Genomic DNA, 144,179 nt, shown 5'->3' with positions numbered 1-144,179 from the left:
GTAAAATTATGAGTAAAAGCTTCCTGGATAAAGGCGCACACCATGAATGTTCGTGGGTGTAGGACTGGCACCACAAGATCCACCCATTTATTTCCTTCCATTATAATTTGAACTTCGAAATAATCGAGATTACATAGAATTGAAATCGATACAGTGAATTTTCTGTTAGTTCTTTCTTTCTATTGCGATTGTTTTACGTCGTTTTTTTTACCTTTGGTTTAATCGCGACTACGAGAATGAAAGGACGAAACACAACGACCCACAGGATTCGAGACTGGAAACTCTAGCTTCTTAGCGCGTTGTTTCGACTATTCCTCCACGGAGGCCAGATTTATTTCTTATATAAGATATATTTCTTTCTATACATTGTACTTTACTAAAAATGTATCTTTTCATTCTTATATGTTATAGCTATTTTGCCTTAAATTGACCACCAGAGATAACCGATTTCTGTGTGCTGGTAAGACATAAGGCGAAATGGGAATACACGACTTTTATATTCTAATTTACTGCTCAGATTGTTTGATTGTCTTATGATTTTATTCTTATTATTTTGTCGCGTCATTTAATTTCTTTGTAATCTTTAATTTTATCTTTATTTGGATCTGTACTTTTGTGGTTAGGTGATATAGATCATCAGCAGCTGAACTTCGCCCAGCAATAAAGTCAATTTAATTCAAGTCACATAATATGAATATCATTCACTTAAGTTTATTAATATTTTGTGTGTTATTTTTATTTTTGTCCTTATCATTGTTTACAATTTCAGCATAAAATGACCATTTGTGCTGTGTCTGATATATTCTCAACAAATAAATACTCCATGTCTTCATTAATAATATAATAATAATAATCCGTTGCGCAACAGCCCATGAAGGGCCTAGGCATACCTACCGACTGCCGATCTCCCTCCCACGCTTTCCTTCGTCAGCTCTAAGCGTGGAGATCTTCAACCAATATTGGAATAGTCGGGGGGTCAGCCCGACGTATCCCCAGCCGTTATAGTAGGTCTTCTCGACCGGATTACGCTCACTCACTCGGAGTTCCCCAATTTCCTCACGATGGTGGGTTGCCACCGGCCCTATACGCAGGCCGAATAAATTTCGACCAGAGCCGGATTCGAACCTACGCCGTCCCGCAGCGAACGATCTCAAGACGAGTGAACGCCTTAACCCGCTCGACTACGGAGGAGGACCCACGTCTTCATTAAAAGTTATAATTCTTACTCGTGGGTGTAATTAATTCTTCATTTGCTGACCGGGTTCGATACCCGGTAGAGGCACATTGCACAGTGGTTCGGATCCCACTCTAAACTGCAGATCCCGTCTCGATTAGCCTATCCTTGTATAAAGTGCACTAAAAATAACATATTATTTTCGAAATTAGTAATGGAAATTCCTGTTTTTTTCAACGAACTTTGTTGGAAGTCCATCAGCGAAAGTGGCACGTAGTTATGCATTCCATTGTCACGAGTGAGACACACTACATTTTTGACATTAGAGTAACTATTCTATTGATAGTTAAACAACGTTTTGCTATCAGTATCTGCGCAATGCATAATGAAACTAAACACTGTAGATAAACATAACTACCCTCAAAATACTTTCCCAGTTTTATAGGTGTAAATGAACAGTTTCGTGTCACGGATGGAACTTTACTTAAGAAATTTATTTTAAATTCTGTGAATTTTGAAATTATGAAAAATAAATTATTTAAAACAAGAGAGAAGGTATTTGACGTTTTAATATTTTAGCGGAGCTGAAGAGGAAATGGGCCCTCCCCGATGGCACAGTGGTAGCGTCGCTGCCTTGTAATCAGGGTAGTCCCGGATTCGATACCCGGTGGAGGCACAAGTGGTTCGGATCCCACTTTAAACTGTAGGTCCAGTCCCGATTAGCCTTACTGTGCATAAAGTGGACTTAAACACCAAATCAATCAATCAATTGAAGAGGAAGTATAACAGTTAAAGGGGATTTTTTTTGTTTCAACAATACAAGACAAGAGTTGTCGGTCCCCGTGGTGGAGTGGTTAGCACATCGAGCTACGACGCAAGGGATCCCGTGTTCGAATCCCGACCTGGGCGTGGATGTTTGTGAGCGTACATAATCATCAATTTCATCATATCATCACTCATCCCTATCTTCGCAAATTAGCCAAAAGTGGCAGAAAAGCGAAGTAAAATAAAGCAAATCAATCAATCAAACAAGACAAGAGTAAATAATAAATAAGCGAAATAAGCGAACAATCTGTAAAATACCTTCTGCCTTGTCACTTAATATATATAACACTTGAATTTATATCCAAATAACAACTTTAGATTGCTGGCTGGCGAGATAAAATAAAGTTACAGCATTTCATTTCATTTTAAAAATTGAGATTGGGGGATTGACATGGAGTGCCCCAAGTTTAACATATATTATTAAACGTTTGGCAACTCTGCAAGCGGCTTCTCCCCTCCCCCGTTTCGAAGATATCCCGTAAACTTCCCCAAATCCTGATAAGAAGTCCTTGTTTTTCTTCGTCGGTGGAAGGAGGAACGCCGATTTCCCTATTCAGCTTGCAGCCTCCCTGGAACTCCCAGCATTGTTCGCTTCTTGAATGCGACCCCCTTTCCTTTCGGCTATCGACACATCTTCGGAAGACATCAACTACATTGCTTTTCCTGGGGTTTAACGGCGGCGGCAACCGAGGAGAATGGTTCCCGAGTTTCCACCAAGTTTTATGAACCTCCTCCTGGCGGCTGGAAAACGCACAGGTGCAGGGACAGAAGGTCGTGGTTGGAGAATTCCCCCTGAATGAATCCCGCGTTGGTTTCCGAAGCTGTTTTCCAGTTCATGGAGACCTCCTTGAAGAACTCTCATGCTCTACATGGGCGTCGCCCCCCTCCTCCCTTTTCGAAATTGGCATCCTTTATTCCAAGTTAGCATTTGAACAGAATAAAAGTAACTGCATAATGCAGAAACCAGATCAGAACTACATGTTTCCACGGTTTTCCAAATTCCAAAAATTAGTTTTTTTTATGCGCGAAGTCACGCAACTTAAACATTATGGCTAAAATTTCCCCCCTAACTTTTAAAGCGTTTTCTTGAACAAGGCGTGTAAATGTTAATAACATAATATAATATCTATCGTCTCAAAAAAAAAAAAGTTTCATTTCTTGATCGTTTCAACATATACGAGGCGTATTAAAAAACAAAAGGTCAGATTATTTATAAAAAGATTTGATGCCTCCTGCGCAGTAAGATCAACTAATCCATTGGCGACCCAGCAATCATATTTCCGCTGGTCAGCGTTGGCTATACTGTGAATTACACTATCCTCTAGTTTAGAACCACGGTATGTGATTCGATTTCTTAACGTCAAAAGTCATAATTCTGCCAAAATTCGCCGAGAATTGCGTGAAGTGTATGGTCACAGTGTAATGACTAATGCGTGAAGGAAAAGTACGGCAATGGTGTCGTGCGTTCACATTCACCAAAGGCGAGAAAATTGAAGCAAATTCCGTCTGTACGAAAAGTCATGGCAACTGTTTTCTGTCACCAACAAGGCGTGCTTTTGGTGAATTTCAAGGAGCCGGGGAAAACAATCTCATCGCAGGCGTACTGTGATACGCTATCAAAACTAATACGTGCTGTACAAAACAGCCGACGTGGAATCCTGCGCTCAGCAACTGTTCTTATCCATGACAACGCCAGATCAGACACTGTTGCGCTCACTGCCCAGACGATTCAGAAGTTCGCATGGGAACTTTTTGATAACCCCCCGTATGGTCCGGACCTTGCACCTAGTGACTATCACGTCTTCCTGCATCTCAAAAAGTGGCTTGCGTCTCACAGAAACGGAGGTGTTGAAAACGGCAGTGTTGGATTGGCTGATCTCCTAGGCGGCGAACTTATATGCAGAGGGTATAAAAAAGCTTGTTCCACGATACTTGGAAGATAATGGTGATTATGTTGAAAAATGAAGTGGATATGTACGTGTTTGTAATCACTAATAAAGTGTTGTTGCACTAGTTTTCTTGTTTGTTATAATCAATCAGCTCTTTTTGATAATGCGTCTCTTATAGCTACTTTTGGCACGCACACATAAAGAATTCTAAACATAAAATCTCACATTTTTGCAAACACTAGCGAGTACTTTATTCTATCTATGAGGAACTATAGCAGACAGTTAAAAAAAAAAGGAGAAAGGAAACAAGAAATTGACAGAAATTGCAGGCGCAACAGTCCTTCGAGGGCCAAGAAGGCCTACCAAGCTTATTTACATTGAGTGACGCGTGGTCAGTGCATCGACGCCCATCGCCGCTGTTTTTTTACTTTGAGACCGGAGTCCGCTCCTGTCGGCTCGTAGTCAATCGAAGGGAAAAGCATCACGACACCCCTTACAGGTAGACAATCCGCACTGCACAGAAATTCGCCGGGCTGCATAACATCCAAGGATGTAACTTTCAACAAACAAAATAAGTTCTCTTTCTGAGAAGGAACTATTAAGAAAAAATATTGCGCTTTGCAGAAACTTGATTTACTCCAAGAATGTTGGGCATTATTTTATTTTTCTCCGAAGTAAGTAAGAGATCAAGGAGTGATAAAATAATGTTGGTGTGTGTGTGTGTGTTTAACGCTCCATCTGCACCTTTGGGGTAACCACGACGTGAATGGTGGTCTGAGGAACGATGGGAGATCGAAATAAACATTCATCTGGAGCAACTTGAAATTTTACAAAAAGGGGCTCTAAGCGACCCTACCCCCCAACCCCTCCGAAAGAGTTGTTAGGTTTTCAAATTAGGCAAAAAGTGTAGACATTCGGCAAAATTATTTTTTATGCGATACTTAAGTTAATCCTGTCCTGTTCCTTAGAAAATTTAGATTCAATGATTGATTTGATATTTTACGTCGCTCTTCTGCCACTTTTGACTAATCGCGACGATGTGGATGAGTGATGACATGATGAAATCACTCACAAGAACACCAAGGCCTAGGCCGGGGTTCAAACCCGGAACTCATGGCGTCGTAGCACGCCGTGCTAACCATATCGATTAGCGATAACTTTGGGTATGTATGTATGTATGCATATAACATGTACCGGGTGGCCAAAATTAAAGTTACTCAACTCCGAGCCCTCTGTAGCCTGTTTGAGACATCGTAAAACTCTGAAATTTGGTGAATCCACTATGCAAACCATGGGGAAGAGGATGGCGATAAAAAAGTTCAATTTTCTGCCACCAGGTTGAAATGTGGCGCTTTAATAATGAATATTGAAAAACATAAGTGATTTAGCTGAGTTGTTAATTAGAAAGACATTTATTAGTGGCTGGAAGTTGCGAGAAAATAATCTCTCGTTTATTGCAAGGTAAAGGCAAATCCATAACCAATTGGAGCAGTTTACGTCATTATTACAACCCATCATGGAAGTACAGCGCCACATTTCAACCTGATTGCGGAAAATTGAACTATTTTTTATCGCCATCCTCTTCCCCATGGTCTGCATAGTGGATTCACCAAATTTCAGAGTTCTACGATGCCTCAAACAGGCTACAGAGGACTCTGAGTTGGGTAACTTGAATTCTGGCCACCTGGTATATACAGTAGTGCATTAATTCTGGACACTTTTGAGAATTATGATGAAAATCACATTCAAGTTTTGATTTTAATTTAAATTTACGTTTTTATTGAAGTCAAATTTTCAGGAAATAGACAAACATGTCTTTACGTTCAATGTTTCAAAGAGTGAGCACACTAAATATAATAATAATTATACAGAAACTGTAACTAAGTGTTCTTAGCATAACAACACCTGTAAAATGTTCATTCAGTAAAAAGTAAATTTTGGCACACACTCATTACGGTTATTGTAACTGCGTTGTGTTAATATTTTGTGGGATATCCTTTCGATTTGATAACTGCCTCGATTCTTCGTGGCATCGAGTCCACCAAACATTTGAGATCTTCCGGTATTATCACTCTAAACAATGATTGGACGATGGCCTCTAACAGCTCCCTCTTGTTGCTGGGATTCCGACGCGCCACGAAAACTTTCAGCCTCGGCCATAAGTTCTCAATCGGGTTGAGGTCGAACTGTTCCCGGGCCAAGGCAGAACAGTAATACCATGGTCCCTGAACCATCGCTGATTGATTCCAGCGGTGTGACACCTCGCGGCATCCTCTTGAAAGATGCACCGCTGAACGTTACCCCCAAACAAATCACGAATAGTGGGCAGCAATTTTACCTGTAAGACCAGTTCTTGGTATTTTTTGGCATTAATGTTGCCTTCTAACACTGCTAGGCGCCCGACACCATGCCTTGCCATGCTTCCCCACATCATGACACTGATAAGATGCTTCATAGTGGCGGTGGTGCACTCAGGTATCATGTTTTCACTTTTTCGGCGACGCAAATACCTGATATCATCACTTCAAAAGATGCTGATCTTGCTTTCATTGCTCCAAATTACTTTACCCCAATCTTCTTGTGTCCACTCCCTGTGTGCTAACGCCCATTGCACACGCTTTTTCCTCTGCTTTTGGTTGAGATAAGGCTTCTTTCTTGCGACCCTCGCTCGTAAACCATTTTCACAAAGTTTTTGTCTGACTGTTCGGTAAGAAACTACTACTCCAGAAGTTCTCAAAATGGCATTAACATATTTTGCTGTACGCCGGCGATCTTGTAGAGAAAGCGGACAGATTCTACGACAGTCTTGAGCAGTTAATTTTGGTTTCCTGCCACTTCTTGGAGCATTTTTTGTGTTCCCAGTTGCTTCATACCGCTTGCAAACCTTTCTAACGCCTGACTTTGTTGCTATTTCCTCATAAGAATAACCTTCATTACGAAGTGTCACTGCCTTACTCCTTTTACTTGGTGACCAATCAGCTCGTTTTATTGTGTTAGGAGCCATTATTTGCAATTTCAGTATCACTTTTCAACTCGCTCCACTACACAGAATAGCCTCCCCGATGGCGCAGTGGTAGCGTCGTCGCCTTGCAGTCAAGGGGTCCCGGGTTCGATACCCGGTGGAGGCACATGGCACAGTGGTTCGGATCCCACTTTAAACCGTAGGTCCAGTCCCGATTAGCCTTATTGTGCATAAAGTGGACTTAAAACACCAACTCAAACAAACACTACACAGAATACCTAACGATGTTCTCTTCACAGAAGTCAGCTGCCAAGTGTTGTAAAGAATGAAAACAAAGAGTTCAGTTGGTTGAAAATACCAATAACAATACTAATAAATATACCAATAATCAAACAACAATGCTGCAGTAAGGTGCGAGCGATTCTTGAGGTCAACGAACGATGTACAACAATGATGCTCAAAGTTGATGTAATACACAGAATCCCACACAAGCGTTCTGTTGGATGAAAATAACAATAACAATAATAATCAGGCTACAATAATGCACCAGATGCATTATTGAAGTTACTGAATGATGTAATTTAAATTGCTTAATTTTTCTATACAGGATATAGTTTTACATTCGAGCTATTCTAAAAAAATTAACATTTGACAAAAAGTGTCCAGAATTAATGCCACTACTGTAGATATGTGTGTGTGTGTGTGCGTGTGTAAGATATGTCGTCGTGTGAGAACCATAGGGACGTAATTCCAGAGATCTTAAGATGAGTTTTAGTTACTTTCCTCTGGTTCTTATTCGACATGTCACCTAACTTTCTCGTGCTGATTCAGGTGTTATCTTCAATTTAATTTAACCATCACTCAAGCCGGCCTCCGTGGCGGAGTGGTTAGCACTTCGCGCTACAACGCCAGGGGTCCCGGGTTCGAGTGTCCCTTCATGAATTTCATCATATCACTCATTCCCATCTTCGCGATTAGCTTAATACCCATATGTGTGTGTGTGTGTATATATGTGTGCGTGTGTTTGTGTGTGTATGTATATATATGCAAACAGACATATAAATATACATATATAATGACGAGGCCACCGTGTCCAAAATGTATGTACAAAGCAGAAAAACAAAGGCTAGGTCCGCCTGATTACCGATGACACTTGCGTTTGATGGGAATTAAACTGCGAACAGAGTTACATCACACACGCATTTGCCCCGCACGTATACACGCCTGTACGTTCATACGCACAATGTTTCCACCGAATAATGTTCGTCACGCATGGTTTATCACGTGGCCGATTCACCCGAGCAGGGACACACATTGGCGGACAATACACCTCATATCTGCTCCATTGTCAATTGCGTTATGCTTTTAGCCAGGCAGGAGGTCGGTGACGTGTTTTGCATCGCCCATTGCGCGCTAATATCATAGCTTCATTAGTTTGCCGTGATATTTTGTAAATGTACAATTTCGCTTTCCGTCCTCCACGGAGGGGCTGTCTGGCGGGATGACGTGTCCTGCAGTTGAAGCATTCGGGGAGGTACTTCTCGCTAGGGACGAGACGAGGCTTGGGGATTCTCGTTCTCGGTATAGGCTTCGATTCTCTTTTCTGTTTTGGTTATTTTACGCAGCTTTTCTACTTTCTAGCATGGGCGTCCGGAAATGGAGCAAAGGGGGGTGGGGCGTGTCCCCCCCTGGAAAATGAAAGTCAACCAAAAATTATATATTTTTCACATATCATTTCATTTCAGACATTATAACATGTGTTAATTTTTGCATGAATATGATAAATTCAAATTTAAGCAATGTTTTTTGAGGGAACAGCACAATTATTGGGGAAAATGTGCCTTGGCCCCTGCCTGGAAAAAATCCTGCGGACGTCCATGCTTCCTAGGCATGCACGTTAAACTGGCCAATTTAATGCTTACGAACCTTGAATTGCGAGCGCAGTGGAAGATTCACGCCTTAAAGGTGTACTTATTTGCTATGAGGCAGCTATGCTATATACGAATGTACAGATACAACACTGTTCCAGTTGATGCGAGTTTATTTACATAATGTGCAAGCACCTCAAGAGTACATAAATATAGTTTTGTTAAAGAAAAAACATTGTCTCTTATCACTTGGCGAGTTTGATTGATATTCTTTCAACCGAACTAATTTTTAACTAAATTGGTATCTTGCCTTTTTAAAATTGAACCAAAAGAACAGTGATTCACTGTTAAATCACTTCTCCACGTATGGAAGAGAAAGTTCATGAACTAAATATAATTACGTGAGTTAGTGCAAGCTCGGAACTTAAAAACATATCGTGGTTGCTCGGACACCTTAACCCTAGGACGCATATCCAAAAATATTTACTACTTTACATAGGTGGGGTCTGGTAGACCCCATCAAAATATATCAGTAAAAGTAATTACAAAGACATATTTTGTCTACAACAAGATAAGGAAATCACATATTAATGTCTTTTTGAGATATCCACACGTATTTATCACAACCTTTACAAACTAACTAACTCTCTGGCATCACAAAACCTGAAGGTTTATCGCCGAAGCAACATAAAACCTCCACCTCTCTCTGTCTTGCGCACTCCCAATCTAGTTATTACTATCCACACTAAGTTCTAACAGCTATTCAAACATTTACCTCCCATCCTTTTACAAACAAACAACAAGATTTGTGCAATATAATATTTCATCACATATTTCTTCCGTAATGAAATACTGCCATGGGTCCTTTGGCGTGGTAGTTATAGTTCCTGGTGCAGGTCCAGGGGCATTGTGAAGCACATTGTGTTGACGAGTTTGTGCAATAGGTTTAGGAACAGAAGACCGCATTGTACCACCTCTTCTGGTCAAAATAGTTGAAGCAGCAGCTTGCGAATCCGAAGAAAATGTTTCAATCTCACCACTGTCTAATTCACTTTCAGCTGAACTCGATGTTTCGGAGCACATGTCCTGTGTGTTTTCGAAGCATCCTTCTGCATCACTGCCCTGAATACTTTCTTCAGAGGATAAAACTCCATCTTCAGCAAGCCAGTCAGAGACAAATTCACTAAAATTACCATCTTCTGGATTCACAGAACGCTCATTCTTCCTTTTTTTAGAACTCATTCTCACTGGTTGAAACAAATACCTTGAAAAAAGCTCCAAATCTCTAAATCACACTCATAGGATGCAACACTAACACAAACCTGCCATGATTCAATTATCCTATGCATCATTGATATTACATAAAATAACTTATTTTTCAGCAAGAAAGGTGACAAGTTGTAAATAATATTGGTGATGCACATCAAAAGTGCTACCGGAAGAAACATGACAAATAGTATGTATTTCTTCTTCTTACAGTAATGCGGCCAAATAGGAGTATAGCTTTATAGACGAGTATTATGAACTAGATGTGAAGCTGATTCATTAGCGCATCTATGAAGCACCTGTAAAAGCACGATGCTAGAGTTGAACGAGAGCAAAATGCATTGCTATGAGAGAAATAGTGCCTAACATTACAAAAAATGTATGGAAACATGGGATAATGATACAAAATAACAAAATTCACAAAAATTGTTATTGGTACGGGGCTATAATTTCGTACGTTATAAGAACACATTCAGATGTAAGATGTCACAAACACTGAAGAACTGATGCGCATTTATTGTATCAGAAGGTGCTTTAATATACTACATGGGGTCTGAGAGACCCCACATACGCGTTCTAGGGTTAACAACGTGTCTACCTGGATAAAATACCACTTCCTCTCCCTGTGTCAGAATCCAAAATGCGCTGCCTGAAGGGCTGCGAGATCGCACAGAGGTTTCCTTTTCACGTCATTACGTAAGTCATTTTATTGACCTCTGGTGGCAATAATAGCTATACACGATTCCATCGAACTGCCACAAATTTGATTTGATTGATTGATTGATTTGCTTTATTTTACTTCGCTTTTTGTGCCACTTTTGGCTAATTTGCGAAGATGGGGATGAGTTGGGGATGAAATTGATGAATGGACACTGACGAACATCCACGTCCAGGTCGGGATTCGAACACGGGACCCCTGGCGTCGTAGCGCAATGTGCTAACCACTCCGCCACGGGGGCCGTCCGAACCGCCACAAATGAAAGCACTACGGTCCGTATAGGTTAATCGCAACGATGGTAAACAGATTAAATAGATGGACAAACACAGTGATAGGTCCATACCTCGACCAGGATTCGTACCTGGGACCTGTGTTTTAGCAACGCGTGACGCTGACCACTCCTCCACGGAGGCTGGTTAGTTCCCCTTCTAGAAATGCTAGAAAATGAAAACGAATGACATAGACGCATCGATTGTTGAAATTTATATTTGAAGTGAGATCATGAGTATGGAAAATGGAATTAAGTTTCTTTTTGATTCATTCGGTTCGTTTCACTTCGCTTTTCTGCCATTTCTGGCTAATAGCGAAGATAAGTATGAGTATGAGTTACCAGGCCGGGATTCGAACCCGAGAGTTAAGTTACTGAATGCATGTTTATTTTATTTATTTGAAAAATTCAGAGTACAGAGTAAATCCATTTTACATCAGGATATCAACAGTGAAAAATGACTAATAACAAATAAGATGCACGCGCGCACAGAACAAGAATTGTAACAATAAGAAGCAGAGTGAACCAATATTATTTACTCTTCAGGTGCTTGATGCACACCGTTCCAAAAGTTTTTGTACGTACAGCCGAACTCCCTGAGGGTGTGGTTAGCACAGAGCACTACGACGCCATGAATCCCGGGTTCGAATCCCAGCCTGGGCATGGGTGTTCTTTGTGAGTGTTCCTTCATCAGTTTCATCAGGGGTCCCGAGTTCGATACCTGGTGGAGACACAAGTGGTTCGGATCCCACTTTAAACTGTAGGTCCAGTCCCGATTAGCCTTCCTGTGCTTAAAGTGGACTTAAAACCACAAATCAAAACAAATCAGTTTCATCATATCATCACTCATCCTCATCGAAGCGATTATCCTAAACGTATAAGAAAAGCGACGCTAAATGACAAGCATCAAAATCAAAGATTGAAACAAACTATTTAAATTCATACACATAATATAGGCCTCAGCGTAACCAACTTGTCAACGCTTTCAACTTTGGTACGAGCGGTCCCGGATACGATACTCGGCGAGAGACTCAAATATTTTGGTGTCGGTCCTCCATTGTGAGATAGAAACAGTTGCCTCCGTTTGAAGTGCCAGATATTAACAGTGACGGGACTCGATGCGGTCCACACGTCGCCCAATAAAAGTGTTCCTTGTTAAGCGTTGTCCCTCAATGGACTCTTCCATGGACTCTTCCATCACGTAGTTTTCTTTTTCTTTTTCAGCTGAAAGATGTATCTTGTTAATGGAAAGTAATGTAGTGCTGAGTGTAGGACATTTACGGCAATTTTCAAATTCCTCTCGGATGCCAGACGTAGGTATGGATTCGCTTTCGGCCGAACTTTTATGCTGGCAAAAACGGTATCATACTCGCATCCAAATGAATGAGCGTGAGCGGTCGCATTGGAGTCGAATTATTCCGATGCTCAAGTTTTGTTCCGCGCTTAATCCGTTTCGCTGTTCTTCTTTTCGCTCATATTCCGATGCTCAAGTTTGGTTCCGCGCTTAATCCGTTTCGCTGTTGTTCCTTTCGCGCTTATTCCGATGCTCAAGTTTTGTTCCGCGCTTAATCCGTTTCGCTGTTGTTCCTTTCGCGCTTATTCCGGTGCTGAAGTTTGGTTCCGCGCTTAATCAGTTTCGCTGTTCATCTTTTCGCGCATATTCCGGTGTTCAAGTTTGGTTCCGCGCTTAATCCGTTTCGCTGTAATTCCTTTCGAGCTTATTCAGGTGCTCAAGATTGGTTCCGCGCTTAATCCGTTTCGCTGTTCATCTTTTCGCGCTTATTCCGGTGCTGAAGTTTGGTTTCGCGCTTAATCCGTTTCGCTGTTCTTCCTTTCGCACATATTCCAATGCTCAAGTTTTGTTCCGAGCTTAATCCGTTTCGCTGTTGTTCCCTTCGCGCTTATTCCGGTGCTCAAGTTTGATTCCGCGCTTAACCCGTTTCGCTGTTGTTCCTTTCGCGCTTATTCCGGTGCTGAAGTTTGGTTCCGCGCTTAATCCGTTTCGCTGTTGTTCCTTTCGCGCTTATTCCGGTGCTGAAGTTTTGTTCCGCGTTTAATCCGTTTCGCTGTTGTTCCTTTCGCGCATATTCCGGTGCTCAAGTTTTGTTCCGCGCTTCATCCGTTTCGCTGTTGTTCCTTTCGCGCTTATTCCGGTGCTGAAGTTTGGTTCTGCGCTTAATCCGTTTCGCTGTTGTTCCTTTCGCGATTATTCCCTCCCGTTTTTTTCCGTTTGCGCTTGTTCCGTTTCTCTCTTGTTCATTTCGTGTATAATCCTGTGTTCCGCTTCGCGGTTCTGCCCTTTCGCGCTTAATCCCAACCCCGTGCAAGGGGTTACCTTCTGGTAAGGCACTCAATGGGCAACCTCACTTCCTCCTAGTACACCCCGGCAACTGCTTCTTGCAGCCCAACGAGGCTCTGGTGCCTGAATCCTGGATCGTGTTGTCCTGCGTTTGTCCTTGTGTGTGTGTGCTGAGTGCCCTTTTACAGCTGCAACTTTTAATGCGTAAGGAGATTTTATTCTCGGAAACCACTGGCATAGGTAGGATATTTTTTGGGGGGGTGGCTGGAATTGTAAGGTGGATATTACGTACATAGATGCGTTCTTGGGAGGAAGGGATACGCTACAAAATATTTCATAATTGCCATGTTTAACCTTCACCTTAAAGATTTTTCAAAGACAAAATAATTGTAATTTTAAGGCGGGGTTTCAGTTATCACTTACGTTTCTCTCAAGTTATTTACTGCTTTCAATTTAAAATTTTGATTTTCTCAAAATTTTGGGAAGGTGTGTAGCCCCATCACCCCCCCCCTCCCTCCTTATGCCAGTGTTGGAAAACAGTATAGTTTTAGTTGTTGTTAAGTAATGAATGAAATAATTAGTTTTAAAAATTGAGTGAGGAAGTTTATAACCTGTCCTCCCGTTTCGCCTTATTCTATTTCGCCTTATTGCGTTTTCACCTCCCCAATACAAATTTAAATGATTTATGTGACACGAACTTTCTAAGGCGAAACGGGACATCCCATTTCGCCTTACACACAAAAAATTTTCCACCAGGGAATATTATCGACTTGAAGGGTAATTCATAATGAGAGCGCAGAGCTTGTGATGTTGCCTACCTTGACTTCCCCTCCCACGACCCCCAGGAGCACAGACCAGGTTAGGTTATTTTAGGTTGATTGTAAGTAGATAATATTCCCTGGTGGGAAATTTTTTGTGTGTGAGACGAAACAGGATTAGGCGAAATGGGATGTTCCGTTTCGCCTTAGAAAGTTCCTGTCACATAAATAATTTGAAATTCTATTGGGAGAGGTGAAAACGCAATAAGGCGAAACAGGCCGTAATCCTTATAACAGACATTTTTTTTTTTTTTTATTAGAAGCCTGTCGTGAATTGTGTTTACTTAAGGGTCTTAAACCCGTTTTGTGTGACGGGCAAAGTAGTATATGTGCTGATGTGTCCATACTATAAGAATCAATCAATAAAGAACTATCGCAATATCTTCATGTAATCACCACATTGCCAGAACGTCAGTCAGTCAAGTACGACCGAACTCGGCAGTATAAAAGTTCTTCAGAAACTGGTTTCAATGTTAAGACTAAAATGTCTGTAAGTCCTGGGAAAGGAGGTGATCGAACCCATGCCCTTTCGCCTTCGAACGGAATCCTCCCGAAACGTAAAACGTACGTAAACACCACAATAAAAGTCGGGGAAATCGGCGAACGGGAAACAGTATTTTGCAGCACGCTTTTTCTTGTCTAATTAGGGAGGATATGTGCGCGGCTGCATCAAAGAAAATTTACGCACCTCTATTTCTCCGAAACCCTTTCTATTTTTTTTTTAACTCAATACCAATTTTGCAAACGTACTACAGCCTCATCGTAATTTATAATATGCGTACGCTGTTTCTGAACTGAGCGATCGGAATGCCTCCTCCTCAATGGGGATTGCCTTTTAATTAAATCATTAAAAAAAAACTTCGATTAATTTTACATTCGCTTCCCCGCTACGTGTTTAGAGTGGGTTTCTCATCCTGTAATGCACGCACACACACAAAGCCCTTTATTCATTTCTCTTTAACATTACTTTCACGTAACGACCGTAGTTTTACTCCCTACTTCGAAGGCATGAACGTAGCAGAAGTAGTACGTAGTAATCTGATGAAATGTATATAGCATGTTGATCATTAGCGTCTAGGCTACAAGTAGTGCCTGGCATACTTCAAATAAGCAGTCTCGCACCAATACGAGAACTGGTGAATAACGTGCTCCATACGTCCTCAACCAGTTTTATGCCAGTGGCGTATTCTGAAAATTTGACAGGGTTAGCTTAAAATAAATAGACACCTTTCTGTAAAGGGCTGAAATACTTACATGGTTTGAAGAGTACGTTCTGAAGTTTACATTGGTAAGGTACAAGTGTTCTATGTAATCCTTTTGTAACACGACCGATATGAATGCGATAGTCCAGTTCTCCCCAAACGCGACTTTTCCCCTTGTACAGACAAGTTTCCTCAAATGTCTTGCTCCAATCGTAGATTGGCTGCCTTGTGGGTGGTTGTTTACTATACCGTGTTCTAAAATGACGCTACCCTATAGTAACAGAATTTGTTTTTGCAAATTCAATCAATCAGAAAGCCTTCTCCACCTGGCTAGCAACCATGAAGCTGACGTCACGAAGACAATCGAAAAGCGGAGGTCGTAAACTTGAAGACTTTCTCTATACAACAGTACTACGAATAATGTAACAAGCAAATTTCAATTTACAAAGCGTTTAAACTGTCTATTTCATTTAGGCTAACCCTGTATTTATTGTACACTGTATTTAGATAAATTTGATATAACAGAAATAAAACACTAATTCAGGCAAGCTAGTAAAACTAAAAACAGAAGTCCGACAACTTCAGATTTTTTTTAGTTTTCTGTGTCTCGTGTAGCACATGCTGTTTTTTCATACTTTACTGCAACTGAAAGAAAAGTCATCATTACGTACGTTAGTAAATAGTAGCTATATAAAGAAAGCCGGCTTCGATGGCGGAGTGGTTAGCACAGCGCACTACGTTGTCAAGTGTTCCAGATTCGAATCCCGGCCTGAGCATGGATGTTATTTGTGAGTCAGGGTGTGTATCAGTCCGGAAATCCTGGAAAAGTCAGATAATGTCCTTTTTCTGGAAAAATCAGTTTTTTTATACTGGTGCACTAAATCTAAAAGTTTGTTTTTGAACAATGAAAAATGACGAGGAAGTAATTTCAAATGTGTTGTAGACAATCTATTTGATGTACTGTGTATTACCGGTAGTTACATTAAAAAAATTACATTAAATTCTCTAAGAAAAGGCCATGTTTTGAACTATTTTCATGTAGGAATCTAATACAGTAAGTGCCTATTGGAATGTACCACTTTCTTATTGCAATTTTTCGGGTTGTGTTTGGTAGATATTAGGATTAATACTGATGATGTTAATAAATTTTACGATAATTATGTTCTCGTATTATTTATGCTATAATGTACGATTTTTATATATCAAGGAATTCTTTGTTAATCATAAGGCAATATGTCCAAGTGTTACATAAAAGCTCACCCTTGGTACCCCTTTCCAATAGTCAATTTCTAGTCAGCTACTCTTCTTGTTATGACTTTTACATGTGAAGTGAATATTCTAAAAACTTGGATAAGTGAGATTCTAAGAGTGATGTTAGCTAAAAATATAATGACAATCTTACACACATGTTTAATGCATTAATTGCTCCTATAACTTTAGTTTGAAAAAAAATTGGATCTTGGTCTGGAAAAATCGGTGAATTTTGTTTTTATGAAATTGTAGACACCCTCACTTATCCTCAGCTTTGCGATTACCTAAAGCTGGCAGAAATGCTAAGTAAAATAAATCAATCAATCAGTATGTAAAGAACTGTCCAATTAGGAATTTACGGTGTCGTTGGTCTTATAAGAGCATGACTGACGCCAGACATCGCATTGCAAACTTTCGTTTCAGAAGAATAGGTTGGTTCTGTGACGTTTGATGAGTATCTGTAAGTCGGTCGTGAGTCTCGTGAATTAATTGACTGATCGGTTAATGCAGTTCGAAGGATTTGATTTTTTAAAACTTCGCTTCTGTCCTAAAAGTTCTCCAAACATCTATGATTCCAGACACTCCGAAATAAGTTTCGCCGTTAATTGAAACGTACGTTTCCCACCGTAAAACGGTAGAGTAAAATTGCTTGGGTCTCCGCTGAATGAATCGAAGTGCGTGGACTATTTAAGTGGTTGATCGACATCTACGCTCAAGAATAGTAAAGCGTACGTCCATTCTGAACTCCTAATTCGAAAAAGAAAAAAAAACATTTATTCAAGGGAAATTTTTCCCAGTTTGAAATTAAATTTTGACAATTGCAAGGAACACGAACACATGATACATCAATGGAAAGCTTTTCCCTTTAAGAGAATGTACGATTTCTTGTGAGGTTCACATTTATTTGAATTTTCACAAACTATAAAACAAATTCTGTCGTTATCCACACACAGAAAGTAAATGCATCAGTTGGAAATGAAATAAATCGTTAAGTCTGTAGTTCTGACCAAATGTTTAGGTACATTATGGAGAAAGGTGCAGAAAAGTGCATCGGTTGATGCATTAAAGTAAAGATCGACATAGATAGACTCACTTGCATCATATGATGGACTTTGGCTTTACAAATTGTAAACCTCATTCTTGGAAAAGGCCAAAAACACATTAGGCTATAGTACATCAATTTATGAGTCCCTGGTAGTAAATCAAATAGATTTGATACATTTCGTTTTCTGTGTATGGTGATGAGTTCGTAAAATCTACTACTGATGGTTCGCCGTAAGTTCATTCTACAGTATTTTCACTCTTAATAAGATAGATAAAATTAAAAACTCTGAACCCAGCTTCTAATTTTCAAATACCGTACATTCTAAGATATGATTTGATTGATTGGCTTTATTTTACTTCGCTTTTGTGCCACTTTTGGCTAATTGCGAAGATGGGGATGAGTGATGATATGATGAAATTGATGAATGGACACTCACATACATGCCCAGACCGGAATTCGAACCCGGGACCCCTGGCGTCGTAGCGCAGTGTGCTAACCACTCCGCCACGGGGACCGCCAAGGAATGATTTGAAATGTGTTGTAGAAGTAGGATTATAAAGTTTTTTTTGTCACCTTGAGGGTTGCAGATTGATACTAAAGTGCAATAGCTATACTGTAATTTACGTAAAAGTTCATACTACTGTGATACTACTGCCCAAGGAGAACACCACATGCAAATAAATGAAAGTCGAAATACGCTGAGTCGTTGATTTCCCAGCACTTTTGGTGGCATTTGTTGTTTCTGCAGTTGGTGTTTTTATTTTTATTATTATTATTATTTATTTATTTATTATTTTACGGTGACATCACTGCCGTCCTGGCTGCTGACGATTTCACAGTAAAATTTCGGTCATTTTTTAGTGTGTGTCATGAAAAAAGAATACTCAGGTATTCTAGATTTTGTGTTTCGAGAAACATAACAGTCTCTTATTAAGCTATTAATGTTGTTATATTCATTGATGTCTCATAGGCCAGAAACGCGATATTTTTTTCTATAAAGGTATTTATTTCCTGTTAAATATTGCTAGTATAGCCACCGGCACTTATATATTGAAATACGTAATGCCTTCCCTGCAATGTGCTGTGTGTGTTGCATAACTCTATGGGGAAAAGCGAACTGCAATAGCATATTTTAAGTTAGGGAGTTCTGCTATCGCCTTAAAGTTAGGCAACACACATAACGCTTCCCAAAGAAGCAAGCATGTTTGTATCTCTATATATTTCAGCATGTGTATTAAATTGCGTGACACACAGTGGCATAGCAACATATTGTGAGGGCCTGGGCGAGATTAGAATGTGAGGCCACACCCGTTCTTTAAATTTGAAACATCAGTATGAATGGATGCAAAAAATTCAGACATACGCCAGCAAAATTATTATCGAATTTCAATAATAATACAAAAAATTACTAATGATATTTAATAATTTCATTCACCCTAAAAATGCATTTCCCTGCTTTTCCTGGAGCTGAATTCTCTCACAACTTCTGAACAGTCGGTATGGTACACATATTTAAAGTCTTGACAATCGTTCTTGAGACTTGGTCGTTCGGGAGTGGGGTTGTATTAACTTCAACATGGAATTGCTTCTTTCAGAGGATGCAATGGTTTATAGGAGCAGTCAGAATGATTCTAAGCAAAATACAAATATTCTGATACACCTCATAAAGTTCTCGCTGTACAAATCACTTCTTTCATGCCGCATATGTGTGAAGGAACTACAGCAACAATCACTTCTAATTCTTCAAATAGTCCGTAACAATCAACATTTACAACCATCAGCAACAGACGATACATTTTTTCAAATCTAGGCAATGTTTAAAAATGTTCTAAATTTGATGTTATTTATCATAAACATTAAAATATTCTATTCTGAATCGGTCTTCAGTATTTATTAAAGACTCATGTGCACATTCATAGCCAAACATTTTTTTCTGCGAGCATTTTTTTGTCTTTGAATGTCAATTGAATGTCATTATTAGAGTTTTTTTTCTTAGATTTGTTTTAGGCCTATTAACATGCAAGATTGAAGATAAAACTTCATTTATTAGTACTTTAAATCATTATACAGGGTGTCCATCAGTCAAGAATGTCAAGAAATCAACATGTAGGACAATAAGTCAAGAAATTTTACTTGTGGTCAATAATTTTTGCTATCACAATGGCTGATTGATTGATTTAGTTTATTTTACTTCACTTTTCTGCCCCTTTTTGGTAATCGCGAAGGTGAGGATGGATGGTGGTAAGATAAGATGGATGAAGGGACATTCAAAAATAAGTGGGGACAACACGAGCCCCACATAGGATAATACTGGCTTTGAGTCCAAACGCCAGAGGCTTGCTAGTCTGCCAAATGCAGTCCAGAATGCATTAATAGATAAAGCAAGTCTAATTCTCTTGATAAATGCCTTTCTTTATCTTAAGTGGCATTTTGGTAGAGGTTTTTCATTAAATAAATATTTTTCTTAATTGATAATTTCCAACTTTGCCTAAGTAGGGGTCGAATAAATAAAGATTAAGAAAAACGAAAAAAGGTCAAGAAAAAAGAGATCTTTCATTTGTTATTTTGGTAGACACCCTGTATTAAAACAAGCTTTTAAACCCGAATTTAAGTAACGTACGCCGCTGATCGTTCTCCGTCGCACCCTTCTGGCGACAGGAGTTTCCTCCGCGATTGTACCCGGAAAGGACGAAGGAACCGAATCGAGTGGGGGCCTGCACGTGGTCAGTTCACCGCTGGAAACAGCGTTGGCGGAAGAAAACTGCTTGTTCCTTTCTGATTCTGTGCCGCGCTTGACATAGGCAGTGCTGCTGCTACATGAAGGGAAATCCAGGTCCAATTTTCGGTGAAAAGGGAAATTTTATGAAAAATATAGAAAAAGCCTGAAAATGTGACGTTGTCGGGCACTTATTTTTATTTTACTGCATTTATGTTTTGTTTCTATTTTATAGTTAGGGTTGTATAATAAATATATACAATAGGTAAGAATTATTACTGTAAACCCGGTCAAATTGTCATGATAAGCTTCTGGTTCGATGCAACAGACGTTAGCTACAAAAGACTCTTTGCTAAACAAAACACTATATAATTTAACTGAATTCATGAAAAATACAGGATTTTGATTTGATTTGCTTTATTTTACTTCGTCTTTGGTGCCACTTTTGGCTAATTTGCGAAGATGGGAATGAGTGATGAGACACTCACAAACATCCATGCCCATGCCAGGATTGGAACCGGGGACCCCTGGCGTCGTAGCGCGATTTGCTAACCACTCCGCCACGGGGGGCGGAAGGAAAATACAGGCGGACTAGACATTAACTAGTAATATCTCTAGTTGTTATCATATTTAATTATGCCATATTTATTCACTTTTCTTTCTTCTAAATTTTAATTTGTAATTTACTTTTTGTACGGTTTGTAACATATATATGCCCACATGTATGAGGTTTTATATAGTAGTATATCTTTTTGTGTATGATGAGTAGGGAACGGATTTTAAGTTGAAGCACCTTTCCAAAAATATAGCTGTTTACATACTGGTCGTTTGAGATATGTATTTTAGGACATGAAATCAAGTAAAATAAACACACTTTGTTGCACCTTTTCGTGAGATTAGCACATTTATTCCCTTTTTACCCCCTCTTTGATGCTTCAGCACCTTTTTTCCATCCTTTTCTTTCATGTTTTGTTAAAAAATTGGACAGAAAAATAAACGATTTTTCACCGTTCTTGAGCAGCTACATATAATCCTATATTCTCATTTTGTAGAGCAGGACGATAGCTATACAATGGTGTAATATAATCAATGCAGCCCAAATAGTTCCCAAGATAATGTAACAAAACCCGCGAAAGAAAACACAACAAAACCTATTTGGCAGAAACAGTTTTCTATACGGTCCGCGCGCTTTATATACAGAATGCGCGGAAATAGAGAAGCATTGTGCAACGATACTTCACACTGAATTCTACGCGAAGGATTGCAAGTCCTCAGCGCTCAACTGGTTTCATAATGTTATTATACTTATATTGCAAGAATTAAACAACACAACGCAACTTCCAAAATATTATTTCACTTTATAACATTTGATATAAACTCATTTTCGATTTCTGACAAAAGACATTTTTAAGTCAATCTTCTTACATATAACAAAAACGAATCGAAATCAACAACGTAAAACAAATATCGACATTGATACAGCGTTCTTAATCTCAATAGTTCCCTGTTAATTTTATAAACTTGTACGCAATAGAAATCAAGTAAATATTAGTTATTTGTGAATATTGAAGACAGTCACAATTGTTGATTGGCACTAACTACTCCCTCTGTCCCATAATTATAGTCCGGTATGCCAAAATGGTAGTACAGAAATGACAGACGAAGAGACAGATGGAAAGCACAATTTGCACTGATCCTTGAGTAGTAAAGTTGTATGACTCATTCCCTAGTTTCATGTTCTTCTTCTGTATACACCAATGTCACAGTTTGAATATCGGGCAATTATTATGAGACAACAAACGAAGGTGTACCGGACAATAATTATGGGACAGAGGGAGTAATTAGTAATTATGTTTTTTGCTACAGTGTGGAATAAAGAATGTTCATGCAACTGCTTTAGACCTGAATGAAGGTATTTTATCAGCACCTTTTTGAAAACATTTTCAGAACCTTTTCTTAACCTTTCCCAATCATAGTTTTGCACCTTGAAATCCGTCCCCTATACTCCGTCCCAGCTAACTGTGGAGCAGGCAAACGAAAACAAGTCTGCCCAAGTAGACGAGAGACGGCTCCGCCAATAAGCACGTGCGAGGAACGGAATTGCGCGGAATGGGGGAGAGCGACTGAAGTTACCAGCCTTCCATCAGTGTCTTCTGCTTCGCTCTGGCCAATAGATTTCCCTCGCTTCTCTGACGCTATGCGTGGCCTTGCTCCACAGTTAGCTGGGACAGGTTATAGATGAATTTTATGTGAGTTTTTATGATATGTAATGTTCTTAACAGTCGTATATTGTAATCAATTTAAGGACAAAAGTCTTCATACTTTACTTGTTACTATGCCTATGTATCACAGGTTTTCGGAAATAAATATTATTATTATTAATATGACAATTGATTTTTACCTCCACACCCAAAAATCTCGAATCTGCTTGAGGATTCTCTCGAGGCAAAGCAAACGATGGTGGCTTGCCCGTTGCTTCTTGGGTCCACGAGAGCGTTGAAGCAACCTGCACTCCATAATGAGGTTTCTCACGCTGAGAGCATGACAGTTGAAAAGTTACACACCTGTAAAAGTGGGCCAGCACCTCCTAGCAGGTACCAAAGGTAGGCAGGGGGACAGGTCCCGATGTTGCCGTAACGTTGCACCCACGTGGAGCTGGGTTGTGCAATCGCGGGACTGGATTCAGTCGTACTGGGTCAGTCAACATTCCTCTTGGATGTATGTATACTCACGGAGACTTCTGGGTTGCAACAACACCATTGACTGTTAATGGGATCGTTACAACCCAGTTGTGACTGTTAAAGAGAGTGCACAAAATTGGAAAAGATGAAACTGTACGCCGCACTGTGAAAATAAGGTACAGAAAATGGCACATCTAGATCCTGAAATACTGTGTACTGTGTATTGCCTAACTCAAGGATTTTAATAGGCAATTTTCAAAGGCAACTTCTACTACCACCGTAGAGTTAGACAACACACATAACAGGAAGTGAGTGTTTCAGGATCTAGGTGTTCCCTTTTTAATGCCTGTGACTTTACAGGCACGCAATAAGGCCCACGTAATGTTTGGTAAATTTTTATGATTTTTGTGAGCGAGATGCAAGTTGGAATTAATAGTAAGAGGAGTTGCCCCATGTTTATAATTATATACCTATATATAAATGGATGTATGTGTGTATGTTTGTTCCAGCATAACTCTCGAACGCCTGGAGCGATTTCAACCAAACTTGGTACATGTATCACTTGCAATCTGGAAAGAAATACTGTGGGGGTAAGACACCCCTGGCACCCTTAGGGGTGGGGTGGGAAGGGGTGACATGTAAAAATAATAGAGAACCACCGATACTAAATTCCGCACAAACAGACATCCGTGACTGTATGCAATCCGCACAACGATAGTGTTTATCGGGTTGTCTAACATTCAGGCTGTGTTGCAAATGGAATCCTTATTTTTCGTGACACTCCCAATGAGGTTCAACTCCTCGTTCATTATCTATCGGCATGGGGGGTTGAGAGGGGGTGAAAAATAAAATGCCACAAATGACTTAGATTAGCGTCGAATCCATAGTTTTCGGAGTCGCTAAGCTAATTGGTGACATTCACGATCACATTTAAAATTAGTTACATTTTACACTATAGTTAGAATTCATTATTTTCCTGTCTAATACAAGATTGGGATAAATAAATATCCGCGCAACGCCGGGTAATCAGCTAGTTGGTTATAAAGTACAAAGGTTAAAATTTGTATAACTTAACTAGCACAGCTGCTATTTTGACAAATGGTCACTTTTAGGAACACCTGTTCTAAATAAGGCTCATACCTTACCTAATAAGGCCCACCGATAGAATTTAATGGAAAAGGACTTTTGCATATGGTACTATGTACCAAGACCTCTGAACAAAAAGCACATTTTATTGTAACTCCCATTAGCATAGATTGGCGTGAAACTATTCGGTTTATTACCAGTGAAGAAGATACACTTCTGATAATTATGTAATACATAGATTTTGTGAGCCTAACAAGGCACACTGAGCCTTATTGTAAACCTCAAAGTTTGTAGCGCATGTGCGAGTGTTGCTTTTGGAAGAAAAATATTTTGAGAAACTGACACTAGCAACTCAAAGAGCACATGCTTTGGTCTACTTATAATGATATTAACAGCACACAATACTTCGTTATAGTATGAATTTGAAAACTAATACGCGTACCTCGAAATAATAACAGAGTGACGTTTTCTTCCTCGTCTTTAGTTGATTGGCAGAACACTGGCTCATGTACAGAATGTCCAATAATAATGGGACACATTTTAAATACAAATATCTGGAGTTGCAATAATAAGATTTACTGCAACAGTGGTTAATACATACATGAAATACAGGAGTTTTGCACACTACATTAAGTTTTGAAAATTACGTCCTTCGGGTAACCACCATTAAAACGACAACATTCGAGGGTATTTTTTTTGTTGGCATTTCCTGTTTCCTGAAAGTTCCTCACTGGACGAAGGATCACTTTCCGGAATGGTGCATCGTGTTTATTGAAGTGTTGTCTGAATCGCCTTTGTGCTGTGATGATCGGGTCTTCAGAAGCAAAGTACGCCTCTGCAACGTACGCAATTTCCCTTGGGATCCACGACACCATACTGGCGATTGAAAACAGAACCCAGGAATGTTCTCGTTTTAATGGTGGCTACCTGAATGACGTGATTTTCAAAACTTAATGTAGTGTTCAAAACTTAATGTAGTGTGCAAAACACCTGTACTTCATGTATGTATTAACCACAGTTTGTAGTAAATCTTATTATTGAAACTCCAGATATTTGTATTTAAAATGTGTCCTGTACAACAGATACTGGACATTGTTACTGCCCTGCCCTCTAGGTGTAAGAATTAACAGAATTACCGAAGTATTTCTTTCATTTAATTGATTATATGTCTGTGTAAATGTAATAAACTGTAACTACGTCACAGATCACTTTCATGACTTTCTTGACCAGAGTTTCTCAACCATCGGGCCCTGCCATCAGTTATATAGAACCACGAGAGTTTCGCCTGAAATTTGCCATTCTATTTTGCGCAGTACATTCCATTAAAAAACATTTTTTTACCCAATTTTATATTTGCCAACATGCCACACTTTCGACATAATGGGACTATTACTTTTTATGATTAAGACATAATGTATATATTAATATTTAATTTCAAGGGTGCATATTAATTAATTCATGTGTAAAGTTTAAAATATTTATATTTACCAGTAAAATTAATGGGATCAGGGTATCGACGTTTTAAGAAAGAATTCACCGGGCCGCGGTTTCACAAAGTTGAGAACCACTATTCTATGCTACCAGATAAACAATAGACTCTGCACCAACTTGCACACATTGCATCACTATCATAAAAAAATTAAATTAAATTCCCGCCACGATTTCCCTCCTAACAATACCGCCAATAAGCAATTAAGAATTGTTGTTGGTTTGAATGCTTTCTCTCAACAAGAACGTTTCTGCTTAGTTAAAGGTAAAGTGTTCCCCTGTGCATAGCACCACGCCATGAAGGCGTATAGGGGGTGTGGGGGTAACGCCCCACACTTTCTTGATCCGGTCGTGAGTGGGGGTGATGTGATCAACATCACGCCCCTGACCGCCTTTACCCCCCAGGGTTTCCCCCAGGTACCCATGTTATTCGACGCTGGGTGGGCGCCGGGGCCGCTTCCACCGTTAGAAAAGTTCCCGGGTTTGAACCGGCCGGGGATCGAACCCGGGACCTTGAGCATGGTAGTCAGACGCGTTACCGACTGAGCCACCACTGCTTAGTTACATCAAGTTAATACTCTATAGCCTACTTAAAAGCATTTATTATTGATTATTTGATATTCAATATACTACGTAATGACTAGACGGCATATGCAGAAGCGTTTGGGAAATCGGAAGCGGTTAAAATACAATAAGAGTGCTCAGTGTTTTCATAAAATGATTATAAAGGTTTGTGTATACACAACAGTGTCTTTACGAGACAATGGTCATTATGAAATACTGCTTCGTTGAAATATTACATTATGTAGAGAACACACAAACACACACTTCATTTTACATACTAGTGTATTAAGATTCCCTGTATACTTTTAATAGTTGCACTCCTTATGCTACATGTCAACGCATTGTTATTGCGCACTGGAACAAGAAAATAAATACGACCGACACACTTCAGGCACGTTTGTGGAAAGAAGTAAAAAAGGGTATTGTAGAGGAAAGCACAATTGACACAAAATCGATATTTTTTTTGCTACAGGTTGGAGATTTGCTGTGGCTTGCTAATATTAGAAACGAGTAAACAAAGATGATAGCCTGTTGGAACCTGTAGATACGGTTCTGTTGCTCTTTGTCATTATTTTCTAATCACTCCATTCATCCAAGTTGTCGCGATTAACGTAAAGAAGTGCATAAAGCGACGTTAAATAACCATATTACAATAGACTTCAGTGCACTAATTGTACGCTGACGAGGAGAAGTTGGTGAAATATTATACTAAAGAGAATTCGGAGTTTAAATCAGCCACTCACGCCTTGAAGATAGGCAACCCAATTAACACAAAAACACGGCCTCTAGGACTCCGTACCTGCATGTTCAGTGACGTCACTCCCACCCTATAAGGATGCCCTCTCTTTTTACTCCTGGGAAACTTACGATTTCATTTTTTGTTTGGAAGAATTGACCTTTATGATGTACAAGCGGCTAGACTATCCTTTATCAAACCTGTTCGGGATGCACTCCAATATAATAACCTGCCATGTTGTCGTGCGTTATTGGTTGCTTACCTACAAGGGTTAATTTAGATTAAGGATACCTCAACTCTGACACACTTTCTCGTAACTTAACATGACGACAACAGTACCCAATCGGGAACCTTTTTCTTACTGTAAGGTAGAAGTTCATGTTCTAATGTTCAAAAGGGGCGTTAAATGTAGAACATACGTAATGCTTGATTTGGTTTATTTTACTTCGCTCTTCTGCTACATTTGGCTAACCGCGAAGATCAGGATGAGTGATGAACGGACATTCGCAAAGAACATCCATGCCAAGGCCGGGATTCGAACCAGGACTCCTGGCGTCGTAGCGCGCTGTGCTAACCACTCCGCCATACTTCATATTACAATTACCGGCCCATGTGGAGGAGTGTTTAGGGGTCCCGGGTTCGAGTCCCGGCCTGGGCATGGATGTTTGTGAGTGTCCATTCATCAATTTCATCACTCATCCCCACCTTCGCAAATTAGCCAAAAGTGACACAAAAAGCGAAGTAAAATAAAGCAAGTCAATCAATCAATCATATTACAATTGAAACCAGGTATTTAAGTAGTTTCAAATTTGGCTATTTTTTAACCAGGTTTCGATTAATTCTTATGGAGAAGGGAACCGCCATGGTTTTAACTGTATGGTTGACTGGAACTACACATTCCTTCTTTCCACCCATATAAACTTGTACTGGAATGTAATTTCTTCGTTTCTGAATGTTTCCTGGAAAGAAGTGATAGGGTAAGGCGGATTGGAAAGGGGGGGGGGGGGGGTTCTCTCCACTCGGAAGTTGTGTGCAAATTATTACCCAAGACAAAACAGCGTTTCGGAATGAATCGCTATACGTTGCACGAGGCACAGTCCGATCTGTTCTACGTGTTGATTTCACAGTACATTTTGTCCATTACATGAAAAATGCCTCCACCAAATACTAATGGGATGTATAGGTTAAAAGGAAGCTCAAAATAATCGGAAAGGAGCAAAATTCATTATTGGTGTTCTATGCTATTCAACTTTAAAGAATGAACATTTGTCAAAAGGTGTTCCAAATACCCATTTGACCACACTGCCCCGTGATTATGGTACATATTACATATTGCCCATAGATAAACTTGGCGTTGCCAGTGTATTTATTTTTATTTATTTATCCCAATATTGTATTAGACATGAAAATATTGAATTCTAACTATAGTGTAAAATGTAACTTATTTTAAATGTGATCGTTAATGTCACCAATTAGCTTAGCGACTCCGAAAACTATGGTTTCGACACTAATCTAGGTCATTTGTGGCATTTTATTTTTCACCTCCTCTCATCCCCCATGCCGATAGGTGATGAACTTGGAGTTGAACCTCATTGGAAGTGTCACGAAAATTATGGATTCCATTCCCAACACAACCTGAATGGTAGACAACCCGATAAACACTATCGTTGTGCGGATTGCATAGAGTCACGGATGTCTGTGCGGAAAATAATATCAGTGGTTTTCGATTACTTTACATGTCACCCCTTCCCACCCCACCCCTAGGGGTGCCAGGGGTGTCTTACCCCCATAGTATTTCTTTCCAGATTGCAAGTGATACGTGTACCAAATTTGGTTAAAATTTCTCCAGGCGTTCGATAGTTATGCCGGAGCAAACAAATATACACACCTACACCCACACACACACACATACATACATTATATAACTGTTATATATAGTATATATAACTTATGTATTTATCTATTAACATTATAACATACTTGGAAGCGAACAAAATTAACAAGTTACATGTCAACAACAATATAAAAAATAAAAGTTTGAATTTTTGCGATTCAGCCCATGTCTGCACACTTAAACTTTGTATAATATTAAACACCTGAAGTCATGAAAGTCCTAGGGCTTGTAATCAACAGGTTGTGTTAGTTCACTATCAATTGTTCTGTGAGTATCAAACGAAAGGAAAGTTGATAATTAAATATTACCGGCCAATTTTCAACACAGCTGCAAGTAGCAGCTTGCAGCACAGGTGCAAGTAGGGGCACGGGGACTTCTCTGACATACTGTATTGTTGACTCTATCTTCAAAATGAGACCGGTTTCAGCTTCTACACTCTGTCCCATGAATCTCTAGAGCAAGAGAAGGAAAACAAGTCTGTGTGCAAGTACTGAGTCGGGAGGGTTCGGCCAATGAACGCGTGAGAGGAGAAGCGCGCGCTGCTTCGCTTCGCCAAATCGCAGTCTCCCCTTTCCTACCGATATGCGCGGCCTTGCTCTACAGATTCCCGGGACAGAGTATAGCATGATTCGTTCCCGAGATATACCCATTTGAAAATACCGTGTCCCCCGAAAAGAGACAAATTTGCTTTTAAACCAAATCCTTATAGGAGTTTTCATGGAAATAGGATAATACACATCCACTCACCAAGAATGGTCAGTCATGCATGTTGGGTGACCAAGTCAGTGTTTTAAGCAACGTTTTTAGGTTTTTGAGAAGAGCAGGTCCCTTTCACTGTTTCTGAGGTAGTTTTAAGCTTTGCTTTCCTTTTTAATGTGTTTGTCCAATGCAGGTCTGTTTACAACCTGCATTTTTAAGCTTTCTTGAGGGGCTTTTTCCACCCCTTTTTTATCTTTTTAAATTTAAGGTAAGGGTTTCAGATAAGGGGATCTTCCCCGCATTCATTGCAGGGTACAAAATGGCCTGATGTGCCGACGCAACCAAAACTTTCAATACAATCAATCAATCAAAAACACCAAGAATTGTCAAAACCGACAGGTCAACTGTCAACATCTGCCCGATTCGGCATGGAATCACTCATTCTCGAATTAATAATGAAGTGTCGAAGATCTTCATTGTTGATACAATCTTCTTCCATTGTTAATCACCCAGCGCACCTGATTTATTGGGGATTATGATTGGCAAGAACCTTTTTGGCATGTAACGGGGTCGCACATATGGCGTTCGCAGCCTCGGGAGCTACTGTATGTAGGACGTGCAATCATCACAGCAGGGGATGTGGCTCCATGATGCGAGTGCGTGTCTTGATATCAGTGAGGCTGTGTGTGAAGGAGTGCCTCTTGCACAACGCAGCTTGGCCTACATGTGTGGGGCACATGTGTGTCTGAAAATATAGAGTAGATGTGGCGGCGAAGCATGCAGGGATGAACGTAGGTGGCCTTCGTGTGTTCGACGGAGACGATTGGGAAGCAGTTGGAGTCTCTGGTACAGAAAACCAAATAGAGTTTGCTTCACAAGTTGTTTTGTTCACCGATAGACGGTAAATCTAAGCGAGATTCCACACCGAAGCCACAAGCGACACGCTGCAAGAGACACGTGTCTCTTGGAAGCAAACCCTCAGTGATCAATTGAACCTTTCGAACCGAAGCGACACGACAAGCTGCACGTGTCGCTTGTCGCTTGCGTGTCTCTCGGACTGGGCCGTTTTCTCGATACCGTGCATTGTGTCGCCTCAGTTCGCCGCGTATGCACAGTGAATGCTTCACCCTAACTAACGAGCTATATTTAAACTCTGAGAGCCCAACGACATATTTGAACTTCAAATTTGTTGATATAATAAAGTATCGATAAGTATGTACAATGTTTTAATATTTAAACACAACGTTCTTTCGGCTTTATCATGTTTGTTGGGCAGTTATTGGCTGTAATTTGCCTTCAGTTCAACATCATGTAAAGACCCTCTGTTGTCCGTTAAGAACGTGAATGCTTTTATTTGAAAGATAGGCATGTTAGTACAAAATAGATCAATCAGTCAATGTGGTAAGATACTCTAGTGCAGTGTTTCTCAACAGTTAGTCTTTGGCCCGGTACCAGGCTCTCACATCAACTATATTAGGCTGCGAAAGGTTCTGCTGTTGACAAATAACATAATCTTAATTTCTTGTTTGAGTTGCGAGTTTTTGTTTTTTTAAGTCCATTTTACGCACAAATAGACTAATCAGGACTGGGCCTATGGTTAGTTTAAAGTGAGATCCGCACCACTATGTGCCTCCACCGGGTATCGAACCCGCGATCACGTAATTACCGCTTCGTCATCCATATCTTATTTTTGTCAACAATCCTACACGTAATCAAACTGTTATAACTCTTTATGATTATGCTAGGATGTACGTATCAATATGTAATTGCATGGGTACATGTTAATTCATGTATAAAAGCTTAAATACTGGAAAGGTGTTTACGAGGGCAATTCTTGGGCTAAGGGCATTGACTTAGAAAATATATAAATACCGGAACATGGTTTCAGGAAGGTTGAGAACATTTCTGTAGTGTTTAGGTCTTCCCTTTATCCAGGCTGGAAAGTCTAGCGTATAGGTACAGCTTGAGGTCAGTGCGCATGATTTCTCCGTTTTCTCATGCACAACATGCTTCTCCCGAGTTTGAATAACAAATTTTACAACGCGATTTAAATGTAACAATGTCTCTTTTGACGTTTTTTTCGGGTGACTAATAAACTGATTAATGCAATTATATCGGTATCATCATGCGAACGGAGCAAGGACACAAATGTCGCTTGCAGCTTGTCGTTCGGTGTGAAAATCTCCTTAAGAGCGGCGATGGGACAGATCCGCTTGGCACTCAACCTAAGTTTGTGCGTAAAGAGGTTATTCAGTTTGACGCTCGTTTGGACATTACTACACTAAGCATCGTAATAATAATAATATTGAGATTTTTTCTGAATGTATGTAACCGCACTACATAAGCTCACAGTTTACACTAATGGATTAACTTTCCAAATGCAATAAACAAAATGTATGACCAATCTAGTATAAGTGATGAGGTATATCTGCCGGCATGTTTGAGTAAGTCGCATGGTCAAATAATTTTAGTTTTTGCTTATAATAAATTACAATTTACCAAAGTGTCGAACGATACTTCTGAGATATACAGTTCTAAAATATGCAGAGATATTTTAATTGGAACAGTTATGTGTTTAGAACATATGGAGACGTAATTTTGAAATCGACGTGCCATTATGGTGACTTGTACGTAAAATAGCATCAACCTATCAAATTCTAGGCACCGTGCTCTTGGTTATATTTTTATTAATGTCGCATATTTGTTGTCACCATCGGATTAATCGGACGTCGGAAGTCACGAGAGGAACAAGACATTGAAACGGACGCGTCCACGTCCTTCATTAAAGTCACAGTACCGGCATTCGCTTCGAATGGTTAAGGGAAATAATAGAAAAGCCTTTGTCAAAATGGCCGACAGTAGGATCGATATTGCTGTATTTGTTGTAATTCTGCATAGATCCGTGGTGTGTCAACGACTTTCTTTTGGCCAAAGAGCTGCTGTTTGCTAATTTCTTGAAGTTTTTAGACGTCTAGGTGGGGCCAATGCTGCCCCCACTTATGTATCCGCCCATAGTACAGATGGTCTACCAGTGTTCTTTTCTTATTTCTGGTTTGTTGCGCGACGATAAATGTGTTATACGCATTTGCGGATATTTTTTTTTAAACATTCAGAATTTCCAGTCAGAATTTATTCGCTATACTGGTTTGCTCACCTATAGCACTTTTCAGTTCTTACGGCGGGTATGTGAAAGCTGGTTGAGTCCACTTAACTTGGGGGGGGGCGATTGAATGAAAATTTGACTGAATAAAAAATAGAACAATGGAGGACGGAAGTTGAATTACGTAGTCATTTAAGCATCACTCGTATATAAATAGCAAGTTGTGTATTTCCAAGGGAATTTTAACAGTTACTATGTATTATTAGTGTTGTTAACGAGACTAGACACGAGAAGAGATGGAATTTTCACGCGACGATACATACCAGTGTCGTCTCTCGGCAACACGGCATCTACTATTTGAGGTGCACAATATCCAGTCAGCTATTACATATTAAACCTTAAATTTTTATCGTGAATTCTGATATGGAATTACCCTTGGTTGGGGAAGTTTCCAACTCTATAGTAAGGAAATTGAGCACTAGGATGGGAGATAGCCAAGTCTTGAGTATTAATTACTGTTGCGCTTAGACTGTTGTGGGAATTTTGGTATGGCGATTGAGAATTAAATTATTTGGAGGAGGTCGAGATTCAACTCTTCAATACCAACAGTGAATCTAAAATTAACATAGGAATTTTAGTTGGGGACTGGATATTAAATTGGGAGGGGTATGCTTGCAGTTTTTTTAATCTTACTATACTCGTGAGAGCCTTTATTAAAAAATTACAATATTATTATTTTTTATTCTAATAATTCTAACCCAATTGAAGTGTATAGTAGCCTGATGTTGTGTAATGAGACTACTTTTATCGCAAATCCACTAACAAGTCTCGTTAGATGCCATGTGTTCAGTTATATATTGTCGCCCGCTGTTTTTATTTTTTCATCGGAGATCACGACACGTCGCAACACCTCACTGAAGGCATTGTGAACTGCAATACCTCACAACCCACCAGGGTGCGAAATCATTGAAAACTGGTGAGGGGGAGAAAGTTCTTAACCTAAAACCCCCTCCCCACAAACACATGTGTGAATTATACGATGTATATATTTGTAATGTTATTAAAAAGAAATTAATTTGTTACTTTCATACATATCAGATAGTGCAAAGCAGCTAACAAATTCCATTACTAACCGGTTAAAGATGTTAATAAATTATGACATAGTTGAAGTGGTTTTATTATGTGTAAGTTTTTGTTTAGTTTGTGCACTATGTTAATATAAATCAATTAGATTTCATTGTTATTATTGTTTTACATTCTTGTTTTACTTTTACTGTGCGTATTGATGTAGATTTGTTAATGATCTCTTGAGACAGAAAACATTCAACACTCACAACCACACTAATTTGTGTGTGTTTCGATATTATACTTAGTAAAGTATATTTGAAATTAAAAGTAATTTCTTATCTTTTCATTGTTATAACAAAAACTCTTTCCCCCGGGAAATTTTTGGTGGGGGGATTTTTGAGGCCAATATTGTTGGTGGGGGGGAAATACCCCTCGTCCCCTCCAGGATTTCGCACCCTGAATCCAACAATCCAGAAATACAAGAAAAAAGGAGCGAAAAGAAGAAAACAAATCAGCCTTTCCACGTTTCTTTCCGTATGGGGTAAAGACTCAGCTGGGTTTTGTCCGCCCATGACGTCACACCCGCGGCAGTCGCGAAAAGAGGCGTGTCTGACCCCAGCCTTTCCTTCTAGTAGTCTTGGGTAAGAATATAATCAATTGAGAAACTACTTGTCAAACTCAGAGTTGTTATGTAATATTAATTTAGTAAAACTGTATTTAAGATGGAGTAAGGAAATAAGCGCATTTGTTCAGAAAATCCTCTCATCAAAGATTTATAGTGGTTATTTCTGGAGAGCTATTGCTTACAAGTTCCCTAAATATATTGTATCGGGTGATCGTTTGAGATGTCAGAAAAGTAAATCGTTGTGTACAATAGGTTAATCTACGTATCTCTGAGCAGTTTGTTGTAATATATGCAGAAAGGATGTAAGTTTCGAGTGAGTGGAGGTTTACAGACTACAGCCGCGTGGCGCTAGCGTTCATCGTCATTAGCGTAACCACAGAGGGGGCAGGGGGCATTGCCCCCCCCCCTTGGTCGGAAATAAGTTCTGGGGGGGGTCAAACATTGACGGCCAAGTGTACCTGCAGGGGGCAATTACCGCCCAGAACTTCAAATTATATGCAAATAAAAATACTTTTCGTAAAATTTTCTTGCTCGCTTCGCTCGCAATTTAGATTTGTTCACTGTAATGCATTGTAAATCGCCAGACAGAGAAATAAGACTTGTCTTAATTGTTTTCATTTTAAATGCATGAACAATTGTTTTCAGGAAAAAGAGCGTGCATATTTGAGAGACAATTTATGTAATTTTTGCTGTTGGTTTATTGTGAGATGGATGAATTGGTTGTGTAATGTATTTAAATAATATATACTGTATATAATATTTATTAAAGAAATTTTGAATACGTACACAATTTAGTGTCCACACGTTGCATATATGTGAAACATATATCGTGCATGAAAGTTACGTTAATGTAAAAAAAAAATTATATTTGTCAAGCATTTTCTGTCTTTCAATAATAGTTTATGTGTTTGTTTTCCGTTATTAATGTGAAATTGATCGTGTTAAAAAAATCATTCAAATCGTTTGTTCGAACACAAATGCTTTAGCACAAACTTCTACCCCCTTTTTGCGTAATTTACGACGATAATAACGTCTTTGATACTACAAGTACTAATAGTAATAATAATGTTGGCCCAGGGTTCGAATCCCGGCTTGGACATGGATGTTTGCGAGTATACATTCATCATTTTCATCATGCCATAACTCATCCCCATCTTCGCAAATTAGCCAAAAGTGGGCACAAGAAGCGAAGCAAAATAAAGCAAATGAATAATAAAAATAACAATAATAATAATGTCAACATTATTAGTAACATTTTATTAACATTATTTTTAATAACATTATTTTCAAAATTATTATTATTATTGGTACGTTTACCCTGGTACTTGCCCCTCCCCCAGACAAAAATTCGTGGTTGCGCCGCTCTTCATGGTAGATAAAGATAGTGGTCACGCCACAACAGCGCACAATGTATCGCATGGTATGTGGAATTTTCGAGTGTTATATGTACACTGGTACAGCCACATGGATGAAGTCTGTAAACCTGCACTCACTCAAAACTTACATCCTTTCTGGATACATTACAACAAACTGCTCAGAGATACGTACATTAACCTATTGTACACAACGGTTTAGTTTTCTGACATCTCAAACGGATCATCCGGGTAGAACTAGACACAATTCTCTGCTATCAGAAAAGTGTAACAATGGTGGTGGACTGATGGAAACTTTATCGATAATTTAAATAATTATCTGTAGTGAAGTAATTGTAGTATTACTGGACTTGGCGCTGTATCTGGCCATTACTGTGCGGGGCACACTTGGCATTTTAGTTTTGGCGTTCGTTGCAAGCATGGGTGTATCTCGCACCAGACCCTTACTTTACTCATCACAAAATAACAACAAAGAATAAAACGAAAATTTGTATTATGAGTTTATATAGGATAACAAACAAACCTGTGTAACAATCGTTTTTTTTTTTCCATAAGTGCTGCTGCTTGGAACAATATGAATTATATCGATAATTTAATTACTAGTTGAAATTTACCTTACTGAACGCTCCTGAAATTATTTCCAAAAGGGGAAGGAAATGAATGGGAATTTCGTTCGGGTGTCAGTTTACGAGTAATGCGTAAACGCGTGTCGTACGCATTACTTGAGCGTAGAAGTTTCGTTTTCCTTTCTTATTTGTGGTGAGACTGCAATAACCCGCGCGAACTCTGCAGTCAAATACTGTAATCAGAAGGTCAAGGAGCTAATACGAGTGTAAACATGCACGCTTTATACTCGTTATGTTTTTTTCTTTCTCTTCTTTAAAAAAAAAACGAAAGAAATAGAGAAAAAGTGGTGAGAGAAACATACGAACACGGGCGGAGGGGATGAGTGGGGGGAGAGGGGAGATATGTAACCATTAACTGAAAGCGGAAGCGACGTTTTGCGGCAGAAGATTGGTTTCCGCTGTGACTGTCCAATCAAGTCCAGTTTTTCTGTCTGTTCTCTCTCTCTCTCTCGCTCTCCTTTTTTTTAATTACGAGGTGAAAAAAAAAGCAGTTTCCTCGTTGGCCACGCCCATACTGTCGGTTGCTGTTGGGGTTCATCCCAGACAGGGTCTGGAAGTCCTCTTCTGGCCAACAGGTGGCAGGAGCATCGTTCCTGAGCTCTTATATTTTTTTCTCCCCGCACCTCGTATTTCAAACTGAGTAGCAGAGTTGCCAGCTCCTGTCCGCGTCTTGGTCTCCACGTGGTTCAGGAAATCCCTGAAAATATGGACAGCTGCATGTAAAACTGTTGATTTATGCACACATCTGAAAAAATATAAAAAGATGATAACTTGAAATATTACAAGCAATTATTTGCATTGATATTCTTTGTACAAAAATATTACATGGTTTGTAACCGAGAGATAAAAGAATTATAGTAGTTTTATTAGACAACTCAATTAAATAGATATACTAATATTCAAGATAGTGCAAGATAGGCAGAACTATTATATACACGAATAATTAGAAACAAAATTACATTTGACAAGTTTTTTTACGCATCCTTCTTGATAGTACACATTATCACATTATTTTTCAATGAAACAAGCTGAACTGATTTTACAGTTGCTATGTTCCAAATGCATTCCTGTGTCTATTGTCAGACTCAATAATTTTGCATTAATGCATTTTTCATTACCAGCAGAGGTATTTTTCTTATAATTTACGTACTGTAAATCACATACCGGAAAACTGTAAAATTGACAAATCGTAGTATAAATAATAGCCGTGGATACGGAAGAAACTATTAGCTTCTCTGTTTATAAAAGCTTTTAATTCATTGTTGAATGTTGATAAAGATATAATTGTAAAGCAATTTCATCTGAACAAAGGTTCGTGAATAAAATTGAAAAATTAGCATCAATATTAGTTTCCCATATTTTTTATTTCTTTGTTTTTAATTATAAAGCATGGTATCGAGACGAGACTTGGACATGTCGTCTCGAAATATATAGCGAAAACCAGAGTATTGCCGAGCACTTAAGCGTTGGTGGTGAATTATGGAATTATTTGAAAACATTTTAGGTACTGTATACATGGGCACCCGCAGGACTTTTTCTCAGGAGGGGCAGAGTCACAGAAACTTTTTATTATTACTATTAATTTTATTACTATTAATATTATTATTGTTATTATTACTGCTATTATTGTTTTTATTTTTGTTATTATTATTACATTACTATTACTACTATTACTACTTGTTTTTTTTAATTACATAGTTACACTACATTTGTAATTTCCATATTCTGTACATCTATAGGATACAATTTGCACAACTACATACTGAACATTAATTCATGTAGGACAAAAAATCTGTTTTTTATAGTTAGATAATCAGTGTAAAATAGACTAAGCTTAAATGTAACCCTATTTCTAATAATATCATATTTATTTACGTGATGAGCACGATTTAAAAATCAAGTACATCACTATGTCTAGATTGGACATACAAAATTACAGAATTGAATACATAGTTATAAAATAATATAGTGGACGATGCAATCTCATACATCATTATAAACTCAAATTGTAGGTGTCAACAAGTTCAGTTACTAAACCTCTGGCCTTATTTAAACATATAAGAATTGAGATATTTCTCTGGGAATATCTGGGAGTTTTATAGATAGATTACTCAAAAAGTATTCACTATCTATTTGGAAAGTTAAAATCTTCTGTATCAAATTAATAGTTTTCATTCTTGTTCTTTCTTCTAAGGTAAACATAATCAACTGCGTTCAGAATAATGTTGTTCATAGTAATTCTTATTAAACTTTGTGCACAAAAACCTTATAAAAAGTTTTTGAACTGATTCAACTTTTTGAAGGTGATTCGTGGCTGTCAGAAACCATAATTCATTAGCGTATTCAAAAATAGGACCAACTATCGTTTCATATAGGTATATTAAGGTATCTTGTTTTTGAAAATCTTTCCATGAGAAAAATATGTAACCAAGCCTCTTTCTTACTATTTTCCAAATTTCTGAAATGTGCTCATCAAATATAAGGGAGGAATCTATTAATATTCCTAAGAATTTATGGCCGTCACACACTTGGATTTTATTTTGATAAATATAATAATTGGAAACGATGTAATGAACTTTCTTAGTACATCTAAAAACATTACACTTTTTCAGGTTAATTTCCATTTCCATAATAATAATAATAGATGCTGTAATTTACGGCCTAAAGTCACAGAAAGCAATACTTTTTGTTATAAAATATCTCTACAATTTCACCATTCCAATTACATTAAGTCTTTCCAGACATCTCAGGGAAGGGCGGGGGAGTTCTTCCTCTGCGGGCGCCCATGACTATGTTATAAGGAAACCGTAATACTTTCTCTTCAAAATCCAAACTATTTGTTTTACACAAGTAACTAAGAAGAAGACATAACTGCCATGTTCGGTATTGCCCTGATTTTTCGGGTTAATGCCTAACATCGTGTTCGCCATTACCCCTTATGAAAAATACATGGTTGCTAGACAAATGAAGTAAAAAAAAAAGAGGAATATGGATTTTTTAAAGTATTGCAGCGTGTTTGAAAATTGCCTAAATAAATGTACAATCTACAAGAGTAAAGGACATAAAAATAATATAACATCCTCCACTCATCTCTAAGTAAATACAGCTCATAAATTACAAGCAAAGTTGAAGAAAACAATATTTGTCCGCCGGTTTCAATGTCTCACAGAATAATGAAGCCGCTATGAGCTTAACTCATTGTCCATGACAGGCGCTAGGTGGCGGCATCAATTGGATCACTCTTATCAAGGAAGCAAAGCAGAAATTTTGGTTTTCGCCATTACTTCTGTGTTCGGGAATACCCTGGTTTCCCATAATATAAACAACTTGTACACTGTACAACGGCACAAACTTTCACAGATTATAAGGGTCATTGAAACAATTTTCATAATAAGATTGTTTTTTTTTGTCTGATACCTCGTTTCGACGCTATATGACTTAAATGTAATAAATAATCATGTGTATGTATATCCATTTGTAAATCAAATTAAGGTTTGGTACATTCTCAATACCATACCAAAGTCTTGACTAACTCCGTGGTTCAACAGCCCTTTGAGAGTCAAGATCCGCCAAGCGGCTTTCATATTGGGTGACGCGTAGTCAGCGATCGAGTCCCATCGCCGCTGTTTTCTGCCTTTGGAGACCGGAGCTCGCTACTTCCTTTCAAGCAGCCTCACGATACTGGGTGGACGCCGAAATTTTTTGATCTTCTACGGGCAATCACTCGCACCAAAGATAAGAGAGCTAACTATTTGATGACAGTCATCGAGTGATGATATGGAATTGATGAAGGGACACATTCATGCCCAGGCCCGGATTCTAACCACGGACACTTGGCGTCGTAACGTGCTGAGCTAACCACTCCGCCATGGAGAAATCGGATCTTCAGTCTGTTTTCCACAGTGTGATGATTAGATCTCTGACTTTCAGGTTCTAAAAAGTGTGCTTGTAGGTTCCTAAAATAGGCTCTAAAAATCCTAAAATAGGTCCTAAAAATCTTAATTTAGGCTCGAAAAATATTGAAGTAGTTTCGAAGAATCTTAAAATAGTTCAAAATTCCTGAAAAATGTTGATTAGGTATAGTCACCGGCAATGAAAATGGGACAGCTATATCCTGAAATACGCACTATCTTGCATAACGTTATGTGTGTTGCCTAACCCTACGGCGATGGCAGAACTTACCATTGGATATTTGCTATTTAAATCCACTCTTCGCCTTATAGTTAGGCAAAAATCTTTTTTCATGTTTCATCTTACATGCTGAAAATGTTTCGCCATAAATACTCATGTTTGAAAACAAATTAAATAAATAATTACAGTGTAAATATCTTACATAATATGGCGATATGCACTGCGCTCCAACCAAGCAGTCCTTTAGTATTAAAAGTGATTCATTTATATATTTCCGATAAATGGATCTTCTTCAGTACATCCATAATTTTGTTGAAGTATACACAGGCGTCATTAAAGTTCACCATATTAATCGACATAACTTTTATAATTTTGTACTGAAAGATCGTTCTTGTCACTTGTCTTGTCCACAAATCCTTCATGTTCGAAGTTCCTGGTAAACAGAGAAGAAATTCCATATTATTGTATAAGAAAATTGGAATATGGCACATTCATTCCTTTATTTTGAACTTAACAGCTCTTATGCCATTTTTTGTCCATTACAATATACATAAAACCTTCATTAATCACTTACATTTTAAAATATCCGTCTTCCCCCCCCCTCTATTACATTACGAGTAGATTAAAAAACAACCACAACAAAAAAACGTTCCCCTTTACAATTGTATGTTACACTTCCTTAAAAATGATAACAAACTACAGTGGAACCTTGATCACTCGAACCTCAACATCTCGAATTCATTGATACGTCGATTTTTTTTTAATCCCCTTGAATTGTCCATAACACTCAATACTAATTTTACCTCAGCAACTCGAATAAAACCTTGATAAGACGAATTTTTAACAGTTTATGGGATGCCGTTCGAGCTCAATAACTCCAAGGTAGACTATGAAAAACCTCTATGAGTCGAAGTTAAATTCTAATCACCTCTATAACTCGAAGTTTTAGTCGAAGTGTAGGGTGCGTAAACTTTAGACCTCTACAACTCGAAGTCGGCGATTTTGGCCTTCAATAACTCGAACCTTGGTAAGTAGAAATTCTTGATACCTCGAATTTTATCTCCATCCCCCCCAATTTCGAGTTATCAAGGTTCCACTGTATAACCGATCCGCACATCTGGATTAACAACCAAACTTAACAAATTTGTTGGAAACTGGAGCTTTACATTATATAAAGTTTTATACAAGATATTTCTCTCTCTATTATATTTTGAGCATTCCAGTATTATATGTTGTGCATCTGCACTTTCGCAGCCACATTCACATTTCTTATTGTTCTTTATTCCAATTTTGGATAAATGTTGCCTAGTACACAAATGGCCCGTTCTCAGTCTATTAATTAATACAATTACATTTCTTGCCGCACTTACATGATGAAACCATGGTTTGTGTGAATATGGCACATTATTGACATTGTAGTAAAGCTCAGTAAAATAAACTAAGTCAGTCAATCTACTAGTACGAATCTACTCGTAGAATAATGAAGAATGGAAACAATAAGGGACAATGCACCTACTACTAGCTTTGACTAATTGTGGTGGTATAACAGAAGAAACCACGAGACATGTTTATCTGAATTTTGTGAAGAAAATCTAACTTGGTGCACGTGAAAAGAGGATTCTGAAATATCAAAATTTGGAATTCTGTAATGATATTACAATTCGGTGCTCCAGAATTCGCTCATAAATATTGGTTTCCGTAGATTTGTCGTGTTTTTCCATTTACGACCTGTGCGTTTTTTCATTATCCAATTAATTGCTGAACGATACTGCAGGGCATGGAAACCTGAAACGTTCGTAATTCATGTTTTACATGTTTTCTGTATATTTCTGATCTTCAAATTTCGATTTCAGGAAATGTTCCTGAACCCTCTTCTAAAAAAATAAACTTTTCTATCCATGTTCATTGCAAACGAACCTATATTTATTATTATTATTATTATTATTATTATTATTATTATTATTATTATTATTATTATTATAGCCAGTAGTAAAGTGATTCAAGCAACTCTCGCAGGTTAGAAGTTGAGAAGAAGCGTTCTAGTAAAGCAAGGCCGATAACACTACACGGTTCTTATGTTTCTAAACTTGGGAGGTTTTTTTTTAATATTTATTTAAAATGTAAGAACGTGGAAAATTTATTGCTGTATGATAACTAGACAATTCTAAATTCTATTTGCATATCTTTGTCAAGCAATTTATGTTATTTTGTGTCGCTTGAGCTCATTGACGGCTATGGGAACGACTGACTAGCTGATATAGCGTAAGCCGACCTCTGTGGCGAAGTGGTTAGCACAACGTGCTACGACGCTAGGGTCCCTGGTTCGAATCCCGGTCTTGTTCGTTGTGTCTTTTCGTCTTATCATTAGTCATCATAACCATCTTCGCAATTTGCCAACAGTGGCAGAAAAGCGAAAATACGTAAAATAAACCAAATTTTAAAAATCGCATGAGAAAACAAGGGGAAAAAAGAATGTTTTATTGCACAGCTTCAATATGTAGTTGTTTTTATTTTTTTTAAAAAAAAAAGTTACGTTCATCAAGAATATTCACCTTCATAGGCATAGCAGCGCAGAAATGAAGTTTATTATTCTTTAGGTTGCATTAAGTGTATTTTCTTTAAAAAACACTAAGTTGCTGACCAAGGCAGTTTATTAAGATATAAAAACACTTAACATGAAACGTTTCAACCCCGTATCAGGGTCTTCCTCAGACGAAGAATTAAACTAAAAAAAAGTTGAAACGTTACATGTTAAGTGTTTTTATATCTTAATAAACTGCCTTGGTCAGCAACTTACTGTTTTTTAATATGGAAACAAGGCTTAATTGTATTTTCTTGTGGTGTTTTGGGTTGTAAGAGGTAACCCTTTCTGAGAACACCCAAATGTCAATCTCCCTTCCATGGACTGTATTCTGTAGACTATCGAGGCCCTGGCGTCTGGACGCAACTAATATAATTATCTGTGGGGTTCGTGTTGTGTCGTCCATACATATTTGTAATTGTCCCTTCATCCATTTCATCTTATCATTCATCCTCGTCGTCGCGATTACATCCTGTCCCATCTATCTCTGAAGCAGGCGAACGTAAACAAGTTTCTGCGCAAGTAGTGACGCGAGACGGCTCCACCAATGAACACGTGAGAGTGAACGGGATTGCGTGGAGGGGAGAAAGCGATTGCAGTACCAGCCTTCGCAGCAGCGTGTATTGCTTCGCTCTACCCACTCGATTTCCTCCCCTTCTCTGACGCTGTGCGCGGCCATGCTCCAGAGTAGTTGGGACAGGCTATAGACAATAGGGTCAAAAAAGTGAAGAAAATAATACCATTCATTCTTGTGTTGTGTTTTTAGTACATGTTCCTTTTGATATTTGAAGTTTTGCTATTGAATACATTTTTTGACGACTAATACCCGTTTGCACCAACGCCGAGTTACTCGCGAGTAAGAGTAAACTCACAGTTAACCCACGAATTGGCTGAATATGTTGCACCAACAGAAACGTCGGGTAAGCAGAAAGTAAAAGGAGGGTCAACTTTGATCGGCGATGAGAAGTTGAGTTGACCCACGTGTAAGCGGAGTAATGGCTGCCAATTGCAACCGGTAATGTATCATTTCACAATTTCAAATTTATATAAAATGTAGTAGACTGGTACTATGTATGTAAAAAGCGAGAAATACAGAGTTAGCCTAAAATAAATGGACAGTTTAAACGCTTTATAAATTGAAGTTCGTTCGTTACATCAGAAAGCATTTAGTACTATTGTATAGAGAAAGTCTTCAAGTTTACGACCTCCGCTTTTCGTTTGTCAGCATCACGTGAGCACCCTTGATGTAAGTCGAGCAGCTAGCCAGGTGGAGAAGGCTTTCTGCGTGATTGAATGTGCAAAAACAAATTCTGTTACTATCGTGCTGCGTCGTTTTAGAACACGGTACGGTAGACAACCACCCACAAGGCAGCCAATCTACGATTAGAGCAAGACATTTGATGAAAGTGGTTGTCTGTGGAAGGGGAAAAGTAGTGTTTGGACTTTCACATTGATATCCGTCCTGTTACAAAACAAAAGGGTCACACATAGAACACTTGTAACTTACCAATGTAAACTTCAGGACGTACTCTCCAAACCATGAAGTATTTCAGCCCTATTATTAAAACTCTTCTTTCTGTAAAACTTTGAAAGTGTCTATGTCTTTTAGGCTAACCCTGTATATAGGCTGTTATTAAATATATACTTTGGTAGAAGTTTACTGTGCCCGACACGTGACTCGCGCGGTCTGCTATGTCTTTCAGTTCAGATTAGTGCAATAGAAAATGATCCTAACTCGAGGGTTACCCTGACTCGTGGATTTATAACTCGCGAGTTAGTGCAACGTTGGTGCAAACGGGCATAAATGTCATACTGCAGTCTCGAAAGCCAGAAACCAACGGCATTAGGTGTAGCATCGACTGACCGTGCGTCACCCAATGAAAAGGCCGCTCTGGCATGTTGCAGCATGTACTTAAATGTGGTGAGGTAGGCCCTAAATTGCGCCTAAAGGTTCACAGATTCAAACCTTGTTACACACAGCCTCTTATATCCAAACGAGTCGACAGACACGTGATAAATTGTTGACCTTTCATTTTTGTGTTTTAAAACCGTACAGTGGGACGCACTGTACAAGTATTGCTTGGCAAATTGTCCATGGCTATTTTCATTAGTTTTTCTCTTGTATGTGTTTTTTTAATTAATTACATATGCTGATGCAGAACTTGTCAACAGCGTGATAGGCTTTTTAAATTCTTGAAGCTCTCATTGGGTAAAATAAAGTGCATGAGGAGGATGATGGACAGTTTGCATCGTAATACGTATGCATCCCACTGTACAATACGTTGAGGAGTCTCCACTTGGCTGCGTCAACTAAAAAAATACAGAAATGTACGCTATTCAATTCTGTAGACCTATATTCAACTCCAATCAGAGCGTATACGCCTAGAGCTCTACGCGTAGCTCCAACTTTATTAGAATAAGGCTCGGGTATCGAGTTTCGAATTTCCCTATCTTTTCGAAAGAGAATTAGCGTGAATCTTCGTGTGGTTTGCTTTCGCTATTCGCAATAGCTTCGTGGCTACATAAGTCTGTTTTACTATTGATATTTATAGAACAGCGAAAGAAAATGCACGAAAATTCAAGTGAATGTTCCAAATGGAATTCTAAGCACGTGAATTTTCAGATTTTGGAATACCATACCTTACATTAAAAGAGAAATATAAATTACGAGTATTTGAAAATAAAATCCTTAGAAAAATATTTGGAGCTAAAAGGAATGAGGAAACAGGTGGGTGGAGAAGGTTACATAATTTAGAACTACATAATTTGTATTCATGTGCAGATATTATTAGAATAATTAAATCAAGACGACTTAGGTGGGCAGGCCATGTGGCACGAATGGCAGAGGAAAGAAGAGTTTGCAGTTGGGAAACCTGATGGTAAGAGACCAGTAGGAAGGCCAAGATGGAGACAACGTTGAGATGGTCCTAAAGGAAATCGGTAGGGATGGAAAAGGGTGGATTGATCTTGCTGAGCGTAGGGTCAGATGGAAGTCCTGTGTTGCTGCAGCCATAAACCTTCGGGTTTAAGAAGGCTAGAGAATTTGTTAGTTAGTCGGAATACCATAGCTGTTTTTAGAAAGGAGACGAAAATTAAAAAATAACTGCCCAGGCGTTGGCCAAAGGTGCAGCCGATTAAATCCTTGAAATGTCCAGGAGAACAAACTCACTGCTTCTAGAAAGATCACATACCGGTTGGCAACGCTCCTTTTCCCCTAAAACTTATGCACGCCGCTCTAGCGAATCAGATCATACCGAGGGAAACAGACTGATGTTGTATAGCACATTGATAAGGCGCCCTGAGGGATGAAGGGGGTGAGGGGTGAGGGGAAGGCTCCAGAAAGTGCAAAAAAAGAGGGATAAAGAAGGAAGTAAAAGGGGGGCAGAGGGGGGAGATAGAGAGGGGGAAAACAAAACTGAATCACAAAGCGTAGCGAAACATCCAGTTTCATTCATAATGAAATAGTTCCTGGCGGGGCGGTGACAACCCAAGGAGTGAGGGCTCGTTGCTGTCGGGCGTCGTTTTGTTACCAGAAATCGGAAATGACGATAAAATGTCGTATCGGACCGGGCGGATTGACTTTATCCTCTGGTGTTCATTTTTTTTTTTACCCCGCCAGGGATAGAGGAAAAGGGCGGGAAATTTCTTTCTCTTAGATTTTTCGCTTTTCGGGCGACAAATACATGTTCATATTGCCCTGGTACCGTGGTTGTCTGGCTTATCTTAGAAGTGAATATCTTATCACTGATATCAGTGTTCGTAAGGCTGAGCAATTATATATATTATATATATATTCACTTCTAAGATATATATATATAGGAACACTCAGGGGCGCCAACTTTTGAAAAACATTGGGTGAGCTCGAACACTTTAGTTGTAAGTACATAAAAAATCTCATAAATCCTTCAATGTATCGTTGTATTAACGTACAACGACAATACATCCTGACTTGTTTATTGAAATCTACAATATTATTTACTGAATTCAATAAGCATACTGCCACGAATTGCTATAACAAATATATAATAATAATAACACGACAAATTATTGGGTGGGCTCCGGCCCCATGTAAGTTCTGAACATTCTTGATTGATTTTGTTTATTTTACTTCGCTTTTCTGCCACTCTCTAGCTAATCGCGAAGATGAGGATGATTTAATTTTGATTTGATTTAGTTTATTTTACTTCGCGTTTTGTGCCTCTTGGCTAATTTGCGAAGATGGGGATGAGTGATGAAATGATGAAATTGATGAATGGACATTCACAAACAACCAAGCCCGACCGGGATTCGAACCCGGGACCTTGGCGTCGCAGCGCGATGTGCTAACCACTCAGCCACAGGGTCGGGCAAGATGAGGATGAGTAATGACATGATGAAATTTATGAAGAGACACTCACGCCCAAGCCGGGATTCGAACCCGGGACCCCTGGTGTCATACCGCGCAACCACTCCATCATGGAAGCCAGCTTTCTGAACTTGCTGAAGAATTTTCATATTATTTTGTAACTATGTTCACACGTATTTGTATTTTTCATGTTTTGCGCCGCTTACACTAGAGACAATCTCAACGATGAGGATGACAATTTGATTTTATTTTAATTCTGTTATTTAGCGCCGTTTTTCTGCCACGTTTGGCTAACCGCGGCGATGAGGATGATTGTATGATGAAATTGATGAAGGGAAACGCACAAAGAACGCCCAGGCCAGGACTCGAACCCGGAAACTGGTGGCGATATTGTGAGTTGATTATACCCAACGCACTCTGCTACCGAGAACGTGACGAAGGCATTGATACGTACAGTCAGGGACACTTCTGGGTTGTAATGATCCCATTTGCATTCAGTGGAACCGTTACAACCCGGAAGTGTCCGTTACTGTACATTTAATATGCCCATGAACACCAAGCAAATAGTTTCGAGGCTACAAACTATTTATTTATCCAGTTTCACTTCATTGTTGGTCGGGGAGGGGAAGGGGGGGAGCGTCCGAACTCCTCCTGGAATAGTCACGATTATGAGTTGGTAGATGTAAAGATGCGGTTAAAAGTGTGTTACGAAGAAGTCGGAAGTGGAGTTGAGTGATGAAGGTCAAAAACTAGAGCCGAGCCGATACCGGTGCCAATGATAGTGGTACCGGAAAGCATCCGTTGGAATTCATCTACCGATACCAGCCGATACTTTACTGCGACGTGACATTTTCGCGGAGCCTAATTATCCTGGAAATTATGCAAAAATATATATATATATATTGCACGAAAAACTGTATTTTTTTATTACATAACATCTATTTTTAATATTCTAATGTAATTCTTGAATATTCCAAGGTAAATTTATTGGTAAATTGATGCATATAACGAGAAAAATATTTACACACAAATATTGATCAATATTTTGAACAAATTTTAATTATTGCAATTTTCAAGTACAGTAAAACGTCGTTAATCCGCACTAATGGGGGGATAAATTGACCGGTTTAACGAAAGTCCGGATTAACTGAAATAACCTAAAAGAACAGTAGAAAGTGCATTAAAACACATTTATTATGGTGTATTTAAAGGGCATAGGCCTAAATACACTATACAGTACAGTACAAAATCTGCGGGAAACAGAATTGCATCAGTGGTTGACTGCCTTTTCTTTGGAAAGTTCTCTTGTTGACTTCTAGCCACATTTAAAACCTTGCATTCTGCGTTTTGGCCTCTTGCCTGTCCGGATTAAGCGAAGTCCGGCTTATCGGGATCCGGATTAACGAGGTTTTACTGTATCGGTATCGGTGGGAATCGGTAAGAGTATCGGCATCGGTTCAAAGTGGTATCGGCTCAACTCTATTAAAAAGAAATTCAAATTTTGGGCACGAAAATACCTACGAGTGAGAATGTCACATTCGACTCTGCAATCGTTCCAGTGTGTAGAAGGATTGTACGGTACAGTACAGCTGGCAGCCGACGAGAAGAGCGCTGGCAGAAGAGGTGTGACGTTCTGCCAGGCGACTCCACTCTTTCGCGTGGGGGAGGTGCTCTTTCGCCAGAACTCTTCTCGTCAGCTTGACAATGACCCGCCAAGAAGAAAACAAGACTTCCATCTCCCCGACCACCCCCAACCACCCCTAAATTCTGCAAATGAACCTGACCCTCCCTTTCCCTCTGTGCCCCGTCTCCCTTCATTCAGCGATCTTCTCGTCGGCTGCCGGCTGTACAAGACCTTGAAGGAAGGAAACGTGTTCGTGGTTGATTTGACGTATTATTTTAGTTCGCTTCCCTGGCACTTTTCACTGACTAGTAGCAAAGATAAGGATGAATGTTGATAAGATTGATGAAAGGACAGTCACAATCACACATGGACGGAAAACAACGAGAAACCCATAGAGTCCAGTGGCCAGAGCCTCGTTAGTCTGCAAAATGCAGTGCAGGGTGTACTGGAAACTTTGTGCGACGGTTGTTTCACGATGGGTTTGTTATAAAATATAAAGCGTGGAATGGCTGCATTATCTGCACGTGGTCGCAAACAAAAGAAAATAAAAATGAATGAGAAAGCAGTGGCATAGCTTCGCTTTTCTGCCATTGGTGTGCGCAATAATGAAGAAGTAGAAGTGACATAGACCATCTACTATTAATATTATGAGAATCCTCCTCCGTGGCCCTGCGGTCTAAGGTGCTATGCTTTGGGCTCCGACGGCATGGGTTCAATCTATTTCAGTAGCTACTGTATTTTATCCCGAGCGCAAGTATGTGTGACACTGCAAAAGGATACCGCGCGAGGTCACAGTAATAGAAAATTGATAAAGGCATACTTAGAAGGAAACACCTATGTCGGCTGCATCTCTAGGACCCTTACCTTACCTCTTTTTATTCACATACTTTCTCGCTCTAAAATTTAATTTTATGTTATATTGTCACGTTAATGTGTAATGTATATGCGGTGCTATTTACATGTGCATCCTGTGACACCCGTGCAGATTGAGACATGTTCAATTCCGCCTACGACAATAATGGCGGTAATACGCGACGAACAATACGCTGCGTTGAAGGTTTGCTTTCGTTTGAACAAATCGTTAGCTGAGGTCTATGCAATGCTACAGGAGGTCTATGGAGAGTCCGTTCTTCCTCATAGCACAGCTCGAAGATGGTTTAAAATGTTTAAACCAATTCCGAGCTTCGGCCAGTGCTTTTACGGAAAAAGACATCAACACCGCTATTGTCATTGTGAGAGAAGGTCGTCCAGTAACGTTAAGAGTACTATAAGAAGAACTGAAAATTTCATTGGGTGCCACCCACACGTTGATAACAGATGAATTACACATGAGACGTGTTTGTGCACGATGGGTTCCAATGCACGGCCGCGCATAAAATATCCTCATCCTCCCTGTAGTCCAGGCCTAGCCCAATGCGACTTTTTCTTTTTCCCAATTTTAAGAAACGCCTTGTCGGGAGGCATTTTCCCATCAAAAGCAGTAGTGTAGACTGCGCAGGCGATTCTGAAGGACCTATAAAAAAAGCAGCACGTGTTTGAAGACTGACAAAAACGCTGGGACAAATGCATCGCAACCAATTTGGACTACTTCGAGAAATACCATCAAAATTATGAGGATGATTAGAGGTATGTTGTAAAGAAAATAATGATCGTTCTTTATTGAACAGTCCTCGTATATTTAATTACATTTTTTTTTCCTTCACGACTTTCCTCGCATTTAATCCGCTTCTCGGTTATTCCTATCGCTTTTATTTTCTCTCTCATACGTTTCGCCAAACAGAAAATATAGTTCTGATCCTGGGGCAGCCCACATACGTTTTTGGCTTGATTCAGCACGTCCCTGGAGTGCAGCAAGGGATGGATATCGCTATCAATGACAAAACACCCAGTCGACCTTGACGTCACGGCATTTTCCCATACGAAAGACGGACTCAGTGTCTTCAGGGCAATGTTTCCGTGTTCCCTAGATGCTCGCGTTTTCTCAGACCCGCCCCGGTTAAAGCGCTGATCAAAGAAGTGTCCCCTGGCCGTGGCAAGGAGAATGCGCGCCTTCCTTTGCACGCAAAGTGTAACATTGCTTTGCACTTATGATTTTTTTCTTTCTTTCTTCATTTATCTCGTAAATTGTATTTGCTGCTTTTTTTAACCGAGTGCCATTAATACAAGGGCAACAGATAAGGTCTATATGTGGGCTCCACACGTAAAAGAAGTCAAAACTTGATTTCTTTTTTCCTATTTAGCTTCGTTTTCCCGTCACTTTTGGCACACAAATAACACCCATGCCGAGGTCGGGATTCCTGAGATCCCTGGCGTTGTAGTGTCCAGTGCTTACTAGGGATGGACAAATCCGGATAATTTTGTATCCGCATTTCAAATATCCGAAATACAAATGTGTACATTGTCCTTACGGTTTTATCGTTAATCCGTTTTACTGGCTCTCCACACATTGTTTTATACGTCATCTTTCATTATTGGACCTATTCATCCATTGTTGAACTCAAAATCTCAACTTTCTGCAGTGTACGGATTCTCTACAAATTCTTCATCCAATCTGTCTGTTCATCCGTTTCACGGATTCTCTGCATATTTTGTAAATGTTTAACTTCTTCCTTTTTTTTGCCTAAATCAGATATATGCATTACTAAGTGCAATAAAATGCACAACGTTTTCCACCGTAACAAAAGACGTAAAAGAGAGACAGTTTAGAATATAACGTTCTCAGTTTAGTGTCGCTATCCTTTATTTGAATTACTCGTATTATCTTAACTTCAGACACCATTCTTATCAGAATAATTTACTGAACTTAAAAAAAGTACAATCCGGATAACTGAATTATTCGTATAGTTCGGATATAACAGGTTATTCGGATATCAGAATTATTATAATTTGAAATCCAGATTTTGTGACCATCCTTAGTGCTAACCACTCCACCACGAAAAAGTGAAAACGGCACACATAGTGAAAAGTTTGTTTTGCGACAATCAAATTGTTCATCAGAACCAAATTCTTTTAGTAATAACGATATATTGTTTTAGTTGTTTTTTTTAAAAAAAAATGTTCAAAATTATCCAATTTGTAAAGCCTACGATCTTTTTTTTATGTTTGTGGTTACCACAAAACTTTATTAAATCAGTTTTGTTAATTCAATAAATCAGTTTATTTCTGTGGTTATGCAACGCCATAATATGTAAATACGGACGGGCTTATGGAGAAGAGTATGGATGAATACAATAAACGCACACGGAAAGGAGAAATAGAACAACTAGCTTGGGACGAATCACAAAGAGTACACTGGGAAAACATATCAGTAGAACACAAAGAACCAAATTGTAAACTGAGGAAAATCAAAGAAGTGGCTTTCATAGCCCTGGCCTAAAACCGTATAAGCCATCCCAGTGTAGATTTCAGGTGCATGTGGTTCTCCCTTCTCAGGAAATAGAATTACGCCCGTTTTAGACGAATGCATTTTCCTAAGCATTTTTAGTAACATTTATGTCATGACCAAAAAGCTACCGTGTAAAGTGAGTAATCTTATGGCATTTCTCAAGGATATATTTAGTCCTATTTCCGTAACATTTTTCGCAGCATAACCAATCAGAAGCGAGCTATAGGTCACGAGTGCAGTTGTAATGGCGGCCGCGTGAGATGTAAACGATGTATCACTTCACATTTTTAAAAGACGATAACTTTTGAACCGAGAGGGATAATGTTTCGTATTAAATGGTTTTAGGTACAAAAGAATGGCGCTGCTTAAATACATACTCTATAGCGTTTACTATACACGCATAGAATAATATTTTAGTTGTTTCAAATGTAAACAACGTGCACTCACCATAGATGGTGTAACTCGACGTGCCTTTCGTGCTGTATTTGTTATACATTGTAATAGCAAAAGCTAGCCGAAAAGTTACATGAAATGCTTTCATGTAAAGTACCGTCTGCTGTAAGATTTTTGGAAGCATTTACATAGCATTGACGCTAGCAAAAATGTTAAAGGAAATGCTTTCGTCTTAAGCCGGCCTTAGTAAGTTAGATGCGGCAGAAAGTAGTGTAGAATTCCGGGAGCCCCCGTGGTTGGTTAGGCCAGACGCGCACCGGATCCGACACGACACGACGAGTCAGCCTCGCGTTCATTGGTCGAGTGTAACTTGCGCAGAGGCACTGCTTTCGCTCGCTTGCTCCAGATTTTCCCGATTAGACTGGAGTGTATCTTAAACGCAAAAGTGTGGAGAGCCTTATGGTAGAATCTGAGTCCCGTCCAGGGTGCGAAATTCTGGGGGGGACAAGGGGGGATTTCACCCCCACCAACCATCTTGACCTCCAAAATCCCCACCACCAAAAAATTCCGGGGGGAAGTTTTTCTTTTAACAACAAAATATAAGCAATTAGTATTTACTTCTTATGTACTTTACTAAGGATAATGCGGAATACACACAAAAGTGTGAGTACAGAATGCTTTCTCTTTTTTTCAAGAGATTATTACTCTGTCTACACCAATAACAATTTGCGTGCAATAAAAGAAGAATGCAAGTCAAACATATTTATAAATTATAATAGTTTTGTATTCATACAAAAACTAAACAAAAGCTTCTACATAACACAACGCTTTCGTAATTTATTGACTTTTATATTAATAACATTATAAATATCCATATCATAATAATTTATGTATGTATGTATGTATGTATATGTATATATATATATATATATATATATATATATATATATATATATGGGTGTAGATTAAGATTTTCTTCCCCCCACCAGTCTTTCGCACCCTCCTGTCTATATCGAATAGATGTGCCGTTCGGAATGGTCATAATGACGCTACTACATACCAGTGGCATGCCCAGGATTTTTTAAATGGGGGGGGGGGTAGGTTACGGATAATTTATTTTAGTAGTCCGTCCTCATTTTGCCATCTTTTCCTACCTTTGGCGTTCCATTTTTTAAGGAATACTGGGCCAAAAGGGGTTATAACACTCACCAACCCACCCCCCTGGGCACGATACTGTTACATACATATGTATATATCCACATTTAGGCCATGGTGACAACTACGTAACTCAATAGTGGCTTTATCCTTTGTGCTCATGGCACGTAACTCGCAGGTCTGTGTTACACACAGAGAACTATGGCCCACCCTGCCCCCGTAGCGTCGCCACTAATTGAAAACAACAATAATAATAATAATAAACACATTAACATCGTACTGTACTAATATTTATGTCTCTACATTTCAGGTAAGTCAATGGACCTTCGCAACGATGGTGCCCGGCCCCACACGATAACTAACTGGTAATGTACCTTAGCTTTGATTTATTTTGTGCATGTCGATCAAGGTGGTCCAGGAATTTTAAATAAATTCAATTCCGGTCCAGAAGAGAAAATCAGCAAGCGTAAATGGGTTCTGGACCGTAAGGAACCTTTTTCTCTACAAAGTATTTCAATTCGGTCCAGGAACCTTTTTTCCGGATCAGTTGAAATAGGGTCCAAGTCCCGTATTGAAATGCAACAATACGCAACTTGGTGCGAATTTAAATTGTGCGAGAAAAATGGTTTCTCCCTGTCACGGAACCCAATAGAACCCATTAGAATGAAGGACCTATTTAGGGGGCGTCCAGGTTTGGTCGGACCCCCCCCCCAAAAAAAAAATACTATTAAAATTAAAATAAAAGTATTGAAATAATAAAATAACTAAAATTAAATAATGAAAATATACTTGTTGTTTAATCGAGTTTTTTTTTATTTCAGCCACGACTTTGAATGACAGTATCAAAGAAGATTTATGCAAGATTTATTACTACTTATAATAATATGCATAAAATATTAAAAGGAACTTTACTTTTCGTCAACTGGATCTAACATCCTTTTTTGATATTCAATTATTTATCTATTTGACATTAATATCCTTGCCAGGGCGGTTTTTTTTTATACAAATGTTGCCGACCTTAGCTATACGTAAGCTAGATATCCTTAACCCGTCTTTTTACCTATTCATGTAATAAAAATATAATATTAATTTGATTATTTTAATTAATACTATTATATTATTTATTATTATTGTTATTAATATATTGAGACACTTGATTAGGACCCGCCTCGAAATATATTTCTAGATACATGCCTGATTAGAATGTATGGGTTCCTGCATATTTAAGAATCCCAGGCTTGTTAAAGGTCCAAGAATTATGAACAAATTCAATTCCTGTCCGGGAGAGAAAATCATGAAGTGTAAATGGGTTCTAGACCGTAGAGAACCTTTTTAAGTTTAAAGTATATCAATTCGGTCCAGGAGCCTTTTTTTTTCTTCAATCAAATAATAAGCAACTTGGACCGAATTTAAATTGTGCGAGAAAAAAGGTTCCGGTGCTGCAGAGGAACACAATAGAACCCATTAAAATGTATGGGTTCCTGGATATTTAACAACCCTGGGTTCGATTCCTAGTATCGACGCGATATGTCGGCGTAGAGATCCTAGTAGTGACCTGCCAAACAAGGACGTATTTGGAGGGGTCTGGATCCAACCCCCTCCCCGAGAGACTTATGAAGGTCATAATTAAATAAGAAAAATACTTGTTTGGATTTGTATAATATGAAGTTGATTTATTCCAGCAGAACTTTCGAAGAAAGATGAGAATTAGATTTCGTTGTCAGTGCTTGTGAAATTTACGCTACCACCACTACTAATTATGATATGCATAAAGACAATATCAGGGACTTTATTTCAATAAATAGTCCATTAATTTTGGGGGGCAATTTGTTTGGTAAGTCAGTTGTTTTTTATTCAAATTTCCAGCTTAACCAGACATAAGCTTGATACATGGTGCTGTTCTTATATCATCTTTTTACCTGTTCATGTATTAATAATAATTAATTGACATTTTAATAATGATTTGATTTTCAGTTGGTGTATTTTACTTCGCTTTTCTGCCACTTTTGGCTAATCGCGGAGATGCGTAAGAGAGATGATAGGATTAAATTGATGGACACTCACAAAGAACATCCACGCACAGGTTGGGATTCAAACGCGGGACACCTTGCGTCGTAGCGCGCTGTGATAACCACTCCGCCACGAACGCCGGCATCTTCTTCCAACGACGAACATTTAAATATATAAACTCTAATTTAAATATAAAGAAATATAATAAATCGCCCACAGATAACATCTACTCCGTGGATGGCAAGTTCATAAGTTTGTCTGTCCGACTATATTAATCCCTAGTGAAAATCTTAAATTAAATGATTCGTCGGAGCGAATTGTGCTAACCACTCAGCCACGCAGGTCGGCTATTTTAATAATATTTTGAATATAATAGACATATTTATTATACACTTTATTATTATTATTATTATTATTATTACACGTGAGACGCTTGATATGGATCTCTCCCGAAATTTAGTTCTAGATAAGTGCCAATTCGTAAACTCAAGTCTACACCTGCTTTTTTTCCATGTCCGAACATGTTTTTTCGAGCAAGGAAGGTGCACCATGACGGCGGATCAATCGGGAATACTGAGAGACACGCACAACGCCCGTATGCTGACTCGGCTCTGGCGTTTACGGCATGTTTTATTCTTCACGCATTTGCGTGTCACGAGCATTATTATGCGTTGGTTATTATGAAAGAAGGAAAAAGGACAATGTACACACCTGCAGTACATTGTTTCTGGGCCGTCGCGATGGAACGCGTATGCAGCTAGAACAATGCAAGTGTCGCGACAATAAGAACACGGGAACCAGCTGTTGATGTTTCTATTATGAAGACTGGTTTTCCCGTGAAGTAAACCACAGTCCACGCAAGGCGAGGCAGTAAATTTAAGTAACCAGAACGCTCCTCTCTGGTGCCTTCATGTTCATCGTTTTCGGCATACACGTAGGTTTTTCTTTTTCTTTCGCGACGGTTCTGTTTCTCTGTTGCTTCTCACTTCTAACTCTGGATTATTCGCAATGGATTTCGTAGTTTTCCTGTCTCGATCTCGATACAATACAATTCTTAAGTTAGTTTTTTTTTTTCCGGACTCGGACATGCAAAATGTGAATCCTGATCATGGGTGGGACCCCAGACGGGTAATGGAGGGACTTGCGCACTTTCAAATTTTCTTAGAACTACTATAATGTCAAAATACCATAATAATTCTTTGAGTGTTAGTGACAATGGTTCTATATTAGCATGCAATGTTAATTGGACATTATCCATTGTCTAGTGCTTTTTCTAACACTACGTTTGGTAACACTTTACTATACCTGAGACAGATTTCTTCAAATTTACAGGAGAAAGTACTTACGCAAATCATTTTCTGTAGCGTTGTCGATGTTCGGGAATGTAGTTTTGAGCCATTTTAATGCGAATGCATGTGGTTTTCTACGTAAATCTATTTCCGACGCGCTATTGCTGCTGCCGCCATTTGCTTTCTGCATGAGAGCACAATGTTCCATGTGTTTGATGACGTAAACACCGTAGTCAGTGTTTCAATCCACGCAGTCTTTTCGCTATAATATGATGTGCCGTTGTCCGTATATGCTAAATTGAATGAAGGGAGTGCTAATGGAACCTAACCCAACAGGCCTAACCTAACCTAGTAGGCATACCTCGTCCCCGTGATGGTTCGTGGGGCTATCGTGAATTTTTGGGCTAACGTCAATGGTGTTTGGGGCTAAACGTGGATGGTTTTTGGGGCTAACGTCAATGGTTTAATAATTACTCTTTATGTCGAAAATTGAACTTTTTTCGTGAAAAAATATCGTGAAGTGTTTTAATTTTTTTAAAAAAATTTAGGTATTTTTCGGTGAACAAGGATACAACACTGCATGCACACTCCAAATCGACAAAACACTGGCACAACGCGCGATGAACAGGTAAGCTATCGCAATATTGTGTGGAAATAAGGAAGAACAGTAAGTACTCGTAAATGTAAGAAATATGCATTATTTTCGTTAGAAATTCATTATTTCACCTAAATAAATGTTCCCGAATGCAGAATAGTACGTTAGCAATGTAAAAAAGTGTGAAATAAATCATTGACAGGTGTCTCAGGTATAGTAAAGTAGTACCCTACGTTTCGAAGCATCTCTTCTCTCGTATTCAGTTAACATTTATTTTGTCGGTGGTGGGAATGGTACCCACGACAGATCTATGATTTTTCTACAAATCCTGGCGCCGTGGAGTGGTAGGCTAGAGCACCACTAGACAATGGATAATGTCCAATTAACAGTACATGTTTTTCTTCTGTTTCATATTACCCGAATTCTGAAGTATGTCAGCCCATATTCCAAAAATGGAGTAAAACAGAGCTCGCTCCTAATCGTAATCAAATATTTGTGTTCGAAGCCCATGTCGACACAACACCCAAGAATTGTGTGGGGTATTTCACAGAACCTCCTGTGAAGCTGACTCCTGTTCTAACCGTCCGTTAACGTCAATCACTGAGGAATTACTTATCAAAGTGGAACAAACTATGATAGCATACAGACAAACGACCATTGGGCATGCAGCAGAGTCTTTCAGTATTTTATTTCATATCACTCAAGCAATATTGACGGAAAACATCAAGATGAAAAATGTTTCTGTCCGATGGGTGCCCAGAATGTTAACACAGGAACAAAAAGAAGACAGTGTGACGATTTCCAAGTCACTTTTGAAAATATTTCAGCAGGATCCAGAGGAGATTTTATGCAGATACGTTACTATGATTAAATTATCCTCCGATCCTGAAAGTAAACAATAAAACGTGATCCGACAACATGCGTCGTCTGTGTTCCGTGTAACAACATCATAGTGCAATGTTATGGCTAGTATTTTCTGGGGAGCGTTGATGATTGATTACCAATCACAAAAAAAAGTACTGTGCACAGCTAAAAGCAAAATAGCGCGAAGAAATTTCGAGTAAACGGGAAGTTGTCGAAGGGACTGCTGTTCCTTAACGACAACGCTCCATCGCACCCACACTGTTGCAAAGGCTACAATAGCTGCTGCAGAATTCTTAGTGTTGCCACACCCACCTTATTTGCCAGTTCTAGCCACCAGTGACTTTTTCCTACTAAAGGGGAAGAGTGACAATTTCCCCGAGGTTCTTCTCACAGGCAACTGGGGAGCACTGTTGCCAACTTAGTTCTATTGGAGCCAGATCTGGCTCTTCCGTGCACTCGCTTGGTTGTGAACTGCGACACCCGCCCCCTGCCCCACTATGATGCCATCACTGACTCCGGCCCACATAGACCAACATTTGCCATGAGTAGCTATACATTTTGCACGTGATGTGATATTGTCATATTGGCTGCGTCGCCCCACCCCCTCTTACCTCATGAGTTACTTTTATGTAGCGCCGTGGCTGAGTTGAAGATGACAATATTGTTATCCGAAAATCATTTATTTTCGATTTCATACGACCGTTAATAGATTATTGAGATGGGTGATGTTGCCGGATCTAGACGGTGAAAACTAAGAATAAATTGTCTTAACTTTAAAGTTAACGGTAATAGTGACCGCCCCCCACCTCTTGACAACTAAAATTTTCCTAGGAGGCACTTTATCCAGCCTTCGTAAATCTAGTTCCTTGAAAGTCAACTTCAGTTCCATTTAAGGTGAAATTTGGCTCTTTTATGCGCATCAGGTTTGGCAACACTGCCATGATGGCCGTAGGAGGCAAGGAGGAATGCTTTACGCTTATGGGAGCATTATTTTATTCGTTCTCTCGAGAATATCAAGCATCCAATGACGTAGAAAAGTACATGGACGGAAAAAGGACACGTTGAACAATGACTTATTCGTTGGAAAAGTTGAAACTCCCATTTGATTAGCCGTAACTTGAAGTTGAAGTTGATTTCCCTTAAGGAATACATGGGATTCTGTAAATACTTTATCATCATATTTTTCAAACATCGTGTCTAGGTTAATAATCGCATTAAAAAACCGCTTCCACATGCAACAAGGTGATAAATTCATACTCTCTTGTATAACCGAGTGTTTTTAATTTGGATATCCGTTTAATCTGAATAACGATAGATAGAACAGATTTGATGAAGGAATCCGTACAGTGAAATACGAAAATGACAAATAAAATAATATGTGGATAGTTATAAACGATATAACATTTCAGATAATCCGAATATCCTGATAATTCGGATACGCGGATATCGGAATATCCGATATCAGGATGTTTAAAATCCGGATAAAAAATTATCCGGATTTGAGCATCCTTAGTTTGCGGTGTGTGACTATTTTCATCCCTAGGGAATCATGGCGCTGGGGAAAATGCATTGTGTTACAAGGGGATTATATTGAAGAATAAAAATACTTTAGTTCGCCTGATATTTTTTTCTTGCCGTTCATTCTAGGAACTATTTGATCGCCCCTCGTATGTTCTTTTCAGGTCTTCTGAGTTTGGATGGAAATCATATGAAATCAGTCAATTTTTGGGGCGGAAACTTACCACTTTCTGCATGTCGATTCAAGCGAAGGTGTCCAAACCAGTGATGGGACGATACTGAATCCTGTAGCTGCATCTGAAATGATGGAAATGAGATTTTATGCTGTTCATTAGAAGAACGGCAACAATGAAAACAGACCAGCAAATAAATTACAATGACGTTAGCTCTAGGAAGTAAGACTGCAGACACTATTAAACACAGTGTCACGCATAGTGATGCTACGACACGCATCTTAGCATTTTCTTAGTGTACTTAACATCTACCGCTTTCAACGAAAATGACAATTCAGGGAAGGAACAATCAGCATGTCGGACAGAGAGGTTGGAAGCTTGGCACTTAACTCTACAGTGGCTGGAATGGTGTGAAATAACACAGTGCTATTAACTGCTGTGGTGAGGAGCTGACAAAGTTGCTGTTGCTCCCAAACTGTGAACACAAATTTTCTTTTTCATTTTTGGCAAATACTTTATGTTACTTCTCAGCTTCTTTAATCCAAAGCATTTGTTTGATTTCTTGTTTTAAGTCCACTTTATGTACATATAGGCTAATCCGGATCGGACCTACAGGTTAAGGTGGGATCCGAACCACTGGGCAATGTGCCTCCACCGAGTATCGAACCCGGGACCCCTTGATTACATGGCGACGACGTTTCAAGGCTACGCCATCGGTGGGGCCTCTTTAATGCAATATGAAAGCCAGAGTTTGGAAGTATATGAGTTACTTGTAACGCAGTTTTCAGAAAGAAAGAAATTTTCTTCACACAATTTTTTTATCAATATCTGGAACCAGATGCTCGTCCTGAGAGAATGAGCCAGTTGATGATTATTAAATTGTAAGAAAAATGTTTTGTTTTTAACATCACTACATGTATCCCGAAGACATTGATTGGGATGGTGCTTTAAGTTTAAAGTGGGATCCGAACCAATATGTGTTTCCACCGGGTATCGAACCCGGGACACCTTCATTACAAGGCGACGTCGCTACCACTACGCCATCGGGAGGCCCTAGAGATATTTATTTTATAACACCTAGGACATAAGAGAATGCAATCTAATCATCATGGATATTCCACTGCTTCTCACTTCGACAGTATTTATCATAATTATGATTTACTATTTTTTTAAAGTTAATGATCATTTTGAAGTAAAGCATTTTTTACTTATATTATCTCTATATTTTAATATTTAAAAGTGTATGAGGTTAATTATAATTCAGTTAAAGTTAATGTTAATATGTTGATGATTAGGAACAGCCCGCTTGAAATTCATGCATCAAACATGTAATACGACTTTAACGATAACTGTACATGAGATACTTTTCGGACGAAGTAACTGTAACGTAGGTCCTCCTCACGTTATGTGAAGGATATGTTCAAGTTACTCTTGAGACCATCACAGAAAATATTTGTCATATAAAATTTACTACTCCAATATTACAACACTTGAATAAATTAAATATTAAACGACTATATTGAATTTGCTCAAGTTTTACGCTATTCAGGCTGCGAATTCTAATGTACTCCACACTTACCGCTTGATTATGTCGGTGAGAATTGATACATATGCACTTACGGGGAAGAGCATGATTAGCTGACGGTTTTTAAATAGTAGACAGTTGTAGGAAAATATGAAAGAGGCGCGATGGCATGGTTCAGATTAGGGGGATGGAAACAACTAAGAAAGAGAAACGAAGCAAGGGAAATGATATGTTCTTTGTGCGATGGGGAGGAGACGGACGAGCATATCCTACTGAACTGCCCTTCTACACGTAACCTAAGGGACAAATGCATGAAAGACGTAACGGGGAGGGAGGTCATAGAAGTGGTAGACGACAGAATAAAGATAAAGGAAGCGGGGCAGCAAGTGGGGAAATACCTGGGAGAAGTAAGAGAACGGCGGGGGAAAGCTATTAGAGAAAGCAGCTAAATGAGTCATCATGCTCCAGCTGAGCCATCTTTATAGTGTAAGTGTGTGTAAAGTAAAATGTACGCGTTTTTGGTGAGAGTGCAGGAAAAGAGAAGTGGGGCGAGGAAGAAGGAAGAAAGACTGGAAGAAGAACTGTTGAGGGAGGGGAAGAATGTGTATATAGGGGGCAAAGTAAGATACAGCTTAAAAGAAAACTAAATGTAATAAAATATTGTAGAAATAAGAATCAAAACTATGTAGTGCGTACAGCCTATGGCTCGCACAAAAAGAAAATAAACACAAAACGTACACGTTGCACCAGACCATATTATGTAAATGGAATAAATTATACACTTCTTGGAGATTAATTCAAGAAACAGAAACAATTAATCTTACACATGATTAGTTCACCCAACACAAATTGATACCAACCAAAAATAACGTCTTTCAAGTGGTCACCTTGAGTCGTATCGAGCGAGGAGTTGCGAGGATTGGGAAGGAGCAGGAGATTTTATTTTAAGTCCACATAATGTACAGATAAGCTAATCAGGGCTGGACCTAGAGTTTAAAGTGGGATCCGTATCACTAGGTATCGAACCCGGGTGATTAAGGCAACGGCGCTACCACTGCGCCATCTGCGAGGCCCTAGTATTGGGAAGGATGTCTTGAAACCTATGATGTTAAACTTCAGGAAAAGATTTTGGATTCCATCCCGGGCACTTAGCGTTGATCACTCTGCCACTGGGGTTTGTTCGGCTACCCATGTACAGTCATGGAAAAAAGTTCTTCCCCATAAGGCTTTAATAGGAGCAAGTAATGCAGGAGGGTAGGCAACACATATTGCACCCTTCGATGATCGGGTGATTTTGCCTGTCTTAACACCGAGAAATGTGTTCCACGCGAAGGTCAACATGACAGGAAAGCAAAGAGGGTCACGTGACTATTGGTTACGTGGAGTGTTGTGCTTCTCCACGTCCCCAGTTCTTGATCCACATTGCAGAAAAAGTAGAGCTGCATGCAATATATGAAAATAGGTTGTTTTCAACTACACGCTTAATTATGATTTTCCCAATTGTAAATCTATCAGACGTGTCTCCCGATTTAGTCGGGACAGTCTTTTACTTTGAATTCCTGTTTTTTCATAGGCGTAACTTGACGGGAGCAGAAAGGGCATTTGTAACCCCCCAAAAAATCAGGTTTCTTAAAGCTGCTAAGGGGTGTGGGGGTAACGCCCCACACTTTCTTGATCCGGTCGTGAGTGGGGGTGATGTGATCAGCATCACGCCCCTGACCGCCTTTACCCCCCAGGGTTTCCCCCAGGTACCCATGTTATTCGACGCTGGGTAGACGCCGGGACCGCTTCCACCGTTAACAAGGTCATTGGTAAACAATAAAAAAATGTGTTAGACCCAATTCTTTAATACCTTATCATAATCTTTATCGCAATTTTAAATTTTGTTGTAAGTCCACTTTATGCAAAAAAAGGTAAAGTTCTCACCTGTGCTTAGCGCTACGCCATGAAGGCGTATAGGGGGTGTGGGGGTAACGCCCCACACTTTCTTGATTCGTTCGTGAGTGGGGGTGATGTGATCAGCATCACGCCGCCCCATACTTTCTTGATTCGTTCGTGAGTGGGGGTGATGTGATCAGCATCACGCCCCTGACCGCCTTTACCCCCAGGGTTTCCCCCAGGTATCCATGTCATTCGACGCTGGGTGGGCGCCGGGGCCGCTTCCAACGTTAGAAAAGTTCCCTGGCTTGAACCGGCCGGGGATCGAACCCGGGGCCTATAGCATGGTAGTCAGACGCGTTACCGACTGAGTCACCGGCACAGATAGACTAATCTGAAGTGCATACAGTTTAAAGTGGGATCCGAACCACTATGTGCGATCACCTGGTATCGTACCCGAGACCCCTTGATTACAAGGCCTTACCACTACGCCATCAGTGAGGCGCACACAATCTTTGTATTTCGACCTTTTTAAACCTATATGTATCATATAAGAGGTTGTTTAACGTTGCTATGCCTCTATGGATTATATATAGCCAGTATTCGAGCACATAGCGTCAGGTTTCATAGAATATAAGCTTCTCTTGCATGTTTATGGTTTCCTGTCTGCAGTAGAAAAACTGGCAGGTTCCCGTAGCTTTTCTTTCAATAGTCTTCCAATGGTTGCATATCATATCACTCAAATTTGATTCATTCGTTGCGAACACAATCCCCGATGGCGGAGTGGGATCGTGGGCGCCTTGTAATTAAGGGATCCCGGGTTCGATACTCGGTGGAGGAACATAGTGGTTCGGATCCCCCTTTAAACTGTAGGTCCATTCACGATTAGCCTAACAGGACATAAAGTGAACTTAAGACATCAAATCAAGCAACCAACACAATCCCGTTATTGTCCAGATTATCGAATCCAGAGCCTTCGTCGCGAATAACATAAGCAGGAAGACAACGTGAAATAACCGAACAGAAACAGAACCTAAAACCTACATCGGATAGGGTTCTGAAATGAAACAGAATACGAAAGTTGAGGGACCTCTATACGCACCCACTTTTCCTCCAGCCGGTGGAATGACTTCAGGGAATCTCACCCTGACGTCATTCCTCCCGCTTTCCTTACAACCCTTGGCGAGGAGGGAGGACAAAGGAAAGAGGGGGAGGAAACACTGCTTTTCAGGCGCGGTGATTCCGTGCCCAGGGTAAGCTCCTTCTTGTGAGAGTCCACCGGTCGCACTCTCAACCTTGAGAGCCTTTACCGTTCCCTCCGCTCAACTAGGGAAAACGTACCCGGTAGAGTGCGAAGAACAGGAAAACTGAATAACATGGGCAAACCAATTCTACGCTAATTTTCACTTTACATTTGCTTCTGTCTTGCTGATTTCTGTTACTTGAACATAAATTTATCAAAAGGGAAAAGCTTAAATATTGAAGATGAAGCAAACTGAATTAAAATTCAAGGCTTAAGCAATTAAAGCACCTATTTGCTGACTCCCCCCATCCTTGTATTTACAAAAATAGTGATTGTTTCTCCTCTCTAATCTTCAAAAGCAGCGAGAATACTTCTCTCACGGAACTGAATATTTTTTTAAAGGGAAACCCCCCTCCCCGAAATCCTACAAATATCTAATTTAAAAAGTGTATAGTGGTAATTCATTTTACTTCATTAGCAGGATTAAACACTTTGCTTAATACGTTGTAATAATCTGAGATTCATCTTCAGGACATCTAACCCCACTGTTTCAAATTTATGTGGCGGCTGCTAATAAGGGATGATCCCCATCCCGAAATAAAATTCTGACTCTGACCTGCAATGATTCGAACTTTTAAAAACCTGTCATTTCGAGCTCGGAAAGGGATTTTTTTTATTATTCATAGGGAATTTCATTCTGAGCCAGGAACACAACAACAGAAGTTTGGCGCGTGAAACTGAATGCGTGTAGTCGTTGGCTTCGTGTTTATTATTTATTTAGGTGTTAGTGTTTGTCGTGATAGTGCTGTGTTAAAGGGTAATGGATGTGATACAAGATTTGCTGGTGAAACCTTTTGGAACAAGATCTTTTCAGGAGAAGTTGCAAATTGTTAATACAGGTAGGCCAGTGTCATCGCTTGAACTTATTTCTACACACAAAGACAAAATCGGGAATATGTGAGGCATTTTCGCAAGCAAATTATGACAAAACACCATGGTTGACAGGAAGTATAAGTGTTAATAAGCTTTGCATTTTTGTTCGCCGTGCTTACTTTTCGGGGCTGAAAAGAATGTATGGACGCGTGACTGTAATCTTTGCAACACTTGTGCCAAACATGAAAAATCCAAAAGTCACATAACTTCCTTTGTTAAGCTGCAATCTTTCGCCCAGACACGTATTGACGTGCAACTGGACAAACAGCGTGCTTTGGATGTAGTACGGCACAAGTAATCGGGTCCTGGAGTAAGTTGAATTTTGCACTTAAATTAATATTGCGGGTTTTTATTTCACTAGTGCACGTCTTTCATTTTTATATTTCACAGGCTGTTTTTTTATAGCTTTATAATACTGTCTTGTTTTATTATTTGAAATTCTACGCGTATAGTAAACTGCAATAACGAGAATTAATTGATTGTGATCGTAGCAATAAGACAAACATTCCGACACAATATTCCTAAATCCAATATGGAGCGTGACATAAATTGCACGGAAACTTTTGGAGTTTGAGGATCAAAAGGTCGGAGATTACCCACTCGTTAGAACCAGCATACGCCACTGTCTACGTGCAATGACGGGACCAAAACATACGTCAGATAGCTGTGTTCCTCCTTATTTCGTACGCCATTGATAACTGGAACACGTGACCTCGTCTTTGGTAGAACAGAAGCCTGCTTGCTTGCCACCACCCTTTAGTTCAGTGACCTTCGCCCGTAGTCAGCAAGAGTGAATGACTCACCAGATACTTGTCTGTGAGGCTACACAAGAATAGATATTTCGTTAGTGGCTGTAAGTATTGTTTCATCTGCAGTTATATCAGTTAACATTTCAATAGTTTTCTAATGGTTACGTTAGTGATAAACATGTAAATTAGTTCTCGAGAGTGAACGTTTTATCTATTTGAACGGGGGATTTTTATAGAGCCTGCATGTATTATTTTTTCCTGAAACAAGAAGAAATTCGAAGACGCAAAAAGAGTTGTATAAGAGTAGTTAACAAAAGGAAAAAAGAAGAAGAAAACGAAAATGTAAATGCTGAAATAAATTATGGTAGAGATCGAGTGAATAACATTTTGTCATGGGGCCTCCTCGATGGAGTAGTGATAACGTCGTCGCCTTGTAATCAGTGGATCCCGGGTTTGATACACGATGGATGCACATAGTGGTTAGTATCCCACTTTAAACTGAAGGTCGAGTCCAGATTAGCATATCTGTGCACCAAACCAAAACTAAGAAAGAAATTGTCACAGTGTAAGAAAATTTCATGTTCAACCAGATACGAAACAAAAGGGAATAATATATTGCAGGTTGGAGTTCACATCTGTAGCATCTAACCAGCACAATTATGAATCGCAACATATCGTATCAGATCCATTTTTATTATACATGTATGATAATATAAGAGAAGTAGAGGAAAGAGAAAACCAAGCGAAACACGGACGCCTTCTCCAGAATTTCAAATCTCGTTACATAAGGTTCTGGGTTGGAGTCCCGAACAGGCATGACTTTCTTGTTCTTGCCCTTTTATCTGCTTCATTTCATCATAATTCATCGTTATGGTTTACCTGCAGGGGAAGAATAATGACAATAATTGCCAATACAAAGCCAATGACAAACAGAACAACTCGATTACGGAGGTGCCAAGAAGAAACGAGACTTGACAGTTTCTCCGCCTCTCGGTTTGTCGAATTGAAAATTGCTCTCCCGTTAAATATAGAAATCGAAAATGTATGTGAATGAATATACATGTATTTTATATATTCCGGTTTTGTAGGAGATTTCGTGAGAGATGAAATAAGTACTCTTCCATCGTATTTATTTTTATAATTTTTATTCCCTGTTCGATGATCGCGACGATAAGGACGAGTGACCATTACATGAAATTGATGACGAAATAGTCAAACACCCCCGACAAGGACGGTACTCAAACCCGATAACTTTGGCGACGATATCGAATGTCAATCACTTAATGAGCTTGACCACCGAGCCTGCTTAATGTTGTTTCTCTCAGGAAATTCGTAATAACTGTCAATATCCCACATTCACTATCATTTTCTTCATAATTTATCTTATTGTTGTGATTAACCTGAATTCAAAGAATTAGTTGAAAGGCAAAAATGCAAGATTGAATGTCTCTGATGTTACTTCGTGCCGAATAATATGACGTGGTATTATGATATGAATTTATTAATCATATAATATGCCTATTCATTCCATTGATTGATCCCAATTGAGCACACAAAATATGCTATAATGTCCACTCCATGGAGGAGTGGTTAGCACAGCGCCCTACGATGCCATGGGTCCCTGGTTAGAATCTCGACTTGGGCGTGGGTGTAATTGGTAAGTGTCCCTTCATCAATTTCATCATAGCATCACTCATCTTCATCGTCGCTATTTGCCAAAAGTGAAAGAATAGCAAATCTAAATAACAAACATCCAATCAAATCGAACATCTCTACCGATTTAATTCTATACGGTACCGAATTCCCACTTTATTACTGCATCTTAAGTCATTTTACAGCATCTCAATTGTTTTCCGATTCGAAAACATTTGGAATGATGTTTTCTGCAGTTGATTGTGCATTGTTTCGTTGTTTGGATTGTTTAATTAATGTCGCATTAATTAGTTTTAGACCAATCGTGACGGGGGAAGCAAGAGCACAAAGAAAGCGAAAAAGACAAGGAAGAGACCACGGCTTTCTTTAAAGATAGCATCCCGTGAATACAACTCAAGTGACTGCAGAATATTATGAATAAAATTTATTTCGCTTTTTCCTTTTATTTCTGTTTCAGTTATTTTACTTCGCTTTTCTTCTACCACTCGCGTTACTCGTGTCGGTGAGGAAGAATTATAAACTCGTGAAATGGACGATGGTACAAAAAAATATATGCCTCTCCCACGGTTCGAAACTGTCAGTACAAAATATTGTCTTATATTTAAAATTTACGGGCAAATATGGTTTGTCAGGTAGCAATTTTCGCTTATCTCTTTCTCAAGGGGTTCCATTGCCTCTCTGATGTCGTAGTAGTAACGTCTTCGCCATGTAATGAAAGGCTTCCGAATTCAATACCAAGTAGAGAGGCATTTGGTTCGAATCCCATTTTAATCTGTAGGTCCAGTGCATGAACTAGACTTAAACAATTAACGTGTGGCATGTGGTCTGTGATGAGAACCATCATTTCAGCGAACCTTCTTGACAATGACTCTAATATCACTTGATAGAATAGTATTTCCTTACGAGTAGCTCTTGTCAAGAAACCAGTTCCTGAAATTTTCTTCTGGAGGCATCGTAGCACCCAGCTGTTTGTTGTGGCTGGGGCACGAGTCATGTGACTCATGCTATCAAAGCTCAATCCTTCCCGAGAAGTCAGAATCACCAGGCAAACTTAAGCGAATATTTTGTTATTTGGGTTGCATAAACAACAGGCTTTAAGACGTTACGAAATTCTACGTCCCGTGGCCCAGGTATTTTTTTCTAAGACTGTACCCAAGTTCTAAATCATCGCAATGGATACGTATCCTAACTTGGTATGCAACGCTGCAATTTGTTACGTGATTTGGGTTGCCTAAATATAAGGGGTTGATTCAAACTTCTTAAAGTTCAGTTTTCCGTGTTGCTTACATCTGAACTCATAAGGGATGACTGAAGTTCACAGAAACATAAACAGTATCCGCCTACACTAAGGTGACCAGACAGAGTCCCTTTTATTGAGTCTGTGTCCTGATTATTTTGGAACGTAAAACGGGACGGACGCCAAAATGTCCCTTTTTTTGTGACAACTCGGCATAAAATTACTACATAACACCAGAAATATTGGAAAAATGGAAGCTGGAAAGAATATCACCTAGCGATTGTTGGGTAGAAAGTAGTTCATATTTCAATGTCAACAATGTGTCACATTCCAATTTTCTTAAATTTGGAGTTTCTTCTCTGTTTACCCGGACTAATGCCCCCCCCCCCCACTGAATGGTTTGTGGACAAGTGACAAGAACGTTCTTTCAGTACAAACTTTGAAAGCTATGTTGATTAATACGGTGAACTTTGATCACACGTGTTTAAACTTTTACAAAATGTTATTTGAAGAGAAGGAGATACATTATAATAATAATCCTTTGCGCTACATAATAATAATAATCCTTTGCGCTACAGCCCTTTGAAGGGCCTTGGCTTTACCTACCGACTACAGGTCTCCCTCCCACGCTTTCCTTCGTCACCTCTAAGCGTGGAGATCTTCAACCAGTATTGGAATAGTCGGGTGGTCAGAGATTTATATAAAGGTGTAAATGAGTTTAGAAACCTAAAGTAAACTTGATAAAAGATAAAGACGGTGATTTTCTAGCTTACCCAAGCGATATTCTAAATAGATGGAAGAACTACTTTAATGACCTTTTAAATGTTCACGTAGGAGATAAATCAGAAGTAAATGAAGTGCACACAGCAGAACCTTTAGTTCCAGAACCTAACTTGACTGAAGTTAAAGATGCTATTAAAAGGCTAAAGAATAACAAAGAACCTGGCCTTGATTTAATACCAGCTGAGTTAATTAAATATGGTGGAAATTCGTTAATATGTCAAATTCATAAATTAATTTGTTTAATATGGAATAAAGAAGAAATACCTCAACAGTGGAAAGAATCCATAATTGTTCCTGTGTTTAAAAAAGGTGATAAAATGAACTGCAATAATTACCGTGGAATTTCTCTACTCTCAACAACATATAAAATATTATCTAACATTATTTTAACAAGACTAACCCCTTATGCTAATGAAATTATAGGTGATTATCAATGTGGATTTAAACGTAACAGATCAACTACATATCAAATTTTTCACATCAGACAGACACTTGAAAAAAAGCGGGAATATAATCAAAATGTCCATCAGCTATTCATTGATTTTAAAAAAGCATATGATTCGGTCAAAAGAGAAAATTTATATAATATATTAGTCGAGTTTGGAATACCTAAGAAGCTTGTTAGTATGATAAAAATATGCACCAGTGAAACAGAAAGTAATATTCGTGTGGGTATTAATGTGTCTGACAAATTTACAATTCATGATGAGTTAAAACAAGGACATGCATTATCTCCATTGCTCTTTAATTTTGCCTTAGAATATGCTGTTAGGAAGGTAAAAGAAACTAACGAAGGACTAAAATTAAATGGTATGACTCAGTTGTTAGCATATGCAGATGATGTAGACTTATTAGGGGATGATATAAATACAATTAAGAATAATGCTAAAATATTTTTCAAAACTGCTAAAGAGATAGGTTTGGAAGTTAACAAAGAGAAAACTAAATATATGCTTACAGGCCGAAACCAAGTGTTAGGTAATAATCAAAATCTAATTATTGATAACAACTCGTTTGAACAAAACAGTAATTTTGCCTGTAGTATTATATGGGTGTGAAACTTGGTCCCTTACATTGAAAGAGGAACACAAATTGAGAGTATTTGAAAATAAGATCCTTAGGAAAATATTTGGACCTAAAAGGGATGAGGAGACAGGTGAGTGGAGAAGGTTACATAATTTAGAACTACATAATTTGTATTCATGTCCAGATATTATTAGAATAATTAAATCAAGAAGACTTAGGTGGGCAGGCCACGTGGCACGAATGGGAGAGGAAAGAGGAGTTCACAGGATTCTTGTTGGGGAACCTGATGGTAAGAGACCTATAGGAAGACCAAGACGAAGATGGAGGGACAACGTTGAGATGGACCTAAAAGAAATCGGTAGAGATGGAAAAGAGTATATAGATCTTGCTCAAGATAGGGACAGATGGAAGGCCTGTGTTGCTGCAGCCATGAACCTTCGGATCTAAGAAGGCTAGAAAGTTAGTTAGTTAGTGGGTGGTCAACCCGACGTATCCCCAGCCGTTATAGTAGGTCTCCGCGACCGGATTACGCTTACTCATTCGAAGCTCAATTCCCCACAATGGTGGGTTGCCACCGACACTATACACAGGTCGTAATTTCCAGAGACTGAACCCGGAATCGAACCCATGCCGTCCCGCTGCCGCCGTTAAAAGCAAGGTGCCTTAGACGGCCACGGAGGAGGACGAAGGAGATGCATTAATCGGCAATATATCAATGAATGACTTCTAATTCCAAAGGACTGCTTGGTTGGAGTGCAGTGATTATCACCATATAATGTAAGTTATTTACACAGTATTTATTTATTTAACTATAGGTAGTTTTCAAACATAAGCATTTAGGACGAAACAGTTTTTGTATTTTTTCTGTCTTGTTTTTCCTTCAGAAAAATATGAAAAATGTCCGGTTTTGTATGGTCACATTACCTTACACAGGCAACCCAAGCTACATGCACAAGACTAGCTTTTATAATACCTAACGACATGGAGCAAACAGTGATTCGAATGGGAACTGTGACTACCTTTATATGTTGTTAAAACCACAGGCAATTTTGCCGTGAAGGTCCTACATATCGAATATAGACCCCTGTGGCTGTGTATATTGTTTATTTACGACGAATTGCAACTTTTACAAAAGCCCCCTTGTCACTTTAGGAAGACGCCTCTCTGCGCAGGCGCCGTAAGGGACGCGATGACCAAAAACGTTGATTGAATGCCTTTTGCGACCTTTTATTACTAAACTGTGCAGATGACCGCAGTAGATTATACGTGTGTTTTTGCTTTATTGGTCCGGGCGACCAAAAACTATAACACTCCATCATTATGCTGTTGCTTGCCTTGCTTCTAATTGGTTTAGCGGATGTGACGTCATGACATGTTACCGTTACATGTCTACCCCTCCTTTCCCCCCAACTTTTGTTTCGGAGCAGCATTCGGCCCCGCCCCCTTACGCACAAATCCACACATGCGGCGAGGGAGGAAAAAAACACACGCACACACACACATGCGTCCACAGCGCGCATTACATAAACCGTGATTCCAAGTCATGATTGAAGATATTCGGACCATAGTGGTCAACCCCGGTACATCATACAACGGACAGTCCAGACTGACACAGACACACACACGCACGCACACGCACACAGAGAGAGGAAAAAAAGACCGGGTAACAATGTTGGTAATTTACAGAGGGGCCACAGAGAGGGGCCAACATTTCCAACCCTCCGTTGGAAATCTCTGTGACCGGCAGAATGCCTCTCACATATCCCCCCCCCTCCCATCACGCCACAACACACACATTCCCCTGTGTCTAGTACAATTGTGTACATACTCTGACTGGTTCATCTGTGTTGAGACTCAAACAGTATTTCGATAGGATTTTTACCCGGCGTGGAACATTATATATTGTCAACACTCCGCGGCCGACAAAAGAGAGTGTTTCAGGATACGCACATTTTCTGATGTGATATACCGTGGTTGTTTGTCACGATATTAATCCGCAACAACTTTTTTTTTTTAATTTTTAGCTTCCATGTCGTTAATTAATCTACTAGCATTAATGATTTTTTGAAAAGGAGGAAGTTGTTTCTAAGCCAAAATCACATCTGAAAATTTTTGTTTCCTTGCTTCTAAATTAATCTGTGGGTTACTACTTTTAAGGTCACTAAATTCATCTTCAGAGACTGGTTTCGACTAAATCTATGCAAAAATATTGGATTTTGGGTTCCTATTACACTGAATTCATCTCTCCTCTTTTTTGTTAAAATTTTAGATTTTATTTCCCTAATTTTGCAAATATTGTTCGAATTTTCAGTTTCTTTCTGACTAAACTAATCTTTGGCCTTTTGAGTGTTTACAGTAGTTCACCTGTCATAATACTCCGATTTGTATGGATATTTGTCGCTTAGTTTGCTATTTTTATGGATGTTTGTCGTTTGGTTTGCTATTTTTATGAATGTTTGTCGCTTAGTTTGCGATTTTTATGGATATTTGTCCTTTAGTTTGCTATTTTTATGGATGTTTGTCGCTTAGTTTGCGATTTTTATGGATATTTGTCGTTTAGCCCCGCGCCAGATAAAAATAATTGTTTGTGTTGAGTTTATTACAAGTTTATAGGACGCTGTAGCTTCCCATCAAGCAACTAATCTCATATTCTTTTTTACTTAATTCATTGTCTTGACATAGATTACTTAAAAATAAATATAATTACTGAAATCACATTCTAAACAAAATACTTCCTCAGATTAATGTATCATAATACTTTGCGATTGGTACTATCTACATAAAACTCGTGTTCAAATATTGCAATAATTTATATGCACTATTCGTTTAATTAGAGAATGATATCAGGAAGTGAAAATATTATTTTATATGAAACAATGTAGATTTACTACTGCGTCAAATTCAATTAAAAGTAAACAAAAGAGAATCATGGTGGAGAATGTTCTATATAATTAAAAATTGCCATTTTGATGGTAAAATAATGGTGTGATATTGAACACACCCTGTTATATAAATAAATACGAACGTCGGTTTAGTGGAACGTCGGAAATGAAAAGACACACTAATTTAGAAAGTAGCCTCCCAAAATACTTTTTCTGCGTATTCCTTAGATAATAATACGAAAGGTATAAATTAATCGTAATAATATTCACATTGTGATTATATACGACACCTGTACTTCATACTAAGGAACAAAAATCTGATTTGTTGTAAGACCTCCGAGAAATATTGGTTGTAAGCCCCGCATATATTGTATGTCCCAGGCCCCGCACCCAAATAAGGCCAGCCCTGGATGGGTATTAATAGAGAAAATAGTTTTCATTTGTTGCCTCTGAATCACGTTCTCCAAGTAGTTCATTTGCCAATGCGCTGATCATCTCTTCGTTTTCTGTACATTCCTCCCCGTTTTTTCAACTAGAAAAAGTAATTAACGTGGATATTTTCGAAGAGGGAATGAAAACGCCCCCCCAAATTTGGAACGTCTTCGAAATTAAGGATATTTTTAAATGGCTTCCTGAGTCTCTCTTGTGTAAGTTTTGGGAAAGTTTGCAGGGATATATCAATAAGTACATATTTAGGGTTGATAAAGAACGGAATTTAGTACCAAAAATGACAAAAAATAAGAATTTGTTAATAATTTTAAGGGAGTGCCATGACCAATTTGGGAGAGATTAGTTTAGAGTGGGGTGGGTTGATTCCTTTGAAATTGACAGGCACTGGGGCATATATTCTGAAAAGGGGGGCGAGGGAAGAAAATTTTCCCAGGCGTAGGCGTACCGAAGGATGGCGGTTATGAGGGCCAGAATTGGCCCCTTTGGACTTTTCTCAGAGGATAGGGGAAAAAAATATTATTTCTATCCATTTTCCTATTCATAACTGATCTCAAAGTATTTTTTTCGGCAAATGAATCGCCCCTTAGTAAAAGCTTCTTGGGTGCCCCTATGGTCCTAGAAAAAGAGCACTTGTTGACTTCGGAAACATCGACCATCGTTTACCACCGAGCACATCCGAAACGCAAGTGGCTATGGATGTTGGCACGTTAGGAAAAGGTGCGGCAATAAATCGGGCGATTTTGCAACACTGGATATAGCTGGCTGTTGCGTCATAGGTAACACGTGACTACCGCCATCTTGCAGAGCCTGCTTTACTATTTAGTTATGATGAAGCCGTAGAGCGGGTCACAGCGTGCATTCGCTGCAAAAGCGTATTACAAAAACAGCGAGGATATTCCTTGGCCCGCCAGATCACTGGATCTGTAGTACGCGTGTGATTATTTTCTTTGGGAGTAAATGCAAGGAAAAGTCTTGCTTGCAACCAACCCTCACGCACCCTCAATGAACTTAAAGATTGAATCCGGGAAGAGGTGGCTCAAATTCCTATCTTACTGATAGTGTTTGGAACGATATGGAGGTCATCGCAGTAATGTTATTTTAAAAATAAATCAAAATGTAATGACTATATTTGTATTTTCTTTTGGTATTTCTTCTTCAGTCAATAAATTAGTTAGGTTTTGTATGTATTATGCATTATTTTGTCTTAACTGTGGAGTATTTAAAATCGCCAGATTCATTGTCGCACCCTTTCTTAACAACTATAATGTCTGGAAAATACGTTCATATGAAAGGCAAACATACAAATGACCTGACTGCTTGATGGGCATAACGGGTAGTTATTGGGTCTGCGGAACTATAGGTCTTTTCTCCTCTTATGACGGGCGCTCTATATGCTGGCAAGGGAATTGGGCAGCGGGGAATACGCAGCAGACCAAATAGACAACAGCGGTGGCGCCGAGAGTTACGACGTCGGGGGGAGGAACTACTACGCTCACCTCGTTCTGCAGGCTGCTGCGTTTCTTATCGCGCTGGATTGGTAGCTCCCCACTTCACTTGACAGCATACAAAGCGCCTGCCGTAAGACTGGAAAAGAGCTAAACAGGTGGTGGAACCATTTTTTTGTTGTTTTTTATGAATGTCCAGTCTGTCAAGAGAAAATTTTTAATAACATGCAGTTTTAATGGAACACTATCCATTGACTATATTTTTTTTACCGTTTCTTCTCTCCTCTTCAGATCCAGACAATTTTTTTTATGCTGGTGGTGGAGAATAGAAATAAGAAAACTATATTTTCGCAAGAAGAAGTATATCAAATTAATTAAGATGTATGGCGAAAGCTACAGAGAACTGAAGACAATGTCGGAACACCAGAACAAATAGATTGATTGAAATTAAAATGATGGGTGACTCAGCACTAAGGCTATTTGCATCCGTCACGGTATACGGGGACAAGCTCCTTATCGACGTCTATATGAAGGACAGGCCTTAATTACGTGGTAAATAGTACATTAGTTAAAACACATTATATGCAGACGAGACTGAAGCTATAAAATATCTGCGGACTAACATTTCCATACCTACTAGAGTACATATGAGTAAAATGTCTGCCTTGGTAGTTTCAGACTACAATCATGTATTTCATTTTCGTATATTATAGAGTGCTGCAGGAAGAGGATTTCGTTCGAGCGCCAAATAGTTCGCATGGACGACGCTAGATAGCGTACGGAATTTAGAGTTTCTTCCGCTCAAACGGACAAAACGAGCGGTATACGCTCGAAGCCCTGTAGTACACGTATAACCTTAATTTGTCTGTTGTAGTGGGTCCTCAAATATGGTGAATTGAAAGATGCAGTGAAATTGAAACTTAAGTGAACATAGTCATTATATTATCTTCATGATGAAATGTAGTTTAGTCCACTGAGGCCCTAAAGGAGCTCTCAGCACACTGATGAACAAAACACAGCCCCGCAAGAGATACTGACTGTGAGCCCAAGCACCAAAGCCCCGTTAGCCTACAACAAGGCGATTACCAGGGTGGAAGGGGAGTTGACACTTGGGTCTCCTCTCTGTAAGTGCGAAGGCAGAGGAAATACAGGGACAAACAAGAGACAAATGAAGATATGAAGTGAGCAGGATATAAAGGGGGAGAGGGAGTAAAATTTTTGAATGTCGAAAAGAGCACCCGGTTCGCTAACCTGGAAGGCCCTGGTTCGATTCCCGGGATGGTGATTTCAAGTGGAAATTTTTCCTACTTTGTCTCTTCATAAAAGCAGCTCTGGGATTCACACTGCATCTAATAAATAAATATATAGGGGTAAAAGGCGGCCGGAGCGTGTTGCTAATCACATCACATTAAAGAAATTACCGATATCGTGCATCTTTTGGGCAATATCATCACATCATCTTATGTGCCTTCATGACACAGTGCAATGAGCACAATTATTGTGGCATATACTAATATTATTTTTTCATGGCAGCAGTGTAAAACTCATGCTTGCGCTTTAAATATTACATAACTCCAGGATGAAGTATCGCTTTAAAATTGACTATTATTTAATGCTCAGAATATTTTTCTTTTCCCGAACGTGTAAGCCAGATTTTAAAAGTTTCGAATTTTCAAAACGCCCCTGCACCTACATAATTTACCCGTCTTGTAAATTTTCGGACATTCAATTTGGGGTGTGAACGAATAAAATGTGCTTCTAGCCATTAATTGAACCAGTGCGCTAACGTGGAAGCTCCCCTTCTCCGATGTTCGTGGAAAAACAACATAACCGCGATGACGCGCCTTTGACATGAGTCGTACAGTAGGATGCACAAGTAAGTATTGCTCGGCAAATGGTCCATGACTATTTTCAGTAATTTTCCCTTGCATCCTACGTGTTTTTAAAGACTGCCATTTTTTGTGTAGGTACTGGTGCAGAAGTTGTCAGCAGCTTGTTTGGCATTTTGTTTCGATTCTTGAAGCTGTCGTTGCTTAAAACAAGGAGCATAAACACGGCAGTGGACAATTTGCTTCTTAATCTTATGATTTCCACTGTACAACTTGCAAACAGTACCATATGTTGCAGGAAACGTAGCTGTGCTTTATATATGGAGGTAAGTTGATCTTATTCTAATTTCTAGTTTTACTGATAACTTAGAAGTTTATTAGCGCATAGTGTCCGTTTTCAAAAGTGTGAACAATTAATTGCAGAAAGTTTGTTGTGCGACAGGTCGGGAATGGGCCAGCAGATTAACGTAGAATAGGAACATCTTCAGTTGCACCCGCGACCCGGAATCGAACGCGGTACCCTTTGATTTACAAGTCTATTCAAAATCCATCCGGGGGCGTTCACGCAACTTGACACGAAAATTGTTATCTGTAAGTTGAAACATCATGAAATGTTATTTGGTACTAGCTGATTACCCGGCGTTGCCCGGGTATTTATTTATTCCAATCTTCTACAAGACAGGAAAATAATGAATTCTAACTATAATGTAAAATGAACTTGGAGTTGAACGGCATTGGTAGTGTCACTATTCATCTTGGCGACCCCGAAAACTATGGATTCCACACTAATATCGGTCGTTTTCTATTATTTTTACATGCCACCCCTTCCCACCCCACCCCTAGGGGTGCCTGGGGTGTCTTACCCCCACAGTATTTCTTTCCAGATTGTAATATGTGTACCAAGTTTGGTTGAAATTGCTCCAGGCGTTCGAGAGGTATACCGGAACAAACCTACACTCTGAAACAAAATAACTACACCACCGCTAAATATGAGGGGAATATTGAAATATGTTTACATTGCCATTGTAATAACGTGCAAAACAATGGCCAATGGCAAATTGCACCTGGGATTGTTCCTTGGTGTATCTTGATTCTCCTTTGTTATTTTGCACTGCTGTCATTCATTCCACTCTGCCAACAGGTGTCTGACGGCTGTGTGCAAATGGCTGCCGCCTGTAAGGTGTGGCATACAAAGTTCTGAGTGCCATTTGTGTTGTAATAATTTTCATGTTTCTCTTAATGTTCAGTGGGTTATTCCCTGTTCATAGTTTGAGCAGATACATTGAGTTTTGCTAGCAAAAATAAAAAAAAAACTAGCTAAATAAAATTGTGGTTGAAATGCGATTTATTAATAATGTCAGTTTGTTCAAAATCAACATGTATTATTTTACTGAAAAAAACGAATGAAAAAAGGTCAATGTCCAGGCATTAATTATTAACAGACATATAAAACAAGGCCCAGGATTAATCTAAAGTAAAATATGAGCGGTATAATTGTCTACATATCACCTAAAACACAGTTTGCGTTCCATTGTGTTAAGTGGTGCAGTTATTTTGTTACAGACTGTATATACATATATACATTTTTATATACTATATAGAAGATGGTATCAAACATAGAACTCGAAACATCAAATCAGGGTTGATGCCATAGACGTCCTCAGCTTATTTTTTCCTAGGTAGTTGCAAGGAAGGTAAATTTTCCCGGTAATGGAGGAGCAAACGAGATATATTTTCCCCCATTATAGTGTTTACCCCTCGTAAATACTCCTTCAGTGCGAGATTATCATCTCCCTGCAACGCTATAATTATAATTAACTAAATTATTGTGAGTGGAATGAGATAGTGTGTAAAATATATAATTTTAGGTTGATATTAATTTTCCAGGTTGATTCCGGAGCATGGTTGATTCACCCTTCGACGCAATGCTCTTATGTATTTTAATGCACCAACAAATGCATCATTAGCAAGCAGTTTGCATTTTAATGTTTTTCTGGAGTCCCAAAAAAAAGGCATATTTGTCTCATTTGACAAATTTTGGGTTGTGTGCAGTATGAGATTAGCGATGGTGTTAATGGTTAAAACTTTACACTCCCAGTTTTTTTTTTTTTTTTGTTTTATTTAACCGCAACTTTAAGGCGAAGAGGAACAATTACGCACCAGTTGTGCATTTATTTCAATATCGTCGGATTTGGCACTGCCATTTAAATAAGGGATTAGTATGGAAGAGAGTATGAGTTTCTATCCATGTTGCAAGTGGAAACTGTTTTGCAGTTGATTAGTAAGCTAGACTCGATGTTTGAAAAATATGATTAATAAGTATTTACAGGATCTCATGTATTCCTTATTGGAAATCAACTTCAAGTTACGGCTAATCGAATGGGAGTTTCGACTTTTCCTACCACTATCTGTGTGACATAGTTCAACGTGTCCTTTTTCTGTCCATGTACTTCTCTACGTCATTGGATGTTTGATATTCCCGAGAGAACGAATAAAATAATGGTTCCATAAGCCTAATGCATTTCTCCTTGCCTCCTATGGCCATCCTGGCAGTGTTACCAAACCTGGTGTGCAAAAAAGAGCTAAATTTAACCATTAATAGAGCTAAATATGACTTTCAAGGAGCTAGATTAACGAAGATTGCATAAAATGCCTCCTAGGGTAATTTTAGGTGTCAGAGGGGTGGGGGCGCTGCAATTACCGTTAGCTTTAAAGTGATGGTAATTTATTTTTAATTTTCACCGCCTAGATTTGGCGGCATCACCCATCTCAATAACCCACTGATGCTCATATGAAATCTAAAAGAAAGGTTTCCCGGATAACCTTGAACCTTGAACCTTGATCGCCACAGACTTGAGCCACAGCATATAGCGTTTTTGTGTCGCTCAGATACTTGACGGGCCCCTGGCTCCAAAAGAGCGAAGTTGGCAACAGTGATCGACAGCTGCCGCAGCGAGAAAGACCTAGGGGAAATTGTCCCTCTCTCCCTTAAAGTAATTCTTAGGTCTATTTTATGCCCTCTGAATTCTCGTGTTCGAACTCCGACTCTGCCTCTTTGAAGATGCTGACCTTACCCCTTGTTGGAAGTTTTCTGTATAATGTTTATACAGAACAGGTATTTTCTGCGAGTGATATATAATTATTGCCTATGCTTTACATGTTTACGAGCGATTATACCTTACATTCCAGACAACTTTTGAGATCGGTTGGCCGCGTGTCCTCCCGTTTCGCCTTATTGCGTTTTCAGCTCCCCCAATAGAATTTCAAATGAACTTTCTAAGGCGAAACGGGACATCCCATTTCGCCTTACACACAAAACATTTCTCACCACAGAATATTATGGACTTGAAGGGTAATTCATAATGGGAGCTTGTGATGTTGCCTACCTTGGCTCCCATTGTCCTGTCGGTTAAGTTAGGTTAATAATACACCAATAATAATGACCCTTCATGTCGATAATATTCCCTGGTGGGAAATTTTTTGTGTGTAAGGCGAAATGGGATGTCCCGTTTCGCCTTAGAAAGTTAGTGTTACATAAATCACGTGAAATTGTATTGGGGGTAGCTGAAATCTCAATAAGGCGAAACGGGCCGCAATCGTTGGCTGTGAGGAAGTGGTTGCTGAAATGGCTTATTAGTTGTCAGGCAGCGTTAACGATAACATTTTATTTATAAATTTCTACCCTCCTTCCTTGGTAAAACATTTTTTTTAAATTTTTTTTCTAATTTGTGTGCGTGTGTGCGTTTCACTTTGTTATTTTACGTCGCATTTCCATTTCTAGGTTAATCGTGTCGATAAGGACCATAATATTATAAATCTATAATTTCCCGCATCAGGCTTTGGGCTCGGGCTACGGGACTCTCGCTAGTTCGAGTCTCTTGGGACATGCGTAACAACCTTTCTCCTGACATTTCGGCAAATGTATGGGACCGGTGGCCACCCACCATCGTGAGAAGATCGGGGAGCTACGAATGAGTCGCGTAACCCGGTCATGGAAACCTACAACAACGACTGGGGGGTTCGTCGTGCTGACCACACGTCACACAGTAACTTGTTGGATGATCGCCCAACTCTGCTGAGGCATGTGGGAGTGAGGGTCTCGCTCATCGCACAAGCCTCAGCCAACATCCCCTCCTTCGCCTTCTGACGTTTTGCCGAAATGCGTCCATTGTTAGGGTAAGTGCTTTCGTTTCTCTTAGCGTAAATAATGCATTTTTGGTCAAGCCCTGAAACACTACAGAGAAGGCGAAAGGCGGGAAGGTTGGTTGAGGCTTGTGCGAAAAGTGAGAGCCGATAGTGAGGCCGTCAATCTATAGGTAGAACCTGGTCCTCACGGGATATAACAATTATACGTCTAGCTGCAACACCACCACAGCGCTCTAATACTCCAACACCATTTCGGACCTTCTCTTGTTCCACATTTACAGATATGCCCCCTTCCCTCCAATATATATATATATATATATATATATATATATATATATAGAGAGAGAGAGAGAGAGAGAGAGAGAGAGAGAGAGAGAGGAATATTTTTTCCGGAAGAGCAGGGAGAGTGAAGGAGAGGGAAAAGAGACAAAGAAAGAGTCTTTCCTTCTTCCTTTTAGAGAGAGAGAAGAGAGAGAGAGAGAGGGAGATAGAGAAAGAGAGGGAGCAGAAAGTAGGGGAAGAAAGAGAGAAACTCTCTCTCTCTCTCTCTCTCTCTCTCTCTCTCTCTTTTATATATAAATAATCCTGGGTACGGGCCTGATTGCACAAAGTACACGTACAGAGAGAAGCTAGATTGAGGACGAACATTAGACACTCATCTCTCTCTCTCCGTATTGCGTTCCTTGATCACTGTCCTTCGTTTTTAACCCCTTCCAATACTTCCTACTTCCAGGTTCACTACGGCAGCGACCGAGCGGACATTGCACATTTCCCCGCTGGAGATAAAAAATTCCAAATTGAATTTTTTTGTCACTATTAAAAGCTGCTAAACCTAAAAACACGATATTTTCGGATATAGCAACACATGCGGAATCATTCCACAAGCAAAATAGAAATTGATTGATTTGGTCTATTTTACTTTGCTCTTCTGCCACTTTTGGCTAGCCGCGATGTTAACGCGATGACATGGTGAAATTGATGAACACCCATACCCAGGCCGGGATTCGAAACCGTGACCCCTGGCATCGCAGTGCGCTGTGCTAACCACATCTCCACGGAGATCGGCAAAATTAAAATTGGAAAAAAAAATCCTTTATTATTACAGAAACCCGTCAATTAGAATACCGAAAATATGAGTTGAATGTAACAGCTATTTCAATTGAGTAAGAAAATATGTATTGGTTCCCTAATTTTTAATCCCATTTCCCCAGGTTTATGTAATTAAACGTTACGCCTTATGTGCCTCTTCGGCGGAAGCGTTTCCCAAAATTTTAGGGCCCGATAATATCAAGGGAATGGAGGGTTTTTTTTCCTATTCTACAAACCTATTATGCAATGAAAGAGGAATCGGTTTACATTTAATTCTTCTGCGGTTGAAATCTTCCGTGTATACGCCTGTTTCTCTCAACAAGGTTCGAATTCACACTTCAAGCTTTAGGCGCTACTGGGTGAGCTGATAACTGTTCTTAGAAGTACCCTGTTTCATCGCGTAATCGTCGCATCTGTGCGTCAGATAACGAAAGTAATGAGAGCTTCGGTCACGGAAGATTAAATTTTGTAAGTCCATGCTTCCCAACACTAGTAAATTTTCTCAAGTGTAATATTTCGACTATAGTACTCATATCAAAAACAACTAATGATTTTTTTTTTTTGACCGGAATTATGTTCGCTAAATTGTCACGAAGAAATTATATCCGTTGATTTGGACAACTCTTGCCACATCTTCACATCCAGATCCCACGCACCAACAGCAAATGCAACAACTTCTTTAACACAAAAGCCTCAAGGCTATCCCTAGAACAAAGGTCATTTCTCTATAGGCTACAAACAAGGTACAATATACTAATTGATCCTCCAGGCTTCCATCTATCTAAGCAGGCTTTCAGAAATGCGTGCATCAAGCAGATGAAGAGAAATTAATATTTGTTATACCCTAGTTATTGTTTTATTATTATTATTATTATATTTTATTTTATTCTTGTTACATATGTGTGCGTGCTTCTCATTTGTTAATTTCTATTTTTCTCTCTGTTGATATCCTGATATAATATGGATTATCTCTGTATTCAGGATTTCTCAAGTAAATAAAAAAAGATATTCAATTATAACGTAGTGTCATTTGTATTCCGTGGTTTCTAATCTTAGACCAAAGACAGTTTAGTAATAAATGATTTTTAATAGACACAGTCATTTTCTTTTTTAAAAAAAGCTTTACACTTTTTTTTGAAAAAGAAAAAAACTTACATAAAATCTGCTACGATTATGCGATGAAATAAGGTAGTTTCAGCAGAAAGAAAGCTAAATCTCTTAATGTTAGTGGCAGTGGTTCTACATTAGCATGCAATGTTAATTGAACATTGGATGTCAGAAAGTTAAATGTCGGAAGTAGTTGCATACGAAAACAGAAATCAGGCGTTGTTAGGATAGGACTACACTGCCAAGAGATTGCATTGCATCCTGTCTTGAAAGCTGAAACATTTTTGGAAACAAAACTTGATACTGAAGGAAAAGGGGGGGGGGGCAGATTGACATTCTTTGTGTTTGTTCTGTCTTGCGTTTCATGTAACTTTCGATTGTTTCTCATGGTCGCGATTAAGTAAAGAGGCAGAAAGGCAACACGAATCATTCGAAATGCAATAAAATGTGATGCAAATTGCTTGTCCAAAGAAGTGCAAATGAAATTGCGAAATTCGTATTTTTCAACTTTTCAACCTGGAAAATAAAAGATCCAGAGAAAAAAAAATTCCGTCGTTTATATAAGTATCCGAATTTTGTACACTTTTAGATAGATACCAAACTTAAAATTACAGTTCCATGTTGCGACATGCGACCCTCAAATTAAAACATTTGTCGTTTCCGCCATATACTTCTACCAGTGTAATCTCCAAGATCTCTTCGGCTTTTACTCTTTTACTTACCATTCCGTACGAGATGTTCGCGTATCGTGAACAAAATTAATTTATTCCACGACTTTGGTAATTTCTATTCGTTAGCGCTCTTTTAAAAAATTTAACATACCAAGTAATGTTTCGATTTTTTCTAATTACTTCTATTTATACGTACTATGTACTACGTTTCTCCAAAGGACTAGATGGATGGCTCTTGAAAAGTTTCACAAAACTTTTCTATTTCCCAAATGCAGCTCCCACTTATCTCCGATCCGCCTTTGTATTTCTTCCTGCATCTATTTTGCGATTAGTTCTTCACACATCCTAATCTTCGCGATTAGTCTAGATGGTGCGCAAAGCACCGTAGCAACCTAAAACGAAAATACAAAATTCCTTTTTTTATTTGCGATAAACCAATATTTCAGTTCTACATGCCAAAGGACATATATAAACTGTTTTAAACATTTATTTCAGTACCAAACATTAAAAAGTTGTTTTTAAGTCCACAGAAAGGCTAATCGGGACTGGACCTACAGTTTAAAGTGGGACCCGAACGACATCTACTGTAGGATTAAAAATTATAGATACTTTAGTTTGAACTCCATTTCAAAATTAACCAGTAGACCTACATCAACATTTAGCTTATTCGATTCTGCATTAATCTACAGTCCGTCACAAAAAAAATAACACCACTGCGTTTGTGCTCTACAATTTATTTTGTTCTGAGCCTGTAAACCGGACCAGAGCAAGGGTGGAGCCATGGTCGCATACAGGGTGGGAAAAAATCATGATTATCATTAGATCGTCCTCCTCCGTGGCCGTGTGGTGTAAAGCGCTGTGCTTTGGACGGCATGGGTTGGAGTCTGCCTGGGTTAAGTCTCTAGGATTTCGTCCTGTCTATAGAACCGGTGGCAAACCACCATTGTGAAGAAAGTGGGAAACTACGAGAGAATAGCGTAACCTGGTCTCGGATATATCCTATAACGGCCGATGGTTCGACGTGCTGACTCCACGGCACCCTATTTTCTTTTGTGACGGACTGTGTGCTAAGTTGTTTTTTTTTCGAGTATGTCATATATTTTTATCGTCGTGGGGACAAAAAAGTGTCATTTTTTAAAAAGTTTCAGTACGGTGGAGGCAGAAACGTTTTAAACACAATTCTTAATTTTCAGTTTTGTAAAATTTGACAAAAAACCGACCTTATCAATATTGCGAAAAAACTTTTTCTCAGTATTGGATGCTCCTACAAATACGAGGTTGGACTTGTTTTGAAGCTGTTTGCATCTGTTATTTCAGTCCATTATCATTGTCAGTTCACATTGTGAAACCGATGTTATACAGATTTTTATTCACCGGAGTAAAGATGTACGTGGAACGTGGCAACACTGACTCGCAGTGACAGCCCGCAGTTTTAACGGTTCAACTTACATCACTGTATGCGGTGTTGCCACGTTCCACGTACATATTTACACCGCTGAATAAGAATCTGTATAAAATCGGTTTCGCAATGTGAATTAACAATGCTTTCTTTTTTTGAGTTGGTGATTTAAGTCCACTTTATGCACAGTAAGGCTAATAGGGACTGGACCTACAGTTTAAAGTGGGATCCGAACCACTTGTGCCTCCACCGGGTATCAAACCCGGGACACCTTGATTACAAGGAATGACGCTACCACTGCGCCATGGGGGAGGCCTATGAATTAACAATGATAATGGATTTTATAAACAGATGCAAAGAGCTTCAAGACCAATATAGTATTTGTACGACTATCCAATATTAAAGCCCGCTTTAGACGATAGCATTTTCCTTACCATTTTTCTTAACATTTGTGCCATGACCAAAATGCAACCGTGTAAAGTGAAAAATCTTATGGCATTTCTCAAGGATTGAACCCGCCCTATTTCCGTAGCATTTTTGGTAGCATGACCAATCAGAAGCGACCTCTAGGTCACGTGTAATGGCGGCCGCGTGAGATGTAAACAATGTATCACTTCACATTTTTAAAATCCAATAACTATTCAACCAAGAGGAATAACGTTTCGTATAAAACGCAATTAGGTATAAAACAATAGCGCTGTTTAAATACAAACTTTACAACGTTTACTGTACACGTATGGAAGAATATTTTAGTTGTTTCAATTGGAAACAGCGTGCACTCAGCATAGATGGTGTAACTCAACGTGCCTTTCATGCTGTATATGTTATACATTGTAATCGAAAAAGGTAACCGAAAAGTTACATGAAATGCTATGACATTTTTGGAAGCATTTACATAGAATTTATGCTAGCAAAAATGTTAAAAGGAAATGTTTTCGTCTAGAGCCGGCTTAAGAAAAAGGTGTTTCGCAAAATTGATAAGAACAGTCTTTTTTGACATTTTAAATATTTGAAAATTAAGAATTGTGTTTAAAACCTTTCTGCTTGCACCGTACTAAAATTTCATCACGATCGGACGACCCGTTTTTTATGTATAGAATTTCAAAGAGAGCGATCGTTTGCGAAACTAAAGGAAAACGGCACTTTTTTTGTTCTCACGACAGTAAAAAATACAAGATATACTCGGGGAAAAAATGGTTAGCATAGATTAACGCAGAATTGAATAAGCTAAATGTTGATGTAACTCACATTTATGTAGGTCTACTGGTTAATTTTTAATTGGAGTCCAAACTCGAGTATCTATAATTTTAATACGACAGTAGATCCTTAACTTGTCATTGAAAATTTTGTTATTAAAATTACCCCTTCGTCGTAGTTAGGTAACACACGTAACGCCATGCAGACAAGCGAATATTTCAGGATCTAAGTGTCCCATTTTTATTGCCTGTGACTGTACCTCAACCGGGTACCGAACCCGGGGACCTCTTGATTACAAGACGACGACGTTACCACTACGCAATCGGGGAGGCGGCAAGTGAAAAGTAATTCAATTATGCAGGTGGGTTTCATGTGACGTCAGGTTGCGCAGGTGTCGTGTCGTTTGCGCCCAGTAATTTGTGCCGAGGCTTCTTATCGGTTCAATTCCGTCATGGTTTTCCCACAATCCAGAGTGTCATCACCGCCGCGCGCACGTGTGTTTATGGCCACATGGTGCATAGTGCATAAAGTGGACTTAAAACATAAAATCAAACATATGTTTATGACGTTGCACAGCTGTATTTACACTGAAATGTTAAACTTATCCCCAGAGTCAAATATGACTTTTATTTACTTATTTCAAAAGACGTTACACAGGATTACTATCAATTTTATTCCACAACACAAAATACATAAATCAGCATCAGCCTATTAACTATTAACGATTTATCGTTAATCGTCAAAAAAGCATTGTAAATACATATTTTTAAAATATTGCAAGCATTCTACAAGTACTACGTAAATGTACACTTGTTATGTTATTTTTGGTAAACATTATATAAGTAATAGCTACGTATATATAAACACAATATATCGGTACACTTGCAGAAGAACAGTAGAAACGTTATTTGAATTCTTGTAGGTATGCAAATGCTCGAAGGCATCTTCGAAGATCGCCTGAGGTTCTGTACTTCGAAAGAACAGATGTATTGATATTTTCATATTCTCAGCCATCTTGTCGTCTCTTACAAGTCTCAGTTTTACATAAATACTAATTTCACAATATAAATCCATCATATATAATTTCATGTTACATTCATTTACCAATCACCTTCCTTTTCAATCGAAGTAAACGTCATAAACACAGGTGCGCGCGGCGTTAATGACACTCCGGATTGTGGGAAAACCCACCAAGGAAGGTCTTGACATATGTCGCGGCGGAAATGAACCGATAAGAAGCCTCCGCGCAAATGACTCGGCGCAAGAGACAAGGACTCGCCTCCCATCATGGCTGCTCAAAGCTACAATTCAGCATTTTGTTTCCTAAGTGAAACACCCAGTGTTCTCTCCCTGCTCCTGAAATTTTGTACAATCCCCGAAATTCAACAGATTCTTTGAGGCAAAATCTTTCAGATTTAGCTTTATTGTACGCGTCAACGGGCACAACAAATAACTTCGCAACTCAGAGTTCATTGCTATTTATTTATTTATTTTGTTTAATGTGGGAGATGATCGAGTAGGTTTCCAGAAAGGTGGATTGATTCAAATCAGGTGATTTATATAAAAAAACTGATTTAAATCACTTAAAAGAAATAAGTTATAGAATAATGAACATAAGAATTTTGTAGATATCAGAATTACTTTTGTGATAGTACTTTAATCTCTTAATCATTTAATGGTGTTTATTAGGCTCTAAGAAAGGAAACAAAATATATCCACTGATGGCGTGAAGCACAAAGGAAACGTAATATGTAAAATGTAAACACACTTAAATTTATCTTGATTCAAAAGTTTTCGTAGGCAAGAATGGCAAAAAATTTTGTGTAGAATAATATACAAAATACTAATCATGTTAATCATAAATAGTGTCATCATCATTAATGTTAATTAACATGGCAGTTGATATTTTCCAAATCATCGTTAAAAAAATACCAAAATTCAGCTAAAAAGACTGTAAATATTTTAAGTTACAAGTATATAGTACATCCAGAATGCTTTAATTTAACTGTAAGAAAAGTTACTGAAATTATTAGTTTCATTAACACACTCATGTACACTATAAGAAACAGAAAAATATATATTTACATGTATTTTTTTTCAAATATTTTACCAGAAAAAGCCTTTCTATATAAAAAGAACATATGTCTATGTGTATGGTGCCAAAAACCATACAAGCAATTTTAAGCGTGTTTTAAAAATATTTAAAAATCCGAATTAAATTTAAATAAAAATCATTATTTTTATCTACTCTGGTTTCCAGCGACATATCATAAGGTCATGTCTGAGATAATAATCCGGAGCGTACTGGCTCAGTCAGAGGGGCCCAACCATCTTGATCCGGCCCCCGTGGCGGAGTGGTGACCACATCGCACATCATATCATCACTCATCCCCATCTTCGCAAATTAGCCGAAAGTGGGACAAAAAGCGAAGTAAAATAAAGCAAATCAATCAATCAAACCAATCAACTTAACATGTTGGTCCCATCGGAAATGCCGAATGAACTTACATGCTCGCAGTTGGTCATCGATAGGAGGGAGGGAAGCTCATCTCATACCTTTTATACAACGTTTTGTCGTAAACTTACAGAGTGTAAATTGTCTACAGTTACAAATACAGTACGAAAAGTCAGTTGCTCAACCAATCTTTTCTTATTACCACACAATAAACAAATTTGGTAATTCATTAACTTTTGCCACTATATTAGTTTTACGTGTGGTAGCTATTTGAAAATCGCACGAAATATTTTAAACGGGTCCTCCAAGTCTTTTCATATCCAAATAAAATCTAAGAGAAATTTACCACATTGTCCACACACGTTATGTGTTACGTTATTCTCGGTTTTAGCTATATTGTAACAAGGTAGAAAAAGATGATTTTTCATTTAACTGTTAAACACTTCAAAGAGGCCCAAAAACTAAGTAGGAGTTTGGGCCCAGGGATCAATTATCCCCTTGTCCTAGGGAGCCAGCGCCCCTTCTGTCGGACAGGGTACATTGATTTTCTGAAATTCATTTTTCTCCCTATTGAAAATTTGTGGACATTTCTCTCAACCCTATTCTTATTTTCCAGTGTGTTATGATTTTATTATGATTTACAGTCTTCGGAGTGGAAATCCCTAGCTGGGATGCTTTGTTGAATTTGGGGAATGGGAGGGAGGATGCTTGTATGGATCAACATGGAGACAGCATACTTTACATCCGTCCACCTCTCTGACATGAGTGGTATATAGTACGTTATAGTATTCACAATAGTTTTTGTTCACTAAGGGGCCCCCATTATGTTGCTTGCGGGGAGAACACGGACAACTGCGCTACGCCACTGGACACACCTATTGGTTTAGTTGCAACATGTAGGCCCGTACTCAGGGGAGGGGCCATGTTGGTCCATTGCCCCCCCTCCAACCCTGAAATATTTAAATGTGAACCTATAAAAAAGACTACGAAAATAACATCGTCGATTTTTCAAGTTTGTAAAAAATTCAATTTTGTTTTTGCATAAATGAATGTGTTTCTCGTGTAGAAGTCTCCAGTCTGCAATATTGGGTAGTTTTTTATTTTATATATAATCATCATTGGTGCAAGGCAACCAGACGCCCGGTTCACCGATTTAGTCAGGACAGTCCATTACTTTTAATCCCTGTGTCGACTTTTTCGAACTGCAGTCGTGATGCGAAAATGTCTCTTTATTTTATTGTTTTTGTTAACTCAAATTTATTCATGTTCTTTATTGTAATAATAATTGCTAATACGCAACATTTAATTTATAAATATATTATTTTCTAAACATAGAATTATCATGACTTTTCAATGGCGCTCGCATAAGAAAATTGAAGGAAGTTTGAAAGCAATGTTAATTTGCGGAACACAGAACTATTTGAACTCTTTTGAAATATCTTTCTTCCTCGCTCTCTGTGTATGTAGGCTATATATATATATATATATATATATATATATATATATATATAGGCTATATATATATATATAGGCTATATATAAATTCGGGACATGTGTACTATTTCCGGGGCTGTAGATAGTGTGACATTATAATTACATCTATTTCTTAGCTGTCCTATCTTTTGCAACATGAGTGGCTGAAAAAGAGCCTCTTGGAAATCAACTCAACTGGATGCAATCTACAATTGACTACGACTTTCGAATTTAAAGAAGCGGTTTGATTGACCCGATATTTAAATATGTATGCTTATGACGGAGTAAACCAAATAAGGCATACGAATTCTGCAAAAGCACGAGTCATTATTCATTTCCCTTCTTTGTAACGCAACGTAATGGAGTTTTCCCTGCACCTGTCCGTCTCTCGTCCGAAGATGACGGTGACAATGTTCGTGTTTCTGCAAAGAGTAAAATAATTATACTGAGTCTTTCTTCGGGTGCTTCTTCTTCTTTCAAGGAGTGAAGGGTAGCTTGAGTGAGAGGAAGGGACTCAACTCAATCTCGGAGATGTGATTCTGCGCCAAGAACGCCTTCTTCTTCTTTGGGGCGGGCTCAAGGCCGTACCAAATATTTTCACGAGGGGTCTGCTTCAGTGGTGAAGGCTGCTAAGAAGATACTTTGTCACCAAATTTAGAAGGGGTCCATGTACCCTGACCCTAGTGGCGTGCCCAAGATGGGTTGGTGGGGGGGGGGGGTGTCACACTCCCACTTGGCCCAGTATTCCTAACAAAAACGAACGTCAAAGGCCGTAAAAGATAGCAAAATGAAGACTGACTAATACAAAAATAATACGTACCGTAACCCCACTCCTTTCGAAAATACTGGGCGTGCCACTGCCTGACACCCCTCCCCCCTACCTCCGAAAGACTTATCAAGTACTAAATTGGCAAAATAAACAGTAGGCGAATTGTCCATCACCATTTTCATTCAGTCTGTATTACACAATGTGATGACAATGAATTGAAATAATGACATCAATAAGCAGAGAACAATGCTTGCTTATAACCAACATAGTTTCATTCCTTAAAACAACACAAGATGTACAATAAAAAAGTAATGAAAATAGAGGTGGACAATTTGTCTACCATTATCTTTGCCGTTGACTGTACAATCGAGGGTTATTTCCCCGAACAAGGATTAGGTTGGGGTTTCACGTTTTTGATTTGACAGTGCCTAAGAGGATTGATGCACGCTACTGCATAATATATTGATCAGGAATTTTATTATTCATCAACCGGACCTAACATCCTTTATTTATTTACTGAAATTTCCAATACAGCAGAAACTATTTTAAACCCGAAAGGAACAATACTAAAACAGTACTTTAGTGTTAAAAGCAAAATAAAGAAAAAGCAAGACAAGACAGAACCAAGATAAACAGAGATCAGTCCCACAATAACATTACTTCCGTACAACTTTTTGTAAGTTGGTGATAAACGACGAATAATATGTGTGAGTTGAAGATATCTACTTGTTTTGAGATGATGTTGAACTGATTCGGTAGCCTATGGAATAAGGAACGTTGAATGAAGTGATAGCTTTGGAATTTCAGTGTGGAAAATTTCCTTGCTCCAACAAATATTCAATTTGTTAAAATTTCTTTGACGTTAATTTCCTTTCCGGGACAGTTGTTGTTGTACAAATTTTAGTGCACGTAAGCTAGATAATGAATATTATACCTCTATTCTTATATCGTCTTCTACCTCCGAGGCGGAGTTGTTAGCACAGCACGCCGCCTCAGGGGTCTCCTTCGAATCCCGGCCTTGGCATGTGTATTCTTTGCGAGTGTCCATTCATCAATTTCATCATATCACCACTCATGCTCATCGTCACGATTAGCCAAGTGGCAGAAAATCGACGATAAATACGTAATAACAATATTAATTTACATATTTTAATAATATTAGTATTGTTAACGGACCTATGATTTATATTAACTGTATACATTTGTTTTTGTTATTATTATTTCTGAGACACTTGGTTCGGACCCGCAAAGAAATATACGTATGTCCCGTAGGGATGACCAAAGTAACCGGAATCCGGATTCCGGAAAATTTAAGATCCTGATTCGGAAATTTTACTATCCGAACTTCGGAGGAAATCCGGATTTCGAAAAAAGTCTGTGTATGTTGTGAGGTTAGGTTGTCTAAATGTGATTTGTAACCTGCAACGCCTGCAGAGACTCTAACATCGTAGGAATAGCGGACGTATGGTAATACTGACTTGAAGATTGTGGAAAGGGAAATATCGTGAACAAATATACTTTGAAGGTTAATGGATTGAATAGCATTCATTTTTTGGGTAGTTACGATTGGAACGGAATTGGCTCATACGCTGTGCACCTACGATTCTCCTGGGATCACAGAGTCTAGAATTGGCAGTTAGACAAAGCTGTATCCGAATCCTCAAAACATCCCAATCGTAATGCTCTCTAGTTCCGATGATGCACGCGGCCTGTCCGGGCGTCATTTCCGATTACGGCCCAGATTTTCGGTATTTTTCGTGATGGTAACCCCTCCCCCCTTTCCCTCCTCAAAACACATGCAGACAAAATAACTAAACTAATTTTCACCCTAAATCAGGCCTGTAGCCAGGCAACAGCAGCTATTACATTTGTTCATCTTGTTTGTGAGCAGAAATCTAAGTACCGGCAAGTGTTTAGAAGATTCTCTAGACTTTAGAAAGTTCTTCCATAGATGAGCTTCTTGATCTGTACCTTCCCTGCCCCTGTTGCAGCCTCTCGTTTGACAAATATCTGGGATTTTAATGTCATCATTCTTTCCACAGCTGCGCCAAATGCCACCAGATCCATGGTTTTGGGAACGAAGAGGAGTTTTATTGCTTCTCCCGGGGTACGGTAGACGCTATGATTGAAGTGAATATTGTATATTTTTACTTGTATGATATAAATACCTGTATCATCAAAAATAGTATGGAGTGTGTATTAAGGGATGGTGTCAGTGGCAGTCAATTAACACTTCAATAGATATTTTAGGAGATATAGAAAAAAAAACTGTAGCATTTGCATGACACTTCTAAATTTTATGTTTTAAAATAACATAATGCCCCCCTCCCACATTTACCTTAATTTAATACTGTTATACTTTTTCAAACTGGACTTGGTCTACAAAGCCCCTCTGATAACCTATTAGTCCCCCCCCCCCGAAGATCAATTCTAGCTACGGACCTGCCCTAAATACAAATTAAGCACACTCCAAAAGAAGACGACGAAATTGAATTAGTTGTAGTCTGTACAAACAGACTTCCAAGATTAGTTTTTTTTAAAATATATATATATATATATATATATATATATATATAAAGTTCTATGTTCATGGCGTGTATGTGCCAACAAACACAATTTCTTTCGGGTCGACCTTCGTGGTGGAGTGGTTAGCGCTACAACTGCAGGGCTCCCGGGTTCGAATCCCTGCCTGGTCACGAGTGTTCTTCGTGAGTGTTCCTTCATCAATTTCACCATATAATCACTCATCTTCATCTTCGCCATTAGCCAAAAGTGGCAGAGGAGCGAAATAAAATAAACCAAATCAATCAATCGATTTCTATTGGAAATTGGTGGTCTTTGTACGTCACAGAATGACGCAGTGGGAAGAGGACGGATCGTTTATAATAGTTTTTCGGCCAGTTATCAACGAAAAGACGTTCATATTTACACCGCACGGATCAGGGGAAGAATTTTTAGATATACGACATGATTTGTCTGTTGGATCGTTGCTACATCAGTACAATACCAGATTCCATATGGACTTCCTTCATCATCAGCATATTTAAGAATATAATAAATAGCACTCATCCTTCTTCTTCCGCAGCATTTTTTTCTGGGGGCGTTGCAGGATTTTGCAATAGTTTTGTGGCCCTCCTAGCCCTATTTTGTATTGCAAATGTTAAAACAACAGCTATCGGGAGGGGGATTCTCGTGAATCTTCTAGGAGTACTTCTGAATACGTATATATATATTTTTTTACAACTTTCGTACCAGGGGTTTATTGAGAATTTCCCATCTGGGATGGTGTAAGTTCACATTTAGGAAGGTGTGAGGGGAAAATTACCACAAATTGAGCCTTTGTGAAGAAAGTATGGGTGTGTTGAGGAAATTTTGGTGTTAGGGTCGGTGGGTGGGTGTGTATAAATCACTGTGTTACCCGTCAAGCCCGGAATCAACTCACGATAAAATGTCAAGAGAATTTTGCCCAAATTTAAAACACATATGAACATGTTGAGTGTTGGCATTTGAGTACCGATACCTTACACCATTGTCGGAGATTTCCATAGGAAGCATGGTGTAGCTGCATTTGCCACGTATGTTGCTCCTGTTGGGGAGATTTGACACCGAAACAACACGTGTGGCTTGAGGAATTCACCAGTCGAACACAGGTATGTGTGGTCTGTCATGTCGCTGTGGTGTGAGACGTTGCTGCTCATTGTCTCGTTCCCAGGCGGCATGCGTCGCTTCGGTCTGAAATCTCCCTTAAACGTATATTGTAATAAAAACTGACGACAGGGTCTCCCCCATGCCGCAGTGGTAGCGTCATTGCCTTGTAATCAAGGTGTCCCGGGTTCGATACCCGGTGGAGGCACAAGTGGTTCGGATCCCACTTTAAACTGTAGATCCAGTCCCGATTAGCCTTACTGTGCATAAAGTGGACTTAAAACAGCAACTCAAACCAAAAACTGACGACAGACCTACGTCGCCATATGAACAAGCAATTATGGGACCTCCCCGATGGTGCAGTGGTAATGTCGTCGCCTTGTAATCAAGGGGTCCCGGGTTCGATACCCGGTGGAGGCACTTGGCACACTTTAAACTGTAGATCCAGTCCCGATCAGCCTTACTGTGCATAAAGTGGACTTAAAAAACGAAATCAATAACAATAAGGAATTGTGATTCAAGAGGGGTGTCCCAAGTATAAATGTTCACTTACGGCACAAGCACGTATCAATGATGTATACGGGAAATAGCAGTAAATTGTTATGCATGATGGTGCAGGAAAGTCAGTGGGGTATTCTGAAAATTTGACCTCGTTTGCCGCAACAGTTCTTATTTATTGTATATATTTATTATTCACCCCATCTGTATTAATTAGATATAATAAAATAAAACACGAATGCAAGTAAAACATAAACAGAAGTTCGACAACTTCAAAATTTTCCGGCAAATTTCGACATTCGTTTTGTATCGCACCCTTCTGTCCTCAGTGGCGTCTTCTTAAGTTATTGATTGATTGATTTGGCTTATTTTACGTCGCTTTTCTGTCACTTTTGGTTAATCGTGAAGATGAGGATGAGTGATGATATAATGACATGGATGGACACTCACAAACATCAATGGCTAGGTTTGGATTCGAACTCGGGACCTCTGGCATCGTAGCGCGCTGTGCTAACCACTCCACCACAAAGTCCGGCTTTAAGTTATTTAAATTCTGGTTTAGAACCTTGATTTAATAGTCTGTTAATTATCAATTACCTATATATTGAAGCAAAACGTATAAAAATATGTGAATTGATTGATTGATTGATTTAGTTTATTTTACTTCGCGTTTTGTGCCTCTTGGCTAATTTGCGAAGATGGGGATGAGTGATGAAATGATGAAATTGATGAATGGACATTCACAAACAACCATACCCGACCGGGATTCGAACCCGGGACCCTTGGCGTCGCAGCGCGATGTGCTAACCACTCGGCCACAGGGTCGGGCAAAAATATGTGAAAAAAGTTGGTTTACCAGCTGTAAATGCTGTATCATGGAGAATACGCTACTGAGGAAAGCTCAATATCTTAGTAACGAGTAGTTGTTACGGTCGGTGCTCAAAGCAAGAAGTTTTATTTATGGTGTAAATCTAGTTTCCTGTCCATAAGCATACACGTGAAGAGAGTTTCTTCTTTTACTGAATTATAAACTCGTTTTGAGTTCGTTGTACAAGTTCGTTGATATCTCTGTTCGGCAAATAGAGTTGCTGGCCCGTTGGATTGGGTAGACACAAGCAAGGAAGATAGGGATTCTGGTTCGAAACCTGACTGAGGTATGGTTGTATCGTCGTGTTTGTTCCTTCATTCTGGCTCCTACAATTAATCAAGAGGAAGAAAAGCGACCGGGACAATATTGCACAAAGAAGCATTAGAATCATAAAAAAAAAAGTACAAAGTTAACGTAGCTTATTGCTGCAAGAGGAAACTAAAGATGGTGCAGGTACCGAAATCCAAAAGGCTTTGCAATTGAATATTTTTCCTTTTTATTTCAACTTACTTCACAACAGTAGCGGCGATTATGGGGTGGCACATGCCCCTCTTAATGGCAAGCCGTGTCTACTAAGATAAAGTAAACTTTCCTTGTCCCCCAGTTTTGGCACCCAATCGATGCCACTGCTTCAGAAAATAGTTCTTTATTATTATTATTTCCGCATTTAATGATTAGTTTTACATACAAAGATAGGATTATTTTATTTTTTATTTTTACATTGTATTCAAAATTGGGAGCTTGTTTTTACTAGTAACCAGAGTATTAAAACTTCGTTTGTAAACTTAATTACATCTATAATGTAATTTCCTACAAAAAATCACTGTTCTGATACGCACTAGGTGTTTGATTTAATAAGTTAACAAATTATTATAAAGTATTTTTTTAAACTTGTGTTTAGATTAACGCCAAGATATAACATCCCTTTGAGGGCCGGTCAATGCATCGAGTACGTCGACCCTCCTCCCCTTCCCCGGAAGTTGGTATCGTTCATTTCAAATTAGAGAAAAGCAAAAAATCTTATTATTGATGGTCGATAAATAAAGTTCAGTAAACTATTATTACAGCAGAATAACCAACGGTAAGAAAACGAGTGTTTATAGTACCTTTAGTTTTATAAATTCCAAAAATGATATTTTATATCAGTGGTTACGCTTCGTAAACTTCATTACTAAAATATGTCCTAACTTTCAATATTTTCCTTGAACGGGGTAAATTAATGTTATTTTCAAAAGATTATTGTATTCGTTTATTAGTATCAATTGATAATAATTGTTACATTGTTATTGTTGTTACTGTTTCTGCTTTACAATTTTTATATCAACGACCTGACTATTACTACAAAATTTTCTGGCCACGCTCATGCTGTCAACACTGAAACTTTTTAGCTCCCATCGGGGATCGAACCGAGGGAGGACCCTTCGCGCCAAGACCGAGAGCGATAACTATTTTTGTACTTTCTCCTTTTTCGCTGTCTTTCTGTGTTATTTCAGTTATTATCTTTTTTTATTTTAATTACTTTTCTACTCAGTTTTCATATCATGAACTACACAATATACATGTGTTACCCGGGAATCGAAGCCAGGACCCCCTTCGGCTAATGCTTAAAGATTTCTAGGAATTTCGGAACTATGCACAACATCAATACATCATGCACACAGAAATTCCTACTCGTTTACCGGACGCATTGGCAATTGGTGTGTGGTTCTTTACTGGTGTTGTCCTGCACACTATCTGGACCAAGATTCTCTTGAAGCTCCATTTCCCGGAAGTAGTTTTCATCGACTATGAAACAGTATGACCCTAATGGCGTCGAATAAAAGAGAAAGAAAAACTGGTCAGAATAAAAATATTTCAATGAAAATTTCTAACTTTATCCTTTCCCAAACCATTGTCCCTTTTAGTGAAATAAATTTAACGAATTCAACTAAGCAGAGAGGTACAGGTAAGAAAGATCACATGCTTTGGCATTACGTTTCCTTGCTTATAAATGTGGCAGTACTGTACACGTAATACATAACACATACTGTAGGTCAAGAGTGTAACCAGAATTTTCCATCCGGGGAGATGTAAGTTCGTATTTAGGGGAGGGAGTGAGGGCATATTTAGAGCCCAAAACCCTTTGAAGGGCGGTGGTTACAACAAGATACCACTTTGTTTCTATCTTTCAACAAACATACTTACTCCTCTTGGTAATTTTTGAACTATGTTCCCGCCATTCCTGCAATCATTGTATTATATAATAAAAGTATGTTTATGTGAAACATCATGTTAAGATTTTTCCCCTTTGTGGGACGGTGGTTACAAATCCATACCTCCAATTTCTGCGGAAACTATGCGTCTCAAATATATTTTTCAAAATTTTCATATTTCATTACATGCAATATCACAGAAAAACCAATTAATATCAAAAACAATTAATATATAATAAATGTATGTTTATATAAAACATCATATTAAAATTTTCACCTTGGTGGCGCGGTGGTTACAAATGTGACCACCCATTTCTGCCAAAACTATACATCTGAATTTTTAATTTTTTCATGTCTCATTAGATACAATATCACAGAAAAATCAAACAATTAATTAATATCAAACAACAATTTTGAAGAGTTGCCCCTCAAAGGATTAATTGGGAGTTGGTGAAAAAATGTAGGGTGGGGGGTGTTGAGGAAAGTTGGGGTATGTTGTGTGTGTCTGGATAAATCACTGCTGTAGGGTACCCAGGAGAGGAGGGAGTGAAACAGGAACCTGATATCTGCGTAGGTATTAGGTCTATAGGAAAGCTTGGTGAAATTTCCAAGTATAACAAACAAATTGATTTGATACTGTCAATTATATTGCAGGGCTAGAAAACTCACAACAAGGGCTAGAGGATTATATGCACTGAGTAAGGTTGGAATTTCAAAAATCCTGCCTTCCTAAACGTAGCAGGTGATTTGAGTATTCTGTGGCATTACTTGAAACATAATTATTACTCCACCCCCCCCCCCCACACACACACACACAAGCACAGTATTCCAGAAACACAGTTCAGTTTTGAGTGCTTCTTGGTACATGTATTTCTATAAGTTTAACGTATAATTTTTTCACTAAATTTCTCCGTCATACCCTTCAACACATAATACACACACACATACACAATCAGTCGCCTGTTGCCGCACAATCTAGACAAATTTTCATAGATTGTAAGTTGCCAACTTTTCTGAGTGATGTTCTTAGTGTTTGTTGACACCTCACCTCGACACTCCTTAGCCCTCGAAGGAAAGGCATTATATCCTGTACACATGCAACCAACGCAGCAAGAAATCATCATTGCGACATGCTCGAAAAATGTATTTTCCATATTTTTACACATATTAGTTTTTAGCACATATTTACATATATTAGTTATTTTAACATATAATTTTCATATTTTCAAACATTGCCCGACATATATACCATATTCATGCATTACTACATTTTCCCTTCTTGTGTTAAATACCAAACGGCTTCCATTCATCCGTATTCGTTTTGTAGCATCTGTTTATTTTAAATCAATCTTTCACGTTTCAGCACTTAAAAGAAAGTTAGGAAATCCATTGTTTTCGTAGACATTTTGTATTTGGCTTTTGCATTACAACTAAAACATTTTACTTAAAAGTGAGCCGCTTGCTTAATGGAAATTGCCTCTTTTTCACAATTGTAAGTCCAAATTATTTTGATTACGTTTACGAAATATATATTTACATATCCAACACCTTTTCTATAAATAATAAATAACCCGTGGCTTGACAGCCCTTGAAGGGCCTAGGCCGATCTCCCGACTGCCAGTCTCCCTCCCACAATCCTACCTAGAGGTGTGGAGATTTTCAATCGGTAACGGGGTGACGTGGGATAAGCACGTCGAACCCCCAGCCGTTATAGGATATTTCCGAGACCGGGTTACGCTACTCACTTGTAGCTCCCCAATTTCCTCACGAAGGTGCGTCCTATACACAGGCCGAGAACCCAGAGACTGAACCCATGCCGTCCCGCGGTCGGAGTCCAAAGCACAGCGCCTTAGACCGCAGGGCCACGGAGGAGGACCAACACCTTTTGTAGTATATATAAATCGTTCCCTGCTTATTACTAGAAACATTATAAGTGCAAAGTGCAATGCATGTATTCCATGATTAATATTTGTTAGTGCGTGTTTTGATGTTTCATGTATCTGTGCAGTGGCGTAGCACAGTTCTCTGGGGGCCCCCTCAGTGGAAAAAAGAAACATCGAGATGATGCCAGAGTGGAACGGACACACAATAGTTAGCACCCCCCTCCCCATTTTTTGTCATCGACTTAGGCTATATATCAGTTTAGTACGTAGTTTGTCGAAACTAAATCAGGGTTGTCTGAATCTCTGATAACTAACTGGATGAAGAAATTAGAAATATTTTCTCTTACTTCAATGCGGTGGCACAGCCAGGATTCTTTTTTAGGGAGGGTGGATGCTTCACACAGCCAACTATTTTGTTCGTGATCCTTTGTATTTTTTGTTGGAAACTTTTTTTTTTTTTTGTAAATGTAGGTTACATATAATACATAATACACATATATTTAAAAAATACTGTTGGGGGAAATTGTTTAAACACTCCTTTTTTGGACTTAGAGGTGGATCCACCTTCAGCCAACAAAGCCACTTCTGGCTACATCAGGCCAAGATTCAAAGTAAGAGCCGCTCTCATTACGCTTCCAATACTAATAGTGAGTTATATACTCAGGCAAACTTATCATTTCAGTTACGGGGGTTGAACTGCACATCTACATTGTCGATGGTGACCCAATATCAAAGGGTTGGAGGGATTAGAGCACTTAGAGCACTGTATACGTTGTACACCCTGCGTGGCGGAATTGGGGCTACTGGACGTAAGGGCAAAGGGAAAATTGCCCCTGGGCTCAACATCTTGAGTTTTTGGGCCCCTTTGAAGTAAAACGTAATAGCTGTGGACAATGTGGGAAATTTATCTCAGATCTTATTTCAATCTCATATTGAGGCTTGGGGGGCCCCTTGAAAATATTTGGTGGGAAGTCACATTTTAAATATCACGTAAAATTGCTGGTAATAAAAAGGTCATAAATTATCAAGTTTGTTTGTTTAGGTATTTTATGAGGCATCGACCGGTTGAGCAACTGAATCTTTCTACTCGATTCGCAACTGTACTACACTTCACTACGCTACGTTTTCTCAAATTACGTACCTACAAAGGTATGAGATGAGAGAAGTTCCCTATCGATTGTAATCTGTGATCAAGTAACTTAATTCTGAATTTCGGAGGAGACCCATAATGCCAAGTGCGCGGGCCCCTCTGGCTGAGACAACACACCACTGCTTATTATCGCAGACGTCGTCATATGATATGTTACTGGGAACAAACTTTCTGTTTCGTAAAGCCATTTTTAAATAAGCGACACTAACTGCTGAATTTCTGGGATTATATAACATTTCAGGATCACAGAGAGAGAACATACCGGGGCCCCTACAGCTCGCCCTCCCCCCCCCTCCGCATTGCGGGGGTTGCGGGGGCGGCTGCTACGCCACTGTCTGTGTGACTGCGTGCATGTAAATTTGATGGTTAGTGAGGGACGGATGTAAAAGATCAAGAGTAATTTGTTATTCATTAAATATAAATTTTCACATGCTAGTGAGGCTAAGGCTGTGTAGAAATAATATTACAGTAATATATATTTGTAACTCCCGCACAGTAGCTCCAAAATATAAGTGAGAACACACTCATTAATTTTTAAATAGCAATTATGTTTTGACCTGCTGAAAAAATAATGAATAACTTTCATTAATGATTTTGTCGTTCAATTTCATAAAACGCTGAGATGCTTTTTACAGATATTAATGAACAATTAACGTAGTGGCATTTTTTAATTATGGTGGTCCAAATGTTTTATTGCTCATTATAATGCTCCATTGTATATGAACATGTAAAAAATTCTAATGGGTGAACACCCCCACCCGTTCCATGCCAAACGCGCAAAAGAAATCTTCATTGGTGTTCAATAATTCTTTCCCGGGGAGGGGAAAATTCGAAATTGTGACAATGCGTTATTTTGAATTATTTGAAAAGGGGATAATATTTATTTTACTTTCCAAAGTAAAGAAGCACAATGAACCAAATGAAAATAATCACGATAAGTTTCCCAGTGGGGACAAGTAACCCCTTACTCCCCGCGCTAATGCTAATTAGCACCACCACAACTATTTTTACAATTATTTCACAAGCATGGCCGAAGCCAGAAATTTCTATAAAGGGGTTAAGCCATTGATAGACATTGAATAGGAGAAATAATAATTATTATTATTATCATGGCTAATATTATTACACAATAATAAAAAATATAAACTAATCAAAATATCAATTTATTCCAAAGTTATTATTAATATTACTACTACTATATCCTTGAGAATTTTCTACTCAATCCACCAGATGAGCAAATTTTCAGCACAATTCTTTTTCATTTTTTTGTTACATTTCATACAGCTAGGGTACTGAAATGGCTAGTTATTTTATTTTGTTATTAACTATACATGCATCGTTCAAGACACGACTTTAGAGGTTAGAGGAAATTTTCATCATAAAGTTTATGTTGTATGACTTCCGGCACAAAAATTATATTTTTTTAAAATTTTGAATACCGTGGGACCATTTATTCTTTAGATTGATTAAACATGTAGTTCTGACCGTATTCATGCACTCTACACACGAATTTTTCGATCTAAAGTATATCTTACTTTGGTTATTTCTGTTGGAATACTAAAAAATGGAACTAACTGTATTTGTGTTATTAACAATAAAAATAACAAGCTTTCTGTTTTGTTTTTTAAACTTGAAATGAACGATGCCAATGAACAGATCGCTTCAACCCCTCCCGACTCCCGTGTTCACAATTATCTATTAGGCTAGATTATTTTTTCAGTTCACCACACCACCATTGCTACCATTTACTGAGAGCAATGAATTTTGGCTACTCCTATACTTAGGAATTTTTTAAGCAGTAGCTCTCAAGAAATAGTCATAACTAGGGCTAGGATTTTTATGACCTAAAAATCACCAAAATATGCAAATTAAAATATGCTCTTATGACCTAAAATTTTACAAAATATGCACTATATTTTGAAAAATATGCCCTTATACCTGGACTGTTTGAAACATCAATATCTAAATGCTGAGATATTATCACATACGGACTATTTTTAGTTCACTTTATGGGCCCTGAGCTGTAATGCACAATGAATACTTTCTCTAAATTCTCAAATAAAAATTAAAAAAGATTTTGCTGCAGTCAAAAAAAAAAGCTCTCGAGTAAACATCGGAAAATCCATCAAAATATGCTCTGTCACGCAGAAATGTCCAAATATGCCAAAATATGCCCTTAATTCAATTAGTTTCTTCACAATATGAATTTCTATATATTTAGGGAACACATCAGCCTTACCAAAAAAATATGCTGTCATAAAAATCCTAGCCCTAGTCATCACTAAACTTTGATAAAACATTTATGACAAGGTACACTTTTTTTACTCCTTAAATACAGTGTTTCTACATTAAAGCAACTTTCAGATGGAAGCGGTCGGTTGGGAACGAGCCAATCAGCAGCAACGTAGCAGCATGACAAGCTGTACAAGCCTGCGTTCGATTGGTGAAATCGTCTGATCTGGCAGAAATAAAGTTCAGTTACTAATGTAATAGAATAACCAAAGTAAAAAATGCATTAGATCCAAAAACATAAACAAGCTTATTTTCCACATTTTTAAAAATTCCAAAAATGTGCTTTTTATGTAAAGTTAAACATAAACTTTATGACTAAAATGTCATCCTAAGTTTCAAAGATATTTCTTGACTAAGGCGGGTAAAAATTGATAACAATATAATAACAAAAACGAAACGAGTAGTAGAAGTGTATCCCCAAGGATATTTGGGTTTTTGTTTTTTAGTCCACTTGATGCACAAATACGCTAATCGGTACTGGACCTACAGTGGGATCCGAACAGCTATGTTTCACTACCGAGTACCGAACCCGGGACCCCTTGATTACAAGGCGAGGTGCGCCCCCACGGAAATAATAATAGTAGTAGTTTATTTTAAGTGCTTAGCACAATTTGAAGTAAAAAAAGCACAAAATCACATACAGATAGACCGAGCAACAACGTAGAGTTTTCAACAAGATCTTCTACTATGCCTTTAATAATCATAATAATAATAGTAAATTTGGAATAAAATTAGTTTATTTATATTAGCAATAATAAATATTATTTTTACTATTCAAGTTTTATCAATAGCCAGACTACCCTACAAAAAAAATTCTGACGACGCCCATGTGTGTTATTGTGGGCTATTACCGGCACTAAAGTCACGGCGTATAGTTCTTATCCACTCACCGCGAGACACGAGCGGTGGATTGCGGTAAACGTGCAGTGCAAGCACGGACTCGGTTGAAAACGACAGCGCTCAGGACAAAAGAAATTTTCTCGGTCGATGCGAGCAGTTCTGCCGGCCGAAAAATCCATGGGGCGCGGATTGCTGACTATCAGAAGGGAAACGGCAACAAAAAACTTGCACTGCAATTTTCCTCCGCCGTGTTACATGCGATGCAGTTAAACTCATTTTTTATTATTATTATTATTATAAATGTATGAGTTCTTGGTATTAGCAGTACAAATAATATTCATGTTTTTATTTTCTTACCACTAGATTAACCGTCACAATTCTGTTGATGGAAGATTATGCATTGAATGGAACCCCGCTGTGTATATTTGTACACTTACACATACACACAGAATTTTTAATTTTTTAATGTGACGATTATATTTATTTTAATTTCTCTTTCTCGAAAATTTACGCAACTCGAAGACTTTTGGAGAACAGAATATAATCGCCACATTTGAAAATTAAACACTTCTTGCAAAACATGAATTTTCATACATTTCTGATAAGCACAATTACTACCTGTTTCACGATTTTACATCTTTGAAGGAAATAAAAACACATTCGTCGTTAATTTTTATTTTAAAAATCTTGTTCGGAATTGACATTAAAAGGTTCTGAAACATTCGTCATTTCAGGCGTAGTGTTCTAGAGAATGTTTGGTTGTAAATATTCAAAGGGTGGATGTGCAATTCTAAGAGATTGTTTACTAGCGGTTTCGTAAATGCATGCCGCCGAAGGATATCTTATTTTCTGTCCGAGAAAAAAGTTATACACAGAAGATATGACTGAAAACCTACAGCACTGAAGTGTGTGATGCAAGAAGAGTCGAAGCCTTGTTCACTGAGCAAATGAGTTTGATAGGAAAAACAAATATACGACATCAATATAAAGAAGAAATAAAATATATATATTTCAAAATATATTGTCTCACATTTAATTTTTTCTTTATTTTTTTTTTAGTGTAACAAGTTTGGATCGATTTTTTAGTCATAAATAGAGATTCCAAAAGGAAACAAGAAACGAATGAGAATAATGCTGTTTGATAATTACAAATAAGAAAAATAGCACAAAGGACAATGTACTTCAGCAAATCACTACAAGAAATTATAACGCAATTTCTGTAATAGGATGGTTATTTGTAATGCTTTATTTTCCCTTCTTGGTCAAATATCACTTTTCACGTTTATAGTTTAGAAATGGGCAAAGCAAAAATGACAAATTTCGGCAAATTGTGATGTAAGCAACAATCAATCAATATACATGAATTTCATGTCGCATATTTGGAGGAATATTTTCCGGTTAGAGGCCCCCTATTTTTTTTACATAGAATGCGGTGTTTGCGTAATTCCTCTAATTCTCATTGAGTAATGCAGATTTATTTTTGGGATAAATATTCAACATATGATTTTCCCTAAAAAAATCGGTACTTTTTCTTACTTTCACTATAAAAAAAATGACTTTAGAAGGCAGATTTATAATTACCTCAAATTAAGGTTTGTACTATTAAAATAATAAAGAAATGAGAACGAAGAAGTATTATTATTACTTCAGCTCCAGATTTGGGCTGTAAAAATAACAATAATTTGAGAAGGAAGAGTTGCTATTTTTATTAGTTTCGGCTATAGATTTGTACTGTAAGAATAATGGTAAATTTAGATGGGAGATTTATTATTGCAATAAATTGAGAAAGAAGAGTTATTATTATTATTATTTCATCTTCAGATTTGTAGTACGAAAATAATATTTTATGGCGTTATGAAATCTATATCTAATTCTTCTCCCTTGTTTTAAACCATAAAAAATCAAAGCGCCCGTGTGTACTGTGTTCTTTAGTACTGCCACTTTCGCAATGAATCCCTAACCATTTCTGAGAATTGTGATGGTATAAATGCAGTTCGGGTACTGGTCCTGACGGAATTTCCGGGAAAAAAAATAAGCAAGAAAACTCGAATGAAGGAACCGACAGAAGTCTATGAAAAACACATATTTACATGTTTCAGTGATTTTTCCATTTTTCTTTCATATTTATGTGCATGTTTTGGCTACACAAACAATCCGGACCTTCCCGGCCACTGGTTTCCGTAGCGCGCCGAATGTGTTTGACCCAGTGACGGTGCCATCTTGTTGTGGACTTCCTGCCATTTGGAAATATCGCATCGAAAAACATGATGCAGAAATGCTCGAGAACACAGCGACAATTTTATAGTGCATGTGTGGTTTCGGAAAGAAATGCGAAACGGAGGAAAACAACAGAAATACCGGATAAAGAATGTCGACGCGCATCGTCATTGTACGAACGCGCTATTCCCCGAGCGCCCGCTAGGAAGAAGTTATCGAACGAAACCAGTTCTGGCGGAGGAAGAATTTCGTTTCATTCACCCAGGCCAAGACAAGAACGGAAGAGTTCGTCTTCCTGTTTTCCTAGGATGCATTGAAAAGAAGCAGGAAGAACGAAATGAAAAGGAACACCCTCGCATCTGCCAGGCTTCGCCACAAGCGGCAGTGTTTGTTTACTATTTGCTATGTACTCACGTATTTTGTTTTTAAAATTCCAGGGTCGAGCCGGGCACCGCCGTCCACGCCACCAGACATGTTTCCTGACGCTGGAAACGTGGCAACTGCGCATGAGTCGTCCCCGTTGCTAGGCAACCGGGCCGTCGGGGAGCAAGGGGGGAGGGGGAGGTTAATGTTATGAAGAACAAGAGAGTTATGGAAGCGGGAGTATGCCGTGTCCATGGTGACCGTTGTGTGAGAAGGGAACACTAAATGGAAGAACAAGTGGACGTTACTAAGAACAGGGGTTTAGTTTGGGTAAAAAGGGGGGAAGGGGGGAGACGGTGGTGTGAGGTGTAAATCTACAGCGCTTTGCCACTTCCTTTTGATGAAATCGAATCACTTTTTGAGGGACGGTGCCAAGTTGCTTGTACACAGGAACGGTGCGTCGAGGAGGGCAAGCGGCGGTTTCAATGCTTCGGGGATATGATTTCCGAAATCTTGATCCGATTCGTCGCTTTGGGGAAGGGGAGTTTCGTTCCGCAAAACAAAAAAATAGCGTTTTTGAAAACAAAAGGAAGTGGATTTCATTACGGTAAAAAATATTTTCATAGCACGAATCTGTAGCTCAAGTTATAATAATAACTCTTCCTTCCAATTTTATTATTGTTTTAATAGTAGAACAAAATTCTAGCTGAAGTAATAATAATTTTTATTCTCAATTTTTTATTATTATTATATTGTACAAATCTCTAATTTTCTTCTAGATTTATTAGCATTTTACAGTGCAAATATCTCTCTGAAGATACATATAATTTTCCTTCTCAATTATTATTTTTACCGTACTGTGTCTGAAGTAATAATAAATCTTCCTTGTAAATTTATCATTCTCATAGTACTCGTACAAAGTTTCAGCAGAAATAAATTAATCTTATTTCTAAATTTATTATTACTATTTTAGCACAAATCTATGGCAATTAATCTTCCATTTATTATTTTGATAGTACAAATTTCTAGCTGAAATATTAACACATTTTCCTTCTAACTTTATATTTTTTACATGTTCAGGGTGTCTACCAGTAAAAGAATGTCAAGGAAATCCAGAAAAGTTAAGAAATCAACAGGTAGGTCAAGAAAGTCAAGAAAAAGTCAAGAAATTATGCTTGTGATCAAGATATTTTTTTTTACAGTATAATGCATTTATATTGTTACATACCTGTACTGGGATTTGATAAAATTGAATATTTGGAAATCTAAAATTGTATTGAGTTGTGGTTAGGATTTGTTCACTTTGTTTCTTAAGAAATACATTCTAGTGTGCATGAAATTTTGTAAAAATATTAACCAAGCAATGTGGCCATTCCCCCATCCAGGATGAAGTCTGGAGCATTAATTTTTACATGCATTAATAATAATTAAAATAAACAATTAAACTCTTGTTAAAGTGCAGCTTGAGTTTTCATCTTAACTGGCCTTGTTGTAGGGTTTTTCATTGAATAAAAAATATATATTTTCTTAATTTCCAACTGTACATAAGTAGGGGGTGATTAAATAAATGTTGAAAAAGAGGAAACAAAGGTCAAAAAGAAGTCACGAAAAAGTCAAGAATTTTGGATTTGCTATTTTTGGTAGACACCCTACATATTATATATCTGTATTTCAAGAACAATAATCTTACTTCTAAATTTATTACTATTTATTATCATTGTATAAATTTGAATCTGAAGCAATAATAAATCTAGCTGCTACATTTATTAATATGTTATAGTAAAATAATTAATGAAGATTTAGAAATTAAAGTTTGTTTGTTTTGACATGGAATAAACAATGACAATACGAAAATGATAAAGTGAAGCTCTTGCGTTACATTAATAGTGCACTTGCACATTTGTCTCATAACTGCTAAGAGCCTTTTACCATGATTCTCTGGAAATATAATGCAATTTGTAATACCATCCTGAAAACCAAACAGCAAATATTATTAACGCCTTATATTTTGTTTTATACATGATGGTTAAGGTCTGAAATATTGAATGCAAAGATAATACGTTATACATTGTAATATTTGAAATTTTGTATTGGTATTTTTATGCAGGATAGTCTGATATTTTATATCACTCTTTTCAATCTAACTTGTTTTATTTATAACTCATTGTTTTAGTAAATTTGTTGTGTACATTTACTTTAACATTGACATGTTTTATGCTTATTTACATTTCATCAACTTCAAGAATATTTCTTGCCATTAAACCATGTGAAATTACAAACTGAAAGCAGAAAATATAGAACACTATATAATTGGGCGTTCGCCTGTTGTGTTCAATAAATAAATAGTATATCATGTATGGCTATTGAGCTGGAGCCTGATGATAAATTTCCCAATGGCATGGTTATGACAGCTGGGCGGGAACGTGAATTCCCGTTAAAATATGAGAATTTGTCTAATTTGCTTCGTCATTGGTCAGACATACTTATTTTGATTATTTTACAACAGTCGAAAAGCGATTTGGGTCGGTTCGACTTGGAGTTATTTCAGTAACTATTTCTTTCAAAGTGTATACCTTACGTTCCAAAATCCAAGACCAATAATTTCGAATGATGAAATCGCATAACTGTTATCCTGTGCTATGAAATATTCCTGTTTTAATGTTATAACTCCAATTTAAAATTGTAACTGGTCTACTAAATTTATCTTTAATTTACAGTATTTATGAAGAGGGGTCCTTTTTTTTTCAATAAACTTGTGCATTTCTAGTTTTTGAAAAAAAAAAGTTTACCTCATGCGAAGTTGCACCTTTTCCCCACTTTTGTGTTCGAGTTACGGAACATTTCATTCGTCTCCGAAAAGTTTTAAACTCGAGAATTTCTAAGCAAGTTTGCAACAACATAACAAAAAGATGTGAGGTCTCTCACACAAAGATGTGGACGTTCGGAATTTAAAGAATCGGAAAAAAAGTATTTTTGCCTCAATATCCCTGGCTTCTGCATCTTGCATTCTACTTTTCCATCTAACCAAGTCTTCCTCTTGTTCAGATGTGGCTGGTACCATCTGCATTTCTAAGAGAACAAAGAACTAAATTTCTTTGTCAGAATAATTAAACTAGATGCTCATTCCCTGCAAGATTTTCCCCCTCTTCAAATTCTGTCAAATCTTCACATACACCATCCTTCTCTTCGCTGTCAAGTTTCAGGTTTTGTGTTTCTCTACAGAATCATGAATGGTTAACTATTCACAAATGAACTCTTTCCGTATCTGGATTTGAACAGCAAGTGTCACTTCTTTTTAAAAGAAACTCGTTAAAACTGAGGTCATATCGTAACGTAATAGTACTCAAACTTTCTGTAATTCATTAAATGTTCCTCTACGCTCCCATCTGACCAATAGATGAAATTCAGCGAACAACAGATTTTGGAATATCACAGCGGTTTTTCGAAAGGATTCGAAAACAAAGATCCAGCCGTGCCTTGAGCTGGACTTCGCATGATTCTTTCGGCCCTAACTCTAGAAGAGCCTGACCGCCAACCTTCAAATTTTGAGGCAGGATGGAAGCCCCTTCAGATCGATTGTTTGATTCAACACCGCCACACCCGAAAATATTTTCTCATGTTGCAGTCGACACCCGACTGAAAGGCCATCATTCCAGGTGGTTCCAAAACAATATTGTTTGAAGCCATAGTTTCACCTCTTTGCTTCGCGGTCTTTCAGGAAGAAAAATTGTTTCATAGTTTCAATTTGAATCATATTAGAGATATCTGCTACACAGAAAAATACACATAAACATATGCATATAAATAAATAAACAAACTTATGACAAAATTCTCAAATATCTCAAGAATCAGGTTTTTTGACGCCATTTTTCAATATGGTGGACTTTCCCCAAGCATTTAAATGACGGATTTTTAATATATTATTATTCACTATACCATTCCGCACAATCGAGTACAATAACTATTTGTGTTGCTATTATTTTCATGATAGACCATTATTATCCCTCAGTTGCTTCATGCTTGTACTATAAAATATAGCAAGTTACTCGCTGTAAGACCGACTTCACGCTGTTTCTTCACAAGTGCACTGCATGATGACGTCAGGTTGAATATCATCCATTCACTCTCCATAAGGGCATCTACCTGATAGTTGAAGACTTCATAATATCGTTGTTGTTGTTATTATTGTTATTATTATGATTGTTACATCTGCATTTTTAATTTGTTGATATGCTGATATCAAATGGATTTCTTTTCATTTGGGATTTTTAAAATAAATGAACTCGTGTTAAAGTCGTTCCTTTTAACGGATCATCCTCGTCTCACTAGGTTTTTTGGTTTCCACTAACCAAAACGGAAGAAAAAGTTCGAAATTGAGAAGTTACAGAATGTTGGCACAGTCGTCATTTGAACCGTAGTATTCTAGAATATTTTATTTCAAATTATCGTTGCTCATGGGCGTTGCGAGAACGGCTGGAGAGGTGCGGAAGTTCCAACCATTTAATCAACCCCCCTCTAGAAATTAGCATCGTTCATTTTAAATTACAAAAAAAGGTATTATATATTCATATATGTAATATACATAGATAGATAGTTATGAACTTTATATATAAAGTTCATTTAATTTATGTTTCACAAAACAACCGAAGGAAAAGGTAGCAAGATCGAAATATTTAGTGTAAAATGCAGGAACCAGATCGAAATTCTACTCCCCATATTCTACCACCTAATGTAATAAAATGGTTCCATGAGAGTTTCCAAATTTCCAAAAATGATATTTTTGTGTGAAAAGTCATGCATCGTAAACTTCGTGATTAAAATTTCTCTGTAATTTAAAGATTTTTCTTATTGGAGATGTGTGAAAGAGGATGAGACTAATGGAATGACTATATGTTGGCGGCGATTGGGTTCCAAAACTAGGGGGCAAGGTACCAAAACTGAGGGGGGAGGACAGTTTACTTTCCCTAGATAGATAAGGTTTAGCATAGTGCAGGGGCAAAGGTAGCAAAAAGTGGGGGGCCACTGTCCTCCTCGCCCCCCTAATTTCCGCCACTGACTATATGATTACCAAGCAGAACTTCAGTCCTATATGATCTTTGGCCAGGAATAATTTCAGTATAATAACGGTATGAAATATGAAGGAAAATATAGTAATAGTTATACTGGATATTCACTCGATGTATCGAGGAGAAAGGTTTCCCCAAGGAGAGAATAAAATATATTTATAATAATAATCTCGTATTATTATTATTTCTATTTCTACTATTCTATACCAACGGCTTGTTTCCTTCCCGTTTACAAAAAATCGTGGCCACGCCAATAGATACGTTCATGATTCAAAAGTCATATATAATGCTCACTCTTCCAAGAACCTTACATTATTTCTCTCAGGCCCATACCCAGTATTTTTTTGAGGGGGCATGAGGGTATGTAGAGGTGTAGAGAAATTACTGGAGACATATTTCGTTTTATATTGATGCGATATATTATTTTGTTGACTTCTGCATCATTATAGACAATATTTATGTACTCTGTAACACAGACCTTGCTGTGCGGGTGGAAAGCTAAATTTGGGTGGTTTTGTATTACAGTCATTAAGGAACCTTTGTTCCATAATGTAAAGATATACAAAATTCCTCTTTATTCAAATTAATGTGAAACAATAGTGACACGGTAATCGAAGAAACTATTCAATAGGGTGACCAGACATACTCTTTTTAAGAGTATTATACTCTTTTAGAGGTTCATATACTCTATACTCTTTTCAATTTGCAAAAATCCCCAAATATACTCTTTTCCTTGCTATTTAATTTCATTCATTAAATGAATGAATGCCTTAAAATCCACAGAACGGAAAACGTCAATATGTCAACAAACGGAAGTATTTACTCCTTGACTAAAGAATTTCAAATGAACAATTTCAAGAGTCATTTTCATATTCCATCAACAAGCAAAACATATTTCAAATTCATTGGAATTTAATGATAATGATTAGGGCTGAGCCGATACCGATGCCGATACTCTTACCGATTCCCACCGATACCGATACCGATACCGATACTTGAAAATTGCAATAATTAAAATTTGTTCAAAATATTGATCAATATTGGTGTGTAAATATTCTCCTCCAATTATGTGCATCAACATACCAAGAAATTTGCTTTAGAATATTCAAGAATTGCATCAGAATATTAAAATAGATATTATGTAGTCACAAAATATAGTTTTTCGTGCAAAATTAGTGTAAAATTAAAAGGATGTTTTAATTTTGCATAATTTCCAGTAGGCTATAATTAGACTGTCAAGAAGTCGAGCGGGATTTTTGCGGACCCCGTGAAAGACCAAAATGCCGGAAAGTATCGGCTGGTATCGGTAGCTGAATTCCAACCGATACTTTCCGATATAATGTGGAAAATAGGCACTAAAAATGAAAAAAAGGTAAAATAAACCGAAAAAAGGCACATTTGGAAGTCGCTTACTTTTATCTATAATTTCTGGCAAAATGTTAAAATCTACATTGGGAAGAGCATTTCAATTTTCTCCGTCTTGATTGCACATAACTACCATGTGTTTTTTAAGTTCTCAACATTCATTGATAGTCGTCTGTCAGAGAGAATGTTTTTCATAATAGAAAATGATCTTTCTACTTCGACAGAAGTTATTGGAGCATACATAAAACAAGCTAATGTAGCTGGACTCATTTTGGTAACAGCATTTTCACCTTTTAGAATATCACAAATTGTTTTCAATTGTTTCAAGTCCTTATTTGCACTCACTACACGTTTGCACTTTTCCGCAACAGCTGACCCCTTTTCTCCTGGCACTTCCATCATCTGCTGCATAGATTCCTCGTAGATTTTCATGGATGCTATAATTGTAATTGTCTCTGGCAATGCACCATAATGTGCAAAAATAAACTTGAATAGCACAGGAGTTTTTCCACTTCAAGAATTGAAGCCGCTTCATTTTCTGGAAGAGCATCTATCACCTCACTTATTTTTTGAAGGTTGTTAGCATAATATATAGCTGCTGATATCCAGGTCCCCCATCTGGTCAAGACTGGTTGCGGAGGTAAACTAAGCTCAGATGCAACTTCCTTAAATTTTCGGGTTCGAGAGGGAGATTTCAGAAATATCTTCTTTGTGTTCGAAATCACCCTGTCCACTTCAGCAGTCAATCATGCACAAGGAAATGTTAACCGAAAGGCAATATCCTAACTGAGCATGAAATACATTTTTCTCACACTTTTCTCCTTCAGCAATGTTGAAACATGCATGAGTTCAATATTACTTAAATAAGGCGAAAATTATTCACATAATAAACGGAAGAAAAATAAATGCCATCAAAGTTTTTTGGGAGAACAATAATTTATATACACATTTTTTTAAAAAAATGGTCAAATTTCATTGAAAAGGGCAAAAAAAAAAGGCATTATAATTAAAAATAGGCAGTGGGGTCCCAAATAGGCAAAATAGGCAGAATGAAAAGGCTTCTAAAACATTCGAAACAACATAAAAAACGTATATCCGGAAAAATTTTATCAATATATGCAGTAGATAAAAAGAGGCATTTTGCCAAACTTCCGGGCTCTATTTATAATGTACACAGTATTCTACAGAATGTCCTACATAAGCAGTAGAATGTCTTGGTGCAAGAGTCTTCCTTTATAACAAGTCGTGTCCGAGCCGAAATGAAAAAGTCAAGACATGGATTAAAAGGAATGGACTGTCCCGACTAAATTGGGACGTCTGGTTGCCTTGCATCAATGGTTTTAAAACAAAAATTACCAAATATTTCAAACCGCAGACTTCTGGAGCCTGCCTCTCTCCCTCCAGAAACAACCCATTCATTTGTGCAAGGATAAAATCGAAAACTCTTGCACAATTTGAAAAAAATCTTCGACGTTGTTTTCGTAGGTTTTTATACGTTCAAATTAAATTTTTCATAGCTCATGGGTAAGGAGAACCCATCGCCCCCCCACCCTGGGTGTGGGTCTGATTTATCTGCTTATCACCATGTCCACATATGCTGTACGCAGGTGTAAAGTATCATTGCTCACGTATGAGACCTGAACATTCCATCAGCAGTATAAAAATAGTTAATATTCGCGAAGACATTCGTGTGTTTCATTATGTTTTAAAAATATTATTTCAACGTTTTCTTGTAGGTATTTAGAATAATAGTTTTTTTTAAGTGCTGAGCACAATATAAAACCTAACACATTCAAGTAAGAAAGTACAAAATTACACGGATAATATAATTGAAGGGGTCGGGTGTAAATCATGGTCATTTCTGAGTTCATTAAGAAGAAAGGTTATTAGAAGCTATACTGTAGATAAATTGTTTTCGTGTTGTGTTTACCAATTTCGCAAGGTTTCACAGAGTCCAATGCAAATTGTATGACATGGCAATTTCACTCGAAAATTAAAGGATGGCACATTTTACTTTGTAACTAAAAAAAATACCAAAATGTCACTTGTTAGGTTTTAAACCCGAGCCCTTCATATGCAAGATGCAGAACAATATATTTAGAGCAACATATTTACATTTCAAGTTATAGTTTCTGCCATACCTCTAATAGTAATAATTATTTATTGTTGCTTCATGCTGAGCACATCGATGGCCAGATTCACCACCCCGTCCAATTTCTACAATTAATTCAGCACTTCATCCTTTACTTTATCTATAAGAGTTCTCATCAGTTCACCACCAATGTTACTACTGTTTATTAAAATAAGTATCTACAGTACGGACGCGATAAGAAGCGGCGTGCAATCAGAACGGCAGAACGTGACCAAATTCTGTCTCCTCGTTGGCTGCCATGTGGCTGGGGGATTTCTGCGTTGCCACGTTCGCACAAACAAACGGACAAGCTAATCAGCTGTTGGCAAGCTCTGGAAAAAGCGTCACGCGAAATTAAGCATGTACAATCAACAGCAAATGAATTAGGAGAGAAAAGATTTTCTCGACGAGAAATGAGTTGGCAATGCTGCGATCTTGATAAGACGCTTGAGGAGCGTCGAGCAAACTTTCCTGAAAAGCACAACTCAACTCCAGTATCGAAGGTCATGCTACACGTGGATTGGCAACTTTCGGGAGCATGTTGTCTGTCTACACAATTCTCCCCAAATGCCTGTTTGAAGATGAACCTTCTGCTCGCATTTTATTTTTCAAATGTAGTTCTGACGTTGTAGTCATTTTACAATTATTTGTATTTGTTCTTATTTTGCGTTGTTTATGTCACCTTTACAATTAATCGAAACTATGAAGATGGATGATAATGAGATTAAATTGATGAAGAGACACTTAAAAAAGAGATTGCCAGACCAGGACTCGAACCCGGAACCTAAAGAGGATAAGGTGGGGAGACCGTCAATAACTCCCGGCCATGAACTGGAGTATAAAATTTGTAATTGCTCAGGAGAATTTTTTGTTCTGTTCATGACTAATACCTGCTTTCGGACACTTAATTTATAAGTGACACACTTCGTTCGATGGGGACAAGCCACGTATTGTTTGAGAGGAGGGACACATCTCGTTCTTATACTAGATACAATCATGGACTATACTTGAAATGTGACGTGCTAAACAATACTTTCGGAGATCAGTTGGACATAGCAATTTTGATATGCAAGTTGCATTTCCTCTACTTATTTATTATGCCTCATAGATAATCTCGCAACAACGCAAAATGTTTTAATTGACTCGAATTCACAATGACTAATATATACTGGACCTACATATTTTAAATGCAAAATCTAGGTGACGAAAATATGCCTCAACACGAAATGAAAATGCAATATTCATTCAATACACTAAAAAAAGCTAACCAAAGCAGACTTTTAACAACATTACACACGTAACGTTTCCATCCTCTAACAGGGTTTTTGTTGGAGTAAGATTCACATGGCGTAATAGGATTATCATTCACTACAAAGCAATAGCTATATATAAACATGAGATAAACCTGAAATGAGGGGTTAGAATTCACCATAAGAGAAGTGCAGCAGGTAAAACAAAACACACATGTAAGGAAGAGGTGTGTAAGTGTAAGTTTCTATGTGACAATTGACTGAGTGGTAGCACTAGACGATTTTACGTCAGGGATCCTAGGTTCGAATACCGGTCTGGGCATTGGTATTGTTTCTGAATGTTCTATTTATTTTATCTTCACTCATCTTCGTCGTCGCGATTGCCCAAAAGTGGAAGAAAAGCGACGCTAAATAAAAATAAAAAATATATGTGAAAATTAGAAGGTTAATTAAGAGCTGATAGGTAAAATATACTCTATGAGCAATGTTCGATAGAAGTTCTGTTAAGATGTCAAACCTGTAAGAAGCAAATAGCGAAGTTGTGTGAAGGATTGAAGATAAGCTTCGATAACATGGTCACCTGGATTGTCTTGAGCTGAACCAGTAAATGGGCGATGTTTAATCCCCAAGGCCATTCTGCAAAACGAATGCCAAAAGAGGTTCGTGTGTGGATTTGGTCAGCATGAAATTGTTGGGTGATGATGATAAGTGAATGGTATTTTTTCTGTTTTCGTTATTTTACGTTGCTTTTCTACCTCTGGATCTTGAATCACGAATAAATTAATTTGGTGAACTGATAAACACAAAAAAGCCAACCCCGTGGCTAATTTGGTTAGCGCACGCGCTTCGAAGTAAGGTGAGGATGTGTCATTGTCTGCATCCCACTTCCATCTATCACATCTTCAACCTTCATCATTGCGATTATCCGAGACTGGTAGAACAGTGACGTGAAATAACAAAAATATCGCCCTCGGTGTCGATTTCAAAGTTTGAAGTATTGCTGTTTCTGCATTCAATAGCTGCTCTAGATTGTGACAGTGATGTGAAATGCTTCTGATTTTATAAGAAATAGTAAAACGAGAAGAGCGATAGATATTCCTCTATTTTCAATTTTCTCTAAAACTATTTTCCCGACTGTGGTGATAATGAATTCTATGTAGTATAAGAAAGATACTTTAAATTAATTTATACTAATTTATGCATATGCAACTGATTAAGAGAGCCTCCACGATGGAGCAAGGGAATCGTCGCCGCATTGTAATCAAGGAGTTCTCGGTTCGATGCCCGGTGGAGGCACATAGTGATTCGGATTCTAGTTTAAACTGTAGATCTCGTCCCGGTTTGCCTATTTGTGCATAAAACTCAGACTCAGAATGATTAAGGACTTTTCGAAATATTCTGTCTGTATCGGAGTGGCAACTTTCTTCAGAACGAAAATGAATTCGTAAAGCAATAATACGCACAGCACCTCCAATTACCCACTGCCATTCAACACGCTACTATTCGTCAATTCAGAATTATTATTTTAGGGTTCAAATTCTGGCATCTGAAAGAGGGACACTTGGCCCCAAAAGTTTCAGGGTTGTTAACATTTAGACTACTAGTTAAGGATAGTTTTGTTAAGCTCCTGGGACCTGAGGAACAAAAATAGATCTTTTAAAATGATTTCTCAAATTAAATGTAGAAATTATGCAGCACACTAGCCCAGGGACGCTATAGCTTATTCATGGGATGGAAGAATTGTCATTTCCGCCCCCGCCCCCCTCGCCAAGCTGTATATTCGATTGACTTAGATTCGAGTGTTAATATTGGTTATGATTATTGGTAAGGTGATAAGGGGTTACATCATTCATTGAAACTTACGTAACTATGCTATTGGTTATACAGTACAAACAATAATAATGACAATTATCGTGCCTAGCACTCTGATTACTCTACTGGGAAGATAATTTACACCTGTAAGTTTTCCGAAACAAATACCCATTTCACTTCGTATGACAAGAATCGGCGATGAAATTTCGTAAGTAGAAATTCAGTAGCATATGCGGATACTAGACGTGTTGAAAGCAGAGGTGTTCATTTGGAATCAAACTCCCTCACCCTCCGAGATCGCAGTAGCCCTCACCCTCCACTGCTCTCACCCTCACAAGTCTTCCGGAGGGTGAGGTCTGCCTTCACGAGGGTGAACACCTCTGGTTGAAAGAATCAGGACGATGAGGATGAGTCATGATATGATAAAAGCACACAAAAAACAATGCCCAGGCCGGTATTTTTTTTAAAAAAAGGAATACACCTATTCGGTAGTATCCCCCGTCATTCACACATTTCTTAAACTTTCACACATGTCAATTTTTACTCTAATAAACGAGATGTGCCTCCCAAAACGCCCCGTCAAACAAAAAGCGGATTCTCCCCGACGAACACATTTTGGATCTAATACTACTCATAAATTAAGTGTCCAGAAAGAGATATTAGGTATGAATATACGATGAAATACTCCTTAGCAATTACAAATAATTATAAGCTAACTCGTGGCCGAGAGTTGGAACGATGTGACTAAACTTCCCCGCTCTTGCTTCCGAGTTCGAGGCCTGGTCTCGGCATGGAGTTCTATCTCTGCAGTGTTTCCTTATCAATTTAATGTAATTATCATCCATCCTCATAGTTGCGACAAATTATAAATGTGTCATGGTAAAAACAAAGCAAAATAAAAAAAAAAATATTGTAACATTACTGCAATGTCAGAACTACGTTGGTAAAAAAAAAAAAGTGAACACCAGATCATTTTCAAACAGACATTTGGGGAGAACTGTGTAGAGGTAGACAGACAACATTCTCCCGAAAGTTCCCGATCGAAATGACCTTCGGTACTGAAGTGCGTTGAGAAAACTTTGCTTGAGGCTCCTCAAGCGTCTTATCACAAATGCCTCGGTGTTCGCAGCATTGCCAACTCATTTTTCGTCGAGAAAATCTTTTTTCTCCTAATTCATTTGCTGATTGTACGTATCAGTATGCAAATATATGTTATTTCCGTCGTAAAGTGATAATTTAACGAATCTAGAAGTTTGAATCTGAAGTTTCTTGTAGGTTGACGTTAACTTCCCGTGTAACATTTTATCTTCCTGCTCTACACAACAACCGAAAACCTTCACTGAAAGAACCTTTGTTGTGTTTTTATTATGGTACATTGCAAGCATCAGCTACCGGCATCATTTTACTTATGTTGTATCGTATCACAATTACCAACAAAAGAAAATGCGTCCTGTGTTATGAACAACACTGTGGCAAATCGTTCTCCTTTGATTTCATGCCGCCTCTCTTTGCCTTCTTTGTCACGCCGCGATTGTTGAAGCTTCAGAACATACAAATGAAATGTATTTCTTGAAAATTAGGGCAAATTACGTATAAACAAATTACGTACAACTTCGTTTCGTTAACACGTTTTTAAATTATATTTTGAGGAACCTACAAACATTCACCTCTAAAACAGAATTTTACAGAACTGAGTTACTGTATTACGGAGAAAAATTTATCAAGAACAAATCAATTGTGTGTGAATTGATTGATTGAGTTGGTGTTTTAAAGTCCACTTTATGCACACTACGGCTAATCTGGAATGGACCAACAGTTGAAAGTGGGATCCGAACCACTATGTGCCTCGACAGGGTATCAAACCCAGGACTACTTGATTACAAGGCGACAACACTTACCCTACCACTGTGCCATCGGGGAGGCACATGTGGGTGTGTGAAGCGAGATAATTTGGGAAGCTATATGAGAATACAGGCTCTGGCAATACAGAGTTCAATAAAATACAACGAAACGCTTGGCAATTGCTCGATTTCCTTAACATTAATGATACGTTTGGTACATGCGTTATTAATGCTTTGAGCTACCTGTATGTAAAAACATAAAATGAATGAAAGAACAGAAGTAGTAGTTAAAGAATCAGTTGTTTTTGCTTACCGGCTACCATTGCAGTGGCGCTATCCCAAGATCATCTTCATTGTTGGTTGGTAAGGAACATCTTCATCTGAGCTACTACTGTCACTGCTGTCTTCCCGCCCAAGTGAAATTACAAAATCCTCCATTTGCTGCTCTTCAACTCCCTCCTTTTCCCATGCTTCGGAAATAATCTTCCTCGTGTGTTCTATAGCCGAACGCCACCTATCTGCTGTCACATCCGCGATAGCCTGTTCTGTCATTTGCAAAATTTTAGACGGTGTAAAAGGTGGCAAAGTGTTCATCTGTGCTAACAGCCCTTTGACCTGTGCCCAAATAAGTTCAATGAGAACAATGGAAGTGTCCCGTTGTTGACTGTTTAACCAGATGTTTAATCCTACACGTGTTTCTGTGGGCTCGCGAAAATCCTGAAGTAGGTCAATCCGGCAACAGCGCGTCGCTACAAGAGTGGGTGGTTCCACGCCGCTTGCTAGCGCGTCCCGACTTTAATGCTATACTTGGTAACCTCAATATAATAAAATAATAATAATAGCAAAACACAAAGGGTTAATTCGCACACTGGAACCGGTACAGTCAGTGGCGGCGATTGGGTTCCAAAACCGGGAGGCAAGGTGCCAAAACTGGGGGGCAAATACAGTATATTTCCCTTCGTAGATTGAGTTTAGCATAGTGCAGGGGCAAAAGGGTCGGTTTTTCTTTTCTCTATTGTTTAATTTTACAAGTTGTCTTGATTCTACGGGTGTCTTGTGCAGACATTCTGCAGGATCAAGTACCAGGTAGTCCTGGACAGCCCCGGTTTCCAAACATACACAATAACAAAATCTCTAATTATAAGCTAAACTATTAGTAGGGTAAGTAGATGTGTTAGCGAGGTAACTCTGGATAAGTATATAAATATCATGGCTGCATGAAGTATGGATTGTATTTAGAAGGTATCGAAATGAATAAACATTTTTTGCATGAGTTAAAGTGTAGTATAGTATTTGTATATAAATAGAATTGATTGACTGATTGAGTTTGTGTTTTAAGTCCACTTTATGTACAGATAGGCTAATCGGGACTGGGCCTACAGTTTAAAGTGGGATCCGAATCACTATGTGCCACCAGGTATCGAACAAGAAACCCTTAATTACAAGGCGACGACGTTACCACTACGCCATCGGGGAGGACCTATATATATATATGTTATGTAGAAATTAAGGTAATGTGTAACATTTGACTATATTTATGATTATTGGGGAAGTGAGACAGTAACTTTAATGGGTTAGTTGGTGTAAGAGATTGGAATTGGAATTGGAATGAGTCGTGTAAGGTGGGAGTGAAATGTGAGGGATAAGCTTAGTTTGAACTATTAAGGATAGATGTAGAGTTGGGGTGTTGTGTATTAATAGTCGGTCGTCTTGATTGAGGGGAAGAGGTATATTGGAATGACTTCAATAAGAAGGAACTATTGTGGAAGCTCCAGAAAGTGTAGATCCTGGGATGCGTGAGAATAGGTATGGGAAGGTGTATTAAGAAGTCGTGACTACGTTAGGAATCGTATGAACTTTCCACCCTGATCATTACCACTGCGTAGTTAGATATCGGTTAGTTCATTTGAACTCTCCAGCCTAACTATTGCTTATTTTTGTGGGAGTAGGAAAAGGTCTTGTTATCCATTTGCCTTGACTCATCTCACCCAACAGGTCGCTAGGTGCCGGGGCTTGCACCGAGTTGATAGCTTCCTGGAGATGAGGCCTGCTCGAAAAGGTTTATTATCCAAGTCGTGACTACGTTCTCACGGACAGAGAATGATACAAGCTTCTTGAACAATGTTTTAACTGACTTCAGCACCTGTTGATAGTAATTCTTACAGCCAGGTATACCAACCGCCACCCTCACAGGTGTATGCACCACAATGTCCGTTGTTTCGTTGAGGAGAACTTATCAGAAACCATATCCAGAGAAACCTACACATGGATTAGGCGAACCATCAACAGCTGGCGCGATCCCCCCTCCCCTACCTCCGTTATCAGAACAAATGATGATTGATGATGATGAACGACGAGCGAGCACCCTTGAGGAATTGGAATTGAATCTGAATTCTCCAAAGAACCATGATAAATAGCGCGGGACTGTCTGGTTCGTCCTGCTCCCCGTATGAAGAGTTTGGCGAGGAAACATGTGCGAGGCGAACTCCTTGCAGCATGGGATTATTTCTTTTCTGTTCATTTCATCCCACGAAGATATATTTTTTTCTTTACTTCCCCGCATGTAGCACGGTTCCAAGAAGGCACATTTACGGCCAGAGCCGGCCCCAGGTGAGTGCGGGGTTCGGGGTATGCAATAAACGCGGGGCCCATAACCAAAATTTTCCGCAGGTCAGAAAAAATCAGATTTTTTTAATTCCTTAAGCCGGCTTTAGACGAATGCATTTCCTTTAACATTTTTGCTAGCATAAATGCTATGTAAATGCTTCCAAAAATCTTATAGCAGATACTACTTTACACGCAAGCATTTCATGTAATTTTTTCGGCTAGCTTTTGCGATTACAATGTATAATATATACAGCATGAAAGGCACGTCGAGTTACACCATCTATGGTGAGTGCACGTTGTTTACATTTGAAACAACTAAAGTATTCTTTCATACGTGTACAGTAAACGTTGTAAAATATGTGCAAAAAATACCAAGAATTGACCACTTTGAAATATATTCCTTAGAAATTCTGGACTCTTCGGGATTCCAAAATGTTGTGAAGTCATTTCCCAAAGTCGGGATCTGACCATGTCAATTCACGGGCGATCATTTTAAATTACTTTTTGTTGAAGCTTACTTCGGCGGATATAAACATGGATCCGAGGACCATGAAGGAGATTAGATTAAGTGGTCTCTCTTTGATATCTATGGATCGCGAAAAAGTACAAAAATATAAAGAACATAAACAAAGTTAAGGAAACAAGAAGAATTCAGTTTTTATAGTGGACTCGAGTCTGAACTTGTCAACAGCGCCAAGGTATTTTCAATTCAATTTCAATATTATGATTTGTAAAATAATAATAATAACAGTAATGAGAATGAGAGGTAAATATATAAGATTATATACTGAAGGAAAAGATATTAAATCTTACTCTGCTTTACTGGCGGATTTAACGGGAGGCACTTTCAAAAACGGACCCTTTGAAGTAAATATTACACATAGAGGAAAAGGTCTAAATATGGGCCCCCATTTTTATTTTGTCATTTTCGAAGGAAAAAAAAATAATATATCAAGTACCTGTCTTTAAAATGAATATTTATGAAATATATACTTAAATGTAATAGCATGCTAAAGTATAGAAGGTCTCCATTTTTTTTAAAAAAAAAAGCAATTTCCAAAAAATGGTAAAATGATGTATTTCAAAATTGTGGTCTAAATATGGGCTACTAGTGGCAATATCACAAAAAGAATTAAAATTTTAAAAAACAGTCATTTATGGCTAAAACATTATAAAATTCATATTTATGAATAATCTGTTGTTTTGAAAATCACACGGAATGGGAAAAATCGAAATTAAGAAAAACATCCAAATATTTGTTGAAAATGTGATCTCAGCATTAGACTTCATGTCATAGCCCATATTTAGACCATCACGTTATTTTTCTTCTTCAATTTATTTTCGCTCTCTCTGGTACATATTTCACAAACAAATCATGGCATTATAAAAGCCCACATTTGTTTTATGTACCGCTAATATCATAACCTATACAAAGCAGATGAGAATTCAGAAAACGCTGAGTTAAAACATACCTGCAAAAAGTTTTTATAACAGCGTCCAAGGCCGAAACTAACCACCACTTTGTCTTGTAAATTGGCTCCGCAACCTTTGTCCTTGACAAATAACCAGTTCCCATAGCCTCTGCCAGGCTACAGCACCCGAGAGCGCTGATAACTCCAAAACCCATATTTAAACCTTCGCCCATATTTAGACCTTCTCCTCTAGTGTATTTCGCTGAAAATCTACATAAACACTATAGTGTTTTTAATATATCGAAAAATCTGCACATTTTATTTCCAGCGATAGATCTTATCATATAAACTAAACACCGTGGCGCAACAGCCCTTGAAGGGCCAGGGCCTGCCAGAGTGGATTTTCATTGGATGAAGCGTGGTCAGCGCATCGGATCCCATCACCACTGTTTCTGGTTTTGGTGACCGAGATCTTATCATATGCTTCCAGCATATTATGTGAACCTTCCAGAAAAAAATCTAGATCTGCCTATGCACTCCTCCGCCCCCTGAGAAAGAGATCCTGCAGGCGACCATGGTGGCTTTGGATTTCTTCCTGCACACAGAGGGGCATCAAAGACCTCGAGCCAATTTATGGCAATATATATATATATATGTAGAAGAAAGTCACCAAAACCGACATACCATTTTGTTTTTTGCTCTTAACTCGGAGTAGGGAAGGAATTTTCCGATGTGGAATACATCAATGTGTACATCAATTCCATGCCCAAGTATAAGCTGTGTAACAAGATATATTACAACAACATTTTGTTTCACAAAATGTACAATTATATCATCTGAGGAAATGGGTTCATAATCCGGCATACCTGTTTAAAAGGTATTAAATTACAATGCAACAGAAAAAAATACATGCAAATGGTTTCTATTAGAGAATAAAGCAATTCCTTTAATCATCATGAAACAAATGCAATTTCTTTGGGCTATTGAGCCTTCAATGGCATGTGATTTACAGAAGACGCAGACGTATAGGTCACGTTCTGCACCTGCACATTGAACATGAGCCCAAAGATTGCACTTGATACACATTCTTCATTCTTCACCACTGGCATATTCAGAATAAAGTCCTTCGTCAAAATACATTCAGCATCTAGGATATCTTCATTTCGCGCAACGGTTTAGGGAACCCAATTATTGACGTATGTCGGTTTAGGGAACGACGCTATCAATAACTATAACCTCAAAAATATACAAACACCACATCTTCACAACTGAAAGAATACATGTTCGGAATCGTTATTCTATCTACAATGACCTGATAAAACTGTAAAAATTTACTCATTCTACCAGTATGAAAAATATAGTGTTATGCAGAGACAAACAAAAGTATTGAAATCACCCCAAAACGAAAATCTCTTCCTACAAAAAGAAAACCTCCAGCAGCGCTCGTTTCACTGGTCGCACATTATGTTGGAAGCCTAAAGAATAGATTTGCCCTGTTACCGCAGTGTGTCAGGACTTCTAGGCTGTGAAATAGTGGTGTGTCGGTTTAGGATCCCTATGTCAGTTTTGGTGACTTTCCTCTATGTAAAAATAGTTTCATTATTATTAAATTAATATAAAATATCACTGAAATCATGCTCTAAGCGATGTAGTGCCACTCATGGTCATGAAAAGAATTGTGACATTACCGTCACTTATGGAGTCTTTCGTTTCGTAGCATTTGCAGTCATCGTGAGTTTAATGGGAAATGTGGCCATGTTTAATTGTGTCAATTGTTGTTTTTGTATTTGAAGTTCTGCGTGTAGGGTTCGATTCTAGACTAGAGCAGACAAAAGGACGAGTTCGTCAAAGATATGTTGATAATTCGCAATTCTTTCAGTTCACCACATTTCGTACTCGTGGCTTCAATTTGATTTCCAATTACTCTATTGACGTAGACAGGCACACTGACTACCAAATCGAATAATATGTTGCGTTAAGCATTTCTTAAACCTTACATATCATCGAATTCGTTACTTTCCAAGGTATCAACTGTTGTTTCCCTCGGCCAGACAATAAAACAGTGCTACACACAGAAAACTATATGCTTCAAATCTATTTGATACACCAAAATGTGTGGTTTTCTTGTCCGTTTGTGAAGATAACGTTAAAGTGAATCAGGGTGGCTACTCACCGGGAATTCCTTGAATTCCCGGTGAGTAGCCACCTTGATTTACCGGGAATTCCTTGAATTCCTGGAATTCTGTGTGCATTTTTCTCCGTAGACGTGAAAAACTGGAACTTTTATTAATGCAAATCTAATTTATAAATGCCCTGAGGCATTTTTTTAGTTTAGCATTTATTTTTATGGAGGAGGGAAAAGAAAGCTGCGTGGAAAATAAAGCATTATCTCTGTATTCGTTTACTTTGTTAGTGTCCTTTGCAGAACGTTCTATGTGACAGACGGAGATTATTGCAAGATAACGTGTATTGAAGTTGATCAGTTAAATTTGATTTTGAAATTCGTATACAAATAACAAATTTTCGTAGATTAGCTTAATCCGTGCGTAACATTTGTGACTTGTGTCTGTAGATGTATTTCGAGTCTGAGTAGGCTATGTGAAATGGCAAATGTAAACTTTGCACCTTAAATTAAATATTTTACATGTAAGGGCTATACCGTTGAATTGAATTGAATTAGAATTGTTGGATACATTGAAATCACACAGACCTTTTATCATCTTACTACTATGTATGTGCGCATTGGGGGGGGGGGGGCGGGAGGGGTGATGCGGTAATACGTAAGGTTGGAATGGAGAAAACCTCTGCTTGTACCCTTGCATTTTTAGAAGGTTCGCCTTGAAATCCAGGAATTATTCTTGAAATTTATCAAGGTTCATTTGGTCTGTACTGCGAACTTATGATTTTTTTTTCAAATTTTCAATTGATGCATTTACTTTCTGCATGTATTACATTTATCTGTTATTTGGTAGTTTTGCCAGTCTACCAAATTTCAACTTTGTAGTTGTGGTACTTTCTTAGACACCGAATTTCGCACAAGCGACAGTCGCTTGATATCCCCCCCCCCTCCCTTGAAGTCTCCTACCGCAAATCTCTCCCTTCTCATGTCATGAGCTTATCTTTAGTCAGAGGGGTAGCAAGCAAGAAAGTGACATCACAGTAACATTTTCGAACTTCCGTGTTCAACATGTCAACTTGATCCGCCCTAGGAGAACCAGAAGAACTCCAAAAATGCTGTTTTCGGTTTTGTTTAAATAATCTTCTCCTCTGAATATTATTTAACAACATTGCTTTAGAGAATCTTTCGGACGGAAGTAGCCATTTTGCCGCCTGGTTTTATGCAACCCAACGCGGCATGCTGGTAATTGACAAGGATATGTTTCAGGAGCGTCACACCGTAACCACTTGCGAATGTTATTACAGTTCGCCAATTATGATTTTGTTGTTTGAGTAGCTTTTTTCCACTTTTCGATAATCGCGACGATGAGGATGAATGGCGACAAGATTAAATTAATATAAAAGGACAATCACAAACGCACATGAACAGCACACAACTCAAATTTCGCAGTGTTATAGTGGCTGTGGGTCCAGGCGCCAGAGCCTCGTTAGTCTGTCAAATGTAGTCCAGGGTGGGTAAGAGGTTGACGTGTAGCCGTCTGAATGCTGTTTTGTCGTAACTCCACTTTTCGTCAGAAATATGTTGATGACATTATCGTGTTCCATACATGTCAATGCGTCACGTTCCGAATCGACGTATCTGGATAACAAGTGGTGTTGAATTCTAGAACCGCTGCACTTTTGTCTTATCTTCACATCTACGAACACAAGTGCTAGTATGTCGTAAAATAAAATATTGTGATATGGTACCACGTGACATGAGACTTGCAATGACGTTCTGTTAGACCGCGTTTTCAGCGTGTGAAGATTTGCGGCTCTTAGAAAGAAACACTTAACACATGCTACGCGTACATGTGACAGTGACATGTTACAAAGTATCGATGCATGAAGAGTAATGTAAATATGTGACATCACAAAATAATTTTTATGTTATCATAAATAAGGTTTTTGGAGTTACGACAATACTGCATTTAGTATAAGCAGAATGCGTAGTTTTTTGGAATCTTAGTGACATTTTATAATCGGTACTCTAATAGGCAAGCGAAATGCCGCAAACGAACAGAAAATATAAACAGCAGAAGGATGTTTACTTTCTATTATTTTCTTCCATTACATCCACAATTATCATTTAGCTCTGAACAGCGAACAAATACGTTTCCATAGAGGAAATAATTGAGGAAAGCATGTCGAGAAGGCATAATCACAAAAGGATCTTGACATTGTTCAACACATCAATTCCGTGCATTGAATCTCATTATTGCCGTTCGGTTACTAAACGGCACTAGAAGAAACTTTAACTGTGACAATAATGTGAACTCTACTCTGAATGGACAGAGAATTCTGTGAAGTTGTGTATTTACAGAAAAATATTCAACAGTGAGTTTAACTTATCGATGCGTGTGAAGAATTTAAAGTGAATCAAGAACACGCAACGGAAGAACATGAATATGAGGTTATAAAATTATTGGCCCAAGAAGAAAGGAATAGAGATCATGAAAGTGACAAAATATATTCTAATGGAGTAACATGCTGTGTTACTTTTGATTTGCAGAATGTGATAAGCCTTACACGAGCAACAGTGTCATTTTTTTTTATTATAAGAGGAAGCGTAATTGTTACAATGTAACAGCACAATGTTCTCTTTGCAACAAAGATACATTGTGCTTTGTGGCATGAAGGAATGGGTGGGAGATCTGCCAATCATATTGCAAGTACTGTTGTCAAAGTTTTATCTGTGATGCTTGAAAAAGACGCAGGTTTATTCTGTGGTCTTGACAGTTGTATTCACAAAACAAAAACTATGTCATGAGTTTTGCTGTAATGTACTTCTTCAAAAGGAATCCAACTATTTTGGAAAGTCGGAAGAAATTCTCAGTCAAGCAGGGGCGCCTCCAGTTCTCGTTTGCCCCCCACCTATAAGGTGCCCAATATATAACTTCTAACACGATTTCATTTTGTATCACAATATATTATTTGTGTGATGGAAATTTCATAAATGTTTTGTGGACTCTGTGGGAAATTACGTATAGCGTTACCAGATAACAAATTTTAAAAAGGAGGGCATTTTTAGATTTCACGTTTTGTGATTACTAGTGTTTTGGTGAACTTGTATATCACACCACCTCTAAAATATTACACCGTTTCAGTATAACTAATAATAGGCCTCATTATAGGCAAATGTCCGAATATTCTACTATTTAAATAGTTATTTACTTTGTCTGTAGTATTATACGGTATTGAAACTTGGTCTCTTATTTTAAAAGAAGAACATAAATTTGAGAGTTTTTGAAAATTAAGTTCTTAGGAAAATATTTCCACCTAAAAGAGATGAAGAAACAGGGGAATGGAGAATATTGCAAAAGAACTGCACAAACTATATTCATCCCCTAACATTATGAGTACCGTTAAATCAAAAAGATTTAGATGCGTATGTTATGTAGTATGTACGGGAGAAGAGAGCAGGGTTTGGAGAATTCTTGTAAGAAAACCTGAAGGAAAGAGGCCCTTAGGGATGCCAAGACAAAGATGGGAAGATAATATTAGAGTAGATTAGAATGAGATTAGTAAAGATAATGAAGATTGGATTCGTAAAATTTTGTTACGAATCTTGAAGTTGAAGTTTAGTTTCCTAAAACCTCCAAAAGAGGACAATTCCCCGTTTTCTTAAAAACCCGCTCGGGACATTTTTAGGACCCGAAAAAGAGGACATATCCGGGTAAAAGAAGACGTCTGGTAAATTTAATTACGTAGGATTTTGCTCTGAAATGGGCGTTTTACTCTACAACAGTATTTATTTTTCCAAATACACAGTTAATTAAGGAAAACACATGGTGTACTATGATTCTGTGCGAGAATAGAGGAAGAAGCATGGGAATACTGTAGTCCTCGTGTTCTTGAGTGAGTCAGTCCATCGAAAAATGTGTAAATGCCTTTGTTTCTCCACACGAATGTAAGGTACTTTTAACTTCCATTGTCGGCGTATGTTGTTCATGAATCGATTTCCTCACCTTATGAACTTCTGAAACGCCAAAATTTGGTATAAGTTGCATTCGAAACCGACAAAAGAAAGGAATGAGAAACGAATTGATCGTCTTTGTTCAGATCAATGAATTGTGGTGGGTGGATGATGTTGAGCTCAGCGTTCGGAAAGGAGAACGGAGAAAAGAAAAGCTTAAACAATGATTATTTCAAGAAGAAATAAAAAAAATTAAGTAATAACTTTGTTTACAAACACTTGTGTAAAACTTAATTGGCTTATTAGACACATCGATCTTATCAACCTATTAATTATAAACTTTATTATTACTACATGTAAAACACTTGGCTCGGATCCATCCCGAAATATAGTTGTTCTATTCACGTGCCTGGGATGCGATACATAACTACAATAAAAGAGAGGCTGTCTTTGTCCCAGGTGAGAATGAGCATGGTTTCGCTTCTGCAAACAGCCTATTCCTGTCCCTATCTTGAGAACTAAAAATACTTTGTGGAAATACCAATATGATAACAATTTTGTGGAACATTAATTATCTAAATTGAACTATTTATCGAACTAGGACGGTAAAATTAATAACAAAACATGTATCAGTTTTTTTATTTATTATGATATTATTCTCAGTAGCAAGTTCGTAAAAAAATCTATAAACGATATGCTATAGATATTCCATGTTCCCATGAGTACCCAGGGTATGGTGCATAGTTAGGATAACTATTTAAGAACAGCAGAAAAACTACTAGTAGTGCGTGCGCTAGCTTTTGACGCCGTATTATTCTTACGAGGCCAAATGTAATTTGTGCTTTGCATCGCCTCACGAACTATTTACGAAGTACGATGACCCAAAAGAGTTGTAACTCTGTGGCACTGTGTCAAGTACATAAGAAAAACTGAATAATATTGACACTAAAGAGACCATGAAATATTTCATTGAATGTTGTTTCCCTTCGTAAAAGTCGTGAGAAATTCAAAACATTGTTTTGCAATATGCCACTGTTTCATTTAATCAGGATTAGTAAATGGTTTACTTATACCTGTAAACATATGTATGCTACTTCATACTGCATTACTGTGGCTAGTGTCAGTGTCACATATGTATACACTGCGTAATCAACTTCAAAATAATACGTTTCGTGTGTATTTTTAATTTTCTCAAAATTTCGGGGGTGGTTGTAGCCCCATTAGCTCCTATCTGCATATGCCAGTGCTTATGACTTGGGCTATGGCTTTTTAAATAAAGTAACTAACACCATTTTATATACATTTTAATATAAAGCCCATCATATTTCTGAGATTCTATATTGGAGAATGAGGATTTATTGTATTTTGCTATGATGAAAATCAGGATTAGAAAATGTTTCACCTAGCACTTGAATTTTCAAATTCAATTCTAAAAATATCCATATTTGTAATATTTATAGTTCGCTTATGGAAATCTCCATTACCCTTTTTTTATTAACGCTTACAGTGTGGATCTTTAAATGTTTGTCTGTATCACGTGTATCATTAAATCAGAATATTATAATTTTTTGCAATGTTACTTACCGAATTTTTAAATTACATAGTTACATATGCTGTTACCGGTAGAGCCTTCTCTAGGAATCAAAATCAATCTTGTATCAATTAATAAATTAAAGGTTTTAAGATCATATTTCAAAATTGTGTATAGCTTTGTGTTAGTTGGATTCATGGCTTTCTTAGACCGTATATGCCCCCCCTCCAAAAAGAGTTCTTGTTCCTGAGAAAAAGGGGCTGGCGCCTGAATTAATTTAAGTTTATTCTACCTCTGATGATTTCTCCAGTGCAGACAATCAATCAAGTCTAAACATATGTGCGACTTTGATGGACGTGACACGTTGACCTTTAAGTAAGAATTTGAAATAAGGGGGATATTTCCCCGTATACATTGAAGAGTGCAAAATTTCCAACACCCAACAATTTTAATTCAATCAATCAATGAAGGGGGGCCTTGAATGGTTTCACTCAAAATTTCGATATTGAAGGTTCTGGGTTCGAGGCCCGTCCTGATGCTCCTTTGTAAGTATCCCTTCAACATCCTCATCATCACCGTCAACCAAAAGTGGTAGAAAAGGGATGCAAAATTAGAAATTACAAATTCATGGGTACAATTCTTACCTTTTGGTCTTATTTCGTCACACGACAACAATCATACGGTCTTTTTTTGTATCATATAATGAATGTATAGATTACACAAATTGTTAAAGTACATAATGTGAAATAGATACGAAAAACCACAAAATTTACCTGGCAAGTTATCTGCGAACGGCAGACGTACAGAACGCCTTGGCCTATGACCCCATAAATTTGATCTTCGCGCCTAATGCTTGTGACAGGCAATTAGAACAACTGTTGTGTCGGAAGAAACAAGGGCGGGAGCGAAGACCGAAAGCATCATCACCATTGCATCCCGTGGAGCAGCAGGACAACCCAGAAACACAACGTCATTCATTTGTTTATCTGTCGCCGTTGCTCGGAGATCGTGTCAGGTCATCGCACCGGTCACTTCTGTATATTTTATTGTGGTCGCAGCTCGGAACAGGAGAATGCCCGTCCTCCATTACCGAGTCCACGGACCATGCGATGGTTGGTATATTCGTTCCAGCAGCTACTCGAATTCGAAACAGGTTTCTAAGTTGACAAAAAACAAAACACGATTCTGTCGCTTGGATCTTACGTAGGAGTAATGGGACATGACAATGTTGCCAATGTCATCTTCTCGCATGGAAGACGAGAAAGAGTTCATGGAAACGTTAACAGTTCCCACAAGTAGGGACAGAATCTTTCTAGAAATATATCTATCCTTGCATGAACGGTGTCAAGTTGTCATTGGTTGCGGCTACGGAATACACGATCCAAGTTGCGGGTACTGAATGCACGATCCAAGTTGCGGCTACTGAATTCACAATCCATGGTGCGGCTACCGAATCCACGATCCATGGCGCAGCAACAGAATACACGATCCATGGTGCGGCTATCGAATACAAGATCCAAGTTGCGACTACTGAATACACGATCGAAGTTGCGGCTACCGAATCCACGATCCATGGTGCGGCTACCGAATACACGATCCATGGTGCGGCTACCGAATACACGATCCATGGTGTGGCTACCGAATACACGATCCAAGGCGCTGATACCGAATACACGATCCAAAGTGCGGCTATCGAATACACGATCCAAGGTGCGGCTACCGAATACATGATCCAAGTTGATGATACCGAATACACGATCCAAAGTGCGGCTGCCGAATCCACAATCCAAGGTACGGCTGCCGAATCCACGATCCAAGGTACGGCTAACCGAATAGACGATCCAAGGTGCTGATACCGAATACACGATCCAAAGTGCGGCTATCGAATACACGATCCAAGATGCGGCTACGGAATACACGATCCAAGTTGCGTCTACTGAATACACGATCCAAGTTGCGGCTACCGAATCCACGATCCATGGTGCGGCTACCGAATACATGATCCATGACGCAGCAACCGAATACACGATCCATGGTGCGGCTACCGAATCCACGATCTATGGTGCGGTTACCGAATACACGATCCATGGTGTGGCTACCGAATACACGATCCAAGGTGCTGATACCGAATCCACGATCCATGGTGCAGCTACCGAATACACGATCCAAGGTGCGGATACGGAATACACGATCTAAAGTGCGGCTACCGAATACACGATCCATGTTGCGGCTACCGAATCCACGATCCATGGTGCGGCTACCGAATACATGATCCAAGTTGATGATACCGAATACACGATCCAAAGTGCGGCTGCCGAATCCACGATCCAAGGTACGGCTACCGAATACACGATCCAAGGTGCTGATACCGAATACACGATCCAAAGTGCGGCTACCGAATACACGATCCAAGGTGCGGATACGGAATACACGATCCAAAGTGCGGCTACCGAATACACGATCCAAGTTGCGGCTACCGAATCCACGATCCATGGTGCGGCTACCGAATACATGATCCAAGTTGATGATACCGAATACACGATCCAAAGTACGGCTGCCGAATCCACGATCTTAGGTACGGCTGCCGAATCCACGATCCAAGGTACGACTGCCGAATCCACGATCCAAGGTACGGATGCCGAATCCACGATCCAAGGTGCGGCTACCGAATACACGATCCATGGTGCGGATAACGAATACATGATCCAAGTTGATGATACCTAATACACGATCCAAAGTACGGCTGCCGAATCCACGATCTTAGGTACGGCTGCCGAATCCACGATCCAAGGTACGGCTGCCGAATCCACGATCCAAGGTACGGCTGCCGAATCCACGATCCAAGGTGCGGCTACCGAATACACGATCCATGGTGCGGATACCGAATACATGATCCAAGTTGATGATACCTAATACACGATCCAAAGTACGGCTGCCGAATCCACGATCTTAGGTACGGCTGCCGAATCCACGATCCAAGGTACGGCTGCCGAATCCACGATCCAAGGTACGGCTGCCGAATCCACGATCCAAGTTGCGGCTACCGAATACACGATCCAAGGTGCGGCTACCGAATACACGATCCATAGTGCGGCTACCGAATACACGATCCAAGGTGCACCTACCGAATACACGAGCCAAAGTGCGGCTACGGAATACACGATCCAAGTTGCGGGTACTGAATGCACGATCCAAGTTGCGGCTACGGAATTCACAATCCTTTGTTCGGCTACCGACTCCACGATCCAAGGTGTGGTTACCGTTACACGATCCAAGGTGCTGATACCGAATACACGATCAAAGGTGCGGCTGCCGAATCCACGATCCAAGGTACGACTGCCGAATACACGATCCAAGGTGCGGTTACCGAATACACGATCAAAGGTGCTGATACCGAATACACGATCAAAGGCGCGGGTACCAAATCCAAGATGCAGGGTGCAGATACTGGATTCGGATATGTGATTCAGGATTCGAAACCAGCAGAATCAGCAGAATTTGGATTCGAATGCCCATCCCTATCATGTCGGTTGATTTCGTCCATATGAAAATTTGGGTCACTGCTTCCCAAGTTGTATACAGGCCGAAGTTTTCCAATTTAACAAGTGGCCTCCCCGATGGCGCAGTGTTAGCGTCGTCGCCTTGTAATCAAGGGGTCCCTGGTTCGATACCCGGTGGAAGCACATAGTGGTTCGAATTCCACTTTAAACTGTAGGTCCAGTCCAGATTAGCCTTACTGTGCATAAAGTGGACTTAAAACACCAAATCAACCAATCCAATTTAACTAATTTAGGACGGATGGAAGGGAACTTGTAAATGTGTGGTGGGTTTCATTTTCTGCTCTCAAAATGCAGTTTAGACAGAGTTCTGAACATTAATATGGAATTTGAGCAACATAAAGAATAAAGATAATCTGTTTCTTGTGCACCAGGAACGTGTTGAAGGATTTTGCTCAAGTGCAATACCAGGCAAATTAAATCTCTAATCTTCGAGTGAGTCGAAAGTTCTGGTATCTTATTTTTTTATGACAAAGGTGCCATCATATTATTGCAAATATTCTGTGAATAGTGCACAGAAATACCCACAAAATTTGTCTTCAATGTCCTACGAGAATTTTTCAAAACAAGAAATGCAGTTTAGAACAATGATATGAGATAAAGGCAGAAGATACAGTGAGTGGAAATTAACATGTTCGGCAAGGCGATTTCCGCTGCCTACAACAATGTTGCCACTAATATATTTTTAACAGCTAACAATAGTCATTGTCTTCAAGTTCACTTGAGAGATGAATCTAAAACCGGACTATGTGATCTATCGCTTAGCGAAACATATTTGATTTTGCAGTCCGTGTATTGATCGTGGCTTTTCTAAAGAATAGCCTCCTGTCAAGGCATGTGTGTTTCTTTGTACTGTAATGTAAGTGGCGTGGGATAATTTCAGCACCAGTAGCTAGAGTTTTCTACGACCGGTGCTAAAATAGAACTCCCTCCCCTTTTGATGTTCGCAAATATTACTATTCTCCTCGTTTAATCTACATTTCTTTTTAATAATCGAGCTCAAGCAACTAATCAGTGCCGTCAGCAATTTTCGTGAAATCCTCAAGCGACACGTCTGAACTCTTGCTTAAGCTGATATTGAATTGGTTGATTGATTTAGTTTATTTTACTTCGCTTTTCTGCCACTTTTGGCTAATCGCGAAGATGGGAATGAGTGATGATATGATGAAATTGATGAATGGACACAAAAATAACATCCATGCCCAGGTCGGAATTCGAACCCGGGACCCGTCGTAGCGCTCGCCACAGAGGCATAATGAACCGGTGTTCAGACCGAGTGAGTACACCCTGGATTGCATTTTGCAGACGCTCCAGCGTCTGGACTCACAGTCAGCAGGGGGTATGTTTGTGATTGTCCTTTCAACCATTTCATCTTAACGCCATTCAACCTCATCGTCGCGATTGGCCAGAAGGTGGAAGAAAAGCGACGTAAGACAATAAAATCAATCAATCAATCAGTGAAATTATAATTGGCGAGCTGTAATATCATTCGCAAGTGGTTACGGTGTCAGCATCTCTGGCGCTCCTGAAACATGCTCCTGTCAATTACCAGCATGCCGTGTTGGGTTGCATAAAAGCAGGCGGCAAAGTGCGCTCAGTGCACTTGAAATAACAAACAAGACAAATGTTTTAAGTGCTGATTGTACGCTTTCAGGCTAATTCAGATGATACTTAAAGTGGGTTCCGATTAGTGCTGTTGAAACCGGTTTCCGTGAAAAAAGAAAGTGTAAGAAAATTGCAATATACTTATTCCGTTGCACTAGTATGTCTCCATGAGAATCGAACTCTGGACGCCTTTATTACATGGCGATAATACACCCAAGAGCAAAGAAAATAGTAAGTCGAATTGTCCACCACCATTTTCATTTAGTCTGTTTCCTAGAATGTGATGATCATGAATTGAAATAAAAACGTCAATAAACAAAGGACAATATCTGATTCGAATCAACATAATTCCATACCTTAAAACAACACAGGGTGTAGAATAGAAAAGCATGAATATAGCGATGGACAATTTGCCTACTATTATCTTTGCCGTTGACTGTACATCGAGATAAATCAATACAGCCTTAGAGATAAAAGTAAATGTAAAGTGTGTGCAAAATGTACTCCTTATTTCTTTGGAATTACATGCATTTGAAGTAAAGAAAATGTGCACTCTCCTTTCAAATACGTACTTCCCGGCAGACACATATCTAGAAATATATTTCGGGGGGGGGAGGCCGAACCAAGTCTGTCAGGAACAATAATAATAATGTTTAAATTAAAATAACTATATTGCATTGTTATTATTATACGAATATGTTAAAAGGCGGTAAAAGAATAAAGATAGCTGCACGTGTTCATTATCTACATAGCTTACCTGTAGTTAAGATCGGCATAGTTTGTAAAAAACAAGTGTACTGGCAAGGAAATTAATGTCAAATACTCGTAGGTGGAGAATTGATTATTTATTGAATAACAAAAAAGGATGTTAGGTCCAGATGGCGGAAAGTGAAGTTCCTGATTAATATTTTGTCCATGTTATCATAAATAGTAGTGTGTGCTATGGTACCTTCCTTCAAAATCCCAATATAATCCTTGCCTTTCAATAAGTTCAGAGGAAATTAATAACCATCGATTACATAACAAATGCTAAACAAGAATAGTATATTTATTTAATTTTAGTACTTGCTAAGTCTTTCGGGGGAAGTGTCCGGACACCCTGACCCCCCTCCCCTAAATACGTTCTATCTTCCCTGGTATATTCACTTTATGAGCTTCACCATAAGGACTGATCAAAATAGCTATATTTTTCCGTTGGGAAAGTATCTAGATTTTCAAGAAGGAAAACAAACATGGATTTATGTAAGAAGCCACGCGCTTGAATTGAGATTTTCTGCTAACTTTATAGCTAGTGTGTACAGGGTCAACGAAGTTAGTAATAAGTTGTGTTTTATACAGCGTATATTGATACACTTGTATTTTGAATTGTTTCTTCTGCAAATATGCTGTATAAAGAAACAAACTGCCGGAGTACTAATTGAGGCGAGTGTACCTTTCATATCTTTGTGATATGACAAATTACAGTTTCCTTCTTCCGTTCTTTGAAGGAACGAGTTTGTGTCTCACGTACACCAACAATCTCTCCTTGTAGCATACATCTACAAACTGCATGTAAATTACAAAGAGTTTCATAATGATTACAGGTGCTTTGTACGTTTGTAGTACGATTCCAAAGGCTTTCCTTTTCCGAAACCTCCCTCTAGTTTTTATTATCATCATTGACATCGTCTAATGGTTTCAATTAAAGAAATGTTATAATTACAATTTTGAAAGGTTCGAATAATATACGCTCAAGTTCGCATAGGTTGTTATGTATCCGTTTTTGTGTGTTCAAATATATTTTATCCCCTCATTTATCGTTCTGCAAAAAAGTGTATAAATATTTTTCTCTTTTTCTGTATCTTCCATGGGAAAATTCATTAGTGAGGAGAACCGAGTTTTGTGCATCGAGATAGGTATAATATTTTCAAAACTTTGTGTAAGTTTAGGTTAGGAAACAATAGTTAATAGGAGTTTATGTCCAGCGCTTGAGGTGGATATTGTTAAGTGAGGGGGTGATTTCTCGATCTTTGGGGATAACTGGACATGATTTGATATTGATTTGATATTGAAACAATTAGACAGGTAGAGGGATGCTCAGCGTAAGATTTTCGAAACTGAACGGAAACGGTCCCCCTACTTCGAGACCTGGTTATGCTATCGCTTGTTCTACAATTTTGCACTGAAAGCTTTGAGATACCTTTCAGATCTGGTACATTTTTTGTGAACGAAAATGATGGGCGGATCTGATGATTTCACAACCAATATCCGACTTTTTGATATAGGGTTCGGGAATTGAATATCTGATCCATGATTCGGGATTTGGATATCAGATCCACGATTCGGATTTGGATATCTGATCCAAGATTCGTGAATTGAATATCTGATCCAGGATTTGGGATTTGGATATCTGATCTAAGATTCGTGAATTGAATATCTCATCCAGGATTTAGGACTTGGATATCTGATCCAAAATTTGGGATTTGGCTATCTTATCCAAGATTCGGAATTTGGATATCTGATCCAAGCTTCGTGAATTGAATATCTGATTTAGGATTCGAGATTTGGATATCTCATCCAAAATTCGGGATTTGGCTATCTCATGCAAGATTCTGGGTTTGGATATCTGATGTAGGGTTTGGGATTTGAATCTGGTCCAATTTTCGGGATTTGTATGTGTGATCCAGGATTCAGGAATTGAATATCTGATCCAGGATCCGAGGATTGGATAACAAGTCCAGGATCGTGATTCGGTATTAGGGTCCAGAGTCCGAGGTTATGACTTGAATGTCCGTACCTAGTTTCAAGATGATGGCCTTTCCTCTATCGTAACAAAGCTTTGTAAAATACTCCTGAGACGTGCCTTGTTGATGGTAGTTTTTCCGTACAAAACTTGCCAAATAAGTTGACTGAATCAAATCTTCTCACATCCCTGAGATTGTTTCCCTGGCTGCAGCATGTAATAATAGGGAAAATTCGAACTTGTTTATTGTTGAGCAACAATAGCAATGTTCTGTCTCAAATTTTAGTTCCGCACAGATTCCTCCGCAGGTCAAGTGCTAATTGGTGTTTTGAGAAACGTGAAAGCCTTGTGGTAATAAGCATGAACGTCAATTAAGATTTGGCCGTCCGTTACCTGTTGGCGAGGTTCGCAGATGCACACAGACGCCATGTTAACTGGCGCTGCGGATATCTGGTTAATCTGAAGGCGGCGAGAAGTGCGGCAATTAAAACATACAATGATGGGAACAGTGATTCCCTCAGTCGCAATTAGCAGGTGACCCCTTTTCGTAGCGGACCTAAAAGAGCGTTTACCGCTCGGTAAGTGAACCCTTTCTTACACTTCCGCAAAGTTTCTTGTTTTGTTTTTTCCTCTTTGTTCAATGACCTTTTCCCTCAAGAAGCAGGTTTTGTATATGAGGTTTACCCTTGGAAAACCAGGGGCCACGAATGATTGAACCATAACAGTATTAATCTTTTATGGGCCCAGGGGTAGAAAAATACAGGGCGCCCGTCGCCCCTCGATTTTTCAAATTCAATGTTAAAAATTTATACATATATTTTTAATTATAACACCATCAAGCCTTGTTTCCATGATATGAAAAACTCAATCTGCTGACCAAGGCAGAAATTTATTTTATTATAAAACATAAACTAAACGTAACGTTTCAACCTTCTAGCAAGGTCTTCATCAGATTCTACACCAAGTACAAATGTAACAAGGTACAAAAAAGGACGATATATATATACACAAACATTACATCCCTCCAGACTATTAGAAAGTTGTTCTGGAACATTCTAGCAGGTGGCTTTCCCTTGTCAACTGTACTTTCACCTAAAAGGCTAAACATATTTTCTTCCATCTAGAATGTGGTTGGACTCTTTATCTCACGCTCTTTTTCCTTCTTCTCTCCCCTTTCTCTCTTGTCCTTTACACTCTTTCTAACACCTTCTTCCATTCTTTGTTTATCTTCAGTCCCCCATTCCAGTTCATTGTGTCTTCTTCACCTTTCTTCTCTATTTCCTTGGCCTCCTTTTATTTTCTCACTAGTATTCTCTTCTCTCTTCCTATCTGCTTAGCCTCATCCCATTCTATGTCATGTCCTGTTTCTCTCGCGTGTTTAAATATCGCATTTCTCTCTCTCTTAAGTCGTACATCATCCCTATGTTGTTTCAACCTGTCTTTCAGCCTCTTTTTCTTTTCTCCTATGTACACACTCTGACATTCTTTACATTTCACTTCGTAGATAATCCCTTCCTCTTCCTCTTCTCTGTTTTCCTTTTTCTTGTTTGTAAACAAAGGATTTGTTAATGTTTGTGTATGTCGTGTATGAGAATAATACTTTATCTTAGTTGGATTCATGGCTTTCTTAGACCATATTTGAAAGAAAAAGCTGGTTCTTGAGAGAAAGGGTCTGGAGCCTGAATTAGTTTTACTTTTTTCTACCCCATGCCTAAGTATAATTTATTCCTTGTCAGAGAAATAATTGCTACAATAATTTTGAGATATGATTGCGACCTTCTGCTTTTAAGAAATTTTTGGCATCCCCGATGGCGTAGTGATAATGCTGGGAATCCTGGTTCGATGCCCGATTACACGATAGTTCGTCCCGAATAGCCTACCTAAGCATAAAAGGCGCTGTTTGCTTAACAATCAATCCTTTACGTTTCAAATAGCGTATGGTCAGGGGCGTATCCAGAAATATAATTTTGGGGTCGAGGGTCCATCCAGGCCGTCCCCTCTTCTGTAATAGTCCAAGGATGGTTATCTCGTTTTGTGTGTGTGTTTTGTTATTCTTGGAATCGTAATTTCAAAATTGAATGTCTGTTGGCACTTTTCAGAAGCAGTTTGAAATATTTGGCTGAACTCTTCATCTAAAATTTCCCGAAGTCTCTGAAGCAGTTCTGTGACGTCTCTTGGCTAAGAGAGAGAGCAGAGGCTTAATTTGCGATGAGAGCTCTAAATACTTTGAAAACTGTGCAGTGAAACTGAAAACCTTTTCACATAATACAGTTAAGAAAATGACCTTTTCAACTGCCAATAGAATATCACTTGCTTGAGATGGTTCACTCGGACAGCTCTCCTTAACTGACAACGTTTAAGAAATTTAAGAAAAACATGAAGTGAATCAGAGAATTTCGGGGAGGAGGGTCCGGACCACCTGGATATGCCCTTGGCGTTGGCTGGGTCTCTTTTCTTGGAACGGTGATAGAAGCGCTTACAATAAACGGTATACGGCAACCAAATATCAACAACGGGTCTGGGCTGAAGCGAAGGCTCTCTATTTGCAAAGAGTTTCTGCAAGTGGGAAAAATTGCTCTCAAGAGAGGAACAAAACGAAAAAAAAATATATATTTGAAATATAAATGTAACTAACCTTCTCACATGGCTTGGCGTAGGCCCTGGACTGTATTTTGCAGACTATGGCATCAGACCCATAGCCAGAATTTTTTTTTTCTGGGGGGCGACGCCAGAACAGGCGTCGCCAGAAATACTTGTAGAGGGGGTCAAGGCCATAGATAAAATTTGATTAGTACAAAAAATAATGACAATAATAATTATTGTTATTTTACAATAACTATTATACGTTATTAAAAATATACCAATTTCAATCCAAATATATTGTTGTTTATTGCATAAATAGAGAGACTTTCTACCGTATCAGTGAATATCTGACACAATTGTTGTCCATTATTTTTTTATATTTTGTACAGTTAGTGTACTGAAAAGCATAGTTAATTTATGTTGTTATTAACTT

At 38.5% G+C, this 144,179-nt stretch overlaps 1 protein-coding gene across 2 annotated transcripts; it reads right to left on the bottom strand.

The window, feature by feature from the left end:
* Window positions 1–36,091: 36,091 nt before the first annotated feature.
* On the bottom strand, window positions 36,092–108,319 carry LOC145990247 (uncharacterized). 2 transcript variants are annotated; one of them, XR_014441952.1, is made up of 5 exons: window positions 108,243–108,319; window positions 98,934–99,057; window positions 85,147–85,342; window positions 60,356–60,428; window positions 36,092–36,938 (listed from the first exon to the last, which is right to left on the bottom strand). XR_014441952.1 is itself a non-coding variant. In XM_083125922.1 (4 exons), the coding sequence occupies exons 2-4, from the start codon at window positions 99,034–99,036 to the stop codon at window positions 36,776–36,778; spliced, it is 339 nt and encodes a 112-aa protein (XP_082982048.1). In that variant the 5' UTR covers window positions 99,037–99,057; window positions 108,243–108,319; the 3' UTR covers window positions 36,092–36,775. The 2 variants fall into 2 exon arrangements, 1 of the variants encoding a protein (XP_082982048.1); XM_083125922.1 differs by lacking the exon at window positions 85,147–85,342.
* Window positions 108,320–144,179: the final 35,860 nt, after the last annotated feature.

The sequence above is a fragment of the Lepisma saccharinum genome, chromosome 7, assembly GCF_977018435.1.
Source record: "Lepisma saccharinum chromosome 7, izLepSacc3.1, whole genome shotgun sequence".
Taxonomy (NCBI): domain Eukaryota; kingdom Metazoa; phylum Arthropoda; class Insecta; order Zygentoma; family Lepismatidae; genus Lepisma; species Lepisma saccharinum.
The sequence above is the reverse complement of the archived record's forward strand: the minus strand, read 5'-3'. Positions and strand labels throughout refer to the sequence as shown.

Coding starts and splice junctions, on each gene's coding strand:
- LOC145990247 (XM_083125922.1), bottom strand. CDS start 99,036: ATGAAAACTACTTCCGGGAAATGGAGCTTCAAGAGAATCTTGGTCCAG. Junction 60,429..98,933: donor ACCAATTGCCAATGCGTCCG/GTAAACGAGTAG, acceptor CCATCATTTCAG/ATGCAGCTACAGGATTCAGT. Junction 36,939..60,355: donor GAATCGACATGCAGAAAGTG/GTAAGTTTCCGC, acceptor CCATATTTTCAG/GGATTTCCTGAACCACGTGG.